The sequence below is a fragment of the Coregonus clupeaformis genome, chromosome 27, assembly GCF_020615455.1.
Source record: "Coregonus clupeaformis isolate EN_2021a chromosome 27, ASM2061545v1, whole genome shotgun sequence".
NCBI lineage: Eukaryota > Metazoa > Chordata > Actinopteri > Salmoniformes > Salmonidae > Coregonus > Coregonus clupeaformis.
This window is the reverse complement of record NC_059218.1, coordinates 16578360-16718512: the sequence shown is the minus strand read 5'-3', so window position 1 is coordinate 16718512 and position 140153 is coordinate 16578360. Positions and strand designations below refer to the sequence as shown.

Genomic DNA, 140153 nt, shown 5'->3' with positions numbered 1-140153 from the left:
AACAGATGGCATTTTTTTGGACTCAACTTTAGATTGTGCTCCCGTAGCCTCTGGAAAACAACCTCTAATCTGCTGAGGGCCTGCTGTTCATTGGGGGCAAATATCAAGAGATCATCTAGGTAGCACAAGAGACTGCTGAAGTTAAGATCGCTAAAGATACTCATCATCATCCTCATGAAGGACGCTGGACTGTTGCAAAGCCCCTGTGGCATTCTGTTATACTCGTGCAGGCCTAATGGTGTTGTGAAGGCGGTATACTTTTTGTCCTCCTCATGCATGGGCAAGTTATAAAATCCAGACGTGAGGTCCATGGTGCTGAAGACAGCATTACCGCCAAGGGCAGCCAAGCAGTCCGATTGATGGGGCAAAGGATGAGCATCCTTGATAGTTCTTGCATTCAGCCATCGAAAGTCTGTGCATATCCGGAGGTCGCCATTTTTCTTCCAAACCATCACGAGTGGAGAAGCATATTCACTCATTGATTTCCGTATGATTTCCTGTTCCTCCATCTCGGTGAGAACTTGGCGCAGCTTTTGATAGTGGGCTGGCGGCACTCTGCGATATGGAAGACGGAAGGGACGGTCGTCAGTGAGGCGGATCCTATGGGCAAAGCCCTTGGCTTCTCCACAGTCAAGATTATGCTTTGAAAATATATCCTGATATTTCTCCAGCAATGTCACAAGTTGGAGCTTGGTGGAGGGGCTCGCTTCACAATGATCAATGTCGACATTTCCTAGACCAGACTTCTGCAGTCTGTCTTTCAGGTCACCGTTGTCGTCCTGTTTCACATGAGTCACTCCAACAGAGCCAGCATCACTCTGACAGGAACCCTGGAACAGTGTGAGATCTTCAGCTGCAACACAAGTAGAGACGTCCGCAAGCTTGCTGTTCCTTTTCAGTGTGAGTGGTTTGTCTGAGATATTAGTGACTTTCATGGGAGTCCAGCCATCTCCCCATAACGGTGTTACCACTCTCCCCACCATAATGCCCCGAGGCACACACCTGGAGGTTGTAGGCTCCACCATAACTGTACTCCCAGGTGACTTGGGTATATTACTTGGCAGTCTTCCCCACAGCAGGTACTCTTGTTTGGGAAGGAGAGTCACCGCCTGAGTTAGCTTCACTGTCCCTACTTTTCCTGGGACATCTTCACCCCCTCCATCTTGTGAGACTGGTCATCATTTCTAGAAACTGTTCGCCATCTGGAGACCCTTTTGTGTTGCTCGAGATAAGTGTCCAATAACTGTTCTCGTTTTTCAGCTGATGCAGTACACGTTTCAACATGTTGGTGCCTACTATTATGTCGTCTTTCTGACCAGTGATCACCAGAACTGGGACCATGCACTTTACCCCATACAGACTTAGTTCCATGTCATACATGCACTTGGGGCGCACTTGTACTCCTCCACAGCCAACAAGGATGATATGCTGTGAGAGTTCTTGATGTGGGGTCAAGACGCTATCCGATAGTAGTCTCTGCTCTGCCTCTTCACTTATCGTGCAGGCCATTGAGCCTGTATCGAGGAGCCCTTGCAACTGAGCACAGCCATTAACTGTCACCGGTGCGTGAAATAACTCACTGAACGTCTCAACTCTGTGAATATTCTGAACAATTACCGTGCAATTATCAGACATTGCTTTACAGACATTGACATACATCTCCTTCAATTCTTCACTTTCTTCAAGGGTTGAATCTTCAACGCTCACACATCCCCTTTCCGTATGTGAGCTATCTAGTTTAAACTGGCTCCAACTTGCTCAGAGTTAGGTGGTGTGTGCGCTAACTGTGGCTGAGCGTTAATTCTTGGCCGGCGCTGTTGGCATTCTCTCTTCCAGTGGCCGGGCTTGTAACAGCCCATACAGAGGTTCGCCTGTCTACAGTGTGCAGTAGTTGAATGTTCGGCAGACTGACAGACTTTACATCTACTCTGAACAATGGCTGCTGGCCCCCTGCTTGGTGGCACGACTGCTGTTGTGTGTGCCGTCTGCTCTAGCACACGGTCCAGCAAGCCAATGAGAGACTGCATGCAGATGCTCTCTGTCTGAGGAGAGGATGGAAGCCCCATTGCCTTTGGGTAACCAGTAAGGTCTGTTGGGTTTTCAGCAGCGACTGTCTCTGTGGTTAATGCCTGAGCATGTGCACCAATGTTCTTTGGCCGATAAGATTTGGCTTGACACATTGTTCTAGCCTCTCTCTGATGTTCAACGAGGTGTTCATGAATCTCATTTGCTGTCCACTTTTCAGCTGTTTTGCACTTTAGGACACTTGCAAGAGCGGGGTCGGGACAGTGTTTCACCAGCATCATTGTGACTTCGTGAGAGGGGTCCTCAATGTTTCGCCCCTGCCTTCTCAGACACTCATCTGCGACATCCACAGCCTTGTTCAAGCGTATCCAATAGTCCATGGGACTTTCTCCAGCCAGAGGAAGTGTGTTATAGAAATCTGCTAAAGGCATAGAGGAGTAGGTTAACTCACTGAAATGTTGTTTCAGAATATCAAAGACGAGCTTGGAGTTCTCAGCTGGCTGCAGCGATGGCATACTGCGCAGGGTAACTTTAACAATGTCTCTAGCCTTTCCCATTAGTCTTGACATTATCTCCTGGGAGTGCTCTTGCGGGTGTACACCCCTCTTATTCAGGTAAACGCTCATAATCTCTTCCCACTCATGCACTGTGTGTTTGTCTGTTCCATCACCCCTGAAGTACGGCGGCTCTTTGACATCTGTCTTCATGACTAACTTTACTCCTGTCATGTTCAAATCAGACTGTCCATATCCTAAGTTCAGGCTAGGCGTAGGAGTGGTTTGGTTATCTGCACTACCAACAGATCTCTGTAATTGGCTAGCAATGTTCTCTCCTATTTCATGAGCTAACTGTGTGATGAGACTCCCTAGGTCTGCAGAACTCACATGTGAACTAGACACTGGCTGACGTGGAGAACGTTCATCTGTTTGGGTGTGAGTGTATGAAAATGCAGGACAACCCACTGAACTAACGTTGCTTGCAATGTCTGGAGCATCTCCTAAGCTACGCATGTGTGGTGCGGGGGAATATTCATCAGTGCGTAAGCGTGTGGACGAGAGTACAGGTCTGCCTAGTATACCAGCACCCCTAACCGGCGTGCTCTCCACCATACTCATAAACCTGCCCCTCCCCAGGCTTACCCCTGCAGCATCTCCAACACTAAATGGTGTCTGCGCATCCTTGCCATCAGCCATTTTTTTTTTTTTAATAGAAAGTTGTAATAGACTATGGTAATGATATGTGAATCACCAGAACATGTGAATATGAAAAAAATTGTACAATGATAGAAGTAGCTGAGGTAAGCAATTAAGAGCTACAATTTACACATTAATGTTTGCCCTTATACTTGTCAACGTTCCGAAGAGGTTCCTACTCGTCACAGCAACCACCGGCGATCACCCTGGCGATGATCTGAAGCGAAGATATCCGGGTCACGGCACCAATGTAGCCGGCGCGGTCTGTTCGTTGCCGACTACTGCGTTGTGTTCCGGTGCACTGTTCAACATCAAAGAGAGAAAATGTTCAAAACTCTACCCTCGACCAGAATCCGCCTCTCCCAGCCGAGTACAATGCAGACTGAGAAAAGCATGACCTCCCTCCGCATATAACCAAACCAACTCTAGAGGGCGCACTTACACAACTAACTCTCCCAATATCTGTAGACTACACGAAATGCTGAACAATACAATATTTTGGTGAAATCAACTCACAAAATAAAATAAAAAATAGAAAATGAACGGTTGCAAAAATCTGTAATTCTTTGACCTGTTACATCTGCATCCTGCCTCTTCGTACACTCAGTACGTGTCACACAGACATATGCTTTTTGCTGCCAAAAAGCCCCTGTTCTAACTATAGGAGGCAATTAGATAAAACCAATAATGCTTTTACAGATCACCAAAATAGAAGTCTAGAATAAGCCAGCTGTTCAAAAGATTCATCATATTTCGAAATAAAAACAGTTGTCTTTCTGTCTGTGTATTGTGTGAGTGGATGATGGTGCAGATGCACTGTCTGATAAAGCCACACTGGTCACTGTTCAATGTGAAACTGTGCAGATGTCCGTTCTTCTACAACTAGGCTAGATATAACATTGGCGACGAAGATGGCTGAATTCAGTTTACCACCGCCAGCACCATTTCTCGCCGTGCCTGGCGAACCTCCAGTCCCGTGGAATAACTGGCTTGATAGTTTTAACACTTATCTAGAAGCTATGGACTTTTCTACAATCTCCGACAAGCGGAGGACAGCACTGCTCCGTCACTGCCTTGGTACAGAGGGACAGAGGATTTTCAGAGCGCTTGGATCGGATCCTACATTCACTGCTGCAGTCAGCCTCTTACGGAACCACTTCGCCGGGAAAGAGCGAGTGCTCCTCCGACGCTACCGGCTACGGAAGAGACACCAACGGCCGGGTGAGTCCATTCAAAACTACGTGGCTAATCTGAGGGATTTGGCTAGCTCTTGTAACTACGGGACACTTCAGGACGAGATCATCAGGGATCAGTTGATAGAGGGGACGTTATGTGAAAAGACAAGGGAGAAACTGCTTTTGGAATCGGATAATTTACAACTAGATGGAGCTATTAAAATAGTACTCCAGGTTGAAGCGGCGTTGGAATGCTCTTCTATGCTAACAGACAGCTCTACAGCATACACTCGGCCCCCAGCCATTCTCACACAGCAGCTTCAGCCCGAGCAGGCGCACTACAACGATCACGCGCTGCGCACGCCCTCCCGCGTCGATAGCTGCATGGACACAGACACCGACATGCCCGTGCAGCAGGCACACAGACAAACAAACAGAAGTAGCTGTGGCAACTGTGGGGCTAGCTCTCACAATTCAAGGGCTTCAACCTGCCCAGCCCGTGGGAAAATATGCAAGAACTGTTCAAAATACAATCACTTTGCGAAAGTGTGTCGTTCTGCCCCTGCTACTAGCTCCACCCAGAACAGGCCCTTAGTTTCATCTCACTCTCAACATGAACACACGGAAATCCGAACCGTCTCCACCAACCATGTGTCATTCAGGACATGCACTGTGCAGCTGGGTGAGGTGGGTTTGCCTTTGCTGCTGGATACTGGCGCTGCGGTGTCGTTGCTCAACCTTGCCACTTACTACAAGTTTTTCAGTCACCTACCACTCCAACAGCCCTCCACTGCCCTGTGTGGGTACGGTAGATCCAAGATAGACATTGTAGGCACCCTCCAGGTCCCAGTACACTACGGCACCAAACATCTGCCATCATTCACATTTCATGTTGCAAAGCGGGGTGCCAACCTCCTGGGCCTCGACCTCTTCACAGGCTTGGGATTCACACTGAGAGATGACAGTGGGTCAGCTATCTACCAGGTTACCTGCACATGGCAACAGAACTGGCCGACTCTGTTTGATGGACTGGGCTGCCTCACAGCCTTTACTCACAGGCCCCTAGTGAATCCAGAAGTGACCCCAGTGATGCAGCCCCTGCGGCGCATTCCCTTTGCACTGCGTGATGACGTCACAAAAGATCTCCAGTCACAGTTGGATGCAGGCATCATTGAGCCAGTCAACGCTGCCCCCTGGATTTCAAACTTGGTCATTGCAACCAAAAAGTCAGGTGGAATCCGGACCTGTGTGGATCTCCGTGCTGTGAACAAGGCCGTTGTCCCGGATAAGTACCCCTTGCCTACAGCTGAGGAGCTGACCGCACAATTCCATGGCTCCACGATCTTCACGAAGCTTGACCTTCGTCAGGGTTATCTTCAGGTACCCCTCCATGCAGCTAGCAGAGACCTCACGGCCTTTGTCACACATGCTGGCGTGTTCAGATATACACGCATGCCTTTTGGACTTAGCTCCGCCCCCAGCTGCTTCCAGAAGGTGATGAGCACCATCCTCGCTGGAATACCTGGGGTGGCGGTCTATCTGGATGACATCGTGGTCCACGGCCCTGACCTCCACATCCATGATTATCGACTCCACAGAGTATTCAGTGCTCTACTGCGGAACAACCTGACCCTTAACGGTGGAAAGTGCACCTTTGCAGCTCCAGCCGTCGAGTTTGTGGGCTTCCGCCTGTCGGCCAAAGGTTAATGGACTGAACTGGCTAGTTTGGAGAGTCCATCCGTTTAAGGGTTAATGTTTATTTCTTACAGGTATCACTCTAGGTTCTTGCCCTATGGACATTTTATATATGGTACCAGTCCCTGGTTTTGGAAAGGGGGGGGGGATGTTATGTATGGTACGACGTGCTGTACGTCGTACTGTACGTTGTTATGGTTTACGACAGTGTGCTGCGTTACGGATGAATGGGTTGTCAGAATGTGTGGCACATGTCATTAAACGACAGAGTGATGTTCAATGTGAAACTGTGCAGATGTCCGTTCTTCTACAACTAGGCTAGATATAACAGTCACGTCATCCTTCCTGTAGCTCACAGACGGGTTTACAAGAAATTCCCCCGCTAGCATCTCGATGTCTGAAAACAAACAACGGCATCTCCAATAGACACACTGTTCCTGTTATGTCCCTCATTTACTGGTAAATAATAAATGCTATATGTCCAACAGAACAACAACTATGCAATGTAAACAGTTTTTCCCCGCAAGCTGTCACCCTCATGTCCAAAGAAAAAGGATAACCTTCCACCTCAATTTGTGTTATAAATTATATCTAAAGTGTTGTATTAATTTTTTTCTTTAGTATTTTTGTCATTTCACTGTGAGTTCCATCAGGACCCAGCAGCTCCCAGGTGTGACACTGTGGCACTTCTTGTTGTTCCTGTGCCTCTGACGCACGGGATGCTGGGACACGAGAGAAATGAGTCTATTCTAAACATATCTGTGAGCCCATCTCACCACAGAACCATACCAGAGTGAATTACCCTACCAGAGAGACCCAACCCACGCTGTCCTGTGGAGGAGTAGCCGGTCTCAACTGTGACGTCATGCAGTCACTAACACGGAGCTGTGGTGTGAACACTATGACTAGTGACTCATCGAGAGGTTAGAGACCCTGTTAGATCATACGCTCCAAGGGTACACGCACTGTGTGACAAACACAAAGTGTGAAGGAGGCAATGCTGTGCAGTTACTTCCTCATATACATAGACTCTAGGATGGTTTTCCATTGAATTATTGTGGTTTACATTGAAGGCCGGCCCATTTTCCGTTGACTGATCTGTTTACCAATCAAGTCGAGTGTGGCGTCACGTTATGAGATGCCGGGTTAAAATAACAGTCTGTTACAGCGGAAATACACATACGTAAACACAGCCGTATCAAAATGTACAAGCATTGCATAAACAACAGTTTGAGGGAATCGGTCCATTCACCAACCAATGTGAGAGTGTGTCACTGTACTTGAAATTAAGATAGAACTGCTTGATCATTTTAGATCTTGAATTAAGTATATTTCGCTTTTGTGCCACTAGGTCAGCAGTGCAAAGAGTATCCTGTAGTGTAGACTACAACCACAAGTGAAAACAACAACAACAGCCTGAACCTCAACCCCAAAACCACACGGATCTAATATACCTACAGACACATGGAGACAGTGCTACGGCCCATGGGACTCTGTGTATGAGAATATACAGCAGTACTGAAAAAAAGTGTCCAAGAATATTTTGTCCAAGACTATTTTTCCCCTCAAGGCAATAAAATGTATCCTATCTTCCTATCCCAACCTACAGATGTCTGTTTTCAATGTGATTTAGGATTGTTAATAGGCTGCAATGTAGACATTAGTCCCTGTATAGGCCTAAACTGTCCTTTCTCGTGCTCTACAGAAAGGTACACTGAACCCCCCATTCCAAACAAGTACTTTATTAAGGAGTCTGATTCATCTTAGAATATTATGTCGGATGTAATGTTGTACGTGCATTTCTGAGACGGATGATTCTCACATGTTTACAGACAGGGAACAAATACAATACTTTGGGTGAATACTGTACGACATGGTGGTGTAATTTTTTTAATTTTTTTATTTCACCTTTATTTAACCAGGTAAACCAGTTGAGAACAAGTTCTCATTTACAACTGCGACCTGGCCAAGATAAAGCAAAGCAGTGCGATTAAAAACAACAACACAGAGTTACATATGGGGTAAAACAAAACAAAGTCAAAAATACAACAGAAATACATATAATATACAGTGTGCAAATTTAGCAAGTTATGGAGGTAAGGCAATAAAATAGGCTATAGTGCAAAATAATTACAATTTAGTATTAACACTGGAATGATGTGCAAGAGATGATGTGCAAATAGAGATACTGGGGTACAAATGAGCAAAATAAATAACAATATAGGGATGAGGTAGTTGGCGGGCTAATTTCAGATGGGCTGTGTACAGGTGCAGTGATCGGTAAGGTGCTCTGACAACTGATGCTTAAAGTTAGTGAGGGAGATAAGTGTCTCCAGCTTCAGAGATTTTTGCAATTTGTTCCAGTCATTGGCAGCAGAGAACTGGAAGGAATTGCGGCCAAAGGAGGTGTTGGCTTTGGGGATGACCAGTGAGATATACCCGCTGGAGCGCAGACTACGGGTGGGTGTTGCTATGGTGACCAATGAGCTAAGATAAGGCGGGGATTTGCCTAGCAGTGATTTATAGATGGCCTGGAGCCAGTGGGTTTGGCGACGAATATGTAGTGAGGACCAGCCAACAAGAGCGTACAGGTCACAGTGGTGGGTATTATATGGGGCTTTGGAGACAAAACGGATGGCACTGTGATAGACAACATCCAATTTGCTGAGTAGAGTGTTGGAGGCTATTTTGTAAATGACATCGCCGAAGTCAAGGATCGGTAGGATAGTCAGTTTTACGAGGGCATGTTTGGCAGCATGAGTGAAGGAGGCTTTGTTGCGAAATAGGAAACCGATTCTAGATTTAACTTTGGATTGGAGATTCTTAATGTGAGTCTGGAAGGAGAGTTTACAGTCTAACCAGACACCTAGATATTTGTAGTTGTCCACATACTCTAGGTCAGACCCGTCTAGAGTAGTGATTCTAGTCGGGTGGGCGGGTGCAAGCAGCGTTCGGTTGAAGAGCATGCATTTAGTTTTACTAGTGTTTAAGAGCAGTTGGAGGCTACTGAAGGAGTGTTGTATGGAATTGAAGCTCGTTTGGAGGTTTGTTAACACAGTGTCCAATGAAGGGCCAGATGTATACAAAATGGTGTCGTCTGCGTAGAGGTGGATCTGAGAGTCACCAGCAGCAAGAGCGCCATCATTGATATACACAGAGAAAAGAGTTGGCCCAAGAATTGAACCCTGTGGCACCCCCATAGAGACTGCCATAGGTCCAGACAACAGGCCCTCCGATTTGACACATTGAACTCTATCTGAGAAGTAGTTGGTGAACCAGGCGAGGCAGTCATTTGAGAAACCAAGGCTATTTAGTCTGCCAATAAGAATGCGGTGGTTGACAGAGTCGAAAGCCTTGGCCAGGTCAATGAAAACGGCTGCACAGTACTGTCTATTATCAATCGCGGTTATAATATCATTTAGGACCTTGAGCGTGGCTGAAGTGCACCCATGACCAGCTCGGAAACCGGATTGCATAGCGGAGAAGGTACGGTGGGATTCGAAATGGTCGGTGATCTGTTTGTTGACTTGGCTTTCAAAAACTTTTGAAAGGCAGGGCAGGATGGATATGGGTCTGTAACAGTTTGGATCTAGAGTGTCATCCCTTTGACACTCTAGATAATTGATATATGATTGGGTGAATAGTCTAGGACATGGTGGTGTAATTGATATATGATTGGGTGAATAGTCTAGGACATGGTGGTGTAATTGATATATGATTGGGTGAATAGTCTAGGACATGGTGGTGTAATTGATATACTGTATGATTGGAGGACTACAGTCAGGGTTCCAATTCCACATTGACTCTTGGGGTTTCCCTGACAATAGAGGGCTAGTCATTAACAACACACATGTTTTCAACACGATGCTGTGATGCTGAAGCATCATGAAGCCATGATGCTGCCATGCGTTAAAAACATGAATGCTTATAGTGCTCTCATAATATAATATAACGTATTATGTTATGTTACAGCAGTGCAATTCTGTAATACGATCCCGAAGTAAGCAATCAACAAGGATTAAGCAGAAGGATCCACAGGTTCTCTTGTCTCTGCCTTGCTCTTTAGACCACTAAGGCCGGTCAGGTCAGATTGTATTACAGCCTCATTGGTCCTGATGACATTCTGTTAGTCTGTATGTTACTATTGACTGGTGAGTTTTGCTATTTACCATTTAGTCTGTTATCTGATGTTGATTTAGGGTTTTATTATGTTGTTACACAACATGGCATGGACTATGTAGCATTGCTATTCACATAATCAATGCATTGATTGGTTCACTGATGTGAAGTGTCTATTGCATGAATCTGTATATTAATTGGACTGTGTTTTCATAGACTTTAGAGATATGACTGGGTTTGGCCTGGCTTGATTTTGACACAGCTAAGTATCTCCAACAGAGGGCAGTGTTGCCCACTTGGCTTTTAATTAGGCTGACTATAAACTGATAGCTGTTTCAATGATGCCCCATCCATGTTGGTCGCCACTGTGTCTCTTTCAGTGGCAGACATAATTGGTCAATTTGGATGTTTTTCCAGTGCTACCCCATTCCTGGTAGTCTAGCTAGTGCCTGTTATGTAAACTTATTTAGATCTGGGCTGCGTCTCAATACAGGAGAGTTGTCCCCTGGAATGATCCCTAGCCAGCTAAAGTATGCCAGGGAGCTAAGCCCTCTGGATATGTGACAGCGTTAGTGCAGAAACTGGTTCTATCACTTACAGCTGTCCAAGTGTCTGAGATCTGTAGAGGGTAGTGAACAAGGACTGAACTATAGGGAAAAGCTTTCTGGAATGGACCACAGCAAAGGCCTCATGCCATAGAGTTAAACCCTGTGCTCTGTGTTGTCATGGTCAGTTTCCTGCCTTCTCCCTTAGCAAGAATGAGCTGATGTTAGTGTTGGATCAGTTAGTGGTCTTCTGAGCAATGTGACCCAAACACATGGTGCTGTTTTGAAGTCTAGCTGCACCTTCAGTGGAAAGAACAGAATATGATGTAACACACACATGCAAGCACCGCACACACACACACACTAAACACACACTATAACACACACACACGGAAGAGAATACATAGGAACTGAATACATAACATTACTGTAATAAATTATCAATGATCAAAGCAACACATTTTAGGGAAAGTTCCGCCTCATTGAAAATCCTCATGTTTCCCTAATGAGTGAAGTCTGAGGCGGTTGAAAGTGAGAGAGTGTGCATTGCTACTATTAATCTGAGTGAGTGTGTGTGTTTCTTGTTTGAACCCAGGGATTGTGGTTCTGTGTTTTCACTGCCTTCTCACTGTCCCAGGGTAAATTATTCATGCTTCCCCTCTCCCACACATACACACTCCCACTCATTCTCCACACACACACACACACACACACACACACACACACACACACACACACACACACACACACACACAGACTCCTACTCAATCGCCCCACACACAAATAACTTTTCCCTCAGCCCTCACACAGGACCCCTGATGAGTCCCCCATACAGCCAGGCCTAGCTCAGCATGATCTGATAGATGAGGATTCACTGATTATTTACTTGCAACATCAAAGTACAGGTGCAGGAAACTGCTTGAACATGTGTATCTGTTATGTGTTTTTTAGGAGTTTGTAAAGTGTTAATATTTCAATAATTTCACTGTAAATTGTAAAATTGCACAAGGATTTCTTGAACATATTTATTTCTCTCTCTAATTCTGGATAGCCATCTTTGTGAATATCTGCCTTCCTCTATCATTAGAGGAGTGTTCAGGTTAGCATGCTGTAAACCACTCAGGCCCGATGCAGTGCAGACAGACAGTAGTTGTTCAGCACTGTAATTTCAGCAATATTTTAGGATTGGTTGAACTGGCCTTCACACCTCGTTTCCTGACCCTGGCTGAATAATGTCATGTGATCTCCGGGAAAGAGAGGAAAAGGGAGCCAAAGACAGGGACAAAGCTGTGTTAACTCAAACCCAGGAAACAAAGACACCACCCTACACACATACATGCACGTGTGCATGCACAAGCACAGATACACACACGCACACCCACACACACACACACACAGAAGACAGTCTGTCTGTGCAGAATGCTGTCTGGACACAATAGCATCACATTTAATCTGCCTCTCTAGACAGGAAGGACATTAACAGTGGTGATGTGCAGTCCTCTGGACCCTGCTGCTGCTGTAGGTCAAAGTTTGATTATCCAGCCTCTTCCGTATGGAAACATGTTTTTGTAACTGTCTGTCTCCTACTAACTTTTCCCGGCAGTCGTGGCAGTTAGCATGAAAATGTCAGATCTGAGAATCATTAACCAAACTGGAAGGCAGATTCCACCTAACCCAATTGTAAGCCATCACTATGAGTTAATTGCGAACCAGATTCCAGGTGGTGTAAGTGTGTCTAGGGTCACAGTTACGTTCTGATACAGTGACTTTATTGCAAACACTACTTGATTATTTTCTTGCCTTGTGTGGCTGGGAATGGTTTGACAAATAAAACAATAGGACAACTTGTATGCCACAGATAGTGACCATAAGAAGTCAAATATTTCAACATTGTTGTACATTTCTGGCCAGTCGCCCTTGTAATATTCATATGTGTCAGCATACTGAATTGTAATTGGATGCATTCTACCGTCGTATCATACTGCGCTAGGATTGGTTAAGACCACCCAGGTGGTGAGGTCATCTTCAGATGATCATGGCCGGAGACACATGAACATGCCAGTTATAGCTAGCTAATAAAGAGCTACGTTTATAAAGATCCTGTCGTGCTGAATTTTATTATTTTGTACAAAGCATACAAAACAAGACAGCCCTCTTACAGTATTGATGTTATTTCCTTACTACGTTGAGAAATAATATTTTTTTTTACATTTTGTTCAATACTTCAGACTGAAGTTGGCAGCTAGACTTTCAGCAACTCCACTTGGGGAATGTACAGCGAACATAAGATTAGCATGACTTTGTCACACTGAGACAACATCAGACATTTTACATTTCAGTCTTTCTTATCCAGAGCGACTTACAGTAGTGAGTGCATATGTTTTCATACTGGTCCCCCGTGGGTATCAAACCCACAACCCTGGCATTGCAAGCGCCATACTCTACCAACGAAGCCACACGGGAGCCACATGAGACATCTTTGTATGTTATGTACAGAAAGGCCAAGGTTAAGGATTATCCCTACACAGCCACTTCAATAGTGGACTCAAGCCTTCATGGCAAGACTGTTAAACAACTTTCACCAAAAAACATTATAAGGAAGGCGAGAGAGAGAGTTATGGTACTTCGTAATCAAAGGCTATGTTCCAATGTACTGTACTAGCATACCACTTGAATGCATCCCCAGTACATTGCTCCTTTTTAAGAGCTAGTAGGCCTACTATGGACATTGGAAAATAGCCTTACCATGCCTCCAAAGCCAAATAGACTTCTATAGACAACAACAGGGTAACCACTAACCAGTGCCTAAGTAAAAGTCACGCAAGCGACTTAGTCGCTGATTAATTCTGATATAATAAATGAAGCAATCTGTCAGAGAGTGGATTAGATGGACTTGATAGAGAGTGGACTCTGACCTATGGAGAGAGTGGAGGCTTCTGTTGCCCTACAAGGACACTTGAATCATATCCAGTGCAGGGTGTGCTGCAGGGCAGTCAGATCCAGTATCTCAAATCAAATTTGATTTGTCACATACACAGTTTACAGCAGGTATAAGAGGTGCAACGAAATGCTTATGCGCTAGCTCCCTCAACAATGCAGTAACAATAATAACAATAACATTAATAAAAGAGTCAAAAATAGCAAGTAATAGAAGTAATAAGAGAGGTGGTGTGCATACTAATGGACTGAATTAGGCTACACTGTATTTACAATATAAAGTGAGTAGTGACCTTGGTCACACAGTGGAATAAATAGTATATACTAGAACAGCAGCATTGACTGTGTGTGTGTATGTATGTGTGTGTGAGTTCAGAGTGTGTGTGGGTGCTTGTGTGTGTGTGTGTTTATGGGTGTTTGTGTGTAAGTGTTGGTTGTGTGGGTAGTCGGAACAAATCATCTCTAAAGACCATGATACATTGGCAATTTTGGGGGCAATATTGCTGAGCAATTCTGCTGGCAACAGAGTGGGGTATGAGACACTTGAGCAATGATGAGCAATAAGCAACATGGACATGAATAATAGATTTCATATGAAGTATACACTGAGTGTACAAAACATTAAGAACACCTTCTCTTTCCATGACATAGACTGACCAGGTGAATCCAGGTGAAAGCTATGATCCCTTATTGATGTAACTTGTTAAATCCACTTCAATCAGTGTAGATGAAGGGGAGGAGACAGGTTAAATAAGGATTTTTAAGCCTTGAGACAATTGAGACATGGATTGTGTGTGTGCCATTCAGAGGGTGAATGGGCAAGACAAAATATTTAATTGCCTTTGAACGGGGTATAGTAGTAGGTGCCAGGCGCACCGGTTTGTGTCAAGAACGCCAACGCTGCTGGGTTTTTCACGCTCAAAAGTTTCCCATGTGTATCAAGAATGGTCCACCACCATTTACTAATCTCCTATAGCTTTTTGTTGCCTGTTGACTACCAAATCTGTATGGAATTTATCAGCTAACAAACAAGCAACAAAGAGGTGTTGCCCCTGCCCTGGGCATCCACTCAATCTACTTCCAGTCAAGTCTATGGCAACGCAGACATAAGGATAACTAGATTTTTATGATTTATACATCATACAATAATTTGTTGTCCCACAGTGATTTATTCCGTGTTATACAACGGGTGGGAGAATGCTGATTGGTTAAAACCACATTCCAGCCCGTGTCTATTCCACAAGTTACCACCGACTACATATATGACGTTAAAATGCCTATTTACTCTGTTCCATCTGACAGCGCAATCCACTGTCTCATCAGCCCAGCAAGGCAATTTATAAAGTTGATCTCCACTATAAAAAACATCTAGACATTATCTCACATTACTTTTAGATTAATATTTAGTTTTCAACAGTGGAGATTTGTATAAACCTTGCTGTCTGTCTCTCTGACATTTGCAACATTGTTTCAATATTCAAATTCGATCTCCAGCTGTCCAATAGTAATGAACATGTCGGGATGAGGCAGACAGGCAGGCAGCTTTTCTCAGCCAGTCGAAATCATGGATCAGCATTCTTTTTAGTGGCTTACGAAAGTATTCACCCCCCTTGGCATTTTTCCTATTTTGTTACCTTACAACCTGGAATTAAAATTGATTTTTTGGGGGTTTGTATCATTTGATTTACACAATCCCCCCAAAGTCAATACTTTGTAGAGCCACCTTTTGCAGCAATTACAGCTGCAAGTCTCTTGGGGTATGTCTCTATAAGCTTGGCACATCTAGCCACTGGGATTTTTGCCCATTCTTCAAGGCAAAACTGCTCCATCTCCTTCAAGTTGGATGGGTTCCGCTGGTGTACAGCAATCTTTAAGTCATACCACATATTCTCAATTGGATTGAGGTCTGGGCTTTGACTAGGCCATTCCAAGACATTTAGATGTTTCCCCTTAAACCACTCAAGTGTTGCTTTAGCAGTATGCTTAGGGTCATTGTCCTGCTGGAAGGTGAACCTCCGTCCTAGTCTCAAATCTCTGGAAGACAAACAGGTTTCCCTCAAGAATTTCCCTGTATTTAGCGCTATCCATCATTCCTTCAATTCTGACCAGTTTCCCAGTCCCTGCCGATGAAAAACATCCCCACAGCATGACGCTGGTGTTCTCGGGGTGATGATAGGTGTTGGGTTTGCGCCAGACATAGCGTTTTCCTTGATGGCCAAAAAGCTCAATTTTAGTCTCATCTGACCAGAGTACCTTCTTCCATATGTTTGGGGAGTCTCCCATATGGTTTTTGGCGAACACCAAACGTGTTTGCTTATTTTTTTCTTTAAGCAGTGCCTTTTTTCTGGCCAGTCTTCCATAAAGCCCAGCTCTGTGGAGTGTACGGCTTAAAGTGGACCTATGGACAGATACTCCAATCTCCGCTGTGGAGCTTTGCAGCTCCTTCAGGGTTATCTTTGGTCTCTTTGTTGCCTCTCTGATTAATGCCCTCCTTGCCTGGTCTGTGAGTTTTGGTGGATGGCCCTCTCTTGGCAGGTTTGTTGTGGTGCCATATTTTTATAATGGATTTAATGGTGCTCCGTGGGATGTTCAAAGTTATAGATATTTTTTTATAACCCAACCCTGATCTGTACTTCTCCACAACTTTGTCCCTGACCTGTTTGGAGAGCTCCTTGGTCTTCATGATGCCGCTTGCTTGGTGGTGCCCCTTGCTTAGTCAGAACAGGTATATATACTGAGATCATGTGACACTTAGATTGCACACAGGTGGACTTTATTTAACTAATTATGTGACTTCTGAAGGTAATTGGTTGCACCAGATCTTATTTAGGGGCTCCATAGCAAAGGGGGTGACTACATATGCACGCACCACTTTTCCGTTGTTTATTTTTTAGAATTTTTTTTAACAAGTGATTTTTTTCATTTCACTTAACCAATTTTGACTATTTTGTGTATGTCCATTACATGAAATCCAAATAAAAATCCATTTAAATTACAGGTTGTAATGCAACAAAATAGGAAAAACGCCAAGGGGGATGAATACTTTTGCAAGGCACTGTACAAAGAACTATCAATAGAAAACATGTAAAACGATACGAAGTGCAGCTAGTTTGCTGTCTTTCCACCTTCAGTTTGAAGTGATTGTGTTAGTGCTGTTGTTGGCTAGCTCCTCTGAACAACAGTGTCCTGACGAGAGAGCACATTTTCTATGCCAGGCGAAATCGTGCATCATTAGCTCATTGTTATGGATGTATCCGAATAAATATCACTAGAACAGTTTAAACTAACGCAAATACAGCTACTTTGCTGTTATTCTGGCTGCACTTTTGACGTGACTGTAAGTAAGCCGTAGTTGGCTAGCTAGCAAGCAAGGGATAAGAACGATGCCAGCCAGTATGGCACTGGAATATTTATAACGAATGACATAGATACAAAACAAAAAGACTTAACAACTCTGGCAACCGAACCGATAGAACGAACGACCAGCCGGCTTGGGTAGCAACCCTAGATTTGTGTCGGGACTATATCTTGTGGAAGGATGAAATAAATACAACTAAAGTTTTTAATTAAAATATGTCAATCATTATTTGAATATGTTAGTAACCCGTTGTATAAAAGTGCTAATGCCCTCGAAGCCGACTTGTCTCGGGCCTAACAACACCCATGCCAATATATCCTCCAAACACAGGCTTCTCCGGGCATTATTGGAATGTGGAAAGTGTAGCACACTTTATTTAACTAATTATGTGACTTCTGAAGGTAATTGGTTGCACCAGATCTTATTTAGGGGCTTCATAGCAAAGGGGGTGAATACATATGCACGCATTACATATACAGTGGGGAGAACAAGTATTTGATACACTGCCGATTTTGCAGGTTTTCCTACTTACAAAGCATGTAGAGGTCTGTAATTTTTATCATAGGTAGTACACTTCAACTGTGAGAGACGGAATCTAAAACAAAAATCCAGAAAATCACATTGTATGATTTTTAAGTAATTAATTTGTATTTTATTGCATGACGTAAGTATTTGATACATCAGAAAAGCAGAACTTAATATTTGGTACAGAAACCTTTGTTTGCAATTACAGAGATCATACGTTTCCTGTAGGTCTTGACCAGGTTTGCACACACTACAGCAGGGATTTTGGCCCACTCCTCCATACAAACCTTCTCCAGATCCTTCAGGTTTCGGGGCTGTCGCTGGGCAATACGGACTTTCAGCTCCCTCCAAAGATGTTCTATTGGGTTCAGGTCTGGAGACTGGCTAGGCCACTCCAGAACCTTGAGATGCTTCTTACGGAGCCACTCCTTAGTTGCCCTGGCTGTGTGTTTAGGGTCGTGGTCATGCTGGAAGAACCAGCCACGACCCATCTTCAATGATCTTACTGAGGGAAGGAGGTTGTTGGCCAAGATCTCGCGATACATGGCCCCATCCATCCTCCCCTCAATACGGTGCAGTCGTCCTGTCCCCTTTGCAGAAAAGCATCCCCAAAGAATGATGTTTCCACCTCCATGCTTCACGGTTGGGATGGTGTTCTTGGGGTTGTACTCATTTTTCTTCTTCCTCCAAACACGGCGAGTGGAGTTTAGACCAAAAAGCTATATTTTTGTCTCATCAGACCACATCACCTTCTCCCATTCCTCCTCTGGATCATCCAGATGGTCATTGGCAAACTTCAGATGGGCCTGGACATGCGCTGGCTTGAGCAGGGGGACCTTGCGTGCGCTGCAGGATTTTAATCCATGACGGCATAGTGTGTTACTAATGGTTTTCTTTGAGACTGTGGTCCCAGCTCTCTTCAGGTCATTGACCAGGTCCTGCCGTGTAGTTCTGGGCGGATCCCTCACCTTCCTCATGATCATTGATGCCCCACGAGGTGAGATCTTGCATGGAGCCCCAGACAGAGGATGATTGACCGTCATCTTGAACTTCTTCTATTTTCTGATAATTGCACCAACAGTTGTTGCCTTCTCACCAAGCTGCTTGCCTATTGTCCTGTAGCCCATCCCAGCCTTGTGCAGGTCTACAATTGTATCCCTGATGTCCTTACACAGCTCTCTGGTCTTGGCCATTGTGGAGAGGTTGGAGTCTGTTTGATTGAGTGTGTGGACAGGTGTCTTTTATACAAGTAACAAGTTCAAACAGGTGCAGTTAATATAGGTAATGAGTGGAGAACAGGAGGGCTTCTTAAAGAAAAACTAACAGGTCTGTGAGAGCCGGAATTCTTACTGGTTGGTAGGTGATCAAATACTTATGTCATGCAATAAAATGCAAATTAATTACTTAAAAATCATACAATGTGATTTTCTGGATTTTTGTTTTAGATTCCGTCTCTCACAGTTGAAGTGTACCTATGATAAAAATTACAGACCTCTACATGCTTTGTAAGTAGGAAAACCTGCAAAATCGGCAGTGTATCAAATACTTGTTCTCCCCACTGTATATACATTTTTGACTGAATGGAGATCGATGCTGTTTTCTTGTTAGGATAACTGTTAAATAGACCTAGCATAGGCTAGGTCTATTTAACAGTTAACAGTTATCCTAACAAGAAAACAGCATCGATCTCCATTCAGTCAAAAATGTCATTCAACATTAAATGTTGACCCATGTGAAAGCTTTGACATGCAGCTGCATTATTCTTCCGTTCCGATCCTTGATCCCAACTGATGACATCAGAAGAAAGGAACGAGCGCCCTGCTGAAAAAAAATTCTATAATATGCGTCATGGTGGGACAGGGGAGGGTGAACTGTCTGAAAGCTACAGTTTAGTACAGTTTAGTACAGCAACAGTGAGGAGACAGACCAAACATACAGGTTAAAAAACGTTTCCAGATCTAGAAGAAGCGCTATAAGCTTTATTAGCAAACCTGTTCGTCTTTAGCAAACATGTTCGTCTTTATGGGACTTCATTGCAGTTCTGGGAGGATGTTGTATAAAACTTTTGTTATCCTGGCAGCCGTGCATGCGGTTTCGTCTGCGGTTTATAACGGTGAGTAGAATTCCCCTTACGTGTGATGAAGTGTTTGTTTCCTGATAAACTGTGTTACTTTTACTTAAAATATTTGATACAAACAACGTGTAGGCTACACTTTGTAGACCCTCTTGATATATAGCCATGCATATTATTTTCCAAATGTTAACTCATTATAATAATAAAGTAATATGCAATTTAGCAGACGCTTTTATCCAAAGTGACTTACAGTCATGCGTGCATACATTTTTTATGAATGGGTGGTCCCGGGGCTCGAACCCACTACCCTGGCGTTACAAGCGCCGTGCTGTACCAGTTGAGCCACAGAGAACCACATTAACCTAGGCTATAACAGGTCGGTGTGGCAAGGTGACTTCATTTTTAAGAACTGAATTATCACAACATAGGCCTAACTGTAGCCAACAACATCATGCACAGATTTTTTGTAAATTGTCTCGAAACATTTATAGACAGTCAGGCCTACATATTCCTAAATATAAATTACCAAGTCATGGTATATTTTGAATAGGCCTATAGGCTATTGAAACCAGAAATAATGGATTATATTCATTCTCTCACTCATTGTGTCCTTTACTGATATACTTTTCATTCGTAGGCTGTGAAGGATAAAAACAGCTTGAAATGAATTGCCATGGTCAGGACCAGTGGCGGCTCCTGAAAAAATTCTCAGGAGGGGCAATTTTTCTGATGATTTAGGTGACCTACACACATTTTAAAAAAGATATGTCCAGCAACAACATGAAGACAGGGGCAGCATATAAGTCAATACCAGAAGCATTTATTGACTGATCTGGGGAGATGGATTCCAGTTTCTGTGACAGATTATAAATAATCTCTGATGCCTTTGTTATATTAGCTTTTGGTTGAATGTACTGTCGTAGTAAATATATAATGTTATAGCTTGGTCTGACTAAAATCTTGTGCATATCCACCCTGTCCAAAGTCTCTACTTGGTCTCAGTTCTCCAGTAAACTTGTGATTATCAACAGTACACAACGGTAACAAACAATTGGGGGAACTCACGGGGCAGATAGTAAGGTCACAGTGACACAGAAAGCAGTTCAATGTCGGGGCTCGGGGGTACAGAGTCGCTCTCTTACCAGGATCGATTTTCCCTGTGACTGTCAGATCGAGGTCCGCTCCGACCAGGGTGAAGCCGGCCGGCTCCACTTCTCTGTCCGGGACTCTGTCATCCAGCCAAGTCTCCCAGCTGTATTGGATTCCGCTGCCAGCAACGTTTTCATTATTTAGTCCGTTCGTAGCGGGTATGTACACGATCAACAAGATCAGTCCAAAACCCACCACTCGAAATCCATGGTTGGCAGAATGTTTGTAAACTAAGTGTACAAATTAAAAACATAAAATAACGCCACTAAGTGTACAAATTAAAAACATAAAATAACGCCACTAAGTGTACAAATTAAAAACATAAAATAACGCCACACTGCAGGTCGCAAAGAGACGCTGCTAGCCGCTATTTGCTTAGTTACGTTCATGGTTACGTCACGTATGACGAAAGCGCGTAAGTGCAAGCCCACAGACACCCATAGAGAATGTATTGAAAGCTTTGAAATTTGAAAAAAATAGATTTTACATGACAGGCTATGAGAGACTTCTGGGCGATTTTCAACCTGACTGAAATCGCCCAAAAACGGGCGGGGCCATTTGAAGCACGACTTTAGCCTGATTTGACATTTAGTGGCAGTCAGATCAGATTACAACACTGATAACTACTGTTGCCGTGATATAATTGATTAGAAAAAAAATCCCTTCCTTTTCCCGTTTGGCAGTGCGTCGCCCATATCGCCCTATTGAACAGGCCGTCCCTGGTCAGGACCCCAGAAGTGGTCTTTTTGAACACATTTAAGTAGTTGGCCATTTTATTGACAGGATCAGCATTTTATTAAAATTGTATCCCCTCATCAGGACATTACATTTACATTTTAGTCATTTAGCAGACGCTCTTATCCAGAGCGACTTACAGTTAGTGAATACATATTTTTTTTTATACTGGCCCCCCGTGGGAATCCAACCCACAACCCTGGCGTTGCAAACGCCATGCTCTATCAACTGAGCTACATCCCTCATCCCATTTCAAGGGGATCCTATAAAGAAAATGAAACAGTCTGTTTGAGGCCCTCCACACCACTGAGCTCTATGACTGTATTATAATGTAGACTGCAGTGCTCCACACCTATCCCCATGTGTGACTGACTCACGTCTCTGTTGTTTTTCTCCACAGGCAGCTCCATCGTTAGGACCTTTGCCAGGAGATTAGTCACGGAAGGGCCCCTGGTCACAGACGAGCATATAGATCTAGACCTACTGGACTACTACCCAAACGAAGACAGAAATGGGCCCGGAGGCAGACTCAACAATGGGTCCGCACCGGGACAGAGAGTTGGATTTATTAATGGTTCCACACTGGGACAGGTGGAACTGGGCTCGGTCAGGAATGTTACAGGAGTCTGGTCTTACGCTATTTCTGTTACGGCCAACGACTTCCTCACAGGCCGTCTGTCCACCATCTTCATCCCAACGCTTTACACCATCGTCTTCCTCATCAGCGTGCCCCTCAACACTGTTGCCATGGTGTCTTTTGCCCGACGGATCCGGCCCATGAAGCCAGCGGTGATCTACATGCTGAACCTGGCTGCCGCTGACCTACTGTTCACCCTACTGCTGCCCTTCAAGATCGTCTACCACTACAGTGGCAACGACTGGGGCTTCGGCGAGGGGATGTGCCGCCTGGTCACCGCCGCCTTCTACTGCAACATGTACTCCTCCGTCCTCCTCATCACCTGCATCAGCGTGGACCGCCTGCTGGCCGTGGCCTACCCCATCAACTCCCTGGCCTGGAGGACTCCATGTAACGCAGCCCTGGCCTGCAGCTCCATGTGGCTCCTGGCTGTGGGCGGCTCGCTGCCCCTGGTCCTCTCACAGCAGACGGTCTACTACGACCCACTGGGCATAACCACCTGCCATGACATCCAGGACCTGAAGCTGTTAGAGGGGCGCTACCTCTTCTTCTTCCCCATTCTCTCCTGCACCCTCTACTTCCTGCCGCTGTTCGTCATGGTGACCTGCTACTCCCGGGTGGTGCAGGTGCTCAACAGGGCTCCACGCGGCGTCATTGGTAAATAGAAACAAGACTCATGCACTTCACAAATGATATGCAGCACAATGACCACCCACTACCATCATGCATTTTTACATATAGGAGCGGTTTCCCAGACCAAGTTTTTGGTCTAAAAAGTTGGCTCTTTGTATTGATCCTCTTTTCCATGTCTTCTGCACAACAACCTTCCCCATAAGAGGATAACAACATTTTCTATTGACATTTTATCTAGGTCGTTCAAGGCAGAAGGCACGAGCAGTGGTGATGGTGGTCATCGTGCTGGTGGTGTTCGTGATCTGTTTCACGCCCACCAACGCCATCCTCCTGGCTCACTACCTTCAGATTGCCAGGCGGGTGGCAGGGGATCCGGACGCTACTCATGTGGCCTACCTGGTGTCGCTGTGTGTGGGGAGCATAAGCTGCTGCCTGGACCCCCTGGTCTACTACTTTGGCTCGTCCCGGTGCCAGAGGCAGCTTGCGGGGGCTCTGGGGTGCCGGGCGGCCGCAGAGGGAGAGAAGAGTCTGGCCTCATCCTCTGGTTCCTCCAGGACCAGCACCAGAGCAAGCACCAGGATAAGTAAGGTGGATGCCTTCCAGGCCAGCCTCAGCAGCCAGTACAAGCAACTCCTGGTCTGATGGATGGGGATACAGAGAGCTGTTTCTGATTCATTAACTAAAGTGAAGAATAGATATTTAGTATGTACACTGAGTATACCAAACATTGGGAACACCTTCCTAATATTGAGTTGCACCCCACCCTTTTGCACTTAGAACAGCCTCAATTCGTCGGGGCATGGACTCTACAAGGTGTCGACTCCAATGCTTCCCACAGTTGTGTCAAGTTGGCTGGATGTCCTTTGGGTGGTGGACCATTCTTGATACACACAGGAAACTGTTGAGCGTGAAAAACCCAGCAGCATTGCAGTTCATGACACAAACCGGTGCGCCTGGCACCTACTACCATACCCTGTTCAAAGGCACTTAAATATTTTGTCTTGCCCATTCACCCTCTGAATGGCACAAATACACAATCCATGTTTAAATTGTCTCAAGGCTTTACCTGACACCTCCCCTTCATCTACACTGATTGAAGTTGATTTAACAAGTGACATCAATAAGGGATCATAGCTTTCACCTGGTCAGTCTATGTCATGGAAAGAGCAGGGGTTCTTAATGTTTTGTATACTCAGTGTATTTCCCGTTTTTCAGACAGTGCAAGAAGTTTATGGTCTTAAAGATAGACATGGACCAAAGCTAGGCTTTTTCTGAGGAGACTGAATGGATTTGGCTAGTACGTTGAATTCAGTCAGACATTCATCTGCAGCCATGCCACTCCTAGGTCTGGTTTAGCTATGCCCAACTATATGAAGAAGAGACATATACATTTCCCTTGTTTCAGCCAGTGCAAGAAGCTGCTGGTCTGATTGATATGGATCAACAGCTGTTTCTGAGCTGAACCCAACTACCAAGAAGATACATTAGGGTGAGAGAAAAGGAAAATGTAATGCATGATAATGTATAACATCTTAAATTGGTATCTTTAAAATGTTTTCCCATGGAAGTTGAAGTTGCTAGTATTGAAGCAGGTTTAAAGTCCCCAAAGCAGTTTCTATGAAGTTTGATGGTCTGTGATAAGGGAATAACAAAGGGGTCTTTGTTCAATAATGTATTGTACCATTTCTTAAAAGAACACTGTGAACAATACAAGGAAATATTTTTCTACGCAGGCTTAGTGAGCTCACTTCCATGCCTGTAGTGTAGGATCTGATTCTGTTCATTTTGTTAACATTTAGTATTTTTTCTATGTACAAATATTTACTTGGCAATGTGAAATGTATAGCCTATGTTGTCGATGCTGCATAGAAATATCATGCACTATATATTCTATCGCTACAATAACTTTAGCTCAGACTCATTAATGCTAAAAATGTCAATTTGTGTGAATATATAGTGTGTGTGTGCAGAAATGGAAGAGCTTTTCGACTACTCAAATACACAGCCTAGGAGTGCTAAGGTAGTGTAGTGCTGTGATACCCCTACTGGTCAAAATCATACTTACTTCAAGTCAATTACATTTCACATTACATCCAGCGGGTGGTGCTTCATACCTATTTATACTGAACAAAAATATAAACCAACATGTAAAGTGTTGGTCCCATGTTTCATAAGCTGAAATAAAAGATCCCAGAAATGTTCCATACGTACAAAAAGGTAAAATGTTTTGTTTACATCCCTGTTAGTGAGCTTTTCTCCTTTGCCAAGATAATCCATCCCCCGACAGGTGTGGCATATCAAGAAGTTGATTAAACAGCATGATCATTACACAAGTGCACCTTGTGCTGGGGACAATAAAAGGCCACTCTAAAATGTGCAGTTTTGTCACAGATGTCTCAAGTTTTGAGGGAGCGTGCAATTGGCATGCAGGAATGTACACCAGAGCTATTGCCAGATAATTGAATGTTCATTTCTCTACCATAAGCCGCCTCCGACGTCATTTTTAGAGAATTTGGCAGTATGTCCATCCAACCGGCCTCCCATCCCATCCCCCATCACCATCAATCCTATCCATTCCATTCCTCTGTTCCACCTGAACAAAGACAGAGCAGGAGAAAAGCACCTGAGAGTCCTCAAGCAACTAGCCATCTGTATTAAAGGACACCTTTTATTAACCAAACAGATGCTAGTAACTAAGTCAAACAAAAAGACCAAACCTTTGGAACTTCCACTGAGCCTGCCCTGAGGATACTGAACGTTATGCAACACACACCGCTCTCTCATTCCTCTCATAAACATTTGCTATGTGTTGCAACTGGGAACACAAAGAAGGAGAAGAAAATGGCAGGGGAGATCAGCAGACAATCTATTTCTTATTCTTTAACAGTGAGGAAATATTCTTGATGCACTTTTCTTTTCCACTTAAAGGTTAGCCCACTATTTAATAGCCTTCCTACTACACATGCTGGTAGGCTTACTGCTGAGCTGTAATTCTCCTTAGGTCTACACTTGTCAAGGAGGCAAATTTACACATCCGCTTGTCTGCCATAGACATTGCTTGTCTGCAGGTGGTATTGAAGTTGCCCCTTGGCACAGCTCTAGGATCAGCTTATACCAGGGTTCCCCAACTGGTGGCCCACCGACAAATCTGTCCCATAGGTGGTTTTATTTGGGCCCCATGTTTTCTGAGCAAAAAATAAATAAACGTCCATTGTTGGACATATATATATATATATACAAACACCAGGGAATCAGCTCCAACTGATTTTAATTTGGGAAATCTGTTCCCAAGTATTTCCACACATAATAGAGAGACACGTGATCATATACAAACGTCAGAAAGGTTTGAAATGATTATGTTTTAGTCATGTATTATATCTGTTTGGGCTTCTCGCCGTCAATTTGAAGTCTACAAATTATTTAGATGATGATCCAAATTCTAACTTGAAGCCTTAGTGTAAAAACACAAAACTGACCTTAGATCAGTGTCTTGAGGGCAAGATCCTACTACAGCCAGTCAGCCTGAGGACACAGGTGTGCACGGTCACATGACATCACACAGGTTTTTTTTATTTCCACCTGTTATGTGACGGCAGGATGTGGTACTACCTCTTTAGTTCACTTCAACGTAGCAGACAGAAGGAATACACAAACGAACGCGCCGTCGCCATTCAACACTCTTCATACGTCGCAGATAGATTGTTGTTCGATCATATTGTGGAAGTTAACATGAGTTTTAAGCCACATTGGTTGAAACTGATATTTTTATTGGCCTGTGCCGAGCTCTGTCTGTCTCAGAAAAATGGTAAGAGCTAGCCTTTTCCCTCGTTTACATTTACATTATTTAGCAGACGCTCTTATCCAGAGCGACTTACAAATTGGTGCATTCAACTTTTTGTGGGGGAAGAAGGATTACTTTTATACTATTTCAGGTATTCCTTAAAGAGGTAGGGTTTCAAGTGTCTCCGGAAGGTGGTCAGTGACTCCGCTGTCCTGGCGTCGTGGGGGAGCTTGTTCCATCATTGGGGTGCCAGAGCAGCGAATAGCTTTGACTGGGCTGAGCGGGAACTGTGCTTCCGTAGAGGTAGGGGAGCTAGCAGGCCAGAGGTGGATGAACGTAATGCCCTCGTTTGGGTGTAGGGTCTGATCAGAGCCTGAAGGTAAGGAGGAGCCGTTCCCCTCAGCTCTGTAGGCAAGCACCATGGTCTTGTAGTAGATGCGAGCCTCAATTGGAAGCCAGTGGAGTGTGCGGAGGAGCGGGATGACTCGTCTATTAGTCTTGTTATTGATGTGTGTTTTTGTTCGATCAGAGACGTTGTTGTGATATACTTAAATGTATTAATTTAGGAATCCCCTCATATCTGATTCCTAAATGAATACAGAGTTTGTGAAATAATCCTGTTTGTCATGTTGTGATGGTATTTCCAATGTCGTTGTTCTTACAAACCGCAAGACATCGAGGGGTTCGATTAATGTAGCCCGGGCGCCCGTCTAGGGGGTCTCTTGCACCGGTTGAAAGTTGATTGCATTCGTTTTGGAACCGGGCTACCTCCCGGGCGTGAGCAAGGTGTCCCGCTATGTCCAGAGGCTCAAAACAAAAGTGACTTGGGGCCTAGTTAAGCAGGTGTATTAGCATCATTAGTAGGATTCTGTGTTTCCCCATTCAAAAGTGAACGCTTTATTTGCCTTCCCAATGAAAACTAATTAAAACAGTTTTATTTTTTGGAAAATAGATGTTGCATCACAGCACAATGAGCCAGATATTTCACAGAATTTATAAATGTGAAGCATCTGATTGCCGTTTCCACTCACTACGGAAGCGGAAGCCCAGTGGCCAGTACTAGGAGAAGATGGAGTGAGATGGATTTTGGCTCTGCCCACCACCTTGCTTATTCTGCCCACTATGATTAATTTGCTCCCATTGGAAACCTACTGTTCGATTTGAGAAGGGCGCTCCTCCCTCCCCGCTTTCACCGGATGACGTGAATGGCCTTTGCCCGCTTCAACCCGGGCCAGTGTAAAATAACTCCTTCATCAAATAGTATGGTCACATGGTACTTTCAAGACAACTGGGAACTTGGAAAAAAACGTGGTCAAATCATGACATCAGTGATCTTCAAGTCGGAGCTCTAGAAGGATGCCCGAGTTTTCCGACTTGTTTCCCATTTCCCAGTTGTTTTGAATGCGGCAGCGTTCCCCTGCTCAGACTTTGCATGCATCAACCAATGGTTGCATGCCACATCATCGACTGACATTATACCAATCTGTATGTGGTTAGATGATACGTAAAATACTTATACAGGCGTTGTAAGATCTGGCAGGGGTCAGCAACACCTGGGCAGAGGAATGCGCCCAAAATGTCATCCCACATAGTAATGACAGACTGATCTTTCCAAAGTCTAGATTCTGAAGAGAAAATGGCCACCTGGAGTCTTATTAGTTGATTTCATATAATTTGTCTTTAATTTGAATCCAAATCATTTTAAGAACAATATAAAAGTAATAGTTGAAGCGTGAACCTGACAGCGAATTAAATAAATCACAAATGTCTATTGTATTCAAATGACATACTTTTGAACCCCATTGTTAGAATTCCTCAGATAGCCCTGTTCCTACTCACCTTGTTTCTCTTCTCTCTTTCTCAGAGTGGACTAATACTGATGTTGAAAACCGAGGCTTCACTGGGACTGAGACACCGGATGGAGTGTGGGTCTCCCTGACGGCCCGCATGGTCCTGGACAGTCGTCTGACCACGGTGTTCCTCCCCATCGTCTACATAGTGGTGTTTGCTGTGGGGCTGCCCACCAACGCCATGGCCATCTGGGTCTTCCTGTTCAGGACCAAGAAGAAGCACCCTGCCGCCATCTACATGGCCAACCTGGCTCTGTCCGACCTGCTCTTTGTCATCTGGACGCCCCTGAAGATCGCCTACCACTTCAACGGCAACGACTGGATCTATGGAGAGGGGCTGTGTAAAGTCCTGGTGGGCTTCTTCTACGGGAACATGTACTGCTCCATCCTCTTCATCACCTGTATCAGTGTCCAGCGCTACTGGGCCATCGTCAACCCCCTCTCCCAGAATAGGAGAAACAACCAGGTAGCCATCAGCGTCTCTGTCGCCGTCTGGGTGGGCGTCTGGCTGCTGACCACCCCTCTCTACCTCTATGAACAGACGGTCAAAGTGACCAACCTCAACATCATCACATGCCACGACGTCACCCGGCCCAGTCAGAATAGCATGGCTGCAGGCTACTTCCTGACCATGGGAATCCTGGGATTTGTAGTTCCCACCGTGGTGTGCGTGGTGGCCTATGTTCTGATGCTGAAGTCCCTGAGGAACTCTATGACCGATGCCAGCATTGCCAAGAATCGACGCAAGGCGGTGGTGCTCATCATCACCGTGTTGGTTATGTTCCTGGTCTGTTTCGCCCCCAGTAACATCATGCTGCTGGTGCACTACTCTCTCCTGCTGGCCGGAGAAGTGAACAACGGCTACGGCTTCTACATCTCCACCCTGTGTCTGGCTGCCCTCAACAGCTGTGTGGATCCATTCATCTACTACTTCATCTCAGAGGAGTTCAGGCAGCATGTGAAGAACACACTGAGATGCCGCAGCGAGAGGACGGTGGAGAGAATGAGGGTCTCGTTCAATGCTCTGAAGTACTCCAAAAAGAGTAGCACCTACACCTCCGACTCGGGGAAAACACAGAGCAGCTCCTGTTAAAGGGGGTAGAAGTTGGCTGTACTGATGTTTTTAAAGAACTGGATGAGTAAAGGGAATACCGGGTTGGTGTTGATTTGCCATGTTTCTTTCACCTGCCATTTGTTTTCATCAGTATCAATGGAGACTAAGCCATTTTAAACTGAGATGCAACCCCAGACTACTTCATATTATGTGCCTTGTTACATTGCCTTTCTCTCCTCCTTGGTTTATGTAGAGGACAAAATTGGTAAGAGTGAAGAGGCAATGTTTTTATTCTGTGTTTCTGATCCATTCCCCACATTTAAACAGTCAGATGTCCATTAAGTTTGTTCAAGCACTGCAGCTCTCTGAAACTGTAAACTTAGTTCTCAATGCCCAATAGCACTGACCCTTCACTTCTGGGAATGTGCACTGTTCTTTATCAAATGAGCCATACTTGACCTAAATCATGAATCGATTATCTTTCTAGCACCTATGCATAATCCTTGTAAATGCACATCTGATTGACTCAATGTCATGTATAAATTGTTTATTTATTGTACTTTTTTTTTGTGTATACTTTTTTTTTTTTTTACTGCATGTTGTGATGGAAATATGTTGTGTTTTTAATAAAAAGCAACAACAATAAAACAATTAATATGGCCTTGGTTTTTAGTCGGCCGAATGGCATTTAGCATTGGTTCCCTCTTCTGTGAGATCGCTTGCATGAAAGGGGAAATTCAGATAATTATCTTGAATGCACAGCATAGCTGCGGGAAGTAGTTGGGGGTGCTGCGATTGTATTTATTTTTTATTTGAAGGGAGTAGTTTGGGGGGGATGTTTTTGCCTGCGCTGCAGACAGCTCTGTTGGTTCGCTAATAAAGGACTTTTAAAGCCCTTAGTGCATTATTGCAGCACCCCTACTTCTATGATGCACAGTTTAGTTTTGTCATTTAACTTTAGCCTACACCGTGAGAGGTTGCTGAAATGGCAACCTCTTCAACTTGGTTGAATTCAATCTATTTAATCAGAATAAAGAAATGGTGGAATGGGTCTATTTCAATGTGGAAAAATGACATATCTAAAGAGCATTGCCTCAAAAGTGACCATAGTCCAGGCATACATGAAATGGTGAATACTTTGTTTATTGCAGCAATGCCCAAGAGAACCAATACCAGATTGGCATAGTTCTGATTTATATAGAAATGGGTAGGGGAGACCGGGGATGGTTGTAACACTTTTCACCTTTTCGTCAGTTTCTCAGAGATCGTTTATGGTAGTGTATTCAAAACTTGATACAAACAACCTACTTCTGTCATTTACAAATTGGTGTGGTTATATATGGAAATCAAACTGCAAATGCATGGTGGTGTCTTAAATACAAGGAGTGAAGTGTTGCAATGTACCCCATGGTCTGGGTTAGTTGTAACAGTGCTTGGGGTGAATTGGAACAACTAAAAAGTGCATAAATCATGACGTTCAACTAATTATTGAATGCTTTTATTGAGACCATGAGAGCAACGTTGCCAAGTTTACCTTTTGTTTGGCAGAAATAATAATAATACATAAATAATACAATTACTATTTTACCCTCCACTAAATGGTATTTCTCAACCAAACAACAACTTGGCTAAACTAAACACCTGAACGTTTGTGGTGCGTGCGTGTCTGTGTGTGACATGTTCACTTAATCAGAGCCACAGTGGTGACAGTGGTATGGCTGTCCTGGGGTACAGGCTTGGTGACAGTGGTATGGCTGTCCTGGGGTACAGGCTTGGTGACAGTGGTATGGCTGTCCTGGGGTACAGGCTTGGTGACAGTGGTATGGCTGTCCTGGGGTACAGGCTTGGTGACAGTGGTATGGCTGTCCTGGGGTACAGGCTTGGTGACAGTGGTATGGCTGTCCTGGGGTACAGGCTTGGTGACAGTGGTATGGCTGTCCTGGGGTTCAGGCTTGGTGACAGTGGTATGGCTGTCCTGGGGTACAGGCTTGGTGACAGTGGTATGGCTGTCCTGGGGTACAGGCTTGGTGACAGTGGTATGGCTGTCCTGGGGTACAGGCTTGGTGACAGTGGTATGGCTGTCCTGGGGTACAGGCTTGGTGACAGTGGTATGGCTGTCCTGGGGTACAGGCTTGGTGACAGTGGTATGGCTGTCCTGGGGTACAGGCTTGGTGACAGTGGTATGGCTGTCCTGGGGTACAGGCTTGAGTGACAGTGGTATGGCTGTCCTGGGGTACAGGCTTGGTGACAGTGGTATGGCTGTCCTGGGGTACAGGCTTGGTGACAGTGGTATGGCTGTCCTGGGGTACAGGCTTGGTGACAGTGGTATGGCTGTCCTGGGGTACAGGCTTGGTGACAGTGGTATGGCTGTCCTGGGGTACAGGCTTGGTGACAGTGGTATGGCTGTCCTGGGGTACAGGCTTGGTGACAGTGGTATGGCTGTCCTGGGGTACAGGCTTGGTGACAGTGGTATGGCTGTCCTGGGGTACAGGCTTGGTGACAGTGGTATGGCTGTCCTGGGGTACAGGCTTGGTGACAGTGGTATGGCTGTCCTGGGGTACAGGCTTGGTGACAGTGGTATGGCTGTCCTGGGGTACAGGCTTGGTGACAGTGGTATGGCTGTCCTGGGGTACAGGCTTGGTGACAGTGGTATGGCTGTCCTGGGGTACAGGCTTGGTGACAGTGGTATGGCTGTCCTGGGGGTACAGGCTTGGTGACAGTGGTATGGCTGTCCTGGGGTACAGGCTTGGTGACAGTGGTATGGCTGTCCTGGGGTACAGGCTTGGTGACAGTGGTATGGCTGTCCTGGGGTACAGGCTTGGTGACAGTGGTATGGCTGTCCTGGGGTTCGGGCTTGGTGACAGTGGTATGGCTGTCCGGGTACAGGCTTGGTGACAGTGGTATGGCTGTCCTGGGGTACAGGCTTGGTGACAGTGGTATGGCTGTCCTGGGGTACAGGCTTGGTGACAGGGTATGGCTCCTGGGGTCAGGCTTGGGACAGTGGTATGGCTGTCCTGGGGTACAGGCTTGGTGACAGTGGTATGGCTGTCCTGGGGTACAGGCTTGGTGACAGTGGTATGGCTGTCCTGGGGTACAGGCTTGGTGACAGTGGTATGGCTGTCCTGGGGTACAGGCTTGGTGACAGTGGTATGGCTGTCCTGGGGTACAGGCTTGGTGACAGTGGTATGGCTGTCCTGGGGTACAGGCTTGGTGACAGTGGTATGGCTGTCCTGGGGTACAGGCTTGGTGACAGTGGTATGGCTGTCCTGGGGTACAGGCTTGGTGGGCCCATCATTTGCATTCCCAGCACCACCCAGACCTCCTTGGACTTGGAATTGTTAAAGTCCTCCATGCACACAATGCAGAAGTTTTCCTTGTTGGAGGAATCTGAATCTTCTGGTTCAATGTGCTTTGTTTAGGCTTTTTTCTTAGGCAGGACAATTTTTTGTTGTTCAGTGTGGTTTGTCTTGGCTTGCTTCTTAACAGCAGTTTTTTTAGGCAGGGCAATTTTTCTTTTTGCCTTCTGAGTGCTTGACTTTTGATGCTCTCCTTCCAGTGCCTGCTTGACCGGTGTATCTGTCAAAATCACAGTTTTTCTCCTCTTCCTACCCCTTGTTGTAATTTTTCTGGGCCCTGCTTTTGGGAAGGGGCGTACATCAACTAGGTTGAAATCAGAAGAGTAATCAGGTGTTTCCCAGCCACAGCCTGATACTGTGGCTGGGAAACACCTGATGCGACTGATGTGGGGAGGTGCCCTATGAAGTGGCTGGAAGGCGGTTGGAGAGGTGGCCTGGGAGGCAGCTGGAGAGGTGGCCTGGAAGGCAGCAGGAGAGGTGGCCTGGAAGGCAGCAGGAGAGGTGGCCTGGGAGGAAGCAGGAGAGGTGGCCTGGGAGGAAGCAGGAGAGGTGGCCTGGAAGGCAGCAGGAGAGGTGGCCTGGAAGGAAGCAGGAAAGGTGGCCTGGGAGGAAGCAGGAGAGGTGGCCTGGAAGGCAGCAGGAGAGGTGGCATGAAAGGCAGCTGGAGAGATGGCCTGGAAGGAAGCAGGAGAGGTGGCATGAAAGGCAGCTGGAGAGATGGCCTGGAAGGAAGCAGGAGAGGTGGCATGAAAGGCAGCTGGAGAGATGGCCTGGAAGGAAGCTGGAGAGGTGGCATGAAAGGCAGCTGGAGAGATGGCCTGGAAGGAAGCTGGAGAGGTGGCCTGGAAGGAAGCTGGAGAGGTGGCCTGGAAGGCAGCTGGAGAGGTGGCCTGGGAGGAAGCAGGAGAGGTGGCCTGGAAGGCAGCAGGAGAGGTGGCATGAAAGGCAGCTGGAGAGATGGCCTGGAAGGAAGCAGGAGAGGTGGCATGAAAGGCAGCTGGAGAGATGGCCTGGAAGGAAGCAGGAGAGGTGGCATGAAAGGCAGCTGGAGAGATGGCCTGGAAGGAAGCTGGAGAGGTGGCCTGGAAGGAAGCTGGAGAGGTGGACTGGAAGGAAGCTGGAGAGGTGGCCTGGAATGCAGCTGGAGCAGTGGCCTGGGAGGCAGCTGGAGCGGTGGCCTGGAAGGCAGCTGGAGCAGTGGCCTGGGAGGCAGCTGGAGTGGTGGCCTGGGAGGCAGCTGGAGCGGTGGCCTGGGAGGCAGCTGGAGAGGTGGGCTGGATAGCAGTGGGCACAGTGGTCATAAATAAATCAGCTGCCCTCAAGAGATACTCTGACAACTTCTGCTCATCCATGAAGACCCTCTTTCCACTACAGTAGCCAACATGAGGAAGCTCTTTCGACCCCTTCTCCAGTAGCTTCTTTCTTCCTTTGCAGAATCTGTACAGCATCACATAACATATGCCCTACAACTTTGCAACCGATCTGATTGACTTCCCCTGCTCTGCTACATCATTTGATGCTTGTTCAAAGTGTGGAGAGGTACTCCCCTGTCTGTCTTTCTTTTCCATGATCCAGGGATGCTGAAAGTAAAAGAAAACATGTACCTCTGGGTTAGTTGTAACATTTTCTCACAAGTTGTTACAACTAACCCTGACCCTTGCAGCCATTAGCTAGCTTACATTTTAGTTAAATGTTAAAACTTTAGCATTGCTAATTTGCATCAAATATCTCTACACAGACTGGCTATAAACATGATATAAGTTTAGTGAACGGAACTACAAAGCCGTTGATGCCATCACAAAAACACATTTGGTCAAAATAATTACCTTCTTACCTCGAAATCAGATTTCTGTCTATCACAGAGACTTGTTTTTTCAGGAGGGTCCCGGTCAACCATCCCGGTCTCCCCTATATATCCCCCTATAAGATTTACATTGAATTAACTGCGATTTGTCTGCTATCCTTAGATATGCCCAAACGGATAAAAGCCGTGTAAAGTAGCGCTCTACTCAGCCACGTGATTACCTTCCCTGTTTAGACTCAATATGTTGTAAAAGCCAAGGGAAACTACTTTTATGCTTAGTGAAGGAGTATAGATTTGTAAGCAGCATACAAATATGGTGTTTCATACATAGGCATCTTTCCTATTGGCTTACTGATTCCTGTTCTCAAAGCACTATGCTCGAGGCAGGTGGAAATTAACAGACACTCGAAACCGTGTAATCTATATGTGCGTGCGAGCGCGCACGGTGGTTGATTCCGTCAGTCTCTCGTAGTTCTTAGGGTGTGTCCTGTTTCGGTCAGAGAGAAAAAAGGTATATTGGACGTCGGAGTGAAGTTAACAACCATTTCGAACGCGATAGGACTAGATACACAGACACTAATACTGTACAAAGTTCACGGACAATGGGCTCATCTCGAATACTTTCCTGCTTATTGTTGCTCGGTTGCGCTTGTGCACAAAATGTGTCTCAAGGTAAGATTGATCTTTTATAAATGATCTCATGTCTTTGTCAGTAGACTGACTAGTCTACCTGTAAAGGCCTTGTATTGTATTGTGTTGTGTTTAGCGTCCCTGTCGGTTCCAACTTTTGGTTGACCTACCTTTTCAGAGTATCGTCACCTCTTTATTATAATACTCTTTCGTGTCCCAGGAATATGTATTGTATGTATGTTTGTACCCATTTGGTATGGGTAGCCTAGAGATGGAATGACTCTATATATTTGAGATATTAAGAAGACTGTGAAATTCGAGTTAATACCTTATCTTATATCTATTAAGTACATTTTTAAAACAATATAGAATCTCTGTCATTCAAATCATTGCTTAATTTAATGATTTGTACATGTTGTTTAGCCATGTTTTTTTACAGTAACTTATTGTATGTTGGGGCTCACCAACACAGTCTAACATTATAGATCTTTGTCAGTGACGTTTCTCTCCTGTGTTTCATCAAAAGTTAAAACACGAGGGTTCATCGGGGTGGTTGACCCTCAGGATGCCGACCGCGTTACAGTGGCCAAGGCGACCGCGGACACGCTGCGGAGCAGTCTGACCACGGTGTTCCTCCCCATCGTCTACATAGTGGTGTTTGCTGTGGGGCTGCCCACCAACGCCATGGCCATCTGGGTCTTCCTTTTCAGGACCAAGAAGAAGAACCCTTCCGCCATCTACATGGCCAACCTGGCTCTGTCCGACCTGCTCTTTGTCATCTGGACTCCCCTGAAGATCGCCTACCACTTCAACGGCAACGACTGGGTCTATGGAGAGGGGCTGTGTAAAGTCCTGGTGGGCTTCTTCTACGGAAACATGTACTGCTCCATCCTCTTCATCACCTGTCTGAGTGTGCAACGTTACTGGGGTGTTGCCCATCCTCTATCTCAGCAGAGGAAGAACAACAAATTGGCCGTTGCCGTCTCCGTCTCTATCTGGGCCTTCATCTGGCTCACCACTACCCCTCTGTACCTGTACAACCACACTGCCAAGCTCAAGGACCCCAACATCACCACCTGCCATGACGTCAACATCATCCATGACCTGGATAACCCCTTCCCTGACGTAGCTCTCCCCTACTTCTACTTTGTCCTCATGGCCGGCATCGTGTTCATGGTTCCCTCGCTGGTCATCATCCTGGCCTACATCCTCCTCCTCAAGGCTCTCGGGAACGCCATGGCGGACGGGAGCGCCGGGAAGAACCGTCAGAAAGCCGTGGTGCTGATCGTGACCGTGCTGGTCACCTTCCTGGTGTGTTTCATCCCCAGTAACATCATGCTGGTCGTCCACTACTCCCTCCTCAAAGATGGGGTGGTGAACAACGGCTACGGCTTCTACGTCACCACTCTGTGTCTGGCCAGCCTCAACAGCTGTCTGGATCCCTTCATCTACTACTTTGTGTCGAAGGACTTCAGGGACCATGTGAAGAACACACTGCTGTGTAGAAGCAGCAGGACGGTGGAGAGGATGAGGGTTTCCTTCAGCTCCATGAAGTACTCCAAGAAGAGCAAGGCCTACGTGTCTGAGTCTGGGAACACACAGAGCAGTACCTGCTGATAATGGATGGCAGCCATTCGGATGACTAGGGAAAGACACTAGGAGAGGGTCGTTGAAAAGACGATCTGTGGACTGTGATGCACTGGAACTGGCTGTATGTGACTTGTAAAAATGAAGAGACTAAAGGGGTCTCTCCTATAACAGTTGTGAAATAGAATAATTTACAAGAAAGGGAACATGATGGTGTGTTATTGTGTGGGACAGACAAACAACCTGACCTCTCACAGGACCAGGACTTAAGGACATCGAGTCCAGAAGAGGAGAAAATGGGTCTCAGCTCAGTAAGCAAACCACAGAAAGAGGAACTATATTTCTTATCTGTCTAACAAATTGTCAAGAGGAGCTTTAGTACGTTTTAAATTAGGACTTTGGCCACTGCTGAGTTACCTTACACAGACTACTAGTGAAAATGGGCGAATATATATATATATATCCTGGACTTGTTACTCCTTTTGTGATTTTCATATGAATGTATTTATCACAATTCTTGACAAGCCGTTAGAGGACAAATGTGAAAGATGTAAATATGTAGTTAGATATTGTCTTAATGTGAAGATCAAGAGGTCAAACAACAATGCATATTGGACTTGTTATTGCCTAGCACATGGTAAACAACATGTTTTATGAAATCCCCAAATAGAGACTTTTACATTGTGCCTTGTAGTGCTAAAGTAAAGGAATGTGGTATCAAATGTAATGCAGTTAGGTGAAAAGTATTGATTATTATGGTGATGAGTTACCCATATTTTAGAGGGGCGGTGTTGGAGCCAAACTGGCTTTAAGTCTATAATCTATATATCCTCACTGTTCTATGCCTTTATACTGTATATTCGCCTCAGTGAGATCATAGGCTGTAGGCTATACACATTAACACTGCTCATTTTTTACCTTTTGTTCCATTGTTTTAAGCCATTAAAAGTTTGTTTTAAGTTTGTTTCTTAAATGTATGACATACAATAAGCTAATGGTTTTAGCTAGTTTCTATTGTTCTTAAATGTGTAACTTTTGTCTCTGTTGCGTAACCCTTATCACATTCCAATGCCCTGGTGCTCATGGGACTGGGTAGACTGAATCACTCCTCACATGACTGGTGGAAAATTACGAGTCATTGTCTGTGATTATAGTCTTCTTCATTCACAGGTTGGAATTTGTGGAATGTGTCATGGTGACTTTGTGTGACAATCTGAGGACAGATGTTTCTGTGGATCAGTTGACAGTTTTTTTTCATGAAGGTCAATAAATCAACGCAACTGTGAAACTACGGGGATTTTTCAGGTTCTCATCTATTACAAATACATTCTCTGTCTCAGTCATTCTGAGGTAATCTAGACTGGGTAATGTTTGAGAGCAAGATGGGACATGTTTCTGTTTCCATGGTGTCAGTGATTCTCACAGATAACTGCCCGAGGAGCCTCTGGAGAACAGGCAGGAACAACCTCTGATTACTGGTTTGCTGCGATACCCTCCTCACTTCCCCTTAATAGGTAGATATACTGTATGAGTATTGGATAGATAGATGGCAGTATTGGAAAGAGGAATATTTAGATGGAGGATATTTCAATGAAGCTGTGCAACGTTGCCCTGTGAAAACGGGTTTGTACTGTAGAGTTTGAGTAAAACTAAATATAGTCTACTGGAAAAGATAAGAATCTATGGAGATGACCATGTTCAGCCCACCCAGCTCACTCCCTAGCTCTGTGTTTATGCAGACACTCTAATCTGTTCTGGTTTAACTACACACTACAGTATACACTCTTCATAGCTTAAATTCTTTAGGGATCTGTGGGTTAGAATGCTGCGTGATACTGCAGACTACAAGGAGTACAAGGTATATTTCTGGAGGGATGGCCGGAGACAGCCAATTGGCACTCCCCCACGAGCAAGCTGGAAGGGTAAACACCAGCCAATGACTTTGATACAGTTATAGACTTTCAAAAAAAAGTTTTTCGCAGTTTGAGATTGACTGTGTTTTTTGGTCATGGGGTTGCTCCCTGTGCACCTGCCAATGTTAATCCATTGAACTATAATAGTAACCAGACAGGATATAGTGCTAATATTTTTCCCATTGATAAACTGAATGACAATGAACTTGACTCTCGCGCTGAGGACATGACAAGGGAGAATACATATTTTAACAGGAAAAGCACATTTTTACCACCCAAAAGAAACCCCTCTCTTGAAACATTGCCTAGTTGAGAAAGATGTACATAATCTCCTGGCTAAGAAAAAAGAATACAAGGTATTCCATAATATCTCCAAAGCAGAGAACTAATCTCTTATGGAACTCAAAAATGACTCCAGGATCATTATAAAACCTGCTGACAAAGGAGGTGCAATAGTGATACAAAATGCAGCAGACTATGAAAAGGAAATTCTGAAACAATTTAGTGATGATGAATTTGACAAAAGACTCCCTAAGGACCCTACTAATTAATTCAAGTCTCCGATTCATGAAAAATTGTCAACAACAAAAAAATGAATGGGAAATTACAAAGACAGAATATGAGTATATGAAAATGGACTGCCCAACCACACCTGTCATATACGCTCTCCCAAAATTCACAAGAGCATGACACCACCTATACCAGGCAGGCCCATTGTGAGTAGTAACGGATCTCTGACAGAATATCTCAACCTTTGTGAACTATTTTGTGAAACCCTGGGCGATCTCCCTCGCCACATATACTAGAGACTCTATTGATTTTATTAATCTTTTGAAATCTGTGGACCATATACCTGAACATTCTATTCTGTGCACTTTTGATGTTACCAGTCTATATACTAACATCTCCCATCAGGGCGGCCTAGATATTTGGACGACATTTTCGTGATCTATACAGGGACCCAGGAAGAACTTTTGGAATTCCATGCCTATCTAAACACTATGAATGAACACCTTCATTTCACCATTAACTATGACCTATCACAAATCAGTTTTCTTGATGTGATGGTTATTAAGGACAACACCTCCCTCTCTACAGATCTCTATAGGAAACCTACGGACAGGAATACCCTTCTTAGAGGTGACAGCTTTCATCCACGTCCACTTATTAAAAGTCCCCCTATAAGTCAATTCAGTCGCATCAGAAGAGTATGCAGCTCTGATGCTTCTTACCAGAAACAGACCACGGACCTCATACAGAGGTTTAAGGAAAGGGGGAACAAAGACTATTGGGCAAAACATGCCAATGATCGTTTTGAAGGACTAACACAGTTGGAAAGCCTTCAACCAAAAGTTAAAGAAAAAGCAGAACATGTCCCCTCATGCTTCACCCAATACATTATTGATACTGACCCACAATTGAAACCATCTTTAATTATCCCCCACGTATGGTCTTTAAAAGACCCTCAAATGTGAGAGACAGTGTGGTTAAATCTGATTATCCACCAGAGAAAAGGGAAACTTTATTGGACAAGGTTCCGGAGGGTAATTACAAATGTAACTCATTTACCCACCCCTGCACAGGACAAAGATTTAAGATCAAAGGCCTGATTACCTGCATGTCCACCGATGTTATTTACATGTTGAAATGTCGTTGTGGTCTGTCTTACATAGGGAAAACCTATAGAAGCCTTAAGACACGGATCAGTGAGCACCGCAGCAATATACGGACAGGTGAGACAGAAAATCCGGTTGCTGTTCATTTTGTACAAGCTGGACATCCTATTAGTTCTCTGAGATACATTGGAATAGAAATTATCAAGATGTCACGCAGGGGAGGGGACATTGAGAGGAAACTTCTTCAAAGGGAATCTTTCTGGATCCACATGCTCAACACACTGTCTCCTCTTGGCCTTAAAGAGGAGTTCGACTTGAAACGGTTTTTATAGTTTAAGAATGTCCAAATTATTGTTTTTTATACTAATTGAATATTGTATGTGTATATGTATATATTGCTGTAAATATTGATCACATTCCTTGTGTATGATCATATATTTTGATGCATTGAATGTTAATATTGTGAACTTATGTTATATTTTTTACCTCCTGTTTCAGGAAGTGATGTCACTGAGTACTGCCCCTATATTTTAGGACCTTCCACCCCCACATGGGATATGGATGCCTGATGAAGACCTAAGGGTGGAAATGTTGTTATAAATAAATATCACCTGGGAGCATGAGCAGCAGTGTGCAGCGTTTTCCTTTCTGTTTTTCTTAGAATGCTGCCCTCCCTTAACTATCCACCGCCTTGCATGTGTTAGGAACTCTGCGTGAAACTAACTTTATACTATTCTGCATCTTACATTTATGACCACTGAAAAGTGCTATTTCCTGCTGATATTTCAATTATGAAGTTAAAGTAAAAATGTTACAATGGAGAATGATATAAGATAGGGAGGATTGTTTGGTGAAGAGACTGGATCCTGTCCTTTATCTGTAGATAATGCTCAGACAAGGTGAACCCAGTGATCTCTTGTAGTCCAACACAATGACCCAAGTGTCACCATTGTGCTATAGAGCCCCACAGTGGAGGTGTCATAATACCCATAAAACCTAGCGGTCAAACAGAGAAATGGTTAAAAAAAATTTTTTTACACCATTCATTTTTCCCACAGGGGATTTTAGAAACACTTCAAATAAGGGCTGTGTTTCGTATAGGCTAACCCTGGCATCACGTTTTGATAACCCAAGGTGACTTTATATTTTTGTTCAGTACATATTCAATATAGCAGGAACAGTGTTATTTGGGTTGTTAATCGGAGTTCGTTCCAACATTTGTTCATTTTTTATTATTTGTGTACTGTTTGACATTATACTGCATTGTTATGAGCTAGTAACATAAGCATTTCGCTGCACCCGCTATAACATCTGCTAAACTGTGTACACGACCAATAAACATTGATTTAATTTCTGATGTATTCATTGTTTGATTAAGAGAAAGGCTGTACATAGGAACCTTTGATATAAGAGCAGAGCCTGAGCAGAGCATTGTGTTTTTAGGGGGGATAAATTACTCCAGGCTCTTTCAGAGATTATATATTGCTGTGGGGTGTCACCTTCACCCAGACTATTGCCACTATTCTCTATTCCTTAAAATACCTGCTTCACACAACTAGGCTGCCACAGACAGGACCACTCCCTGACTGTATCACCTTCACACAGACAGGCAGGCCCCTTAAAAAGCCTGTCATTATATTCACATAGTATAGTCACAAAGGCCCCTATGAAAACTGCTTGAAGAGATTAGTGACTCCTTTCCTTTAAAATACAAGTGAGCTTTTATGTAGATCCGCGTCCACTGATGAATGATTAGCCCAGGTTGTCCATTGTAGAGCATGATTTCCATATGGCAGAAGATTAACTCAGGTAAAATCTCAGTGAGCATTACGTATACACACCTCTCAACAGAGGTAGCATGTCAAAGAGACATGCTAGTCATGCCAGGGATGGTGCGGGTCGCCAGCCCTGCCCGGCCTGTTCCTGCTCCCCGCACCAAGCCAATGATGCGCGTCGTCAGCCCGGTTCGGCCCATTCCTGCTTCCACAGTGGTGGAAAAGTACCCAATTGTCATACTTCGGTAAAAGTAAAGATAGCTTAATAGAAAATGACTCAAGTAAAAGTGAAAGTCACCCAGTAAAATACTGCTTGAGTAAAAGTCTAAAAGTATTTGGTTTTAAATATACTTAAGCATCACAAGTAAATGTAATTGCTAAAATATACTTAAGTATCAAAAGTAAAAGTAAAATAATTTCAAATTCCTTATATTAAGCAAACCAGATGGCACATTTATGGCTAGCCAAGGGCAGACTCCAACACTCAGAAATAATTTACAAACAAAGCATTTGTGTTTAGTGAGTCAGATCAGAGGCAGAAGAGATGACCGGGGATGTTCTCTTGATAAGTGTGTGAATATGACCATTTTCCTGTCCTGCTAAGCATAAAAAATGTAACAAGTACTTTTGGGTGTCAGGGAAAATGTATGGAGTAAAAAGTACATAATATTCTTTATGAATGTAGTGAAGTAAAGTAAAAATGGTCAAAAATATAAATAGTAAAGTACAGATACCCCAAAAAACTACTTATGTGGTATTTTAAAGTATTTTTACTTAAGTACTTTACACCACTGGGTTAGTATACAGTTTGCACAACCAGCAGATTCTACAGATGCATAAAACCATAAGAAAAGAGAGTACCCATACAGCCTGTTCTGTTGTAGCAGCATTTTGACCACTGTTGTGATATAACTACTCTAAGGACCTTGATTTATTAAATCAGGTTTGTTATGGTAGGGCTGCAGGAAAATCCTGCATATTCAGTAGATCTCCAGGGAGAGGGTTGGGCACTGCTATCCTGCTATCAGTCAAATGATCAGTGCGCTGAAAGCCTTGTTACAGGGCAGACATCACTGGATTTGCATCACCTGAGGGGGAGAGGGGGAGGATTATTTACAAGGCATATAGTATCCTCCCAATGATTAAGAAATGATTAATTAGCATTTGATTGGCAGGTTATGGAACAGTATGGGACAAGAAGATAGGGATCTACTATTGCAGATGGTTTACAGTAGAGAGAGGGAATAAGAAAGAAAGAGAGAGAGAAAGAAAGAGAGAGAGAGGGCAGTAAAATGGTGACTGACAGGTTTTTGCGTCATCCAGATCGCGCTGATATCATAAACTTTGTGGATGAGGGCAGGAAGGGAATGTCCTGAAGGTGCCCAGGGAGATACTGCCACATAGTTCTATCCGTATCACTCATGACTCACCTATGCTGTTTCACTTAACCCACTCACACACTGAGTCTCTGTTTCAGCCAGTGCCTCATGGTCTGCATTTCAAAAATAGGCACCTTGTGTTGCAATGCTTGAGTTCCACTCCATGCCTCAACACGCCAAACCTGTTCTGCAAGTACCGTCACTCTGTGAATAACAACAAGCAAAGGCACAGAGTATTGTGACATGTTGTAGGTTTAACCACAATTACAATATGACCTCTTTGCCTATAATAACAGAGACATTCTATATTAGTATCATAGGTTAAATCATAGTAATTTAATGTAATGTAAATTGTGTGTGTGTGTTGAATTATTCAACAGTATCTATTACATTACATGACATATATGAGTTGAATATTGAACTTCATGACTGAAACTCCAAATGGCAGATGTTCCAATGAGGGGAAGTAACTGTGTCTGTGGTCAGGTCTGCTTCAGGTTACAGGAATAAACTATACATGTTATAAAATAAATGATTGTCTGACCTTTTCAAGGTGTGTCTGTGTCTAATTTATACTTCCCATTTCTCAACCAGAGTACGACTTCTCAAATAGTACTTTATGTTTAGCGTGACCCCTGTTGGACAGTTTGTGAAACTGCATGTGTTAGTGAAGAGAGATACTGTATGTGCACACTTAGCCCACCCAATATGTACTGAAGGAGTGTAGGCTAGCTAGCCTACTCTTTTAGGGTCAATCTGCAGTTGCTAAATACATTTTTGGACTTATAAATTAATAATATGTACCCATTGATTATTGAAGAAAATAATGTATAAATGCTTCATCATGAGCTTAGTTCAACTGTCATACCCTACCAGAACCCAAAATATACATAATAATAATATGCCACTTAGCAGACGCTTTTATCCAAAGCAACTTACAGTCATGCGTGCATACATTTTTTGTGTATGGGTGGTCCCGGGGATCAAACCCACTACCTTGTCGTTACAAGCGCCATGCTCTACCAACTGAGCTACAGAGGACCACACAGTCGTGGTCAAGGGTTTTGAGAATGACACAAATATTAATTTTCACAAAGTCTGCTGCCTCAGTTTTTATGATGACAATTTGCATATACTCCAGAATGTTATGAAGAGTGATCAGATGAATTGCCATGAAAATGAATTTAATCCCTAAAAAACATATCCACTGCATTTCAGCCTTGCCACAAAAGGACCAGCTGACATCATGTCAGTGATTATCTCGTTAACACAGGTGAGAGTGTTGACGAGGACAAGGCTGGAGAACACTCTGTCATGCTGATTGAGTTAGAATAACAGACTGGAAGCTTTAAAAGGAGGGTGGTGCATGAAATCATTATTCTTCCTCTTGCAAGGAAACACGTGCCGTCATCATTGCTTTGCACAAAAAGGGCTTCACAGGCAAGGATATTGCTGCTAGTAAGATTGCACCTAAATCAACCATTTATCGGATCATCAAGAACTTCAAGGAGAGAGGTTTAATTGTTGTGAAGAAGGCTTCAGGGCGCCCAAGAAAGTCCAGCAAGCACCAGGACCGTCTCCTAAAGTTGATTCAGCTGCGGGATCGGGGCACCACCAGTGCAGAACTTGCTCAGGAATGGCAGCAGGCAGGTGTGAGTCCATCTGCACGCACAGTGAGTCAAATACTTTTGGAGGATGGCCTGGTTCAAGAAGGGCAGCGAGGAAGCCACTTCTCTCCAGGAAAAACATCAGGGACAGACTGATATTCTGCAAAAGGTACAGGGATTGGACTGCTGAGGACTGAGGTAAAGTCATTTTCTCTGATGAATCCCCTTTCCGATTGTTTGGGGCATCCGGAAAAAAGCTTGTCTGGAGAAGACAAGGTGAGCGCTACCATCAGTCCTGTGTCATGCCAACAGTAAAGCATCCTGAGACCATTCATGTGTGGGGTTGCTTCTCAGCCAAGGGAGTGGGCTCACTCACAATTTTGCCTAAGAACACAGTCATGAATAAAGAATGGTACCAACACATCCTCCGAGAGCAACTTCTCCCAACCATCCAAGAACAGTTTGGTGACGAACAATGCCTTTTCCAGCATGATGGAGCACCTTGCCATAAGGCAAAAGTGATAACTAAGTGGCTCGGGGAACAAAACATCGACATTTTGGGTCCATGGCCAGGAAACTCCCCAGACCTTAATCCCATTGAGAATTTGTGGTCAATCCTCAAGAGGCGGGTGGACAAACAAAAACCCACAAATTCTGACAAACGCCAAGCATTGATTATGCAAGAATGGGCTGCCATCAGTCAGGATGTGGCCCAGAAGTTAATTGACAGCATGCCAGGGTGGATTGCAGAGGTCTTGAAAAAGAACGGTCAACACTGCAAATATTGACTCTTCGCATAAACTTAATGTAATTGTCAATAAAAGCCTTTGACACATATGGAATGCTTGTAATTATACTTCAGTATACCATAGTAACATCTGACAAAAATATCTAAAAACACTGAAGCAGCAAACTTTGTGAAGACCAATACTTGTGTCAACTTTTTACCACGACTGTAAGCTTGTTTTATTCCAGTGTATGTAAATACATAAATAAAAGTTAATGTAAACATGGTTAAAACTATCATTTTGATTTCATGGATGGAACTGCAAAGATACACTTAGTCTACTGTACTCTGTTTTTACCAGGGGCGCAACTTTCACTGGGGAAGGGGGGGGCACATGTCCCCCCACATTCTGAAATTGCATTTTTGTCCCCCCCAGTTTTATCATTGGAATGTGATACAAAACAAGGCAACGGTGTGCTTTAGGACCAATGCGGACGCCTCCGAGCGGTTGGGTAGGCTGTTTGGAGTGTTTATGTTTATGGGGGAATAAAAAAATTAAAAACAAAGAAGTTATGTCCCCCCCACTTCTAAAACCAAATTTGCGCCTCTGGTTTTTACACAGTTGCGGCCAACATTATTTTTTCAGTTACAACACTTTACTGGCATTCTTCTTCTGTTACACACAGGTGTTCGGAGACGTTAGATTACTCATTAAAACAGGTTGGCTTCTCTCTCTTCTGTAAACAAGCCGTAACATATGGCCTTGTTGGAATCGTGTTAAAAAGATTTATAGTAATTGTATCTTTTGTTTTTAGAAAATAATTTCTCAATGATATGAAAGTTAAATTCAAAGGGTTTCAAAACTGTGTCACGAGCAAGGATTATTAACGTGTAGATAGAGCGTCGGGACTGTTGTACACATCGGCCACGCTGTCGTCAATTAATCGAATGAAAACCAAAGAGTGGGCAGTCTTGGGTGAACGACAGTTGGTGCACACTGAACGAATGACAATTTGAAATGTATGCACATTTACTGCAATATAAGGATTTCATCTCAACATTCATATTTGTTTAATATTTCGAAAATTGTAGACCCTTTCCCAACAGTAGTTTGACAATATGCTTAAAATACAGCCTGCTCTCTCCTCCACCGGCCCTCTGCTCCAATCATCATCAACAGTACAAATATTCTGCAGTTTCCCGTATTATTAATCTATTAGAAAACAAGCACACTCTTTAGGAATAACAAGTATTCTTGGTGCTCTGCCAATGACATGCTTGAAAAGAGAAATAGTTGTGTTTGGTTTTTGTTTAGGCCACAGGCTGAAGATCATGGATCACAAAGAAGGTGTTTTGTGGTGGAAGGGGCAGTGTAGGGGTCTCTGCCAATGAGAGTATTGATAGCGTCTGAAAGAGAGGATGATAAATTAGTATTGGCCCCACGCATCACTCTGGCGGCACACTGGACACAGCTAAAAGACTGCCATTCAGCTCTCTGGTTTGTGTGTCTGTGTGTGCGTGTGTGCGCGCGCGCGCGCATTTCCCTTGTGTTACCCTGCTTGAATTGCTGTGCTGCAAATCCTTCAACTGTGTTAATTTAACAAAACTCAAATTATGAAAATGTCTGTAAAACATTTGTGCTGTCTTATGTTTACATGTCTCTCTTCTAGCAACAGACAGTTATGCTATATCAGGTTATCCATATAGTATGTCATAGGATTTACAAAACAAAAATGTATTCAAAAAGAGTTCAAAACAGAGAAACATAAGAAAATGTCAATAGCAAACAACTTAGCAAAAATATAAAACTCCATTCAGCATGGATTTTAGAGGTATTAGTAAAACACACACATTTCAAATGTAGGGAAGTCTGACCTGAGAATGCCATGGAAACCAATGAAAAACCACAGAGTAATCCAAAACAAATCAATATCACACAAAACCAGAGATCTGACAGAGAGCCACAGAGCGCAGTTAGTATGAAGTCATTACATTTCATAAAGACAAAGAAAGATGGAAGAGGGGAAGAGAGAGAGAGGTGGACAGAGAGAAAGACAGTAGAGATAGAGTAAGGAGGGGAGAGAGATTGGATGAAATACACACAAAAGCGGTCAAGGGAGAGAGGGAGGAGAAAAAAAGCAACACTCAAGCTCCTTTATCCTTCCTCCCCTTTAGACCTTCCTCAACATATTTCTCTTTGGAGGGGGTGGGCACCATGTTAGTCCCCCCCAGCCAGTCCCAGTGGGAGAAGAACGGGGCGAAGTTTGTCCCGGGCATCCGGTGGTGAGCGTCGTGTTTGGGGGGTCCGCCCCACAGGCCGAAGGGCACCAGGCGGTGCAGCGACCAGGGGAAGTCGTAGCCACAGTGGTCCTCAGTGGACACACAGATGGTGAACACCATGAAGCCCCAGGCGGTCAGGCAGTGGCACTGCAGCAGGAGGGGGTCCACAGTGGTCCAGAAGCCCGAGCTGATCAGCTCCCAGGCGGACACGTACTGGGTGACCAGGCTGAATGGCTGAAGGTACTGGTGGTGCATGGCGTGGAAGGTGCGGTACAGCCAGGGGACTCTGTGGTGGAGAAGATGCCAAAGGTAGAACTGGAAGTCAAAGACCACCATGCACCCCAGGATGCCCAGGAGGAAGCTCATTAGAGTGGGTGCGTCACGGGGGAGCGGAATAGGAGGCCTCCACAGCCACTGGCCCACAGCAGCAGGGAAGATATAGACCAGGTGGTTGTAGGCCGTGAGGTACAGGGTGGTCCAGATGTTGTCCCAGGTGACGGGTCTGTCTGGGTGGATCTTGTAGCTGTTGAGGGCGGGCCAGCTGGGGGCCAGGAGGTCTAGCAGGGTGTAGAGGGTCACCAGGAGGAGGTAGGTAGAGACAGAGATGACCACGGGGAACAGAGGGCTCCGCAGCTCAGCCTGGTGGTGCTGCAGGAGGTAGTCCCACGCCGGCTGGAGGACGGACTGCTCCGGGAGCCCCAGACCCAGGTTCAGGGTCAGGTTGGCCACGGTCAGGTGAGACATCCAGGGGAGAGACACACCGCTGAACAAACCTCCTGCACTCATTGTGACTACAACTAAAGTCTCAGATAATTAATTTATATCTGGGTTGGTTGCAACAGAGTCCACAAGAATGGCAAAGATCCTTCCAGCTGTAACGTAATGTTTGTTTTTCTGCAAAAGGAAAATAATCTGGCGCAGTAGTGCCAAATTGGGTTGGCGGTCGATCTTAGCCTCTTATGTACATCGAGGCGCCACCTCCTCCCCCCCCACCATTTCTGACCCAGATCTGAGAGAGCTGCCTCCCGCTGACCAGAAGTGACAAAGACAAAGTCAAGTGTGTTTTCTTTACTGGCATTGAGGAGAAACAATACAGTGTGGTTGAAGCCGAACTTTGGTGCTCATGTTTAATGCAGAAACTGGTGAACTGTCAAATTTGATCATTTTGGTTAAATCAGTTGATTATTAATTAAAAACAACTTTTTAAAAATATGTTTTCCTCTTTTTCTTTTTTTCTTTCTCTCTCCCTCTCTTCCTCTCTCTTTCTCTTATTGACTTGTTGTGAAGGTCAATAGTAATAAATCATAGAAAGCTGTCAAAAGTGACTTTGAGTTCAAAGGCTCTACATTATTCATGTTGAATTACACTTGTGTTTTTGTATGGTTCATTTTGCATCATGCTGGTTAGAATAAGGTCTGATTGTTGGAAGAGAAACAGAGGCAAGTGGAACGGACCACAGAGATGGTTTCTATGGTGGAGCTCAAGTAATCCCCTTCTAACTCAAAGGAGGCTTTATATTATTATATTATCTAAATTAACCAAATAAGGTAATGAATTCTGATGTAATGTTTTGTGATCATTATGGTACATAATTGCATAATGGAACACGTGTTGACTGCACAGACTCTCTGAGACCACTAGAGGGCAGTCAAGTATCACTGGAAGAAAGACGGCTCAGCTCTGGAACAGAGATAATAATATGCCATTTAGCAGACGCTTTTATCCAAAGCGACTTACAGTCACGCGTGCATACATGTTTGTGTATGGGTGGTCCCGGGGATCGAACCCACTACCTTGGCGTTATAAGCGCCGTGCTCTACCAGCTGAGCTACAGAGGACCACAGATGGTTGTTTCTGAAGTTTTACACTTACTTGGAATGTTGATTCTAAAACATTTCGCTTTGTGGACACAAACTCCTTTCTGAGGGCTGCAATGGAAAATCTCCTTAATGTATATTTTTTCATGAAGACCTGAAACTGCATGTGAAGTTCATTCATCTTAGTTTTTATATCTAATATTACAACAAGTTGAGGTGTATAGCATATTGTGGGGAACTCAATTTCAATGTGAACTGATGTTACTGTAAACTGTTGTCTTGCCCTTAGCTGTTGGAAAGACATTTTAGGGACCAAAATCGAACAACAACAAAACTGTATGACATGTAATCTAATTCTCCAATTGACAGAATATCGTCATTTAAATTGTGACGGTGACTCATTCGTCTCTATGCAATGCGAGAGTAATTCAATTATGTTTACAGATATCCTTTAATTATGATATCTTAGAGTATTGATGTATACACTGACTCGGTGGCTGAGTACATCAGGAAGTGCATAGAGGATGTTGTTCCCACTGTGACGATTAGAACTTATCCAAACCAAAATCTGTGGATAGATGGAAGCATTTGCACAAAACTGAAAGCGCGAATGGGATGGCGCCTTCGCCATCGCATTGCACACTGCCCTATCCCATCTGGACAAGAGGAATACCTATGTAAGAATGCTACTCATCGACTACAGCTCAGCCTTCACCTCCAAGCTCATCACTAAGCTCGGAGCCCTGGGTCTGAACCCCGCCTTGTGCAACTGGGTCCTGGACTTCCTGACGGGCCGCCCCCAGGTGGTGAAGGTAGGCAACAACACCTGATCCTCAACGCGGGGGCCCCACAAGGGTGTGTGCTCAGCCCCCTCCTGTACTCCCTGTTCACCCATGACTGCGTGGCCACGCACATCTCCAACTCAATCATCAAGTTTGCAGAAGACACAACAGTGATTATCAACAACGACGAGACAGCAGTGGTCACCAACCGGTGATAAAGACATAAACGTTTGCGCTTCTTTTTTATTTTTGGTGCTGTTGGCGGTAGGTGCACTTGATTCAGAAGCCCTGCGCTCCGGGTAGGCAAAGTGTTCCCATTTTGAACCTACCCGGCGGACCGGGAGATCTGCGGCTAAATCGAGTAGGCCTACTGTGCTGGCCAAGGGAGATCTGTGGCTAAATCAAGTGCGCCTACTGCGCTGGCCAATCGGATAGCTCAAATCACCGTGCCTACAGCTTCCATGACCCCGGCCACAGCAAAGTTTGATACTAGCCTACGTGAGATTTCATAACTTCTAAAACCTTGACTAGAGACTGTCAAAGAATACAGCAAAGAGCTACTGTTTTTATGAGTGAGTTCATGTCTAAGTTTTTATTCAACACTGTCAACACTGTTTTTATTCAACACTATTACAAAACATAAAACGTGCTTCTCCCTACTTCCACTCGCACTGCAGCTGCAATTAATGAGTAGCCAAGTGTATCGATAGCCCTGTGGTTTTTACTATTATTAGCAGCTCGTCGTGTCTATTTTAATATCGAGGAATAGTTCACTTTCTCCGGTCATAGGAACCACATGAATTTGTGCATGAGGCAGATGCGGTGTGACTCGAGTTTCGCCATCAGTTGGAAGACTGTGTCCCCTCTCTCTGGTTAGCCTCAGGAAAGGAAGGAGAGAGCAGGGACTGTGAGAGGCGGACCCTCTGCTGCTCTCTCCCTCCCTCCGCTGAGACTAATGCTGTGTTCAAAACAACTGGAAACTCAGAACTCGGAAATCTCCGACATCCGACTTCAGTGTGTTCAAGACAACTGGGAACTCGGGGAAAAAACTAGATCCAAATCGGAATTCTAGGTCGGAAACTTGGGCATCTTTCTAGAGCTCAGACTTTCCGACCTAAATAGCACTGACGTCATGATTTTACCTCATTTTTTTCAGAGTTCCCAGTTGTCTTGAAAGCACCATGACCATCAGATGCAGGTACCGTCAATCCAGTAAAAAAAAAAAATGCAATAATAATTACATTATTTCAATTTATGTGCCTTGCAAGTGCTACACCAACTGATCTATTTTGTTATCAAAGCTTGAGTTTTGAAATATAATACGCTCTGAGAAGAACAATATTGGCAGGCCAGGCATATAGCCAATATGCTGTGTTAATGTATTAGGTCTACTGCACAAACCTCATTACTACAGAACTGTTTTTATTAGGTTAATGTCAAGAATGGTCCACCACCCAAAGGACATCCAGCCAACTTGACACAACTGTGGGAAGCATTGGAGTCAACATGGGCCAGCATCCCTGTGGAACGAGTTCGACACCTTGTAGAGTCCGTGCCCCGATGAATTGAGACTGTTCTGAGGGCAAAAGGGGGTGCAACGCAATATTATGAAGATGTTCCTAATGTTTTGTACACTCAGTGTAAATACTGTATTCTTGTCAAGGCTCATCCTATATAACTAATGCTGTACACACCTTTTCTATTCCCATACTGTCTATACTGTCTATACACACCATCATATATACAGTATATATACACTCCAGACTCTGACATTGCTTGTTCTGATATTTCTTGATTCCTTGACTTATATTTTGGGGGATTTGTGTGTATTGTTCAGTATGACTGCACTGTTGGAGCTATAAAAATAAGCATTTCGCTGAATCTGCGATAACATCTGCAAAATATGTGTATGCGACCAATAACATTTGATTTGATTTATGCGTTTCCCCCTCCCATCCCCTGCAAGGGAACCTTACATGTCTCTCCTGTGTAACGTTCTTACATTTAGCTCGGCCAACTCTGAAGGGAGCGGTTTCATCACCCTTTCAAACGGAAAACATTTTTAGCTGTGGAAGAGGAGGGTGGATGAGGGGTTGAAGACAAACTTGCGATCCACCCTCCCTAAGGTGAAATCTGTAGGGGCATGGAGGCAAAAGAAAAACTGCCTCCGTTGACAATGCAGTACCTAAGGTTTGTCCCCCTACCGATGCTATTGACATTAAGAGTTGGGATGGACTAAGGCAATGTCAGAGCTGTTACAGAGGACAAAGAGAGAGATAGAAATAGAGTTTGTGCATGGGTGTGTGTGAGACAGAGAGAGATAGAGAGAGAGAGAGAGAGAGAGAGAGAGAGAGAGAGAGAGAGAGAGAGAGAGAGAGAGAGAGAGAGAGAGAGAGAGAGAGAGAGAGAGAGAGAGAGAGACAGAGAGAGATGGTACATCCACAGGTGATCCAATATGCCCAAAAAGTGTTTCATTATTATCACTGATGTAAGGTTGTATCTTTATTTGACCAGCAGGTCTATAGGGTATTGACTCTTTCAGCTCTAAATCTACATCTGCTGCTCTCGCACCCTGAAAACAAAACATTCAGAACACAGTGACATAGGAACACTTTAGTGAAATGGAGTGGCGCTACACAATTCCAACTGAAAATCACTTCAAGTTGTTCTCCTATATTCTTCAACAGGAACATTTCCTGTACACTCTCATTCATTGCAGCTGAGGCACATATTGTACATAGATCTATTTTCAGCAGGCATGGTACAGTGTCTCACAGGAGACACCAGGGCCTACATGGGAACATGTTTTGTTTTTCACCGCGGTGCCACCGTTGAGCCTTTGATTAAAAACAAGGCAGGAAGACAGTTGCCATGGCCCTCTCGTATCTGGAATATTTATTGCCACGGTGATGGAGGACGAAGCGTCATGTTGCCATTGATTTCTAGATAAACAAGCCATGCTGCAACCTCTGTCAGATCATACCAGCCCAGGATTGCAGGTAGATACTCCTCTCCTATCCACTCCTATAGAGCTTTTGTTGTCTGCCTATATGTTGTATTATGTCTATCCATATGTTGTTTATTGTCTGTCTATAGAGTAATGTCGAATATTTTCACTTGTATTTCATGCTTTTCAATACTTGTGGCCATAGTTTGGCCAAATAACTATTTTCCCCTTACACTTTTGCTCAGTAGGTCGTGAGAGACATCAACCTCCTATCACCATCATGCCAAGCCGACTTGAAAGTGCTATGGACACGCTTATAACAGTTTTCTACAACTACTCTGGGAACGATGGAGACAAATACAAGCTCAACAAGGGAGAGCTAAAACAACTATTGAACAGTGAACTCACTGACTTCCTCACGGTAAAGAAGCTGTCTAATATCCATAATTGATCATTTTCAATATAGTTTTACATTATTTTGGTATCTCTTCACTTGATCATGTTTAACAGTTGAATGGCCCCTAATGGGTATATTTCTGAGGACCTTACATGAATGGGCTTAGGAACAAATATTTGACCTCTTGTGACACTATTTCACTGTTGTTTTTGTGAAACTGTAAAACACAGTGGCGTGAATAGAAAAAAAACAGACTGTATAAGTTATATTCTTATTATTGTTTTTATTTGGCACCACATAGTAAGAAATGTCACAAGGTATTGCCCTCTCCTCCTCAATCAGTGACATGTTTTTGAATAGATGTTGCACATTAGCTGTGTGCTGAACCTCAAATAACATGTTGTCTGTAATTAGAAACATCCTTGTGACAGTTAAAGTGGTGGAGGCCACACATTTAGATGAAATAATAACAGCACATCACATCCGGCTGTCGTTATGTGAACAACATGTTAATGATTGGAAATGCTTTGGTTTAGTGGAGCGTGACCTTTTCAACTTGTTTTCGTTCCTTCCATTGATTTCATGGTGATCAGCAGGGATGATTATGCTCTACTCATGGATATGTTGGGGTGCTTCTTAATGCTACTTGATTACCCATTGAGACTTGAAAGATGAATAAGACAACTAAGTGTGTATTGAATTTGCAAATGTCCAGCATTTAAAAACACACCGACTCAACTCAGTATTGTACAAATTCATGTCGTCTGTTATGTTAATTTTGTTCCAATTATAGACCTACAACACACAATTCACATGATTCTCAAAGACGTGAAGCGTGGCAATTTAGTTTTTCTGTTCTTCAATATACCTCAGTGGCTACAGATATAGGATCTTAATTTGATCACTCTTTTGTTGCTGAGAATTTTCCTGCACAGCAGGAAATGCAAACTTGTAGTGTGTTCAAGGTTTAAAAAGGCTTCTAAAGTTTGTCATTTCCATTTTAAAATGTCAGACTTGAGTTGCCCTAATGAAAAATGTATCAACCCCTACAAAATATATCCATGAATTATAATCCACATGATAATTCACATTTCCTGATGCTGCTGGAATATTTTCCTGCTGTAACAAACTGGTTCAAATTAAGATCCTAGTCCTACATCTACAGGAAGCATACAATTAGAACATTGTTGATTAAGAGAATGGTAGAGTTATCCAAAAAGGAAAGCAAGAAGGAAACACTATTGTAAAGGGCAACTACATTATGTTGGATTAGTTTCCGTGCTGTGAAGTTTTGATTTCTGGTTTAGTTGAGTATAACTTCAGAGGAAGGCCCTAAAAATTGCCAAAGACTCCAGCCACCTTAGTCATTGACTGTTCTCTCTGCTACCACACGGCAAGCAGTACCAGAGCGTCAAGTCTAGGTCCAAAAGGCTTCTTAACAGCTTCCACCCCAAAGCCATAAGACTGCTGAACAGCTTATCAAATGGCTACCTGGAATATTTGCATTGATTATTATTATTATATTATTATTATTATTATCCACAATGGCCAAGACCAGAGAGCTGTGTAAGGACATCAGGGATAAAATTGTAGACCTGCACAAGGCTGGGATGGGCTACAGGACAATAGGCAAGCAGCTTGGTGAGAAGGCAACAACTGTTGGCGCAATTATTAGAAAATTGAAGAAGTTCAAGATGACGGTCAATCACCCTCGGTCTGGGGCTCCATGCAAGATCTCACCTCGTGGGGCATCAATGATCATGAGGAAGGTGAGGGATCAGCCCAGAACTACACGGCAGGACCTGGTCAATGACCTGAAGAGAGCTGGGACCGCAGTCTCAAAGAAAACCATTAGTAACACACTACGCCGTCATGGATTAAAATCCTGCAGCGCACGCAAGGTCCCCCTGCTCAAGCCAGCGCATGTCCAGGCCCGTCTGAAGTTTGCCAATGACCATCTGGATGATCCAGAGGAGGAATGGGAGAAGGTCATGTGGTCTGATGAGACAAAAATTTGATTTGATTTGATTTTGTTACTTTGTGAAAGCAGACTAGATAGCAGATCCTCTCCACTGCCCTCTGTCAGTGAGGGGTTGAAGAGACAAATCTCTCCTCCTTCATTTTTTTTCTCTCTCCCCCTCTATTCCCTCACGTTTTCTCTCTACCTCTCCTCCCTCACTCTGATGGAAGGAAGCCTCAGGTAACTACGCATCATCAGCATTGGCCCACATCACCTCCAAATCTAGACTTAGACTACTCCCTTCTGATGTCACTAGTCTCCACCCACCGACATACCTCTGACAAGTATAGAGACGGTGTCCTGGTCCCAGTCTTGTACACATTCAGGACGCGTCACAAATGGCGTCCTATTCCCTATAAACTACTTGTCAAAAGTAGTGCACTATGTAGTGAATATGTTGCTATTTTGGGATGCAGACTCATACTGTACTGTAGCTTCATATCCTAGGGTCAACTTTGAGCTAATTAGTGATAAAAAAATAAATAACAATCGTAAGCTATCACTGAGTAATTCTGTCATTGATCAATCACACTATATGCTGAGGCGATAGATACTGCTTACTGTTGAATTAGATCTAACGTTGTTACCTTGGGCCAAATAGTAACTTTTCACGTAAATGTCAATGAAGATTTGCATATATCCAATCAAACTATCAAATCAGGATATTGCCCCCTTGAGCTGAGTGTGTGTGTGTGTTACATACCTCCATTAGCTACATATCACCACAGCCTGAAGTCACCACAGGGCTCTGTATCCCAAACTGGCTTGGCTTGACTGAAAGAAGCCATCCAACGGTCACCATCTCTCACACACAGGCACACACACACACACACACACAGTGTATACACACACACACACACACACACACACACACACACACACACACACACACACACACACACACACACACACACACACACACACACACACACACACACACACACACACACACACACCTCTGATGGTTCTCAGCTCATGTGTCATTGATTACTACCACCGTCACTCTAGCTTCCCGTGGACATTGGCTGTGTGGTGAGGTGCTGTGCTGTGCCCAGTCAGTGCCTTAGGTGGTCTAATATGCTGGATGGAGCTCCAGCACCATGAATCCAATGACTCAGAGCCTGAGGCATCTCTTCTCAGATCTCCATCTCAGATCTCTGGCTGGTAGATTGACACAGGGCCTAATTGCAGTCTGCTGCCGGGGGAAACTTATTTATTGGCCAGGCAGCTGAATCCAGACCGGTCAATAGGCGACATGAGACCTATCAAGATTCAGGACGGTCCATTTCCTGGTAGTGTTGTGTAGAGTAGTAGAGTGAGTCAGAGGCCTGTAAGTGTCCCTACGTGACCTGGAATACGCCCAGGGGAACAGAGCACTAGAGTTACAGTCAGTTGTTTCAATTATGAGATATGCCTATATCTTTGTAAACATTTTATAGACTCAAAGCGATGTTGATCTCATGGACTGTCAGTCCTTGCATCCATAGCTGTGCCAATGAAGTTGAGAGGGGTTACATTCTCCCAGCCCCATCCCTTAAATGATCAAATTTACTTAATCAGGTTTTGAAATTAGTGATTGGTGGATAGATCTTTGATTGATTGATTCATTGTTCTTTCTTTTCATTTCCAGTCTCAGAAAGACCCCATGATGGTGGAGAAGATCATGAATGACCTGGACTCCAACAAAGACAACGAGGTGGACTTCAATGAGTTTGTGGTTCTGGTGGCGGCCCTGACCGTAGCCTGCAATGACTTCTTCCAGGAGCAGCAGAAGAAGAAAGCCAACTAAGGGTTGAGTCCGAAATGGCTTCCTGTTGCTATGACCGGTCTATAAAGGGTTCTGTCTAAAAGTAGTGCATTGCATATGGAATAGGGAGGCATTTCAGATCGGCCCGTGGATAGTAATAGAATTAGAAACCAACCACGCCCATCATGCTGAACACTGATTTACATTATGGTTTCAGTGCTACTAAAACCACTACACTAAATATGTTGTTGTTTTTTGCATCAGGAATGTTAACAGCAGAAGTACACTAGACTAAAGTAGAAATCTCCATTAACATACTCTTGCTAGATATAGGATACTTCTGTGCCTCCGACGCGTCAAAACAGATTATTCCAAACAGATGTTAACATGTTGTCACACTAGCCTAAGTGCCAGACTGTTTCTGTTCTCAACAACACTTCTTGCCAGAGAAGATAACCATAAAGTGGTCCTCTGTAGCTCAGCTGGTAGAGCACGGCGCTTGAAACGCCAAGGTAGTGGGTTCGATCCCCAGGACCACCCATACACAAAAATGTATGCACGCATGACTGTAAGTTGCTTTGGGTAAAAGCGTCTGCTAAATGGCATATTATTATTATTTATAAAAGATCTGGCTAGACCAAAACAAACAATCATTTTCCTCTGATGTCAGAATAACTGCCTGCTTGGTTAGTTGATTGATTGATTCTGTCATTCATCCAACGGTTGGTTCATAGATTTTTGTAATGTATTGTAACTATGAATTTGTCACATCATGCAAAGAGGGAGTGAGGGGGGATTATGTCCTGTAAATCAGAAATGTACTTGAGAATGTTCCTGTCATTGTAGAATGAACTATGTGTCACATAAACTATGTGTCACGTAATGAGACATTTAAATCAAATGTTACAGTTGCATGAGCGTGTTTCTTATTCATTATGAAATTATTAATTTGCCATCACATGTAAATGATTATGACAGCATGATATTGTCAAGCAAAATTATTAGCTTGACAAATGTTTTTATATTGTGACAGTAACACAGCATAATAAAGTTCTGATACTCAAGACCTTGAGTGTGTGTGTGTGTGTTTTAGAGTTTATGTTAGTGTGTGCACTGTAACAAAATAAATAAATAAAAAATAACCAATTGCTTAATCAGTGTTATTCTGTGAGTTGAATGGACTTGAAAAGGACAATAATTTGAGCTAATGTGTTACATTTTGCTACTCAACATACTCTGCACGAGGTGAGACGAATTTGAATAAGCTTGTTGAGTAAAATTTCAAATTCATGTTTGCTCAAAATCACTCAAAACACGCCCATCATTATCATATTTTTCAGCATGCTCTATTGCAGGTTGATTTTCAGAATTGTTTGTTGCAATACCTGTGTTTATGCATATACATTGATTGGTTGATTAATCTTATGCTACACAAACATGAATAACATATATGTTTTTAAACTAATCTGTTTGTAGTTGGACTTATTGCACCCGTTATTGAGATGGCTGTTCCAGTTTAGATGATTTAGGTAGGCTCAATAATCAATCTTCCCAGTTATTCTCAATGTAGGTTGTGTGTCATTAAATGTTCCAATTGTTGGATATCCTCATTCTGGCTGGATTCCAATAGGAATTACATGTCACTTTGCAAGCCAGCATAATGTGACTTGCAGGCTTGATGTGGCCTGTAACCCAGGAGTTTCAGACAACTGTGTTAGGGTGTATTTGTAATGTATTGTTTAAAGAGTTGAATTTTGAAGATAAAATATTCACTTAGACACTTACTTGGTGAAGACTACAGTACTGAAAGCCATTGAATACAACAACCATGTCTTTGTCACTAACAAATACTGGTAACTACACTTCACATGAAAGGCACACTGGGAAATATGCAAATAAGGTAGAATACATTCTAAAATGTTATGTTCACTCAACCTCAAATTCAAAGTTGAGTGAACTTACAATTCAACTTTAGAATGTATGTTGGTTCAGCCAGTGGTGGAAAAGCACCCAATTGTCATATTTGAGTAAAAGTAAATATACCTTAATCGAAAATGACTCAAGTAAAAGTGAAAGTCACCCAGTAAAATACTACTTGAGTAAAAGTCTAAAAGTATTTTGTTTTAAATATACTTAAGTATCAAAAGTACATGTAATTGCTAAAATATACTTAAGTATCAAAAGTAAAAGCAAACCAGACGGCATAATTATAATGTTTTTCTTTTTATTTACGGATAGCCAGGGGCATGCTCCAACACTCAGACATCATTAGCAAACAAAGCATGTGTTTAGTGAGTCCGCCAGATCAGAGGCAGTAGGGATGACCAGGGACGTTCTCTTGATGAGTGTGTGAATTAGACTATTTTCCTGTCCTGCTAAGCATTCAAAATGTAACAAGTACTTTTGGGTGTCAAGGAAAATGTATGGAGTAAAAAGTACATCATTTTCTTTAGGAATGTATTGAAGTAAAAGTAAAAGTAGTCAAAAATATTAATAGTAAAGTAAAGTACAGATACCCAAAAAAACTACTAAAGTAGTGTTTTTATTTAAGTACCACTGGGTTCAGCTATATTCCCTAATGTTGAGCAAACTCACAATCCTATTGCAGTTAGTTACCTTACAATTGCACGTTGAATCAACATATATTTTTTACAGTGTGTGTGTATGTATGTGCCTGTCCTGTGTGTCCGTCCCCATCACTTCTCTTGGAGTGTTCAGAACATTTCTCAAGGAGAGGTTGTGCTGTGCTTTTGGGAGGTCTCTGTATAACGCGCCTGGTGATGCGTTCGATGATGCATGATGATGACGATTCAATCCCCGTTAACCACCTGGCCCCTCCACCACCTGTCAATCACAGTGACACATGACATCCCTCCTTCAGCAGCAGTCAGTGGCGGTTTCTCCTTGCGATTCATAAAGTATGCCCATGCTACAAATTGCAGAAGAATAAAACGTTTTATTTACAAATGTGATTTTAAACCCTAACCTAACCCTTATGGAAAAAAAACCATGATTTCACATGTGGAAAAATCACATGATTTCACATGTGAAATGTTCACACATTTAGCTAATTTTTTCTAACACTTCACGTGGAGTTTTACAAGTGATCACATAACCTTTCCGATGTGAAATCATGTGAAACCATGTGGTTTTGGAACACTTCACATGTGATGATATTTCACATGAAGTTTCACATGTGCATTCACATTTTCACATGATGCCCCACAAACAAAAATTAGTCATTAGGATGTCTCAGAAAACCTTCAAATTGCTGAAATAAGTAAATAGAATCAATGATGAGAGAATAGTCAGATTAACTGATAACTAAAATTGTCACACCCTGGCTCTGGGACTCTATATGTTGAGCCAGGGTGTGCTCATTCTATGTGTTGTAGTTCTATGTTGGGAGTTCTAGTTGTGTTTATTTCTATGTTGGCCTGAGTGGCTCCCAATCAGAGGCAACGAGTGTCAGCTGTTGCTGGTTGTCTCTGATTGGGAGCCATATTTAAACTGTCTGTTTTCCCTTTGTGTTTGTGGGATCTTGTTCCGTGTTGGTCTATGTTACCTAGGACGTTACGTTATCGTTTTGTTGTTTTTGTATCGTGTGTGCACTTTAATTAAATAAAGTATGTTCGCTCAACACGCTGCGCATTGGTCTATTCCATACGACGATCGTGACAAAAATGGCACTGGTTATGAGTTCAAAACCCAGGTGGGGTCATATTGAAAAGTCTGTACTAAATGAACCTGTCAAATGTAATCATATTGTCATTGATTAAATATTTGTACAAAACAAATTCTGAACAGCGTACCACATACCATTTCATTACTTCCCTTACAAAAACACACGTGAAATTTGCAGTTTCACATGTGAAAATCTCCTTTTCACATGTGAAATAACAGTTTTCACATGTTGAACTGACATTTTCACATGTGAAAACAAGAGCCACATGTGAGGTCAGTTGTTCACATGTGAAACCATATGTTCACATGAATTCAATATAGAGTTCACATGTTAACACCACCTTTTCACATGTGAGGAGAATAACATGTTTTTACCTTGCATGTGAATTGCAGAATTGCAGACACACGTGAAAATCTAACTCTCACATGTGGAATTGCATTTTCACGAGTGAAAAACTAATTTGCACTTTCACATGAAAAACGTTCAAATATTGTCACGTGTAGTTTTGCATCCCCATATCACGTTTATTTCACATGAGATCATATTTTCACATGTGTAGTTTCATAGTATCACGTTGGTTTTACACAGGGGCACAACTTTCACTGGGGACAGAGGGGACATGTCCCCCCCACATTCTGAAATTGCATTTTTATCATTGGAATGTGATACAAAAGCGGGCAACTGTGTGCTTTAGGACTATGCGGATGCCTCAGAGCGGTCGGGTAGGCTGTTTGGAGTGCTTATCCAACAAAAAATATATATATAATAATAATAATTATGTCCCCCCCCCAGTTCTAAAACCAAAGTTGCGCCCTTGGTTTTACATGTCACATGTTATCACATTAACTTCACATAAGATCACATGTGATCACATGATATCAAATGTGATCATGTGAAATTGATGTGTTTTTTCTGTAAGGGAAACCTTAACTTTTACACTAACCTTGTCTGAAACCATAACATTTCGAAGTAGTAGTCTTCCTTTCCTTTTTGCAAACCCACAGCCACCTCTCTCTACTCCAACACATAGAGGATTGAGATGGCGCCGGAGGGGATGGCTGCCATTTTATGGATTCTTAACCAACCGTGCTATTTTGTGTGTTTTTTCGCATTGTTTGTAACTTATTTTGTACATAATGTTGCTGCTACCGTCTCTTATGACCGAAAATAGCTTCTGGACATCAGAACAGCGATTACTCACCTTGAACTGGACGAATAATTTTTATTTAATGAGTCGGACGAGAGGGATTTACTCCAGACACCCGACAGGGCCCTCATCCCCGTCATTCGCAGTAGAAAGAAAAGGAGATATCGCGGAAGGAGATCGGGGTGCTTGGTTGTCACGATCGTTATACGGAGTAGACCAAGGCGCAGCGTGATGAACGAACATATTTATTTATATAATGAATGCACGAACAAAACGAAAACGTGACGTCCTACAGTAAACACAACCCAAACGGAACAAGATCCCACAAACACTATGGGAAAACAGACTGTTTAAATATGGTTCCCAATCAGAGACAACCAGCCACAGCTGACACTCGTTGCCTCTGATTGAGAACCACACTGGCCAACATAGAAATACAATACTAGAACACGACATAGAAACACAAACACATAGAAACTACACACCCTGGCTCAAAATATAGAGTACCCAGAGCCAGGGTGTGACAGTACCCCCCCCCCAAAGGCGCGGACTGCGACCGCGCCTCAACAAAACCCAAACAGGGGAGGGCTGGGTGGGCATTCCTCCTCGGAGGCGGTTCCGGCTCCGGGCTTGACCACCACCCTTCAATAATCCCCCCGTAGCGCCCCTGGTCCGGTCTGGCCCCGCTGGCTGGAGCTGGACTGGACATCGAAGGAGCGGATTGCTTAAACTCCGTTGTGGAGCAGCTGACCGGTACCTGATCAGGCACCGGTGACCCAGGCACGGGTTGTGCCGGACTGACGACGCGCACCCCTGGCTTGGTGCGTGGAGCAGGAACGGACCGGACCGGGCTGACGATGCGCACCCCTGGCTTGGTGCGTGGAGCAGCAACGGGCCGGACCGGGCTGACGATACGCACCCCTGGCTTGGTGCGTGGAGCAGGAACGGGCCTTACCAGGCTGACGACTCGCACCCCTGGCTTGGTGCGAGTAGCAGGAACAGGCCGGGCCGGGCTGGCGACGCGCACCGTAGGCTTGGTGCGAGTGGCAGGAACAGGCCGGGCCGGGCTGGCGACGCGCACCGTAGGTTTGGTGCGAGTGGCAGGAACAGGCCGGGCCGGGCTGGCGGCGCGCACCGTAGGCTTGGTGCGAGTGGCAGGAACAGGCCGGGCCGGGCTGGCGACGCGCACCGTAGGGTTTGGTGCGAGTGGCAGGAACAGGCCGGGCCGGGCTGGCGACGCGCACCGTAGGCTTGGTGCGAGTGGCAGGAACAGGCCGGGCTGGGCTGGCGACGCGCACCGTAGGTTTGGTGCGAATGGCAGGAACAGGCCGGGCCGGGCTGGCGACGCGCACCGTAGGTTTGGTGCGAGTGGCAGGAACAGGCCGGGCCGGGCTGGCGACGCGCACCGTAGGCTTGGTGCGAGTGGCAGGAACAGGCCGGGCCGGGCTGGCGACGCACACCGTAGGCTTGGTGCGGGGAGCAGGAACAGGCCGGGCTGGGCTGGCGACGCGCACCGTAGGCTTGGTGCGAGGGGCAGGAACAGGCCGGGCCGGGCTGGCGACGCACACCGTAGGCTTGGTGCGGGGAGCAGGAACAGGCCGGGCCGGGCTGGCGACGCACACCGTAGGCTTGGTGCGGGGAGCAGGAACAGGCCGGGCTGGGCTGGCGACGCGCACCGTAGGCTTGGTGCGAGGGGCAGGAACAGGCCGGGCCGGGCTGGCGACGCACACCGTAGGCTTGGTGCTGGGGAGCAGGAACAGGCCGGGCCGGGCTGGCGACGCGCACTGTAGCTTTGGTGCGAGTGGCAGGAACAGGCCGGGCCGGGCTGGCGACGCGCACCATAGGTTTGGTGCGAGTGGCAGGAACAGGCCGGGCCGGGCTGGCGACGCGCACCGTAGGTTTGGCGCAAGTGGCAGGAACAGGCTGGGCCGGGCTGGCGACGCGCACCGTAGGCTTGGTGCGAGTGGCAGGAACAGGCCGGGCCGGGCTGGTGACGCGCACCGTAGGTTTGGTGCGAGTGGCAGGAACAGGCCAGGCCGGGCTGGCGACGCGCACCGTAGGCTTGGTGCGAGTGGCAGGAACAGGCCGGGCCGGGCTGGCGACGCGCACCGTAGGTTTGGTGCGAGTGGCAGGAACAGGCCGGGCCGGGCTGGCGACGCGCACCCTAGGCTTGGTGCGAGGGGCAGGAACAGGTCGGGCCTGACTGGCGACGCGCACCATTAACTTAGTGCGGGGAGCAGGAACGGGCCGGACCGGACTGGTGACGCACACCACTTGCTTGGTGTGAGGAGCGGGACTGGGTTTCGTCATAACCCTCCGCTCCCTCAGCTGCCTACCTAGTTCCTCTCGCCGTGCCTCTATTCTCACCTTCTCCCTTATCGCCTCCAGTAACTCTACCCTCTGCACCACTAACTCCTGCTCCCTCTGCACCAATAGCCCCCTTAACCTGGTGGCCTCCTCACCTAACCTCCTAATACGCCCTGTGGCTGCCTCCTGCTGCCCCGTTGCCCATGCCGTATGCCCCCCCCTAAAAATGTTTTGGGGTTGCCTCTCGTCCGTCCGACGACGACCCTGTTGACGCCGTTGCTCCTCTCTCCATCGCGCCTCTACCGTCTCCCTCCATGGACGGCGATCCATCCTGGCCTGGATTTCCTCCCAGGTCCAGGACCCCTGCCCGTCCATTATCTGCTCCCACGTCCAGGCTGCCTGCTCCTGGACACGCTGCTTGGTCCTGGTATGGTGGGATCTTCTGTCACGATCGTTATACGGAGTAGACCAAGGCGCAGCGTGATGAACGAACATATTTATTTATATAATGAATGCACGAACAAAACAACAAAACGAAAACGTGACGTCCTACGGTAAACACAACCCAAACGGAACAAGATCCCACAAACACTATGGGAAAACAGACTGTTTAAATATGGTTCCCAATCAGAGACAACCAGCCACAGCTGACACTCGTTGCCTCTGATTGAGAACCACACTGGCCAACATAGAAATACAATACTAGAACACGACATAGAAACACAAACACATAGAAACTACACACCCTGGCTCAAAATATAGAGTCCCCAGAGCCAGGGTGTGACATTGGTAAGGAGCTGGCGACGAGTGGCTAATCTACCTTTGCCATCGATACTATTGGCCAATTTACAATCGCTTGATAATAAAGTGGACGAACTACTGGCATGAATATCCTACCAACGGGACATAAAAAAGTATAATTTCTTATGTTTCACCGAGTCGTGGCTGAACGAAGACATGAATAACATACAGTTGACGGGTTATACACTGTATCGGCAGGATAGAACAGCAGCCTCTGGTAAGACAAGGGGTGGCGGTCTATGTATATTTGTAAACAACAGCTGGTGCACGATATCTAAGGAAGTCTCAAGGTTTTGCTCACCTGAGGTAGAGTATCTCATGATAAGCTGTAGACCACACTATCTACCAAGATAGTTTTCATCTATATTCTTCATAGCTGTCTATTTACCACCACAAACCGATGCTGGCACTAAGACTGCACTCAATGAACTGTATACGGTCATAAGCAAACAGGAAAATGCTCATCCAGAGGTGGCACTCCTAGTGGCCGCGGACTTTAATGCAGGGAAACTTAAATCAGTTTTACCTAATTTCTACCAGCATGTTAAATGTGCAACCAGAGGGGAAAAAACTCTAGACCACTTTTACTCCACACACAGAGACGCATACAAAGCTCTCCCTCGCCCTCCATTTGGCAAATCTGACCATAATTATATCCTCCTGATTCCTGCTTACAAGCAAAAACTAAAGCAGGAAGCACCAGTGACTCGGTCAATAAAAAAGTGGTCAGATGAAGCAGATGCTAAGCTACAGGACTGTTTTGCTAGCACAGACTGGAATATGTGCCGGGATTCTTCCGATGGTATTGAGGAGTACACCACATCAGTCACTGGCTTCATCAATAAGTGCATCGATGAAGTCGTCCCCACAGTGACTGTACGTACATACCCCAACCAGAAGCCATGGATTACAGGCAACATCCGCACTGAGCTAAAGGGTAGAGCTGCCGCTTTCAAGGAGCGGGACTCTAACCCGGAAGCTTATAAGAAATCCTGCTACGCCCTCTGACGAACCATCAAACAGGCAAAGCGTCAATACAGGACTAAGATCGAATCATACTACACCGGCTCCGACGCTCGTTGGATGTGGCAGGGCTTGCAAACTATTACAGACTACAAAGGGAAGCACAGCCGTGAGCTGCCCAGTGACACGAGCCTACCAGACATGCTAAATTACTTCTATGCTCGCTTCGAGGCAAATAACACTGAAACATGCATGAGAGTATCAGCTGTTCCGGACGACTGTGTGATCACGCTCTCCATAGCCGATGTGAGTAAGACCTTTAAACAGGTCAACATTCACAAGGCCGCAGGGCCAGACGGATTACCAGGACGTGTACTCCGAGCATGCGCTGACCAACTGGCAAGTGTCTTCACTGACTTTTTCAACCTCTCCCTGTCTGAGTCTGTAATACCAACATGTTTCAAGCAGACCACCATAGTCCCTGTGCCCAAGAACACTAAGGTAACCTGCCTAAATGACTACCGACCCGTAGCACTCACGTCTGTAGCCATGAAGTGATTTGAAAGGCTGGTCATGGCTCACATCAACACCATTATCCCAGAAACCCTAGACCCACTCCAATTTGCATACCTCCCCAACAGATGATGCAATCTCTATTGCGCTCCACACTGCACTTTCACGCCTGGACAAAAGGAACACCTATGTGAGAATGCTATTCATTGACTACAGCTCAGTGTTCAACACCATAGTGCCCTCAAAGCTCATCACTAAGCTAAGGACCCTGGGACTAAACACCTCCCTCTGCAACTGGTTCCTGGACTTCCCAACGGGCCGCCCCCAGGTGGTAAATCTAGGTAACAACACATCCGCCACACTGATCCTCAACACGGGGGCCCCTCAGGGGTGCGTGCTCAGTCCCCTCCTGTACTCCCTGTTCACTCATGACCTCATGGCCAGGCACGACTCCAACACCATCATTAAGTTTGCCGATGACACAGTGGTAGGCCTGATCACCGACAACGACGAGACAGCCTATAGGCAGGAGGTCATAGAACTGGCCATGTGGTGCCAGGACAACAACCTCTCCGTCAACGTGATCAAGACAAAGGAGATGATTGTGGACTACAGGAAAAAGAAGAGGACCGAGCACGCACCCATTCTCATCGACAGGGCTGTAGTGGAGCAGGTTGAGAGCTTCAAGTTCTTTGCTGTCCACATCACCAACAAACTAACATGGTCCATGCACACCAAGACAGTCGTGAAGAGGGCACAACAAAACCTATTCCCCCTAAGGAGACTGAAAAGATTTGGCATGGGTCCTCAGATCCTCAAAAGGTTCTACAGCTGCACCATTGAGAGCATCCTGACTGGTTGCATCACTGCCTGGTATGGCAACTTCTCGGCCTCCGACCGCAAGGCTCTACAGAGGGTAGTGCGTACGGCCCAGTACATCACTGGGGCCAAGCTTCCTGCCATCCAGGACCTCTATACCAGGCGGTGTCAGAGGAAGGCCCTAAAAATTGTCAAAGACTCCAGCCACCCTAGTCATAGACAGTTCTCTCTACTACCGCACGGCAAGCGGTACCGGAGCGCCTAGTCTAGGTCCAAGAGGCTTCTTAACAGCTTCTACCCCAAAACCATAAGACTCCTGAACATCTAATCAAATGGCTACCCAGACTATTTGCATTGCCTGTGCACCCCACTTTACGCTGCTGCTACTCTCTGTTTATTATCTATGCATAGTCACTTTTAATAACTCTACCTAGATGTACATATTACGGCCGGCTCTGTCGTAGCCGGCCGTGACCGGGAGTCCCATGGGGCGGCGCAAAATTGGCCCGGCGTCGTCCAGGGTAGGGGAGGGAATGGCCGGCAGGGATGTAGCTCAGTTGGTAGAGCATGGCGTTTGCAATGCCAGGGTTGTGGGTTCGATTCCCAGTATGAAAAATTTAAAAAATAATGTATGCACTCACTAACTGTAAGTCGCTCTGGATAAGAGCGTCTGCTAAATGACTAAAAATGTAAAAAAAAAAAAGAAAAGTAAATTACCTCAATTACCTCGACTAACCGGTGCCCCCGCACATTGACTCGGTACCGGTACCCCCTGTATATATCCTCGCTATTGTGATTTCTACTGCTGCTCTTTAATTATTTGTTACTTTTATTTCGTATTATTTTATATTGTATTTTTGTGTGATTTTTATGGGGATTCTTTCTTAAAACTGCATTGTTGGTTAAGGGTAAGTAAGCATTTCACTGTAAGGTGAAATGTTGTACCTGTTGTATTTGGCGCATGTGACAAATACAATTTGATTTGATTTAATTTGAGATACATCTGTTTGTGAGGATCCTGAAGCAAAAAGATTAATGAGCCATCATCTACGTAAACACAGATTCACACACACACACACACACACACACACACACACACACACGCACACACACGCACCGGCACACACACACATACACACACACAAAGGTCATTTCTCAGTTCGGTGTGATTGGTTGTAATTGAGCAAGATACCGAGCCTGTCTGGAGGGAAATTATGTGATGATTATCTTTTTTTGTGACATTTCACAATAGCTGTAATCATAGAGGACCTATCATCAATTTAGAAATAGTACTTTTTTCCATGAATTATAGATTCTCTCTTTGTTAGATAACTTGTACTTGGCGTAACCCTCTTATATTTTATTATCCCTCCCCCCTTGGAGTGATGTCGTGTCTTACTGCTCAAGTTTGCTGTTGTTCATTTTGTCCCTCTGGAAGCATACTGCACTAATAGATGCATTGCATAGCTTGTCAGTCTTTTCATTTAATATTTGTGTACTGTAAGTGACATAAGAATAGTCATTTTTACATCATGGCTTACTAGAACGAGCATAGTGTTGGCAGTGTGTCTCAGTTGGCCTCGTGTGTAACACACACACACAGACGTGTGTACAATGCACACGCATGCACGCACACACACACATCTTCCCTATCACAGCCCCATCTGATGTCCGATCCCTCTCCTTGTCCCACTGAGAAATACTGTCCGAGTTGGAAACATGAAGAAACACTCAGAGACACAGAGTCTATTCCCATACACGTCATATCCAATTGGTTTACGGAACTGTGAACAGCATTATCCATGCTCAGTATCACGCACACACACACACTCACAACGGCCTGGAAAGAAATCGAGAAAACCACACGACATAGAGCCTGCTGGAGGAAATATGTGGAATACTTATTCTACTATAGTACACTCCCCAAGCAGGGAATGGTTTAATAGTTGCACACACAGCTGTGTACTTTACTTTACTGAACATGAAATGGTGTTATGTGTAACGGAACTAAAGTTTGGGAGGAAAGACCACACCTGAAACAATTTACATCTCTTACTCTCTTTAAAATCAAACCATTTACAACTCCTCCCCTCCTGCTAATCAAACAATTTACTAGTCCTCCCATTTCCAATCATTGGCTGTATATATATTCACCCAATCCAATCCCTGTTATTGTAATATTTTATGGCAAAACATCTGCTCCCGTCATGTCTTGTTCACAAACCTCTACTACGCTGTTCGTCTCTCAACCTCGCTGTTGAAATCAGTTGGCTCTTGGTGTTTCATGCTTTAGAGCAGGGCTCTCCAACCCTGTTCCTGGAGAGTGACCCTGTTGTAGGTTTTCAATCCAACCCCAGTCGTAACTAACCTGATTCAGTTTATCAACCAGCTAATTATTAGAATCAGGTGTGCTATATTAGGGTTGGCGCGAAAACTTACAGGACGGTAGCTCTCCAGGAACAGGGTTGGAGAGCCCCGCTTTAGAGTTTTATATGCAGTCCGTTGCTGCCTTTGGGTTCTTTATCTACCTCGATCCTCTCGTATCACGGACCAGCAAACTACCTGCCTCCCCAACGTTTCCTCTCCACCAAGCCATAGTCCACATAAGGGCAGGTCACGCATAGGCAGGCAGCCCACTTTTGATTTCTGCCAAATTAGCGGCAGAAGATCTGATCTGATTGATCAAAAAAACAATTATTGGCAAAATAATCAGAATTGTGCTGCCTGTGTAAACACAGCCTTAGTATCAGAATGTTGCATCATGCTGATGTTAACCTTTTATTGGCAACCATACTATTTAGACTCACACAATCTAGAAATGCCATCACTATGTAATGGCATAGAGTCCATCCTGCCATGATTAATTTCTCTCTTATCTTGCTCCCTTCTCCATTTTCTTCCACTAAACTACAGTACTTCTCCCTCTCTCCGGTTGGTCGCCTGAGGCTGCCTCTCCTCCCTGGGGCTACAACCACATCCACCTCCACCAATGTTGCCCACCACCTGATAATATCATGCTCCCAATAATGGTCTGGGGCTGTTTTCATGGTTCGGGCTGGGCCCCTTAACGCTACAGCATTCAATGACATTCTAGACCAGGGTTCTTCAATTCTGGTCCTGGAGGGCCGAAACACTTCTGTTTTTTATTTCTACCTGGTAGTTAATTGCACTCACCTGGTGTCCCAGGTCTGAATTAGCCCCTGATTAGAAGGAGAGGATGAAAAACAGAGGTGTTTCGGCCCTCCAGGACCGGAATTGAAGAACCCTGTTCTAGACGATGCTGTGCTTTCAACTTTGTGGCAACAGTTTGGGGAAGGCCCTTTCCTGTTTCAGCATGACAATGCCCCCGTGCACAAAGCGAGGTCCATACAGAAATGGTTTGTTGAGATCGGCGTGGAAGAACTTGAATGGCCTGCACAAAGCCCTGACCTCAACCCCATCGAACACCTTTGGGATGAATTGGAACGCCAACTGCCAGGCCTAATCGCCCAACATCAGTGCCCGTCCTCACTAATGCTCTTGTGGCTGAATGGAAGCAAGTCACGCAGCAATGTTCCAACAGCTAGTGGAAAGCCTTCCAGAAGAGTGGAGGCTGTTATAGCAGCGAAGGGGGGACCAACTCCATATTAATGCCCATGATTTTGGAATGAGATGTTCGACGAGCAGGTGTCCACATACTTTTGGTCATGTAGTGTACTTATCCCTCTCTCTGGTTGGTCGCCTAAGGCTGCCTCTCCTTCCTGGGGCTACAACCACATCCACCTCCACCCATGTTGCCCACCACCTGATAATACCATGCTCCCAAGGTCCACCATGATTACATCCCCTGCAACCTCCACTGCCATATTCCACCACCATCAACTAGGCCCAAACCAGCTCCAGACATGGATTCTCACACAACTTCTACAGATTACAACCTGGCATCTGACACAGCCTTCCGCCTTCACGTCCCTGCAGCTACACCTCCCTCTGACGGACCAGCAGCTTCCAGCAGGACGGCTCCTCCTGCCAGCAGGCAACACTCTCTCCCTCTCCCCGCTCTCTCTTTTTACCTGAACACAGGTACTCGTCCCTCTCTCCTATCTCCCCCTCTCTCTTACACACCTTAACAAAGATTATGACCCGGCATCCTCCACAGCCTCCACAGCTCCCTCTGCTGGCCCAGCAATGCCCATTCCTACTGCCTCTTCCAGCGCTGCTCCCCCTGCAGGCCCAGAGGTTGCAGCCATCTAGTCCTCATGCCACAGGCCACAATCCCATTCCTCCCCACCCCAAGCGCAACACGCAACATCCCCCACCCCGATCGTCCCATCTACCGCTCTTCCTTCCATTCTCTCAGGCATGTCTGCTGCCAGCACCACAGCTTCAGCCTTCCCTCTCTATCTCCATCCCTGCCTAATCCCAGCTCTGGCTGGGGAATGGACGCTCTCTCTGCCCCTAACCTCCCTATTTCCCTCCCCCAATGCAAACCCCAGTGCAATGCACAACACACCTCAGCGCAACAACCACTACCCCCACCCCGATCGTCCCATCTACCAATCTTCCTTCCAATTTCCTGGGCATGGCTGCTACCAGCACCGTGGCTTCAGCCATCCCTCTCTCTCCATCTCCTTCCTAATCTGGCTCGGGAATGGACGCTCTCTTTGCCCCTAACATCCCTATTTCCCACCCCACTCCCTTCTTCACAGGCACCATCCACGTTGGTTGGCCCCGGAGACCTGAACCCCACCGCCGCCACCGCTCCATCCACACATTACTCCCTCGCCACCGCCAGGCCTCCTCCCACACAGCAACCTCTTCACTGTCCTGACCATCTCCAGGCTCGCCTGGAGGTTTCTTCCTTCTAGGGAGTTTACCTTTCTTATGCTAGCTTTTAGTCTCAACAGAACTGCTTCTTACCAAACTTCAATCTGATCCTGTCCGCAATCAACCATAAGGCCCTCTACACATCAGGTTATGGCTGCCTGCGACTTCAAGATCATGACTAGAAGCCATCATACAATCACTACAGACTTCCTTTTCCACATCTGAACAATGCTATACAAGAACCATTCTTCCTAAGTAATTATTCAAAGATACAAGCTCAAGTTTGCCCCATCTTCACCACCAAATGCAGTAAGAGGACTTCACTACCTCCTTCCGCGTCACCTCAGTTCCCATCTCAACTCAGACGTTTCCCATCCACATCATCTGCCCCCTGGTCCCTGGACTCTCAGACCATCAGAACTGTGATCCTTCCATTCCAACCACCAAACCCTCTGACACGTTCACACTGCTTTGTTCACAGACGTCTCGGGAGTCCTGACCCTTCCTTTTTGGGGATTAACTCTGCGCCGAGAAGCAGAGACCACCAGTACTCCCACCCCAACACTCAGTCTTCATCTCCCCTTCCCTATCCTCCGACAACAAAGCAACTATCCTCCCGAACCATCAAGCTCCACCAACCATCTGAACCATCAAGCTCCTCCAACCATCCCGAACCATCAAGCTCCTCCAACCATCCCAAACCATCTTGCTCCTCCAATCCATCCCGAACAGTCACGCTCCCTTCAATCATCCAGTGTCTTCCTCGCAAATCCCGCCTACAAAGACGTTTCCATTCTACAACCACCTATCATCCAACCTCACTCCAAGCTCAAGCTCATTTCAGCATACAGACATCATTCTGTACTCATACCTTGAAACCTTTCCTGTATTAAACTATCTCAAACGTACATAGCTATATGTTGAAGGTGTGGTCTGTACCTAGTGAATACATCCCAGCTCAGAACAGAAAGTTAGAACACCAAAAGAGCTGTGTATTCCATGGAAAACCTACCAATCTTCAATACTAGAAGCACATTGTCACAGTAGAGAATCATGAAGAGTCACCCGTTGAGTTAAGGTTTAAACTGGTGCGTCAAAGAAAACTCTTCTATTGAAATTCCATGTTCCTCCAAGAATGTCGGAACACAGTATCTGTGGTGGATCAAGCTGTGCCATTATATGCAGCTAAAAGAAAAGTCAGCAGTGTGTGAGCGTGCATTTGTTACAGTAGAGAGTTATTGGGGCCTGCACCCCTCCAGATAGAAGGACAGGTACCAGCGCAAGCTCTATAGACACCACAGGAGGTTGGTGGCACCTTCATTGCGGAATGAGTGGAATGGTATCAAATACATCAAACACGTGGTTTCCATGGTTTCTATGTGTTTGCTGCCATTCCATTCGCTCTGTTCCAGCCATTTTTATGAGCCGTCCTCCCTTCAGCAGGCTCCTCTGATAGACACTATGAATATAACTCAGAACAACTGTTACCTCTCCCTTAAGATGATTCCCTTATATGGCTGCCCTGCAGCACACACACACACACTGTTCCTTTTGACCGCTGTCTCTCCCCATCACACAGACAGCCCTCCCTCTCTCCGTCAGAAAGACTCATTTATTTATTTGGTGGCAACATTTATCTCCTTCTCCTCTTGCCAAACCCTGAGCGGTACCATCAGCCTGTGACGTCTTCAGAACTGATGATGAAGGGCTTGTTTTGCCATTCGAGCGTAAACTGCTATCATCGATCACTCCCCCTCACATCATGTTATGTTTGGGATAGGGAGATGGAGGGTTGTGATAGTAGATTTTTCTTTTCACAGCCAACAGCCCATTTTTAACACTAGAATACCTTCAGATGGTCCCTTGGTGTCGGTCTCTGTGTCTGTCTCCGTGTCTTTCACCTAACAATGGGGCTTCATAATGGAAGAATCGGCTCTTGGTGGTGGCTGTTATCTGTAGTAGATCTGTGGTCCTTCTCTCTCTAATCCATTTCCTGAATGCAACAGGAAGTCAACAAAGCCTGACAGGACTGACTGACTGTATGTCAGCAATAACCACAACCAGGGTCTATCTACACCCCAATGGGCAGGGATCAGCCATCAGTAGACTGAAACATTTCCTCCACTGTGGACTGAGGACTGTATTGTTCAAAGGAGGCATATCAGCCAATTAGAAAAGACACACAAAGCACTATATCCAAGCTTGTCCTTTACGGTTTCTCTCTGTATGCCCCCAAAATAACGTCATGAGTGAAAGAGGGACAAAAAGCGAGAGAGCAAGAGAAAGAAAGAGAGGGGTGAGAGTGAGAAAACGAGAGAAGGAAAGGGATAGAGGGAAAAAGAGAAATAATAAGTGTGAGATTTTCCTCCCCGGGGGGTTTTGGATGGAAAGAGACAGAGCGACAGAGAGACGGATCGTTCAGACGTTTTCACACCATAGTGCTCTCCTTCAGCGACAAATGGAAGATCATGCTAACAAACAACACGTGAGGCCCAGCCTCCAGGACAGCTTTCCAGGACAGGTCAGTTTGTTCTGCCAAACAGCATTGGTCATCCCCTGGGGCCATCATACAGAAAGAGAGATGGAGAGAGGTGCCATCATAGAAGTACAATGAACTAGATTACTAGAAAGAGAATCCCATTCAAATCTATGCTCTGTGGTCATCACTATCTAACCATTCTATGTAACGCACGTACGCACACACACACATACACACATACACACATACACACACATACACACATACACACACATACACACATACACACACATACACACACATACACACATACACACACATACACACACATACACACATACACACACACCACACACAGCATGTCCCCCTCCTACCCTATGGGTGTCAGTATTGAATGGGATAATCTTCCTATTTCAGTGTAACTGAAGGGTTTGCATGGTCTTTGCATCAGTTATGACATCCCTTGTGATTCCTGTTTTACTGTATGACTTTCACTTCTCATGACCTGTTTGCTGCAGGAGAAATGGGACAGTTTCCATTGAGAGGTAATGTGGTGACTGAAGGGATTGCTGCAGTTTTTCCACCTGCACTAAAAGATCAACGTCATTTATTTCATTTTATTTCACCTTTATTTAACCAGGTAGGCCAGTTGAGAACAAGTTCTCATTTACAACAGCGACCTGGCCAAGATAAAGCAAAGCAGTGCGATAAAAACAACAACAACACAGAGTTTCCTCATGGGAGAATGAAGGGACTTGAATAACTATAGAGAGAAAACGTATATTAGGCAGTATACTGTATATATTCAACAGAAAAATAATAGAATAGAAAGAATTAGAAGAACGTTATCGCCCTTCAACAATGTCAACAGGAATCATTCCTGTCCTAAGAGGGGATCGGGGAGGCAGAAAGGACCATGGAAGCAGGGACCAGGGTAAGGACATGTAAGGTTACACTGTTATCTGGAGATAAGGCTCCAGGAGGCCCCGTCCGTGTCACTCTCCCTGCCGATCAGAGTCACTCTGTCAGAGGGTGGGACATGGGTATGGGTATGGGGGGGGGTGGAGATACGGCAATGGGGTCACTGTCAGGAGGGGGGAGAGTTAGCGATACGGCAAAGGAGAGGGGAGGGGATCAAATAAAATACGTCAGAGAAGAGAGGAGATGAGAAAAGCTGTTATGGCTCCTGCTGATAGCAGGCGATACCGGAAAGGAAGGGAGGAGGAGGAGAGAAAAAACCCAGTGGAGGAAGAGAGATTAAAGTCCAGTCATACAGGAGAAATACACTCAGATCGATAGTGTAGGTCTTAAAAAGGCAGGGAGAAAATGGATGAAGATAAATGAGATATGGTCGGCTCCTGATGAGTGCACATCGGTTCAGTTCAAACTCTGTTGAAGTACACACTGCAGAGCTGTATAACCCTGGGCGCTGGATGATTTTCTGACCCCCTAGAAACATGTTTTTTTTTATTATTAACATTTATTTTTCCTTTTGGTTGATTTGTCAGTCTCTCTCTCTCTCTCTCTCTCTCTCTCTCTCTCTCTCTCTCTCTCTCTCTCTCTCTCTCTCTCTCTCTCTCTCGCTCTCTCTATAAACAGCAGTTTATAGTGGTTAGTGTTACATAATGGGGAAAAAGAAAAGTGTGTCTAATTTATTCCTCAATATTTAGCTCCATTAGAGACTCGGCCTCCTAAGTAGAAAATTACCATGTAATATGGTAATGGTGGGCAAGAAATACAATATAGCTTTATTTTAGGATCTGTAATGGACTGTCATCCATTAGACAAAAATGACTTTCATCACGCTGACTCTATACGGCTGGGGTGCAGGGACAAACAATGCTTAGGTCACCATCATGACCTATGTAAAATAATAATTACTCAACAGGACCATTAGCACGGTTCGGTTTAAAAGGACCTCATGCCTGATTCATCCTCTTTGGCGTTTCCCTTCTATCAAAGTGCATATCGCCTTTGTCTATGTTTAGATTTAAAACGCTTGGAAAACATTGTAAATTGTAAGTTTTATTTAACTTTGTCTGAGGGTGTGCATTTTGTCCTGCTATGACGATGGACATTTATGTAATGAATGTCAAAACAGTAGGGGACACCTGGCACTAGTGTCCTCTGTTCTGGAGTCTGGCAGTAGTGTAGCGCCTCAGTGTAATAGCTAGAGCAGGCCTTGAACAAGCAACTCCTGCAGATACAGGTCATACATTTCACAGGTCACAAAGGCTGTGTTTACACAAGCAGCACAATTCTGATCTTTTGCCAAACTATTGGCAGCTGGTCTGATTGGTCAAAAGACCAATTAGTGGAAAAATATCAGAATTAGGCTGCCTGTATAAATTCAGCCATAGGTTCAGATTGAGCTTTCCCAACATGTAATCAGAAATCAATTACATACGCCACAATTGCCTCAGAGCTTCCATCACAGATCCCCCCCTACACACACACACACACACACACACACACACACACACACACACACACACACACACACACACACACACACACACACACACACACACACACACACACACACACACATACACCTATTTTCTGCTAGTTTAGGCATTGATGTGAGTCAGTGTGAGACCAATTTACAATTAAGCAATAAGGCACGAGGGGGTGTGGTATATGGCCAATATACCACGGCTAAAGGCTGTTCTTAAGCACCACGCAACGTGGAGTGCCTGGATACAGCCCTTAGCCATGGTATATTGGCAATATACCACAAACCCCCGAGGTGCCTTATCGCTATTATAAACTGGTTACCAAAGTAATTAGAGCAGTAAAAATAAATGTTTTGTCATACCCGTGGTATACGGTCTGATATACCACAGCTGTCATCCAATCAGCATTCAGGGCTCGAACCACCCAGTTTATAATTGAAGATGACTTACAGTCGTGACATCACTGCAGGACTCTTCACACAGCTGCGTACCCTCCACTGCTACAAACACACACACACACACACACACACACACACACACACACCCTCCAGGGGTGATATCAGATCGTTATCAATTAGCAGTGGGGCGGTGCGGTGTGCCAGGTGTCTTACTGGGATAACACACACTCCGACCTTTAATCAAGCCAGCACTCATCAGCAACACCCACACACCATGTTCCCCTGTCCTCCCTGTGGAGAGAGAGGGGGAGAAGATTATTACTCATACCTACGTCAGACATATGGCACTTTTAATGAAGGAGACATTTAAATACGGCTTAATGAAGCCTTCATTAACCCTTTATAAAGGAAATCAGAAGTCATTCATAAGCAATGTCATGCCATATAAAGGGTGGCAGAAAGGTTTATTGTGTTCAGTTTTTTTTCTTCTTCAACAAACAGGTAGAAAACAGTGGCTTATTGAGGCTCCGATATTTGTATTTCACTGAATATCACTGAATATCATTGTGTTTGTGATTAATTCTGTGTACGGGAAACCAAATACAAAATACTGTTTGACCCTAAATGAACAATAAAGCTTTTAACCATCGACCCTCGGTATCAAAAGTAGCCCGCTTCTAGAAGTGTCTCATCAAGAGAATTTGTTATTGGTTTGTTTCATGTGCAATGTGGCATAATACTCCAAATCAATGTATGAATAATTTACGGTATTAATACATTCTAATCTAAATGTAATCATGAACTGGAGGGATTGCTCTTCAGGACATGGAATGACTTTGATACCAAAATATTACAGTGTTATTTCTGGTTCTATTGAAGGGAACTCAAGTAATCAAATTTGATACAAATGTAGTTAAAATTAATGTCAATGTATGACTATTATAAGAGTGCATAAATTCAGTGTCATCATGAACTGGAGAGGGTTTTCTTGTTAGGTTGAGACGTGACCGATGTTGACATCTTCCATTCCTCTTCACAGTGACCCCTCAGAACCCCCCCCTTCCCCCACCCCCCAGCATCCTCCCCCTGACAGCCAACCCTGTTAGTTCTGCATAATCTTGCTGATTAAAAAATTAAAGGAATTATCAGCTCCAATGAGTGCTTTCTCATGCGATTCAGTTTTATTACAAAAAAATTGTTTGATACAAATAAATATAGATAACAGCAATGAACATATATTTTACATACTCTATTGAACACTCGCCTCCTTCCACAGTCCTGTAACCACACACATTGTCTCACAAAATAAATAAGGATGTGAACCAAAAATGCCCTGCTAACACCCTCACTGGTCCGTTTGCACGGTCATGTACTGCATATAATCACACAAGTTAGACAATCTAAATACGGAATCAAACCAAGAAATGCCCACAAACACAAAATAACACTTTATTAAGCTTGAGCGCCAGCCGCAATTCATTGAACATATAGTGAGCAAAAAAACAAATGAGTAAAAAATGAATAAATCTCTTTAAATTCAAAATGTAGTACAGAACAGAATGTTTTGGCAACCCTCAGGCTTTTTTTCTGTAATCAGTCTCATGGTAGATTTGGCAGCCGGTGATGGGTGGTCCCCATTAGTTAGGTAGTAGATAGACAACATGGGGGGTTGGAGAGATAGATAGAGAGACAGAGAGCTCAGCCAGTGAAGCAGAAATCCTCCACACTGTTCACCTTGATCCTCTGCAGCTCCTGCCGGTCCAGCAGACGGTACTGGAACGCCACCCGGTTGACAAACTTCCCGCTGGACACCATCCTCACCACCGTGTTGTCACAACCTATCTTCATCTGGGCTATAGGACGAGGAAAGGAGAAAGAAAAGAGAGAAAGTCAAAAACGGTCATACACTAATTACACACTGTAAGGACTTTCCATTCAAAAATGGGTAATAAAGATCTACTCTAGTTAGAATGGTGATGGGTGGGTTTAATAAAATATCTACTCTAGTTAGGATGGTGATGGGTGGGGTTAATAAAATATCTACTCTAGTTAGGATGGTGATGGGTGGGGTTAATAAAATATCTACTCTAGTTAGGATGGTGATGGGTGGGATTAATAAAGATCTACTCTAGTTATGATGGTGATGGTGATGGTGTGGGTGCCGCTCACCTGGACCGTTAAAGTTGTAGCAAAGGTCAGCTACAGGGAACATCTTAGACGGGTCCATCCCGTTCCCTCCCAGCAGCTCCACAAAGTCCCCTGCTCCCGCACAGCCTGGGATGGACCTCTGGAGAGAAGACCAACTCAATGGATTAACAAGCATTTTTACTTTCCTTCCTTCCTTCCTTCCTTCCTTCCTTCCTTCCTTCCTTCCTTCCTTCCTTCCTTCCTTCCTTCCTTCCTTCCTTCCTTCCTTCCTTCCTTCCTTCCTTCCTTCCTTCCTTCCTTCCTTCCTTCCTTCCTTCCTTCTACCCCCTCACACATATCCCAGCACACTCATCTCCGCTGACAAAGCATCCCCTCATCATCATTGGGACCTAACACAGGTCTCTAGGTCTTTGGCAGGGTAGTTCACTAAACCCCCTCTGCTACAACAGCCAGAAGTCAGAAGCGCTGATGTTTTTTCTATTCTTCCCCTCTAATCTGTATTTTTGATTCAGACCTGTGACACATGGTGAGTGGAATCTCTGGCTAATCAGTGAGTGACATTAATCAACCAAAATATTTCCCGGGGAGAAAAGGAAACCAGCAGTGCTTCGGACCTCTAGGCTCAGATGTGTCCCTGCTCAGGGCTCACCTTGATGGGGAAGTCGTTGAGGTGTCCCAGGCTGAGCTCAGCAATCTTGATCTCCACGGGGTAGATGATGGAGAAGCTGCAGTTCCTGTGCTGCTGGGGTATCACCATGGTGAAGCTGCCCTCTGGTGTCTGGGAGATGATATTACAGGCTGTTGGGGGAGAGGTGGAGGGGAACATGGGAAGGGAAAGGGGATACCTAGTCAGTTGCACAACTGAATGCATTCAACAGAAATGTTTAACCCAACCCCTCTGAATCAGAGAGGTACGGGGGGCTGATTAAACGACGTCCACAATATATCCGTGTCTTTAGACATGTTGACCTTCATTTAGCAAAAATGCATCCATTTAAGGGGGCAAAATTGCTTAGTACAAATGCAAACACACACACAAGTACGGCTTAGACGTACGCAGCTTAGACGTGTACAACCTAAAGGGTCACTAAAGCATTAACACACAACCCTGGCGTTACAACATGTAGTACTATAAGTACTATAGCATTACATTGGCATCCTGCCCCATGTTGGCACATCTAATGGCACTCCTGCTATTACAGTCCTTGGCCTTTCTGTATGATGTTTTCCGTTATTTTATTAATATTTTTTGCTGGCATTGGACGTGGGAACGGGAGAACCCTTTTTCTCTCATTCGGGACGATATCTCGTCATAAATATCCTTACTTCTATATGCGTTTTCTAATTTCTATTGGACTATGGCATCCGACCACAGTGCCAGTATAGGCATTTGGTTTCTAATGAAGACCATGATCTTAATTCTGGAGGAATTGTAGAGGTATCATTGTCCATAATTACTACTTCAACTGGCCAGTGTGATTTCTTTTTAGAGAGCGGGACAACAGTGACGTTGGACAAATGTATGAGGCTCTACATGGTCAATCCGACATCTGCAGTGGCCGTACAGCAGAAGTCAGAGCATTCATAGGCCTACTTGCACTTTGTGGAGCAGATCAGAGCTCTTGTCAAGGAAGTGAGTTTGTGTTTATACAGGACCTCTCGCCCCCACCTACCGTCAACCAATCATGTCAATGCGGAGCTATACAGAGCCCTCCGCATTGTTACAAAATTTGGGAGGCGCTTGGCGATACGGTACGGAGCTCGATTTGGCTTCCGTAAGCCTCCGGAGACTCTGCAATTGCTTCAAACCTTCTGTACGGCGCCTTTCAGAGCAAGCATAAATTGGCTTTAAGCTTAGGTTGTCAGGATTTGTTTACACTTCAAGGATATCCGTACAAGATGCATCTTCGACTACCTCTGGAGGTGGTCAGGAAGATCAAATCACAATCAGTTCACAATGCGTCTTTTGATTGTCTACACCTGTCGACAAATGTGGGCACAATCAGAATGTGGACAAGATCAGGACAACTGACGCATGTTAGAACCAGGTATAAACGGGGCTTCAGCTCATGCACTCAAAGTAAAACCCTAAAGGTCATTAACAGTAAGACTGGCCATCAAGCTAGTGCAGGTCTCTACTCACGGAAAGGGTTGATGGGTTTCCTGACGGTCAGCGTGAAGGAGCTCCCGGCAGTGTGAATGCGGAAGAACAGCATGGCAACGTTCTGAGACGACCACACGGTTCTCCTGACCGTCCCAGAGTCGCAGTAGTCCACATAGCGTTCCATCAGCGGCAGGGCGTGGTCCTGGGAACTAGGGAACTTCTCTCCCTTCATCACCCAGCCATCAAACACCTGGGAGAGGAGAGGGGAGAGAGATGTGGACTTAATCAAAACCATTCAAACATCAAATTTCTACAGTTATGTTTAGCCATTAATTCCGACTGGTTAACCCTTTACACTCGTGGGAATTGGCAGATATGGATAGGGCTAAATTGAAATGTTTCTTACAGAAGAAATATGAAAAGCAAATGCATAAGCATGGTATCAGTTGAAAGGGAACAGTTTGGAGATTATGGGGAAATTATCTGACCAAAGTTGAGGAAACAACAGTTCACCTGACACAAGACTGAATCCAAACATTACACTGTTGATTTTATGTGCATTTTACATTTACTGTACTTTTCGCCGCATTTGTTGATAACGAAATCTGAAAATATTCTGGATCCATTCAGTAACATGATAAGAATATTCCTGGAAAATGTGAGTTAGGTGCAGCATAAGACAAAAAAATGACAAGGGTTTGAAAGAGAGGACTAACTCCAAGTGGCCGAACACCTCTCCAAAGTGTGTACAGTTCCAAAGTAATTTCAATGCACTTTTATGACTCAAAGAAGAGTCTTCAACTATAAGGTGCTTTTTTGAGCACCCCTAGCTGTGCCGTTGAGGAACTAGTTGTTTTGTTTGGAACACAACCCTGCATCCCAACACAATTACTGTTGTTGTTTACACAATCCAAAAACGGCCCATTATAAATCACAATCTGGGTCAAGTGGGCATCATTTGAAAGCTTGTTCTGTTGCCAACATACGATCTTACAGTGTAAGGCTTTCACAATGCAATTCAGAGAAACAGATTGTCATTTTGGTGCGCCTAGAAAGGAGTCATGCGTGCATTCAGGTGCGTGTGCCACGGCAAATTTTCTTCACAATAGACAAACATAGGCTCATTCTGTTCAGAACAACCCAGGGTATGACCCCATGTCATCTTGTAACCATACATCAAACATAGTGATCAAAAACGTTGACACTGTATATGACATGAGTTGTATAATATGGAAATGTGAAGTGCACATTTGGACTCACAGGTGTTTGGCTCATATGACATCAAATCAGTATTTATTATAATCCTCAACGTCTCATCTTTCAAAATATACTGAGTCCTCTTAATTTAAAGCATTTCCCTCACTCAGACAACAAAAAATATGCAAAAGCCCAATTAACGGGAGGGATGGGGACTGACCTCTGACATCATTTATAGCATGTTACTGTACAGCCACTGCTTTCCAATTAGGTGCTTATCATTGCCAAAATCTGCCATTTTCAACCCGCATATGCGTATGAGTGTAAAGTGCTACGATAAGGGTTAAGGTTTGGGATAGGGTTAAAACAGAACAAAATGTACAATTAAGTTTAACCATTCATTCCGACTGGTTAAGGTAAGGGTTAAGGTTTGGGGTCGTGTTAAAACAGGAAAAATACAAATGAGTGCCTAACACTGGGATTGAACCCGTGATCCTTGGAGCCTACTAGATGGTAATAGGTGCTCACGTTGCCCCTAGTGGACAGTATTGAAGGCATCTCCCGACGTCCTGGGGACTGGATAAATGTGGAATACTGAAGTCCATCTGGTGTGACCTGGCTGTAAATCAAGGGTGGGACTTAATTGCAGCCTTAGCACACATTCACAGAGTAAAGTAAAAAAAAAAAACGACACAGGAAAATACCCTATGTTACCCCTGGTGACAGCATCTGCTAAGTGACTATATCATTTTGTGGTATTTAGGAGTCCGTAATGATCTAATACTGAGAACGAGTGTTCCCAGGCCAGGGGGTAAGGTGAGGGATTATGCCTGGGCACAAATAACAACAAGATAATCTGCCGGGAATTTCATCACATCAATTGTCTGGAAATGTTAATCTATCCCCGGACCTGGTTTTGCTGACGTCAGTTAAGGGGGAGCTGGGAGGGGAGTATTTGGGATGTATGTGGGTGTGAAAGCGGTGGTGGTGGTGTGTGTGTGTGTGTGTATGAGTGTGTATGTGTGTGTTGTGCGTGTGTGCATGCACGCCACATGTGCATGTGTGGTTACCTTGATGAAGTCTCCTCCCCTGCAGTCGATGTCAACGCTGTCATACTCCACACTGATGACCTGGTTGGGCTCAGCGATGAAGAAAGCAGCACAGCTGAGCTGAGGCCGGTCTGCTGTGAAGGTGAACTGGCCCTCTACTGCCACCATGTCCAGACACCCTGAGAGAGGGAGAGGAGGAGGAAGGGAAGAATAAAGGAAGGTGGTAGAGGATAGAGAGAAGGAGGAGAGATAGAGGGGAGAGATAGGGAAGAGGGGAAGAAGGAGGGAGATGGGTGTGGGGGTAACAGAGGGGGTGGGGGGGGGGAGAGAGTGGGAGATATAGAGACAGAAAGAGAGACATGGAGAGGGAGAGAGAAATGGAGACAGAGACAGGGTAAACATTACATTGTGTGCACATTGGCTGTTTATATTTTACATGATGAAGTGCAAGTTTCTCTGACAAAAACGCAATCTAATATACATTTCAAATTCATCAAGTAGTATTCATCAATCTGTACATTTAGTCAAGAAAGTCATATACAGATTATAATTATATAATTTACAAGAGGCCTAAATCACACATTTATTATTTTTGATTATTTATTATTCACAAAAATGCATACACAATTGTGACTGACAAATTCAGTTTTTTTTTTTTTACCTTTCATGCTAAATAAAAGCATTTTAGAAGATTTGATCATGTCGGCAAAAAAAGTATTGCTTCACAGATCGACCATGTAAATGGCAAATATGCCTATTAACGGTTTTTAATAAATGACTTCAGTCAGTTACTTACGGAGGGGTCGGCTGTAAATTAATGTTTCTGGTATTTCTCTTTTGAGCTCTGAATTAAGAAGTGCATATAATCCCTCTGGTGTAATGTCATTTTCCTGCACAAAAAAACAACAACATTTAGATAATATTTAGAAAAAGAAAGTCAAGATTGAATGTGAACAAGTGACAGCAATATACCGTCAAGCAAGATAACTCAAGGGTTTTAGTAAAGGTTAGTAGCCTACATAATGCATAAATCAAGTGCGCAATGGGAGTTATTACAATGAGAACATTATTTGACTGAGTACAAAAAGTTGCAACAACTTTTCTCATACAGAAAGCATTATTGCATTAATTGAGCTTGTATTACAAAGTATAGTACAGGAAACACATGGGAACGAAAAAGGTTAATAAAACATGCAAAGTGCCTCCAGAGGCTTACCTCGATGTACCTGGTGTCTCCCTTGAGAACAGACAGACATAACACAATGAAGAACAGATGCTCTCGGAAAGTCCCCTCCATATTGCTCAGTATCTTTGTATGGAGTCTCTATCGCACCTCAAGAACAGAACAGGGGAAAGTCTGGTCCCGCGCTCCAAGCCACACTCCTCTTTTATAGGTTGACGCACCGCGCGCGTCTCAATAAAAACGCACCCCGTAAAGATCAATGGATACACAGTCCCCCATATGGGCTCTACCAACCAGATTGCGTGTTTGTGACGAGAGCAAATCAGGAATCATGGTGTGCCTGTGACTCTGTGTCAGATGAGCAGAGAGAGAGAGAGGGAGAGAGAACGGGGGAGGGGGGTTGCACTTTCTAACCTCCTGACAAATGTATGACCATATTAGAGACACACATTTCCCTCAGATTACACAGACCAACAATGATTTTGAGAACAAATCATGATAAATTATCATATCTATAAGGTGAAATACCAGTGTGACATCACAGCAACAAGATTTGTGACTTGTTGCCACAAGAAAAGGGCAACCAGTGAAGCACAAACACCATTGTAAATACAACCCATATTTATCTGTTTATTTATTTTCCCTTTTTGTACTACAACTACAGTATTTGCACATTTTTACAACCCTGTACATAGCCATAATATAACATTTGAATTGTCTCTATTATTTTAAAACTTTTGTATGTGTAATGCTTACTGTTAATTTCTGATTGTTTATTTCACTTTAGTTTATTATCTATTTCACTTGCTTTGGCAATGTAAACATAGGTTTCCATGCCAATAAATCCCTTTAAATTCAATTGAATTGAGAGAGAGAGAGAGAGAGAGAGAGAGAGAGAGAGAGAGAGAGAGAGAGAGAGAGAGAGAGAGAGAGAGAGCAAGAGAGAGAGAGAGAGCAAGAGAGAGAGAGAGAGAAAGAAAGAGAGAGAAAGAAAGAGAGAGCACTTTGCACATGAGAGTTAATCCTTTAGCTCAACCGTCCAGTGTTTTAAGCTGTCATCACAAGGTGTAGGATACAGAGCAATACCAGTTCAATACCAGTGTTTATCTAAAAATAGTCCTTCTGAACTGTAAAATAGTGTCACAGTTGGCAGTAATTTTGTAAGATGGCCGCGACAGCCCCCAGGGGCCAAATCTAGGGTGTCTCCATATCAAAATCTGTTCACAAAGTGAAGGATTGAGGAAAATGTTCCAACTTTTCCACTTTAACCGGAAACCTCCACAGATTTCTATTTTGCCCTTCCCATCACCTCCTTCACAGCTCACCCTCTCATCACCTCCCTCACACCCTTCCTGACCATCCCCTCCCTCCCTCCCTCCCACCTTCCTTCCAAACCCCCAAGCCACCAGGTGCCCCAGGCATTTAGAATGGTCAGCTCCATCCCAGCATGGCATTTAGTCCTTTCTGTACCTGTCCCTCCTGTCCTCCTGTCCCTTGTCTCTCTCCATCAAAACAGTGCCAGGGGATTAAACAATGGATGGAGGCCTAGCCTACATCAGCTAGCTTAGCCTTGCACCATGAGTTTACCTCTGAGACTCATAGTGACTAATTTCCGAGAAGCTTGAGCCTCACCGGGCTCCAACACACCGTTGCTGTGGTAAATCATTCTAACTGATGTCTGGCTGGTTTAATTCTTCCCTCTATTGTTGTTAAAGCAGATTTTTTGGAGCACTGACGCACTTGGCAGGTCCTGGGTGTTAGCATAAATCACTCCGTTCCCTGTAGTCTCCGCTCTCTCTGCCATATAGCGGGAGTGCCAGGCAGAGTATTGGATTGGGATGCTCTGTAAGCAAAGATTGGCCTTGGTCCAAATGTAAATGTATTCCTTATGGAGCTTTGAAAATGGAAAGAGTGTTGTGTCTTGTTGGGTTTGTCGTTTAATTGCAACACAGGCTCAGTTTGGTTTGGCTTGGTTGGCTTTGATTTGGGTATTTGCTGAGCGTAAGCGGACACACTTGGAAACAAAAGGATTAATCCCAAGTGTAGATTGTATCCCAATGTTGAAATCAAATTTGAAAAAGGTGTACGTGTGCATGTGTCCATGTGTGTGCCCTCACATGAGTGCTCTTTAAGCCTGCCACCCCTGCCAAAATACAATCGAGCTGATTAAATCTAGTCCCATGCAAACACTGCATCCACCGCCTCTCTCTGTCTGTAAAAACATGGTGCTCTGGCACTGGCCTACACAACATCATTGAGAAATGCCAAGTGGGGCCTCAGGGGAGCTGATGGTAGAGTAAACAATTGTTCTCCATAGACACTGAATGGCCATTTCAAGGTCAATTATGTTGTTAGCATATATTAGCCATAATTGCCGCTGATGTTTCCTCTCTGTCTGCCTAGCATGTCCACTGAGAGGAAAAATACTGTAATTGCTAGCGAGATCATGTGTTCGATGGTGGACATATACAGCTCTATAAAATAAATATGGGATTTTGTATAACCTGCATTCTATGAAGTGGTCATTATAATATTTATGAATATGAAACATTAAGGGTCAAAGGGCCCAAGGTCCATTTTCATTGAGTATTAGGCCTTGTGTTTGAGAGCTGCTACTCATGTGAACTGACTGAACTAATTTGAACCCACTTGACCTTTTCAACTGAAAAGGTAATGAATCTATTTGGAGTGATTTGGAGCATTTGGAGTAAATCACTCTTCTTTGGCAGTAATTTGTCCCATTTATTTACAGCAGCCATCACAGTGAAATGCTAAAGACAGAACACTGTGCTAATTAGCCTGTTTCCAAGTGTGTACATGTACAGTGCATTCGGAAATTATTCAGACACCTTGACTTTTTCCACATTTTGTTACGTTACAGCCTTATTCTAAAATCGATTAAATTGTTTTTTTCCTCATCAATCTACACACAATACTCCATAATGACAAAGCAAAACAGGTTTTTACTACTCCAAACATTTATTTAGTAGGCCTATAACCTAGTTCATACATTTGAAAAACATCTTAATAAGAAAGATAGACTATAAAGTTAGTGGAGTCTATATTCATGCAATCATTCATTAAAGACCCATGGGGCGGCGCACAATTGGCCCAGCGTCGTCCAGGGTAGGGGCGGGAACGGCCGGCAGGGATGTAGCTCAGTTGGTAGAGCATGGTGTTTGCAACGCCAGGGTTGTGGGTTCGATTCCCATGGGGGGGCCAGTATGAAAAATAAAAAATAATGTATGCACTCACTAACTGTAAGTCGCTCTGGATAAGAGCGTCTGCTAAATGACGTAAATGTAATTAAAGATGCAATATCAAAGCAAACTTCAATTCAAACTTTATTTGAAGTGCATTTAAAATAGCAACACACTTAAAACAATCAAATGAAAAAACAAGCACAATAAAAGAGAGCAAACAATATCAAAGAACATAATGCACAAAGACGTCATTGATTAAAGGCTAAAATGGGATTTTAACACCTCAAGCAGTTTCCCTGTACAATGCAAAGTTCCATATAAAAAATGGATAATAAAACTTTTAGTATGATATACTTTATAAAATAAACACAACGATGAATAATCAAACTTATTTTACCTCTACAATTTAAGAAATAAACAGTAGCTTTACTCTCAAATTTCCAATGCTAGGCCCCTTGATTTATCATAGTTTCACCTCCAAGTAGCCAAATGCCTAAAAAACAGCCCTGCTTGAAACGGGTACTACTACAGTTACTCTCTATAGATCTGGCAAACTGCACTTTATACTGACAATATGCACAACGGTTCAAAATTCTCTGAACTGTAATAAATTGTGCCTCTGAAACAGATTTCAATGCCTTGCCCCAAACCTCAACAGGGGACTTGAAATGATGTTGATTCTGATGTTTCTGGAACCAATTTACACGATCCATGACATGAGAAATGCATGTATTTTAATGTACTTGATCAACAAGCACATCACAAGAGAACAACTGTGTTACTATGCCTGGTGTTAGCTCTGCATCTGGTTGAATGTGTGGTAGGCCCATCTGTCTGTCAGCGGCGAACCACTTTGCAAGTACACTGGATGAGCAAACATTTTTACTTTGATCAGTGCTTAGAACCTCTACCAGCATGTCTACCTTATAATGTTGTTCTGTCAGCTGTACAATGATGAGATCTTGTTTGTATACATTAATGTGAAGACACTTTACAGATCATTCCTTTTTTCACTTGCTATGACAAACAGCTGTTTACGGGGCAGGCAAATAATGTCTGAGCTCCCTGCAAATTCATCACTGGTCAGATCCTTATTCTCACTCTGATCAATGAAATGTACTTGGCAACATCAAAGTCGCCACCCTTTGCCTTGATGACAGCTTTGCACACTGTTGGCATTCTCTCAACCAGCTTCACCTAGAATGCTTTTCCAACAGTCTTGAAGGAGTTCCCACATATGCTGAGCACTTGTTGGCTGCTTTTCCTTCACTCTGCGGTCAAACTCATCCCAAACCATCTCAATTGGGTTGAGGTCAGGGGATTGTGGAGGCCATGTCATCTGATGCAGCACTCCATCTATCTCCTTCTTGGTCAAATAGCCCTTACACAGCCTGGAGGTGAGTTGGGTCATTGTCCTGTTGAAAAACAAATGATAGTCCCACTAAGTGCAAACCAGATGGGATGGCGTATCGCTGCAGAATGCTGTGGTAGCCATGCTGGTTAAGTGTGCCTTGAATTCTAAATAAATCACTGACAGTGTCACCAGCAAAGCACCCCCACACCATCACACCTCTTCCTCCATGCTTCACGGTGGGAACCACACATGAGGAGATAATCTGTTCACCTACTCTGCGTCTCACAAAGACACGGCGGTTGGAACCATAAATCTCAAATTTGGACTCATCAGACCAAAGGACCAATTTCCACCGGTCTAATGTCCATTGCTTGTGTTTCTTGGCCCAAGCAAGTCTCTTCTTCTTATTGGTGTCCTTTAGAAGTGGTTTATTTGGGCTCCCGAGTGGCACAGCAGTCTAAGGCACTGCATCTCAGTGCTAGAGGCGTCACTACAGACCCTGGTTTGATTTCAGGCTGTATCACAATCCGTCTTTGATTGGAAGTCCAATAGAGCGGTGCACAATTGGCCCAGCGTCGTCCGGGTTTGGCCGGGTAGGCAGTCATTGTCAATAAGAATTTGTTCTTAATTGACTTTCCTAGTTAAATAAAAAATTTATAAAAACATTTGACCATGAAGGCCTGATTCTCCTCTGATTCTCTCCAGCTAATGTTGAGATGTGTCTGTTACTTTAACTCTGTGAAGCGTTTATTTGGGCTGCAATCAGAGGTGCAGTTAACTCTAATGAATTTATCCTCTGCAGCAGAGGTAACTCTGGGTCTTCCTTTCCAGTGGCGGTCTTCATGAGAGCCAGTTTCATCATGGCACTTGATGGTTTTTGCGACAGCACTTGAAGAAACTTTCAAAAGTTCTTGAAATTTTCCGGATTGACTGACGCTCATGTCTTAAAGTAATGATCGACTGTCATTTCTCTTTGCTTATTTGAGCGGTTCTTTCCCTAATATGGACTTGGTCTTTTATCAAATAGGGCTATCTTCTGTATACCACCCCTACCTTGTCACAACACAACTGATTGGCTCAAATGCATTAAGAAGGAAAGAAATTCCACAAATTAACTTTTAAGAAGGAACACCTATTCATTGAAATGCATTCCAGGTGACTACCTCATGAAGCTGGTTGAGATAATGCCAAGAGTGTGCAAAGCTGTCATCAAGGCAAAGGGTGGCTACTTTGAAGAATCTCAAATATAAAATATATTTTGATTTGTTTAACACTTTTTTGGTTACTACATGATTTCATATGTGTTATTTCATAGTTTTGATGTCTTCACTATTATTCTACAATGTAGAAAATAGTAAAAAATAAAGAAAAACCCTTGAATGAGTAGGTGTGTCCAAACTTTTGACTGGTCCTGAATGTTTTTTTAAAATTGGCCATATTAAATTATAATTGTAATTGCGCACACATTGATGTCAGACATGCACAAGTTATGTCAGCTGTTATGACATATTATGACATGGTTATGACGTGTTATGACACTGGGTGCCAAGTAAAGTGTTACCAAAATGACAGCTACAGGCTTTGATCAAAGTCTTGTGGATCTGTGCACCTAAGGCCAATGATGGTGGATAAATTAAGATGTCTTACTCAGGCCGTTTACCTTTGAAAAAATTGTCACAGTTCCGGTTCCATAGACACCAATGCGATAGCAGCTGGGTCTGGTCTACTTTTATATGATCCATAAAAAATTAGCCAGTGAGATGTCTTGCTTCGTCTTCTGTCTCTGCTGGAGCAACCATATACACAGTCATTGGGAGCAACACACATATCACAGAGTTTTTTTTTATAGGAGAGGAAGTGTAGTTTCATGAAACACTGGCACAAACTCATCAGCCAATCAAATGCATGGGAATAGAAGGGAGGGCGTAGTGATTGAAAGGTAAATAATCAAATCAAATGAACAAAACCAATCAAATGAAGGCGATTTTACAACTCCACCAAGTTTTAATGTCACATGCACAAATAAGGTGAAATGCTTTATTTGCAAACTCAAAACCCAACAATGCAATAATCAATATCAATGTAGTACTAGAAAAAAAACACATGAGAAATAAGAAGAAATATGAAGAACACAATAAGTGAGTAAGTAAGCATTTGTCACGAATTCCGCCGAGACTGCTCCTCCTCCTTGTTCGGGCAGGCTTCGGCGTTCGTCGTCTCCGGAGTACTAGCTGCTACCGTTTGATGTTCTCTATGTTTGTTTGGTTTTGTCTGATTAGTGCACCTGTTCCATATCACGTATTGATTATGTCACCTATAAGTTTCCTTTGGTTTTGTTTGTAGTTGTGTGGTGTTGTCCGCCTGTCCGTTGGTGTTTTGTATTTGCTCTCGTGTGTTTAGTGTATTGACGCACTGTATGCGTAATCACTTGTATTTTGTGTATTGACGCACAGTATGCGTAATCGCTCAACTCCGTTTTGTTGAGGCCCGTTATTTTGTATTGTCGTGTTTTGACAAGTAAAGTCTGTTGGACTAAGCTTCTGTGTCCTGCGCCTGACTCCAACACCACATCCACATCAGCCCGTGACAGGACAACACACCATACAATGGAGTCAGCAGGAGCAGCGGCGGCGACCGAGTCGCTGGAGGATCGGGTCAGCTGCCAGGACGCCATGATCCAGCAACTCGGCTCCGCCATGCAGGAGGTAATGAACACCCTGCGCCGATGGGAAAGGGGAGGCGTGCCCACACCTCCTCCTACATTACCACCACCATCGGCCAGCCCCACCAGACCAGCTCCGGAATCCAGTGGGATTCGGCTCTCGCTCCCGAGGGCGTATGATGGCACCGCAGCCGGGTGTCAGGGGTTCCTCCTTCAGGTGGAACTCTACCTGGCCACCATACACCCGGCACCCTCAGGATACGAGAGCGTTTCCGCCCTCATCTCCTGTCTCTCCGGCAAGGCGTTGGAGTGGGCCAGTGCCGAATGGAGGGGAATAGACGCCGCCACCGTCAGCTACGCGGAGTTCTCCCGCCGCTTCAGGGCAGTTTTCGATCACCCTCCTGAGGGTAAAGCGGCGGGGGAGCGTCTGTTCCACCTCCGACAGGGGAAGAGGAGCGCACAGGAGTTCGCCCTGGATTTCCGGACTCTAGCGGCGGATGCGGGGTGGAATGAGAGGGCCCTCATCGACCACTATCTGTGTAGCCTGCGTGAGGACGTTCGTCGAGAGCTGGCCTGCAGGGACACCAATCTGTCCTTCGACCAGCTAGTGGACATGTCCATTCGTCTGGATACCCTGCTGGCCACCCGCGGACGTCCCGAGATGGGGCCGTCCATTCCATCCCCCAGCACCTCCGAGCCGAGCCCAATGGAGCTTGGGGGTGCTGGCGCTAGAGAGAGAGGGAGAGAGAACCCGAGGGGGGCCGTCCCCTGCACCAGCTGTGGCCGTGGAGGACACACTGCGGCTAGGTGCTGGGGAGGGTCTCCAAGGAATCGAGGCAACAGGTCGCGCACTGGGGAGTCATTTCAGGTGAGTAGGCACCCCACTCACCCAGAGCTCTCTGTTGTTCACTTGTGTATACCTGTGGTATTTCCTCAGGTTGCATCTCATTCCCCAGCATAAGGCGCTAGTCGATTCAGGCGCAGCTGGGAATTTTATTGATCGGAAATTTTGTTCTAAGTTAGGGATTCCCCTCCTGCCCGTTGATGCACCCTTTCCTGTCCATGCCCTAGATAGCCGCCCGTTGGGATCTGGGTTGATTAGGGAGGTCACAGCGCCACTAAAGATGAAGACGCAGGGGGGTCATGAGGAGATTATTCAGTTGTACCTAAATCCTGCGTATCCCGTGGTGCTGGGGCTTCCTTGGTTAATCACCCATGACCCCACCATTTCGTGGCAACAGAGGGCTCTCAAGGAATGGTCTGGCCAGTGTGTTGGGCGATGTTTAGGTGTTTCCGTTGGGGCGACCATGGTGGAGAGTCCGAACCAAGTGCCCGCAATGCACATTCCCCCTGAGTATGAGGATTTGGCACTCGTGTTCAGCAAGATGAGGGCGACGCGATTGCCACCTCATAGACAGGGAGATTGTGCGATAAACCTCCAGACAGGTGCGGCACTTCCGCGGAGCCATGTGTATCCTCTGTCTCAAGAGGAGACGGCAGCTATGGAAACATACATAGCTGAGTCCCTGAGACAGGGATACATATGGCCCTCCACTTCCCCTGCGTCCTCAAGTTTCTTTTTTGTGAAGAAAAAGGATGGAGGGTTGCGCCCGTGTATTGATTATCGTAGTCTCAATCAGATCACTGTGAAATACAGTTACCCTCTACCTCTGATTGCGAGTATGACTGAATCATTACGCGGAGCGCGTTTCTTCACAAAACTGGATCTCAGGAGCGCTTATAACTTGGTGCGCATTAGGGAGGGAGATGAATGGAAGACGGCATTTAGTACCACCTCAGGTCATTATGAGTATCTTGTCATGCCATACGGGTTAATGAATGCTCCTTCAGTCTTCCAATCATTTGTGGACGAGATCTTCCGGGACCTGCATGGGCAGGGAGTGGTAGTGTACATTGACGACATCCTAGTGTACTCTGCTTCCCGAGCCGAGCATGTAGCCCTGGTGCGCCGAGTGTTGGGTAGGCTGTTGGAGCATGATCTGTATGTCAAGGCAGAGAAATGTCTGTTTTTCCAGGAGTCCATCTCCTTCTTGGGTCATCGGTTGTCCGCGTCAGGGGTGAAGATGGAGGTTGACCGGGTGTCAGCCGTGCGTAACTGGCAAACCCCAACCACTGTTAAAGAGGTGCAGCAGTTTTTGGGTTTTGCCAATTACTACCGGAGGTTTATCCGGGGTTTTGGACAGGTAGCAGCTCCCATTACTTCCCTGCTGAAGGGGGCCCAGTGCGTTTGCAGTGGTCGGCTGAAGCGGACAGGGCGTTTTGTAAACTGAAGGACCTGTTCACTTCGGCCCGGTGCTGGCGCACCCGGACCCCACTTTAGCGTTCCAGGTAGAGGTGGACGCGTCAGAGGCCGGTATTGGGGCAGTACTGTCGCAACGCTCCGGCACGCCTCCTAAGCTCCGTCCCTGCGCTTTTTATTCTAAAAAGCTCAGCCCGGCGGAGCGTAATTATGACGTAGGGGACAGGGAGCTGTTAGCCGTGGTTCAAGCCCTAAAGGTGTGGAGGCATTGGCTTGAGGGGGCTCAACACCCTTTTCTCATTCTGACTGACCATCGTAATCTGGAGTACATCCGGGCAGCTAGGAGATTGAACCCTCGTCAGGCCAGGTGGAACATGTTCCTGACCCGGTTCATTTTTAAGATCACTTACATCCCAGGGTCCCAGAACGGTAAGGCAGACGCCCTGTCCCGGCGGTATGACACAGAGGAGAGGTCCATTGAGCCCACTCCCATACTGCCGGAGTCTTGTCTGGTGGCACCGGTGGTATGGGAGGTCGATGCGGAAATTGAGCGGGCGTTACGCACCGACCCTACTCCCCCAGAGTGTCCAGTGGGTCGGACGTACGTGCTGCTCGAGGTCCGTGATCGTCTCTTCTATTGGGCTCATACGTCACCCTCCTCTGGACATCCAGGTATTGGCCGGACAGTGCACTGCCTTAGTGTTAAGTACTGGTGGCCAACATTGGCTAGGGACGTGAGGGTTTATGTCTCCTCCTGCTCGGTGTGTGCTCAGTGTAAGGCGCCTAGACACCTGCCCAGGGGGAAGTTACAACCCCTGCCCGTTCCACAACGGCCGTGGTCTCACCTCTCGGTGGACTTTGTTACTGACCTTCCCCCCTCTCAGGGGAATACCACTATTCTGGTCGTTGTGGATCGGTTCTCTAAGGCATGTCGTCTCATTCCTATGCCGGGTCTCCCTACTGCCCTACAGACCGCTGAGGCTTTGTTCACCCACGTCTTCCGGCACTACGGGATTCCCGAGGATATAGTGTCTGATCGGGGTCCCCAATTCACCTCTAGAGTCTGGAGGGCGTTCATGGAACGCTTGGGGGTCTCGGTTGGCCTTACCTCGGGTTACCACCCTGAGAGTAATGGGCAGGTGGAGAGAGTAAACCAGGATGTGGGTAGGTTTCTGAGATCCTATTGCCAGGGCCGGCCGGAGGAGTGGTCGGGGTATATCCCCTGGGCAGAGATGGCTCAGAACTCTCTTCGCCACTCCTCTACTAACCTGACCCCTTTTCAGTGTGTGTTAGGTTATCAGCCAGTTCTGGCACCATGGCATCAGAGCCAGATCGAGGCTCCTGCGGTGGATGAGTGGTTTCGGCGCTCGGAAGAAACGTGGAACGCTGCACACGTACATCTGCAGCAGGCCATCCGCAGGCAGAAGGCGAGCGCCGATCTCCACCGCAGTGAGGGTCCAGTCTACGCCCCTGGAGATCGAGTCTGGCTCTCGACTTGAAACCTGCCCCTTCGCCTGCTCTGCCGGAAGCTTGGCCGGCGGTTTGTGGGGCCATTTAAAGTCCTGAGGAGATTGAACGAGGTGTGTTACAAGTTGCAACTGCCTAATGACTATCACATTAACCCCTCGTTCCATGTCCTCAGGCCGGTGGTAGCTGGTCCACTCCAGGAGAGTGAGATAAGAGAGACCCCTCCGCCCCCACTGGACATCGAGGGGGCTCTGGCGTACTCAGTCCGGTCCATCGTGGTTTCGAGACGTCGGATGGGGGGTCTACAATATCTCGTGGAGTGGGAGGGGTACGGTCCGGAGGAACGGTGCTGGGTGCCTAGGAGGGACATTTTAGATCCATCCCTCCTGACTGAGTTCCACCGTAGTCATCCTACGCGCCCTGCTCCATGTCCTCCTGGCCGTCCCCGAGGCCGGAGTCGGCGCACGGCTGGTGCCGCGCGTCAAGGGGGGGGTACTGTCACGAATTCCGCCGAGACTGCTCCTCCTCCTTGTTCGGGCAGGCTTCGGCGTTCGTCGTCTCCGGAGTACTAGCTGCTACCGTTTGATGTTCTCTATGTTTGTTTGGTTTTGTCTGATTAGTGCACCTGTTCCATATCACGTATTGATTATGTCACCTATAAGTTTCCTTTGGTTTTGTTTGTAGTTGTGTGTTGTTGTCCGCCTGTCCGTTGGTGTTTTGTATTTGCTCTCGTGTGTTTAGTGTATTGACGCACTGTATGCGTAATCACTTGTATTTTGTGTATTGACACACAGTATGCGTAATCGCTCGCCTCCGTTTTGTTGAGGCCCGTTATTTTGTATTGTCGTGTTTTGACAAGTAAAGTCTGTTGGACTAAGCTTCTGTGTCCTGCGCCTGACTCCAACACCACATCCACATCAGCCCGTGACAATACTAGAGACAGGATCAGTTCCAAAACCATATTTACAATATGCAGGGATACGGGAGTGATGGAGGTAGTAGATATGTATTTACATTTTACATTTTAGTTATTTAGCAGACGCTCTTATCCAGAGCGACTTACAGTTAGTGAGTGCATACATTTTCATACTGTATAGGGGTAAGGTGACTAGGCAAAAGGATATAAGATAAAAAGAGTAGCAGCAGCCTATATGTGAGTTGGTGTGCGTGTGTGTAGAGTCAGTATAAATGTATGTCAGTGGACCATCCTCCTCAATTAAGTTCTTTTTTTTATATATATATAGTGAAACATTAAAAAAGTTATCCTTTTTAGATAAAACTTTACTAAATATATTCACGTCACCAAATAATTGATTAAAACACACTATTTTGCAATGAAGGTCTACAGTGGCCTCAACAGCACTCTGTAGGGTAGTACCATGGTGTAGCCGAAGGACAGTTAGCTTCCGTCCTCCTCTGCGTACATTGACTTCAATGCAAAACCTAGGAGGCTCATGGTTCTCACCCCCTTCCATAGACTTACACAGTAATTATGACAACTTCCGGAGGACGTCCTCCAACCTATCAGAGCTCTTGCAGCATGAACTGACATGTAGTCCACCCAATCAAAGGATCAGAGAATGAATCCAGTAGTGAAAACATAAGCTACAGCTAGCTAGCACAGCAGTGTATAAAATGTGGTGAGTAGTTGACTGAAAAAGAGAGAAAGAAATTGAAATGAGTTTATTCCAAAATTAAGGAGAAGCGAGAGAGAGAGATATTTCATCTAGTAAATGCAGCTCGCTAGTTTAGCCTACTCAAACACCAGGCTCAAATAGAGGGATGCTATGTTAGCTAGCTGACTATGACTATCCAACACTGGAACTCTTCCAAGTCAAGGTAAGCTTTTGGTTTCACTAATTTATTGCCACCGGGGCCCGCCAGTGTAACTGCTAAGCTGCTTACTGACTGTACACTATACTGCATGATTGTAGCGGGTTTACTAACGTGTTAGTTCTATTAGCTATGTTGACTATGACATTAGTTTAGCTAAGATGGTACAACAATGTAGGCTGTGTGTAGCTGTTAGCGGTTATGATATGGTTTGGCTAGGAAAGGTTTTTTCGCATGGTCACAGACAGCTGATGTGTTGTGCATTGAAGTCCACAAGCGAAGGGGAAATGTGAGAGGAGGAGACAGTATAGATGCAAGAAGGAATATAACGTGGCTACTATGAAAGTGAATACATCAGGGGTGTAATCATTCCCCCAATTCTGTTGAAAAACTTTTATTAAAATGAAGCAAATGAGAGTGTGCAAGGCGGTTTTGAATGTGTCACTGTCTGTCCATGTGTCGCTGTCTGTCTCCTCAAATGTTTATCTCGACCTGTGTGCACCTATATTGTAAACTTTCATTCATAGGTTGTAGCATCCTCATGATGGGTATAGAGAAAATGGAAGTATCAACCTATCAATATTGCATTGAACTGGGTGAATGGAATATGAATGACAGTCATCCAATATGCTGTAATAGAAATAAGGCCATGCTCATAATTTTTTTTTTAATCCTCCCTCATCTTAAACGGCACCAACCACCACTGATGTAGGTGTATATTATGTGTGAGTGAGCAGATGATGGCGTGAGTGTGTGTGTGTGTGTGAATGTGTTGGGCGTCGTGAGTGTGCATATAGAAAGTGCAAAAATACAAAAATTAAAGGTCAATAAAGATACAAGATTAACTCAGATAGTCCGTGTAGCTATTTTGTTAGCTATTTATCAGTCTTATTGCTTGGGGATAGAAGCTGTTCAAGAGCCTGTTGGTGCCATACTTGGTGTACCGGTACCACTTGCCGTGCGGAAGCAGAGAGAGTAGTCTATGGCTTGGGCGGTTGGAGTCTTTAACTATTTAACACCCCATGGTAACCCTTATACAACAGTCGGTGGGGAAACAAGCTTTTGAGTGTTGAGAGATAAAACACCTAAGTTCTTCCGACTGGCATGGAAGTGGCTAGAATCTTTAGAGGTGTAAGGATAATTAGAAGTCTGAAACTAGGGTATTTGGTGCAGTGGAAGTGAAGTGGGGGTAGGCGTGGCATTGGCACTAAGGTGATAGGCTTCATAATGTCCAATGGGGTCCTGAATTGGCCTCTGGTATAATGGCCAGGGGCATTTCTAGGGCTTAGCCCAAAGCCAGTGGGGGGCTCCGGGTGCATCCTCCCCCGTCCAAACAAAAGGAATTTCAATAGCTAAATGCATGAACTTGGTGCACTTTGAGATGAGTATTGAGAGATTCAATCTTTTTCAGGTACCTTCACACTAGCAGACACTGCCAGTACTTAATTACAGTTGCTACTGTGGGTCTCTCTACTCTGGAACACTCTCTACTCTCTACTCTGGAACACATACATCTACAGTGTATTGCCAAAAACCTCCATAATACTCAACAACTTCAAACATAGACTCTGACCTGTCCAATGAGCCAAACTGATTAAAAACTCCCGCAGTACCCAAACGCCATCTCTCTCGCTCACACACGCAGACACATACTGTGCAGTAATTAGAATCTATAGAGCAGCTTTAAGTGATACAGTCTACTGTGTGTTCTGCCTCTCTTCATCGCTTTCTCTGTTTCATCTGTTGCTGTCTCTCTTGTCTACCCTAGCTGTTGCTGTCTCTCTTGTCTACCCTAGCTGTTGCTGTCTCTCTTGTCTACCCTAGCTGTTGCTGTCTCTCTTGTCTACCCTAGCTGTTGCTGTCTCTCTTGTCTACCCTAGCTGTTGCTGTCTCTCTTGTCTACCCTAGCTGTTGCTGTCTCTCTTGTCTACCCTAGCTGTTGCTGTCTCTCTTGTCTACCCTAGCTGTTGCTGTCTCTCTTGTCTACCCTAGCTGTTGCTGTCTCTCTTGTCTACCCTAGCTGTTGCTGTCTCTCTTGTCTACCTTAGCTGTTGCTGTCTCTCTTGTCTACCCTAGCTGTTGCTGTCTCTCTTGTCTACCCTAGCTGTTGCTGTCTCTCTTGTCTACCCTAGCTGTTGCTGTCTCTCTTGTCTACCCTAGCTGTTGCTGTCTCTCTTGTCTACCCTAGCTGTTGCTGTCTCTCTTGTCTACCCTAGCTGTTGCTGTCTCTCTTGTCTACCTTAGCTGTTGCTGTCTCTCTTGTCTACCCTAGCTGTTGCTGTCTCTCTTGTCTACCCTAGCTGTTGCTGTCTCTCTTGTCTACCCTAGCTGTTGCTGTCTCTCTTGTCTACCCTAGCTGTTGCTGTTTCTCTTGTCTACCCTAGCTGTTGCTGTCTCTCTTGTCTACCCTAGCTGTTGCTGTCTCTCTTGTCTACCCTAGCTGTTGCTGTCTCTCTTGTCTACCTTAGCTGTTGCTGTCTCTTAGTCTTACATTTACATTTACATTTTCATCATTTAGCAGACGCTCTTATCCAGAGCGACTTAGTGGGATAACCACTTTACAATATATATATATATATATATTAGGGGTGTAACGATCCATCTACTACATCGATGTATCGATTTATATTCATATGATCCAACTACATCGATCTGTGCTCGGCGAGTTGGCCTTTTGGACAACATATATCGATCTAACATCGTTTTAAAATGTAATAAATCGATTGTATCGATACTAGGAAATAACCCATTGGATTTAAGCACGTCAGACTTTATATGCAGGGGTGCACATAACTGGTACGCAGATACGCAAGCGCGACAAAAATCAGGAATGCGTAATGCCACTTGTGTTACTATGCGCCTTTGCGTACTTGACCGATCTTCTCATCTAACCTTACACATGACATGTTGCTTGTCAACTACTGTCAGGGATGTCCAAAAAGCAACAGACATTAAGCAGCTTCTTTGGCGCTCAAATCCACATCTAGCAGACAAAACAGGTGCATTTTATAAAGGCTCAAAGAATTTCAACCATCCTTTATTTGACAAACATGAAAAGAGCAAGGAGCACACGAATGTGGCGCAAGCCATTGCTAAAAGCTAGCCGAGAATAAATGTCCAGTCGCCCACTTGCCAGATGGCGAGACAAGCTGAATGAAGAACAGCGGCAAGCTCTGTTTAATATTTTTCTCTTTCCATAAAGCTAAACACGCACGTCCCATGTCTTCCTATTCTGAGGATGTTCCTTTACTGAAGCGGCTATGAGTAAATGTCGGAGGTGCATATCATTCACGTGAAGGGGGGCACACGGATCATGCAGAGCATCGCTCACACCATCAGCGGGGAGTTACGAGCCAAGTTGCAGTCTGCTGAATTTTGAGGGCTGCTTTTTGATGGATCTGAGGACATCACAAAAACTGAGCAGGAAATAGTTTACATTGTGTCTGTGTCCAGCAACGGAGAGTTTACTTCGGACTTTATTGGACTGATTGAATTGGGTGCTGACCGAACCGCACAGGCCATAACAGACGGACTTGTGAGACTTTTCCAGGACACAGGCTTGGATGACTGGACAACAAAGTTGGTCGCTGTGTGCACAGACGGGGCTGCTGTCAACGTAGGTATCTACAACGGCGTTGTGCCAAAACTCCGGCAACATGCTGCGGTTGGAGACTCCCTTGTGCACATTCTGTGCACCGCACACACACTGGAGAATTGCGCGAAATCAGCTGATCGCAATGTTCCTTACTGTGAGACATTTCATCGCTCTGTGGTCAAGCTGCTGCAGTTTTATTTACAAAAAGGTGGAGCAAAAAAAACTGCTGCACTGAATAAAGCTATGTGAAGAAAATGGGATCTCCTTTGTGGAACTGGGTAAGTTTCATAATACCAGATGGTCTGCATGGAGGCATGAAACACTGTTAAAAATATCAAGACTATTGCCAGCCATTAAAATGCAACTGGTTACCAGGTATTTATTTCAGTCACACTGGTTGAATTTTTGGCTAAAAGGTTACTGAATCGATTTCAAGTCACTGAATCGTTTCGGATCGTATCGTTCTAAATGAACCAATATCGTCCTTGAATCGTATCGACAACCACGAATCGTGATACAAATCGAATCGTTGTTAAAACGAATCGTTACACCCCTAATATATATATATATATATTTATAAATTTTTCTGGGGGGGTAGAAGGATTACTTTTATCCTATCCCAGGTATTCCTTAAAAAAGTGGGGTTTCAAGTGTCTCCGGAAGGTGGTGAGTGACTCCGCTGTCCTGGCGTCGTGAGGGAGCTTGCTCCACCATTGGGGTGCCAGAACAGCAAACAGTTTTGACTGGGATGAGCGGGAACTGTGCTTCCGCAGTGATAGGGGGGCCAGCAGGCCAGAGGTGGATGAACGCAATGCCCTCGTTTGGGTGTAGGGACTGATCAGAGCCTGAAGGTACGGAGGTGCCGTTCCCCTCACAGCTCCGTAGGCAAGCACCATGGTCTTGTAGCAGATGCGGGCTTCAACTGGAAGCCAGTGGAGTGTGCGGAGGAGCGGGGTGACGTGAGAGAACTTGGGAAGGTTGAACACCAGACGGGCTGCAGCATTCTGGATGAGTTGTAGGGGTTTAATGGCACAGGCAGGAGCCCAGCCAACAGCGAGTTGCAGTAATCCAGACGGGAGATGACAAGTGCCTGGATTAGGACCCGTGTCGCTTCCTGTGTAAGGTAGGGTTGTACTCTGCGAATGTTGTAGAACATGAACCTACAGAATCGGGTCACCGCTTTGATGTTAGCGGAGAACGACAGGGTGTTGTCCAGGGTCACGCCAAGGTTCTTTGTACTCTGGGAGGAGGACACAACGGAGTTGTCAACCGTGATGGCGAGGGTTAGTTAATACAGGTAATGAGTGGAGAACAGGAGGGCTTCTTAAAGAAAAACTAACAGGTCTGTGAGAGACGGAATTCTTACTGGTTGGTAGGTGATCAAATACTTATGTCATGCAATAAAATGCAAATTAATTACTTAAAAATCATACAATGTGATTTTCTGGATTTTTGTTTTAGATTCCGTCTCTCACAGTTGAAGTGTACCTAGGATAACAATTACAGACCTCTACATGCTTTGTAAGTAAGAAAACCTGCAAAATCGGCAATGTATCAAATACTTGTTCTCCCCACTGTATATATATATACTGTACACATGATATACAGTGCCTTCAGAAAGTATTCACACCACTTGACTTTTTCCAAATTTTGTTGTGTTACAGCCTGCATTTAAAATTGATTAAATTTAGATTTTGTGTCACTGATCTACTCACATTATCCCATAATATGTTAATAAAAAAAATAAAAAAAGTATTCAGTCTTTAAGTATTTGTTATGGCAAGCCTAAATAACTTCAGGAGTAAAAATGTGCTTAATTAGTCAGATAATAAGTTGCATGGACTATGTGTGCAATAATGGTGTTTAACATGATTATTAAATGAATACCCCATCTCTGTACCCCACACATCAAATTATATATAAGGTCCCTCAGTCAAGCAGTGAATTTCAAGCACAGGTTTAACAACAAAGACCAGGGAGGTTTTCCAATGTCTCGCAAAGAATGGCAGCTATTGGTAGATGGTTAAAAATAAAAAAAGCAGACACTGAATATCCCTTTGAGCATGGTGAAGTTATTAATTACACTTTGGATGGTGTATCAACACACCCAGTCGCTACAAAGATACAGGCGTCCGTCCCATCTCAGGTGACGGAGAGGAAGCAAACAGCTCAGGGATTTCACCATAATAACAATAATATGCCATTTAGCAGACACTTTTATCCAAAGCGACTTACAGTCATGCATGCATACATTTTTGTGTATGGGTGGTCCCGGGGATCGAACCCACTACCTTGGCATTACAAGCGCTGTGCTCTACCAGCTGAGCTACAGAGGACCAATGGTGACTTTAAAACAGTTACAGAGTTTAATGGTTGTGATAGGAGAAACCTAAGGATGGATCAACAACATTGTAGTTACTCCACAATACTAACCTAATTGACAGAGTGAAAGGAAGGAAGCCTGTACAGAATAAAAATATTCCAAAACATACATCCTGTTTGCAATAGCAATACTGTAAACAATTTGTCAAAAAAATTAACTTTTTGTCCTGAATACAAAGCATTATGTTTGGGGCAAATCCAACACAACACATCACTGAGTACCACTCTTCATATTTTCAAGCATGGTGGCGGCTGCATCAGGTTATGGGTATACTTGTCATCGGCAAGGGCGTTTTTTAGGATAAAAAGAAAAGGAATAGAGCTAAGCACAGGCAAAGTCCTATAGGAAAACCTGGTTTAGTCTGCTTTGCAACAGACACTGGGAAATAAATCCACCTTCCAGCAGAACAATAACCTAAAACGCAAGGCCAAATATACATTGGAGTTACTTACCAAGACGACATTGAATGTTTCTGAGTGGCCTAGTTACAGTTTGGCATTCAATCAGCTTGAAAATCTATGGCAAGACCTGAAGACTTGAAAATGGCTCTCTAGCAATGATCAGCAATCAACTTGACAGAGCTTGAAGAATATTAAAAAGTTTTAAAATATTGTACAATCCAGGTTTGCAAAGCTCTTAGAGACTTACCTAGAAAGACTCACAGCTGTAATCACTGCCAAAGATAATTCTAACATGTAGTGACTCAGGGGGTTGAATACTTATCTAATCAAAATATATTATTGTTTTATTTTCCATTAATTAAAAACAAATGTTAGAATTTTTCTTCCACTTTGAGTATTTTGTGTAGATTGTTGACAAAAAAATGACAATTATTTAAATCTCACTTTGTAACACAACCAAAGGTGGAAAAAGTCAAGGGGTGTGAATACAGTCTGAAGGCACTGTACATGGACTACACAGAGCAATTAAATGGTTACTTGCAGATTTAACCTCTCGACAACGCAACAACAATAGAAAAAGTAAGTAGTTAAGTGAATAAAAAGAGTAATAATTTCACCAATTTAGTAATGGGCACTTTTTTACATAGCCTATGTGGAAATAACAGACATGAGCCTAGCATGTTTACCTGTAGAATGGAATAGGTTCTAAGACCTCTATGATTCATTTAATTTTGTCAGCTCTACCACCTCAACATTGCCCTTTTAAACAGGGTTAAATATCTAGTTGTAGTAAAGTTCAGCTTCAGTCCACAGGGGGGCACTGAGACACTGTCAGAAGATATGTGCTTCAGTCAGAAAAACGTTCTCTCATCTCTTCAGTCTCAGCTAGCTAGCCAGTCAGCAGCTACCGTAGTGGCTAGCCAGCCAAGCTAGCTACAGAAACGAAACCCATCAAATACACTCACTGGAAATACATACTTTTTCTAATATCATGACTTATATCAACATCCTTAGCTTGCCCAGTCACTAAATATACTGTTAAATAACTCTGACTGACACCCAATAGCTTAAATATGCTGAGCGCTAATGCTACCTTATTGGCATTAGCCGACCCTTATGCTGAGAGAGACTAACTAGCTAGTTAGCTACCACCAACCCTGCACAAACCTGTGGCTAACTCAGCTTCTGCTGCTGCACTTTGACTTTCTGGCTGTTCTCCACCTCATTCACTGCTGCCTGCTCGTGCTCAACCTACTCAACCTGCTTGCTTTTTTTGGCTCTCTTTCGGAAGAGGTTCCGAATATCCATATTTGCTCTGCTATGCTGCAGACTCTGACTGAGTGACAGGCGTTTGCTGAGTGATGACATTGACATCTAACCAGTGCTGTAGGGGTGGGGGAGGGGTCAAGGGGACGTGAGCGGTCCACTGAGTTGAAAAATCTTGACCAATCACACACTGCAGTCAACGCGTCACTCCGGGGGCTTCTTGCAGTGCCTGCTACTGCCTAACGCAGTATATTGTATTGTTGTTGTTTTTTGTCATTAAAATGTGTCAGTAAAACACGTTTTATTACATACATTATAGCGCAAGTGATGTGTGGTTATGGAAACTCATATCAGACTGAAATTTTCAAATGTGTGTATAAATATACACTACCGGTCAAAAGTTTTAGAACACCTGCTCATTCAAGGGTTTTTCCTTATTTATACTATTTCCTATATTGTAGAATAATAGTGAAGACATCAACACTATGAAATAACACATATGGTCCTCTGTAGCTCAGCTGGTAGAGCACGGCGCTTGTAACGCCAAGGTAGTGGGTTCGATCCCCGGGACCACCCATACACTAAAAAATAAAATAAAAACTTGTATGCACGCATGACTGTAAGTCGCTTTGGATAAAAGCGTCTGCTAAATGGCATATTATTATTATATTATGTAGTAACCAAAAAAGTGTTAAACAAATCAAAATATATTTTATATTTGAGATTCTTCAAATAGGCACCCTTTGCCTTGATGACAGCCTTGCACACTCTTGGCATTCTCTCAACCAGCTTCATGAGGTAGTCACCTGGAATGCATTTCAATTAACAGATGTGCTTTCTTAGAAGTTAATTTGTGGAATGCATTTCCTTCTTAATGCGTTTGAGCCAATCAGTTGTGTTGTGACAAGGTAGGGGTGGTATACAGAAGATAGCCCTATTTGGTAAAATACCAAGTCCATATTATGGCAAGAACAGCTCAAATAAGCAAAGAGAAACTACAATTCATCATTACTTTAAGACATGAAGGTCAGTCAATACTGAACATTTCAAGAACTTTGAACGTTTCTTCATGTCACGTTCGTTTAAGGACGGGTCAGACCAAGGCGCAGCGTGAAATGCGTACATGTTTATTACAACGATAAACACACTAACAAAACAACAAACAAAAGAAACGTGAAGTCCTAAGGCTAAACACAATACAAGCCTCAAACCGGACCAAGATCCCACAACTAATGAATGCCAACAGGCTGCCCAAGTATGATCCCCAATCAGAGACAACGAGCGACAGCTGTCTCTGATTGGGAATCACACCCGGCCAAACATAGATATACAACACCTAGACTGAAACATAGAAAACACAACATAGAATATTCACACCCTGACTCAACATATAAGAGTCCCCTGAGTCAGGGCGTGACACTTCAAGTGCAGTTGCAAAAACCATCAAGCGTAATGATGAAACTGGCTCTCATGCGGACCGCCACAGGAATGGAAGACCCAGAGTTACCTTTGCTGCAGAGGATAAGTTCATCAGAGTAATCAGCCTCAGAAATTGCATCCCAAATAAATGCTTCACAGAGTTCAAGTAACAGACACATCTCAACATCAACTGTTCAGAGAAGACTGTGTGAATCAGGACTTCATGGTCGAATTGCTGCAAAGAAACCACTACTAAAGGACACCAATAAGAAGAGACTTGCTTGGGCCAAGAAACACGAGCAATGGACATTAGACCGGTGGAAATCTGTCCTTTGGTCTGGAGTCCAAATTAGAGATTTTTGGTTCCAATTGCTGTGTCTTTGTGAGACACGATGTTGGTGAACGGATTATCTCTGCATGTGTATTTCCCACTGTGAAGCATGGAGGAGGTGGTATGGTGTGGGGGTGCTTTGCTGGTGACACTGTCTGTGATTTATTTAGAATTCAAGGCACACTTAACCAGCATGGCTACCAATGCATTCTGCAGCGATACGCCATCCTACCTGGTTTGGGCCTAGTGGGACTATCATTTGTTTTTCAACAGGTCAATGATCCAACACACCTCCAGGCTGTGTAAGGGCTATTTGACCAAGAAGGAGAGTGATGGAGTGCTGCATCAGTGACCTGGCCTCCACAATCCCCCGACCTCAATCAAATTGAGATGGTTTGGGATGAGTCGGACCGCAGAGTGAAGGAAAAGCAGCCAACAAGTGCTCAGCATACAGTTGAAGTCGGAAGTTTACATACACCTTTGCCAAATACATTTAAACTCAGTTTTTCACAATTCCTGACATTTAATCCTAGTAAAGATTCCCTGTTTTAGGTCAGTTAGGATCACCACTTTATTTTAAGAATGTGAAATGTGAGAATAATAGTAGAGAGAATGATTTATTTCAGCTTTTATTTCTTTCATCACATTCCCAGTTGGTCATATGTTTACATACACTCAATTCGTATTTGGTAGCATTGCCTTTAAATTGTTTAACTTGGGTCAAACGTTTCGGGTAGCCTTCCACAAGCTTCCCACAATAAGTTGGGTGAATTTTGGCTCATTCCTCCTGACATAGCTGGTGTAACTGTGTCAGGTTTGTAGGCCTCCTTGCTCGCACACGCTTTTTCAGTTCTGCCCACAAATTTGCTATAGGATTGAGGTCAGGGCTTTGTGATTGCCACTCCAATACCTTCACTTTGTTGTCCTTCAGCCATTTTGCCACAACTTTGGAAGTATGCTTGGGGTCATTGTCCATTTGGAAGACCCATTTGCGACCAAGCTTTAACTTCCTGACTGATGTCTTGAGATGTTGCTTCAATATATCCACATAATTTTCCTTCCTCATGATGCCATCTATTTTGTGAAGTTCACCAGTCCCTCCTGCAGCAAAGCACCCCCACAGCATGATGCTGCCACCCCCATGCTTCACGGTTGGGATGGTGTTCTTCGGCTTCCAAGCTGCCCCCTTTTTCTTCCAAACATAACGATGGTCATTATGGCCAAACAGTTCTATTTTTGTTTCATCAGACCATAGGACATTTCTCCAAAAAGTAAGATCTTTGTCTCCATGTGCAGTTGCAAACCGTAGTCTGGCTTTTTTATGGTGGTTTCTTCCTTGCTGAGCGGCCTTTCAGGTTATGTCGATATAGGACTCGCTTTACTGTGGATATAGATAATTTTGTACCTGTTTCCTCCAGCATCTTCACGTCATTTAGCAGACGCTCTTATCCAGAGCGACTTACAGTTAGTGAATACACATATATATATATATATTTTTTTATACTGGCCCCCCATGGGAAACAAACCCACAACCCTGGCGTTGCAAACGCCATGCTCTATCAACTGAGCTACATATCCCTGCCAGCCATTCCCTCCCCTACCCTGGACGACGCTGGGCCAATTGTGCGCCGCCCATGAGTCTCCCGGTCGCGGCCGGCTGCGACAGAGCCTGGATTCAAACCAGGATCTCTAGTGGCACAGTTAGCACTGCGATGCAGTGCCTTAGACCACTGCACCACTCAGGAGCTCACAAGGTCCTTTGCTGTAGTTCTGGGATTGATTTGCACTTTTCGCACCAAAGTATGTTCATCTCTAGGAGACAGAACGCGTCTCCTTCCTGAGCGGTATGACGGCTGCGTGGTCCCATGGTGTTCATACTTGCGTACTATTGTTTGTACAGATGAACGTGGTACCTTCAGGCGTTTGAACCAGACTTGTGGAGGTCTACAATTTATTTTCTGAGGTCTTGGCTGATTTATTTTGATTTTCCCATGATGTCAAGGAAAGAAGCACTGAGGTTGAAGGTAGGCTTTGAAATACATCCACAGGTACACCTCCAATTGACTCAAATGATGTAAATTAGCCTATCAGAGGCTTCTAAAGCCATGACATCATTTTCTTAAATTTTCCAAGCTGTTTAAAGGCACAGTCAACTTAGTGTATGTAAACTTCTGACCCACTGGAATTGTGATACAGTGAATTATAAGTGAAATAATCTGTCTGTAAACAATTGTTGAAAAAATTACTATTGTGTCATGCACAAAGTAGGTGTCCTAACCGACTTGCCAAAACTATAATTTGTTAACAAGACATTTGTGAAGTGGTTGAAAAACAAGTTTTAATGACTCTAACCTAAGTGTATGTAAACTTCCGACTTCAACTGTATGTGGGAACTCCTTCAAGACTGTTGGAAAAGCATTCCAGATGAAGCTGGTTGAGAGAATGCCAAGAGTATGCAAAGCTGTCATCAAGGCAAAGGGTGGCTATTTGAAGAATCTCAAATATAAAATATATTTTGATTTGTTTAACAATTTTTTGGTTACTACATGATTCCATATGTGTTATTTCATAGTTTTGATGTCTTCACTATTATTCTACAATGTAGATAATAGTAAAATATTAAGAAAAACCCTTGAATGAGTAGGTGTTCTAAAACTTTTGACCGGTAGTGCATATACAGGGATATATACTTATTTTTTTTACATGACCATCAAAAGGTTCGGGGCTGGACCAAAAACATCCCAGGCTGGTGCCCCAGAATAAGTTTTCTCCAGAGAGGACGAGTCTCTTTTGTCTCCCTATTCAGCTCTCCTTTACAAAGAGGAGAAGGTACAGTTAGAAATGGGATGAGTTCCGATATCACAAACTCACTTTAATTATTGACGTTTGTCCAAATGTCGTATGCATCAAATTGTAAGGCTATGGTCAAACGTCAAATGATTCTGTAAAATGTGAGACCAGGTTCCAGCATGGGTACTTTATGAAGTTAGAGCGAAAAATATAATCTGGATGAGCAACTGTAACTGGTCACGAGGGCAGCATCTGGTTGAGTTGCTCTCCACACCTACAGAATATTCCTCATTTACCTGACATTTCTGTTTGACCCTAAATCACCCTTGGTGTTGACAGAAACCTTACTTTCTGGCTTGAAAACAACACTATAGTTCTCTTCAAACAAAGGCGTTTGGAAAAGAAATGCAACAATCAAGTCTTATGAAACCTACCAAAACAATTAAAAGCATCCACTACGATTACACACTCCATGATCCTTCAGAAGACTGTCTTCTCCTTCACTCTCTACTATCTCTACTATAATATACTTGATATATCTGATGATATTGTGTCTGAATCCTGTCTCATATGATGAAGGAGTAGGAGGAAAGCCTGGAGGCTAAAAGCACCGTTCAGGGATTTCATTTGCACAATGTTTCTTTCTGTTGTCCACCTCACTGAAACAACAGGGTTTCAACAAGAGCTGGGGGCAGAGAGCTGCTCAGTCTCTTCGATGGAGAGAGACACACACAGAGAGTGTGTGTTTGCGTAAAAATAGCAGATCTTCTCAGGGCATAGAGACCTGAGAGAAAAGTATTGTGACAGTTTGGATGGAGCATACAACAGCATTGCGACATTGAACAAAGCTCAAGGCAGGATAACTATAACTTATAACTATAACTGATTTGTTCACTCTGTCAAGGTAGACAAACAGCATAGATTTCATGCTGAAAGTGTGTTGAGGAGCAATCAGTATTGTATGACCTTTAGTCCTCTCTGTGACATGTTGTGGTCAAAATTATCATATTATGTAAGATATGTAATCATTCATCTCCTCAATTTTAACTTTCTCAACTCAAACAAATTCTGCCGTTTTCCCATTGTACATTTCTGCAAATTTGTACCTGTTTTAACACGCACATCACCAAGCTGCCTCTCATATTGGCTCTGGAAATGATAGCCCCAGAGTTCAATTCATGGTCACACTTTATTTGGATAGTGGATAGGTGGTCATACTATCAACAAACTATCTGTTGATAAGCAACTGCTTGCTAAGATTAGGGTTAGGTTTAGAATAAGGGTTTAAATCAAAATAAATCAATTTGTATTTATCACATGCGCCGAATACAACAGGTATAGACTTTACCGTGAAATGCTTATTTAGGAGCCCTTTCCCAATGATTTGGAGTTAAAAAGTAAGAATAATTTGCTAAATAAAAAAGGAAATAGTAACACAATAAAATAACAATAACGAGGCTAAATAAAAGGAGTACCAGCACCGAATGTGCAGGGGTTAGGATTAAAATTAGGGTAAATAGTCCCTCCTATAGCTCAGTTGGTAGAGCATGGCGCTTGCAACGCCAGGGTTGTGGGTTCGATTCCCACGGGGGGCCAGTATGAAAAATGTATGCACTCACTAACTGTAAATCGCTCTGGATAAGAGCGTCTGCTAAATGACTAAAATGTAAATTAATTATAACAGATAACTCCTGAATGTAGGGTCAGAAAGCCCAGCCAATGTTTGTGCCTTATCCTGCAGGCCAGATACAAGGCTGCTTCCAGTTGACATGTTCATTCACATCTCTCCCTTTATTATCAACTCCTATAGTTGTTTACTGATACACTGTAATCTGACACATCACATTTCCCCTCGCACAGTAAAACTTCACACCTCACCACTACTGACTCACACCCACACACCTTGCCCTAATCTTCCCTAACCCAGCTGATACTCTGACGTCACAGTGATATGGAACACCACAGGGGACAACGGACACACCACACGCACACAGATTCACACAAGGTCCACTAACATCATGCACTGATAAACTGTGATCATAGCTGTCTTTATTAAGATGCGAATATCAACACCAGTGTGTTAAAACAGATTTAGACATAGCCCATCACACACAACACAAACTCTTATATAAGATGTAAACTGTGTTAGTGAGTGGCCATCGGTCTTAGCTATGTGTTAATATACTAAATGGAGTGTGAAAACAGGGAGACGTTGCCTGGAAGATGTCCCTAACAAGGGGGGATGGGTTGAGCGTGTGTGTGCGCGGGTGTGTGTGTGTGTGTGTAAGGCTCCCAGCTCTGATGGACAGGTCTAGTAATTGATCATAAGCAATCTGGTGCAAATACCCTCAGGTCACTGTGGCTCCGGATGAGTCTTTATAGGTTACTGTCGGACACTGTAGGAGAGGGTCACATTATTACAACATTGTAAAATACGCATCTGGTAGTTGCTCTGCAAATGTGCTGAAAGAAAGTAGTTTAAACTACAAGAAAGTCCTTCCCACTCACTGTGCACGCAAAATATCACTTATTTATTGTGCTGATGTTTCGACCTTTCCACTTTCGTCAAAACATTAGCACTATAAATAAGTGATGCTATGTGAACTCCTGTGTGCAGGAATTTCTAGTCATTTTTTAAATTAGAGCATGACACAGAGAACAAAAGGTTCAACATAAAGTTCAACATGGTTTGCTCCTGGATGCATTATTTCCGTAATAAGGTGAGTAACTGAGTTTAAAAGTGGTGGAAATCCAACACATCTACGGATACAGTATCTCTACTCATACAACTATTATGATATTAGAACTACAGTACTCTACAGTTCTATGTGCCAAATGTCTATGCCACGTTTTCTCAGCCTCAGATATGTGAAACAAAAGTAGTGAAAGGGAGCCTTATTCGGGTCGATTCTAGGATGGCGAGATTGTATAGGATAGGGATAGGAAGGATCCTCTGGTGAAGCTGCCATCATTCATCCAGCTATGATGTCATCACGCCACGTGGTGTCTGGTATTAAAAGCCAATCCCGTCCATTATGTTGATATTCATTATATAGCTGACTGACAGTTTATTCAGGGTGGATGACACCTTACCAAGATGAACTGCCTCAGGCGTCTGGAGAGCATAGGGCCAGACAGGAACTCAAGTCTCACGTATCCCAGTTGGGCCACACGCACGGACGCACGCACGCACGCACACACACACACCTCCCCTCAGACTCCACCCTCCCACAGCCCAGTTTCATTGCAGACGTCAGCCGCGTGTCAAAGTCTCCTGACAGACAGAGCAGATTGATTTGACTCCAGCTCAGTGCCCTTCATCAGAGTACAGTCCAGCCCACTGGATGCCCTTCCCAGGCTGGTTGGTAACACAGCTTCCCATCAGGGAGCTGCTGTTGTGTGTGCGTGTGTGTGTGTGTATGAACTGTGAAGTACTTGTATTAAAACCTCTGTCTGACAGTTTTATCCAAGCGTTTTTTTGTTCTCATTTCAGTAATTCCTTTAGGCTACTTTTAACATTGTAGAACTAATGTAATACTTTCAACTGATCAGTACAACGGAATTGGAGAGATTGGGTAAGCCAGACAGCCAAGGTGTCAGCAACATCGGTTTTAGCGGTGTGTGTGTGGGTGGGTCTGAATATGGGACAGTCATCTTTTTTGCATAGGAGGTGTCCAATTCCACCACCTGGGGGTTTCATGGAATAAAATCAGATGTAATGACTTCCAAGGCCAACATGAATCCCAAACAGTTTATCTGTAATGACACACCAACAGCCTGGATTATCAGACATAAACCAAAGAGCAGAAAACCAATTCAATATGCTCCCCATCATGTAGATCCGCAGTGACCTTCCCTATTGCATCACGCCAGGAGGACCGGAAAATATGATACATGGCCAAAAGTATGTGGACACCCTTTCAAATGAGTGGATTCAACTATTTCAGTTACACCCGTTGCTGACAGGTGTATAAAATCAAGCACACAACCATGCAATCTCCATAGACAAATATTAGCAGTAGAATGGCCTTACTGAAGAGCTCAGTGACTTTCAACGTGGCACCGTTATAGGATGCCAACTTTCCAACAAGTCAGTTCATCCCATTTCTGCACTGCTATAGCTGCCCTGGTCAACTGTAAGTGCTATTATTGTGAAGTGGAAACTTCTAGGAGCAACAACGGCTCAGCCGTGAATTGATAAGCCACACAAGATCACAGAACAGGACCGCCGAGTGCAGGAGCGCGTAGCACGTAACAATCGTCTGTCCTCGGTTGCAACACTCACTACCGAGTTCCAAACTGCCTCTGGAAGCAACGTCAGCACAAGAACTGTTCATCGGGAGCTTCATGAAATGGGTTTCCATGGACGAGCAGCTGCACACAAGCCTAAAATTACCATGCGCCATGCGAAGTGTCGGCTGGAGTGGTGTAAAGCTTGCCGCCATTATACTCTGGAGCAGTGGAAATGCGTTCTCTGGAGTGAAGAAACACACTTCACCATCTGGCAGTCCGATGGACGAATCTGGGTTTGGCGGATGCCAGGAGAATGCTACCTGCCCCAATGCATAGTGCCAACTGTAAAAAAAAAAAAAGAAAAAAAAAAAGAATAAATAAATATTTTTCCTTTATTTACCCCAGTAAGCCAGCTGGGAACAAGTTCTCATTTAGAACTGCAACCTGGCCAAGATAAAGCAAAGCAGTGCGATAAAAACAACAACACAGAGTTACATATGGGGTAAACAAAACATAAAGTCAAAAATACAACAGAAAATATATATACAGTGTGTGCAAATGTAGTAAGTTATGGAGGTAAGGCAATAAATAGAACATAGTGCAAAATAGTTACAATTTCGTATTAACACTGGAATGATAGATGTGCAAAAGATGATGTGCAAATAGAGATACTGGGGTGCAAATTCGCAAAATAAAAAACAATATGGGGATGAGGTAGTTGGGTGGGCTAATTTCAGAATGGCTGTGTATAGGTGCAGTGATCGTTAAGCTGCTCTGACAACTGACGCTTAAAGTTAGTGAGGGAGTTAAGAGTCTCCAGCTTCAGAGATTTTTGCAGTTTGTTCCAGTCATTGGCAGCAGAGAACTGGAAGGAATGGCGGCCAAAGGAGGTGTTGGCTTTGGGGATGATCAGTGAGATATACCTGCTGGAGCGCAGACTACGGGTGGGTGTTGCTATGGTGACCAGTGAGCTAAGATAAGACAGGGATTTGCCTAGCAGTGATTTATAGATGACCTGGAGCCAGTGGGTTTGGCGACGAATATGTAGTGAGGGCCAGCCAACAAGAGCGTACAGGTCACAATGGTGGGTAGTATACAGTGAGGGAAAAAAGTATTTGATCCCCTGCTGATTTTGTACGTTTGCCCATTGACAAAGAAATTATCAGTCTATAATTTTAATGGTAGGTTTATTTGAACAGTGAGAGACAGAATAACAAAAAAATAATCCAGAAAAACGCATGTAAGAAATGTTATAAAATGATTAGCATTTTAATGAGGGAAACAGGTATTTGACCCCCTCTCAATCAGAAAGATTTCTGGCTCCCAGGTGTCTTTTATACAGGTAACGAGCTGAGATTAGGAGCACACTCGTAAAGGGAGTGCTCCTAATCTCAGTTTGTTACCTGTATAAAAGACACCTGTCCACAGAAGCAATCAATCAATCCGATTCCAAACTCTCCACCATGGCCAAGGCCAAAGAGCTCTCCAAGGATGTCAGGGACAAGATTTTAGACCTACACAAGGCTGGAATGGGCTACAAGACCATCGCCAAGCAGCTTGGTGAGAAGGTGACAACAGTTGGTGCGATTATTATTATAACTGTCATTCTACCTCGGCCTGGGGCTCCATGCAAGATCTCACCTTGTGGAGTTGCAATGATCATGAGAACGGTGAGGAATCAGCCCAGAACTACACGGGAGGATCTTGTCAATGATCTCAAGGCAGCTGGGACCATAGTCACCAAGAAAACAATTGGTAACACACTACGCCGTGAAGGACTGAAATCCTGCAGCACCCGCAAGGTCCCCCTGCTCAAGAAAGCACATATACAGGCCCGTCTGAAGTTTGCCAATGAACATCTTAATGATTCAGAGGAGAACTGGGTGAAAGTGTTGTGGTCAGATGAGACCAAAATGGAGCTCTTTGGCATCAACTCAACTCGCCGTGTTTGGAGGAGGAGGAATGCTGCCTATGACCCCAAGAACACCATCCCCACGTCAAACATGGAGGTGGAAACATTATGCTTTGGGGGTGTTTTTCTGCTAAGGGGACAGGACAACTTCACCGCATCAAAGGGACGATAGACGGGGCCATGTACCGTCAAATCTTGGGTGAGAACCTCCTTCCCTCAACCAGGGCATTGAAAATGGGTCGTGGATGGGTATTCCAGCATGACATTGACCCAAAACACACGGCCAAGGCAACAAAGGAGTGGCTCAAGAAGAAGCACATTAAGGTCCTGCACATTAAGCACATTAAGCCACTTATTGGCTTCATCAATAAGTGCATCGATGATGTCGTCCCCACAGTGACCGTACGTACATACCCCAACCAGAAGCCATGGATTACAGGAAACATCCGCACTGAGCTAAAGGGTAGAGCTGCCGCTTTCAAGGAACGGGACTCTAACCCGGACGCTTATAAGAAATCCCGCTATGACCTCCGACGAACCATCAAACAGGCAAAGAGTCAATACAGGTCTAAGATTGAATCATACTACACTGGCTCTGACGCTCGTCGGATGTGGCAGGGCTTGAAAACTATTACAGACTACAAAGGGAAGCACAGCCGCGAGCTGCCCAGTGACACAAGCCTACCAGACGAGCTAAACCACTTCTATGCTCGCTTCGAGGCAAGCAACACTGAAGCATGCATGAGAGCACCAGCTGTTCCGGACGACTATGTGATCACGCTCTCCGTAGCCGATGTGAGTAAGACTTTTAAGCAGGTCAACATTCACAAGGCCGCAGGGCCAGACGGATTACCAGGACGTGTACTCCGAGCATGTGCTGACCAACTGGCAAGTGTCTTCACTGACATTTTCAACATGTCCCTGACTGAGTCTGTAATACCAACATGTTTCAAGCAGACCACCATAGTCCCCGTGCCCAAGAACTCTAAGATAACCTGCCTAAATGACTACCGACCCGTGGCACTGACGTCTGTAGCCATGAAGTGCTTTGAAAGACTGGTCATGGCTCACATCAACAGCATAATCCCAGAAACCCTAGACCCACTCCAATTTGCATACCGCCCCAACAGATCCACAGATGATGCAATCTCTATCGCACTCCACACTGCCCTTTCCCACCTGGACAAGAGGAACACCTACGTGAGAATGCTATTCATTGACTACAGCTCAGCATTCAACACCATAGTGCCCTCAAAGCTCATCACTAAGCTAAGGATCCTGGGACTAAACACCTCCCTCTGCAACTGGATCCTGGACTTCCTGACGGGCCGCCCCCAGGTGGTAAGGGTAGGTAACAACACATCTGCCACACTGATCCTCAACACGGGGGCCCCTCAGGGGTGCGTGCTCAGTCCCCTCCTGTACTCTCTGTTCACCCATGACTGCATGGCCAGGCACGACTCCAACACCATCATTAAGTTTGCCGACGACACAACAGTGGTAGGCCTGATCACCGACAACGATGAGACAGCCTATAGGGAGGAGGTCAGAGATCTGGCCGTGTGGTGCCAGGACAACAACCTCTCCCTCAACGTGACCAAGACAAAGGAGATGATTGTGGACTACAGGAAAAAAAAAGAGGACTGAGCACGCCCCCATTCTCATCGACGGGGCTGTAGTGGAACAGGTTGAGAGCTTCAAGTTCCTTGGTGTCCACATCTCCAACGAACTATCATGGTCCAAACACACCAAGACAGTCGTGAAGAGGGCACGACAAAGCCTATTCCCCCTCAGGAGACTAAAAAGATTTGGCATGGGTCCTCAGATCCTCAAAAAATTCTACAGCTGCACCATCGAGAGCATCCTGACTGGTTGCATCACCGCCTGGTATGGCAACTGCTTGGCCTCTGACCGCAAGGCACTACAGAGGGTAGTGCGTACGGCCCAGTACATCACAGGGGCAAAGCTCCCTGCCATCCAGGACCTCTATACCAGGCGGTGTCAGAGGAAGGCCCTCAAAATTGTCAAAGACTCCAGTCACCCTAGTCATAGACTGTTCTCTCTGCTACCGCACGGCAAGCGGTACCGGAGTGCCAAGTCTAGGTCCAAAAGACTTCTCAACAGCTTCTACCCCCAAGCCATAAGACTCCTGAACAGCTAATCATGGCTACCCGGACTATTTGCACTGCCCCCCACCCCATACTTTTTACGCTGCTGCTACTCTGTTAAGTATTTATGCATAGTCACTTTAACTCTACCCACATGTACATATTACCTCAACTACCTCAACTAGCCGGTGCCCCCACACATTGACTATGCAACGGTACCCCCCTGTATATATAGCCTCCCTACTGTCACTTTATTCTATTGTATATATAGCCTCCCTACTGTCACTTTATTTTTACTTCTGCTCTTTTTTTCTCAACACTTTTTTGTTGTTGTTTTATTCTTACTTTTTTGTTTAAAATAAATGCACTGTTGGTTAAGGGCTGTAAGTAAGCATTTCACTGTAATGTCTGCACCTGTTGTATTCGGCGCATGTGACCAATAAAATTTGACTTGATTTGATTTGATTTGATTTGGAGTGGCCTAGCCAGTCTCCAGACCTTAATCCCATAGAAAATCTGTGGAGGGAGCTGAAGGTTCGAGTTGGCAAACGTCAGCCTCGAAACCTTAATGACTTGGAGAAGATCCGCAAAGAGGAGTGGGACAAAATCCCTCCTGAGATGTGTGCAAACCTGGTGGCCAACTACAAGAAACGTCTGACCTCTGTGATTGCCAACAAGGGTTTTGCCACCAAGTACTAAGTAATGTTTTGCAGAGGGGTCAAATACCTATTTCCCTCATTAAAATGCAAATCAATTTATAACATTTTTTACATGTGTTTTTCTGGATTTTGTTGTTGTTATTCTGTCTCTCACTGTTCAAATAAACCTACCATTAAAATTATAGACTGATCATGTCTTTGTCAGTGGGCAAACATACAAAATCAGCAGGGGATCAAATAATTTTTTCCCTCACTGTATGGGTTTTTGGTGACAAAACGGATGGCACTGGGGGCCCCAGACTACATCCAATTTGCTGAGTAGAGTATTGAAGGCTATTTTGTAAATGACATCGCCGAAGTCAAGGATCGGTAGGATAGTCAGTTTTACGAGGGCATGTTTGGCAGCATGAGTGAAGGAGGCTTTGTTGCGAAATAGGAAGCTGATTCTTGATCTAATTTTTGATTGGAGATGCTTAATGTGAGTCTGGAAGGAGAGTTTACAGTCTAACCAGACACCTAGGTATTTGTAGTTGTCCACATACTCTAGATCAGACCCGCCGAGAGTAGTGATTCTAGTCGGGTGGGCAGGTGCAAGCAGCGTTCGGTTGAAGAGCATGCATTTAGTTTTACTAGTGTTTAAGAGCAGTTGGAGGCTACAGAAGGAGTGTTGTATGGCGTTGAAGCTCGTTTGGAGGTTTGTTAACACAGTGTCCAATGAAGGGCCAGATGTATACAAAATGGTGTCGTCCGCATAGAGGTGGATCCGAGCGTCACCAGCAGCAAGAGCGACATCATTGATATACACAGAGAATAGAGTCGGGCCGAGAATTGAACCCTGTGGCACCCCCATAGAGACGGCCAGAGGTCCAGACAACAGGCCCTCCGATTTAACACATTGAACTCTATCTGAGAAGTAGTTGGTGAACCAGGCGAGGCAGTCATTAGAGAAACCAAGGCTATTTAGTCTGCCAATAAGAATGCGGTGGTTGACAGAGTCGAAAGCCCTGGCCAGGTCGATGAAGACGGCTGCGCAGTACTGTCTTTTATCGATCGCGGTTATAATATCGTTTAGGACCTTGAGCGTGGCTGAGGTGCACCCATGACCAGCTCGGAAACCGGATTGCATAGCGGAGAATGTACGGTGGGATTCGAAATGGACGGTGATCTGTTTGTTAACTTGGCTTTCAAATACTTTCGAAAGGCAGGGCAGGATGGATATAGGTCTGTAACAGTTTGGATCTAGAGTGTCACCGCCTTTGAAGAGGGGGATGACCGCGGCAGCTTTCCAATCTCTGGTGATCTCAGACGTTACAAAAGACAGGTTGAACAGGCTAGTAATAGGGGTTGCGACAATTTCTGCGGCTAATTTTAGAAAGAAAGGGTCCAAATTGTCTAGCCCAGCTGATTTGTAGGGGTCCAGATTTTTCAGCTCTTTCAGAACATCAGCTGTCTGAATTTGTGTGAAGGAGAGGCGGGGGGGGCAGGGGCACATTGCAGCGGAGGGTGCAGAGCTGGTGGCCAGGGTAGTGGTAGCCAGGTGTAAAGCATGGCCAGCCGTAGCAAAATGCTTGTTGAAATTCTCGATTATTGTAGATTTATCAGTGGTGACAGTGTTTCCTAGCCTCAGTGCAGTGGGCAGTTGGGAGGAGGTGCTCTAATTTTACATGGACTTTACAGTGTCCCAAAACCTTTTGGAGTTAGTGCTACAGGATGCACATTTCTGTTTGAAAAAGCTATCCTTTGCTTTCCTAACTGATTGTGTATATTGGTTCCTGACTTCCCTAAAAAGTTGCATGTCGCGGGGGCTGTTTGATGCTAATGCAGTACGCAACAGGATGTTTTTGTGCTGGTCAAGGGCAGTCTGTTCTTAGTTCTGAATTTTTTGAATGGGGCATGCTTATTTAAGATTGAGAGGAAAGCACTTTTAAAGAACAACCAGGCATCCTCTACTGACGGAATGAGGTCAATATCCATCCAGGATACCCAGGCCAGGTCAATTAGAAAGGCCTGCTCGCTAAAGTATTTTAGGGAGTGTTTGACAGTGATGAGGGGTGGTCGTTTGACCGCGGACCCATTACGGACGCAGGCAATAAGGCAGTGATCGCTGAGATCCTGGTTGAAGACAGCGAATGTGTATTTAAAAGGTACATTTGTCAGGATGATATCTATGAGGGTGCCCATGTTTACAGATTTGGGGTTGTACCTGGTAGGTTCGTTGATCATTTGTGTGAGATTGAGGGCATCTAGTTTAGATTGTAGGTTGGCCGGGATGAAGCATATCCCAGTTTAGGTCACCAAGCAGTACGAACTCTGAGGATAAATGGGGGGCGATCAGTTCACATATGGTGTCCAGGGCACAGCTGGGGGCTGAGGGGGGTCTGTAGCAAGCAGCAACAGTGATAGACTTATTTCTGGAAAGGTGGATTTTTAGAAGTAGAAGCTTAAACTGTTTGGGCACAGACCTGGATAGTATGATAGAGCTCTGCAGGCTATCTCTACAGTAGATTGCAACTCCACCCCCTTTGGCAGTTCTATCTAGACGGAAAATGTTGTAGTTGGGGATGGACATTTCTGAATTTTTGGTGGCCTTCCTAAGCCAGGATTCAGACACTGCTAGAACATCAGGGTTGGCGGAGTGTGCTAACGCAGTGAATAACTCAAACTTAGGGAGGAGGCTTCGGATGTTAACGTGCAAGAAGCCAAGGCTTTTACGGTTACAGAAGTCAACAAATGATAACGCCTGGGGAGTAGGAGTGATACTGGGGGCTACAGGGCCTGGGTTAACCTCTACATCACCAGAGGAACAGAGGAGGAGTAGAATAAGGATACGGCTAAAGGCTAAAGGCTTTAAGTACTGGTCTTCTAGTGCATTGAGTACAGAGAAAAAAAGGGCAGATTTCCGTGCGTTGTAGAATAGATTCAGGGCATTATGTACAGACAAGGATATGGAAGGATATGAGTACAGTGGAGGTAAACCTAAGCGTTGGGTAACGATGAAAGAGATAGCATCACTGGAGGCACCGATTGAGTCGGTCTCCGCGTGGGGGGTGGGACAAAGGAGCTATCTAAGGTAGGATGAGCTGGGCTGGGGGATCTACAGTGAAATAGTACAATAAGAAATAACCGAAACAGCAATAAGCAAGGCATATTGACATGGGAGAGAGGCATAAAGCAATCACAGGTGTTATTCGAGAGAGCTAAGACAACAGCTGGTAATGGCAACAAAATTTGGGCTGAGGCTAAACATAAACAGGATGCGGTACCGTAAAAAGGAACAGTCCAGCAGGCATCAGCTGTATAGCTGAGTTATCATAAGGTCCGGTGAACAGCAATAGGAGAGTTCGGAGGTAGTTCGGGGGCTGCTATAGCACTGGCAAGCAAGAGGCCACGGCTAGCGTGTGCTAGCGGGCCGGGGCTAGCAGATGGGTCTTCGTGGTCGACGTCGTAACGGGAAGCCTGTTGTAACCACATCAGACGATTTCGTCGGCAGACCAGTCGTGTTGGATTGGCGGGGCTCCGTGTCAACACTAGGAGGTCCCGTCCGGTTGACAGAGAGGTAGATAGCTGGGAGATGGGCCTGGCTTTAGGCTAGCTCAAGGCTGATTAGCCACAACAACGTCCATTTGGTTGCAGCTAGCTAGCTGCGATGATCCGGTGTTAAAAGTCCAGTGATTCAGTGATTCCGGCAGAAAAACCGATATGTTCTGGGTCGATAACGCGTTGTGCAGACAGTGCAGACTGGCCGATAATAGTCCAGACTAGAGCTGGCTGGTAGGTAGTGCAGGCCACGGACAATGGTGAAAAACCACTAACGGTGGCTAATAGCAAGTAGCTAGTTAGCTGGCTACTCCCGTCCGGTAGACAGAGAGGTAGATAGCCGGGATATGGGCCTGGTCAAGGCTAGCTCACGGCTAACTGGTGCTTGCTTCTGGGGCAGTGGTGATCAGCCAAACAGCAACACCAATCGGTTGCGGCTAGCTAGTTGCGATCCGGTGTTAATGTCCAGTGATTCAGTTATTCCGGCAGAAAAATACGATGTTCTGGGTGAAAACCGCTAACGGTGGCTAATAGCAAGTAGCTAGTTAGCTGGCTAGCTATTTTCAACTGGAGATTCTAGATAAAGGTAAGTCAATAATAGAATCCGTTCCACATTGAGTGAGGCGGGTTGCAGGAAAGTATATTTTGTAGAAGGATGAAAAGTGTGATAGGGAAATATGTACGAAAACTACAAAAAATACAAAAAACTGGCTATTTACACAGACACACAACAAAGAACGCGACCGCACTGCTACGCCATCTTGGAAATGATTGAGTTTGGTGGAGGATAAATAATGGTCTGGGGCTGTTTTTCATGGTTTGGGCTAGTCCCATAAGTTCCAGTGAAGGGAAATCTTATCGCTACAGCATACAATGACATTCTAGATGATTCTGTGCTTCCAACTTTGTGGCAACAGTTTGGGGAAGGCCCTTTCCTGTTTCAGCATGACAATGCCCCTGTGCACAAAGCGAGGTCCATACAGCAATGGTTTGTCGAGATCGGTGTGGAAGAACTTGACTGGCCTGCACAAAGCCCTGACGTCAACCCCATCGAACCCCTTTGGGATGAATTGGAACGCCAACTGAAAGCCAGGACTAATCGCCCAACATCAGTGCCCGACCTCACTAATGCTCTTGTGGCTGAATGGAAGCAAGTCCCCGCAGCAATGTTTCAACGTCTCATGGAAAGCCTTCCCAGAAGAGTGGAGGCTGTTATAGCTGCAAAGGGGGGACCAACTTCATATTAATGCCCATGATTTCTGAATGAGATGTTCGACAAGCAAGTGTCCCCATACTTTTGGCCACGTAGTGTATTTTTGGTGTATCAGATTGTCTCACATTGAAACTTTATTGCTTTTTTACATTTGTGTCACCAATTTTGGGGGGAAATCATGATGAAAGTGGCCAATTTTGGCCATTTTTAGACCTATACATGCCTTCTGTAAGACCCTATGATCTGTGAACCGTACATGATACAGACAACATCTTGGTGTCATTATACTCCTTATAGTGTGCTCTAAAATATAGAGTACAGTGGGGAAAAAAAGTATTTAGTCAGCCACCAATTGTGCAAGTTCTCCCACTTAAAAAGATGAGAGAGGCCTGTAATTTTCATCATAGGTACACGTCAACTATGACAGACAAAATGAGAAAAGAAATTCCAGAAAATCACATTGTAGGATTTTTAATGAATTTATTTGCAAATTATGGTGGAAAATAAGTATTTGGTCAATAACAAAAAAGTTTCTCAATACTTTGTTATATACCCTTTGTTGGCAATGACACAGGTCAAACGTTTTCTGTAAGTCTTCACAAGGTTTTCACACACTGTTGCTGGTATTTTGGCCCATTCCTCCATGCAGATCTCCTCTAGAGCAGTGATGTTTTGGGGCTGTCGCTGGGCAACACGGATTTTCAACTCCCCTCCAAAGATTTTCTATGGGGTTGAGATCTGGAGACTGGCTAGGCCACTCCAGGACCTTGAAATGCTTCTTACGAAGCCACTCCTTCATTGCCCGGGCGGTGTGTTTGGGATCATTGTCATGCTGAAAGACCCAGCCACGTTTCATCTTCAATGCCCTTGCTGATGGAAGGAGGTTTTCACTCAAAATCTCACGATACATGGCCCCATTCATTCTTTCCTTTACACGGATCAGTCGTCCTGGTCCGTTTGCAGAAAAACAGCCCCAAAGCATGATGTTTCCACCCCCATGCTTCACAGTAGGTATGGTGTTCTTTGGATGCAACTCAGCATTCTTTGTACTCCAAACACGACGAGTTGAGTTTTTACCAAAAAGTTATATTTTGGTTTCATCTGACCATATGACATTCTCCCAATCCTCTTCTGGATCATCCAAATGCACTCTAGCAAACTTCAGACGGGCCTGGACATGTACTGGCTTAAGCAGGGGGACACAGCAGGATTTGAGTCCCTGGCGGCGTAATGTGTTACTGATGGTAGGCTTTGTTACTTTGGTCCCAGCTCTCTGCAGGTCATTCACTAGGTCCCCCCGTGTGGTTCTGGGATTTTTGCTCACCGTTCTTGTGATCATTTTGACCCCACGGGGTGAGATCTTGCGTGGAGCCCCAGATCGAGGGAGATTATCAGTGGTGTTGTATGTCTTCCATTTCCTAATAATTGCTCCCACAGTTGATTTCTTCAAACCAAGCTGCTTACCTATTGCAGATTCAGTCTTCCCAGCCTGGTGCAGGTCTACAATTTTGTTTCTGGTGTCCTTTGACAGCTCTTTGGTCTTGGCCATAGTGGAGTTTGGAGTGTGACTGTTTGAGGTTGTGGACAGGTGTATTTTATACTGATAACAAGTTCAAACAGGTGCCATTAATACAGGAAACGAGGGGAGGACAGAGGAGCCTCTTAAAGAAGAAGTTACAGGTCTGTGAGAGCCAGAAATCTTGCTTGTTTGTAGGTGACCAAATACTTATTTTCCACCATAATTTGCAAATAAATTCATTAAAAATCCTACAACGTGATTTTCTGGATTTTTTTTCCTCAATTTGTCTGTCATAGTTGACGTGTACCTATGATGAAAATTACAGGCATCGATCATCTTTTTAAGTGGGAGAACCTGCACAATTGGTGGCTGACTAAATACTTTTTTCCCCCACTGTATGTGTTGATTTTGAAACACAATTTCCCCCATTAATTTATTCAACATTAAACATTTTAATATCTCAAAATTACACTTTGAGATTTTCTTCATTTCAAGACATAGTGTTTGGAACTACATATCAGTTCAATTAGTAAAGCATTCTCACTAACGGGTGCAACAAATATAGCCACGTACAAGGCACGCCTCGAAATATGTTAATGAGCCAACGATTCTTTCAATATACAGCAAAACAGCAATATAGTACTTTTTTGTTAAATTGTATTGTAATAAAATTACAGCAATTGCTAAAAGTGAATATGTAATTATATATTAAAGCATACCAATTAATATTAGGTGTTTTCTATCACTTGCACTTGTAGAGCCCTTAAGAAAGGCTTCTAAGCTGGCAGTGATTACAGTGCAAAACAGATCAAAAGGACATGGCTAAACACAACCATTAAAGGTTTGAGACTGCTTCCACTCTGATCTGTCCCCTATACACATTACTTTATTAGGGAACTACTACCACATTTCAGTTAAATTGGTACTGCACTCTCACTAACAGCTACTGTAGTCTGTGGGGTGTTATTGAATTACAGTTAATTACTGGCAGCACAGTAGCCAGTAAGTTACTGTAGATTTACAGGGGAACGTTTTTGGATTCTAAAAATATGGTATGGTACTAACGGGTGAAACAAATATAGTCTCTTACAAGGCACGCCTCAAAATAAATTTATGAGCCAGAGAGTCTTTCTCCGCCCCCACAACATTTTCCCACAATGCACCATAATTCACAGTATGCTGCTGTAAATATACAACAAAATTGCTGTAATTTTGCATCAGTGTAGCGGAATGCCATTGAGCCCCCATAATGCATTGCTCTTTACAGTACTGTAATATAGATTTACAGTAGCTAACTGTAAATATTTTGCTGCAAATTTACAGCAATTTGTTACAGTGCAATGTACAGTATATCTCTTTTACCATACAAAAATGTAAAAGGAGACCATTTCCAATTTTACACAGATCCCATTGGGGATATTTTGAAAGGCAAACGTTATGATACCAACCAGCATTTTCACATTGTGGAGCACTCCTTCTCATTAGGAGGAGTTGTCCTACGCATGGAGAATGTCATCCACATGCAGATGCCTTCCTCTCCAACTCCCTAAACCCCGCTGTTCTGGGAGATCCGGTTAAAAGTATCAGCTCGGATCTCCCAGCCCTCCACCCACCCTTGCATCCTCTCCGTCAGCAACTCCCCCTTACCTTTCCTCCACTCCCTCCCTCTATCCTCCCTTATTCCACTTCTCTCTATGGGTCAGGGGATCAGGGCCTTAATAACGAACAGGTTGATGTGAAACCCAACCAAACACTCACACGTCCCAATGCATGAAGCATGTAACACCCCCAAAAGGGCCAAGTGTATCCGGACTACTGCAAAAGTGCGGTGAATTCATTTGACTAGGGACCAGCGTGCAGAATCGGGAAATCTAGTCAGTTGCACAACTGAATGCATTCAACCAAAATGTGTCTTCCTCATTTAACCCAACCCCTCTGAATCAGAAAGTGCAGGGGGCTGCCTTAATCAACTTCCACATCATCGGCACCCAGGGAGCAGTTGTTGGGGATTAACTGCCTTGCTCAAGGGCAGAACAACTGATTTTTTCCACCTTGTCAGATCAGGGATTCGAACTAGCGACCTTTCGGTTACAGGCCCAATGCTCTTAACTGCCAGGCTGCCTTGGGGAAACTGAAAACTGTTTGCAGATCTACACACTTCAGCTGTCACGGCAAAAAACTGAGGGATTAACATCTCATAGTGTGGGTGACAGGAAGGGAGAGACGGAAGTCTGGAGGGAGAGAAAAAGCCAAGGGACACAGGGATGGAAGGAGGAGTACGCGCTCATGTCTGTGTGTGTGAGAGAGAGAGAGAGAGAGGGGCCCATGTGGTAGGTATTGTACCTGTCTGTATCTTGAATCCCCTTGAATGTTCAGCAGCAGCACAGTGAGGTCATCGATACGCATGGAAAGCAAATACCAATTAAGGGAGTTGGAGTGCATTAAATCTTAACGGCTCGTGCATTACATAAATCACTCATCACACTTCCTGTGTGTGTGTGTGTGTGTGTGTATGTGTGTGTATGTGTATGTGTATGTGTATGTGTGTGTGCACCTGCACTGGGCTCCCGGGCCCTCTATGCTTCCTCCATTATCTCTGCCTGTAAAATGAGTCAACTAATTAAGCATGTATTTCCAACCAATTAGTAGACGGCTGACATCTTCCTCTCAGTAAATAACAGAAAGTCACATCCCTCTTCAGCTCTCCCATGTACCTCCCTTTTACATTACAATCTCTTCATTCATTTGTGTGTGTGTGTGTGTGTGTGTGTGTGTATGTGTGTGTGTGTGTGTGTGTGTGTGTAAGACTGTGACTCTTCATTAGGGGCCAGGCAGGATGCTGCTGCTGCCACTACTTGGACTAGTAATACAGAGGGAAAGTGTTCTACCCAAGTGTTGAGAAAGAGAGGAGAGAGTGTCACTTTTAATGGAGTTTCTCACCTGTAGGCCCACTTGATGTTCATTTATACATACATACACACACACACTGTTTTTCATTTGTGTGATTTGTTGAAGTTGTTCGACTTCACTCCGGAGACAACATTTAAAAGTTGTATTTCTTAATGTTTGGATTTGGAACAGTCAAAAGCTGGGAAAAAAAAGCTTGGCAGAGTTTTGCACACAATTTGAACAAAACCTCAACATCAATACTTGTGATGACCCCTGCTGGTTTGTATGTGGAAGTATTTATTAAAAGTACAGTGAGTGCAAGAGTATTTACATTTCTACAGTCTAACAGGAGGTTTTGATTGATAATCGATAGTATCAATTATTTCTGATTTTTTTGTTAGGACACAAACCTCTGAGATAGGTGTGTATTTGTATTCAACCAGAGATAATCAGTTATTTCCAAATATTTGGCATATTCTAATTCCAAACCACGGGTGGCGCGCTCAGCCAGCGGTGTTATGTTGTACCGTAGAAGAAGAAAGAGTGACGTAATACGTAGAAAAAATAGAGGCCATGGTCGAAGTGGATTGTAAACACATCAACTGTACCAATTGTAACTTTCTTTATTATCAACAAAACATGTGGTCGGATGTGTCAGCAATGCAGGGTGGTTACAAGATGTTTATGTTCAACTTTCAGGTTGATATTCTCGGCGGAGAGAAACGAGGGCGAGCGTCCAACAAGCGAGGAATACAAAAGAATCGGTAAGACCATACAGCTAGCTAGCTAACATAGCTTACCATATCAATGAATGAAGGAGCAAACTCTAATTTAAACTGTACTCTACTGGTTGTCAATTTGGTTCGTCCTTGGACATTTTAGACGAAATATCTACAGGAAACAATTAGTTAAACAGGCTTTTCAAAATGCAGACGTATATTCATTACGGAAACCGTTTAACGTTTAAGAACCAAACGGAGGCAAACATTGTAAACGGAACGAAACGGGGAGGGACCTACCCGAGTTTGTCAAATAGAAACACTTGTTTGCGTTTCCGTTTGGAGTAAATGGTTTCAGAACATGTTGCGACAGAATCGGCGTAATGATTAGGGTAAGCGTACCTATTATAGTAAACCCACATACCCATTAAGTCCACTTCCAGTTTTGGATAAAAAATAAACGTTTTCTGCTGTTTAATGTTTCAACCAATTCATCTGGTTGTTATATCCATACGCTTTTTTTAATTCTAAGCCAATCTTATGTTTTATTATGAAGTTATTGACAGTTATGTGTAAATTCCAACTAGTGGCCAATTTCAAAGTTGCAAAAAAACGTTGGTGTTGAGGCGACCTTCGGATTAACACATTTTCCAGATATTTTTTGTACTTTCTCAGATAAGTAATCATACTTTATGTCAAATTAAGAGATTAATGTGCTGGTATATGCACATGATAGCATATTTTATGTGCATTAATTGCAGTGGAGGCTGGTGACTTGAGGAGGATGGGAGACCCACGATATAGGCACGAAACGCACAGAGATGACAAAGTGTTTTTTTTAAATCGTCTAAGACACATTATTTTAACCAAAAGTATTTAATAAAGACATTTATAGTACATTATTATGGGGAATGGGAATGAGAGGGCTACTTACAGTGTTGGAAAGGGATCACAGCAGTGATTGAATGAGGGTATGAGGCATGAGTTGAGGTGTTCAGAAGCTTGACCAGTGCAGGACAGGATTTGACTGGGAAGACAAAAAACAATAACAACACACTACACAGTTAGACAAAAGAGCTAAGAATTAGTTAGTCCATGCAAGGAGTAAAATCATTGATGTGTAATAATGTGATTGTGTATGTGATTGACTCTACATACAGTAATGAGAGAAAATGGATAGGGTTAATCACAGTGCTTGGAGGGGAAACATTCAATGTGCCAGTGGATGAGTGGGCACATGAGACGTGGCTTCAGTTCATGTCAGGAGAAAGTTGACAATGGAGTGGAGTAGTCATCACCTCTTATTCAGGGAACAGGAGGGGACTTAGCCGTAAATACAAGCTGTAAATACAAATAGCAGATACATTCGTAGGTTTTGACAATGAGTTTCTCTGAAGTTAAACTCAGACGTCTCAAAATTCATAAAGTCAAACAGACTGCACATCTCGCCTGCTTGACACATCATAGTAGCCCAAGAAATGTTCCTGAATAAAGCCCTGATCAGCCACATACCTGACGTAACTGACAATTGCAAGCAGACTGGTGGCACCATAGGTCCCAGAGCAGTGGGGCAATTGTTACCCCCTGAGGCCTGGAGTTTTACCTTATATGTTAACCTAACTAGGAAAACTCTGGACCCTATAAGGTATGACAGTGATTAATCTGTTGTAAAAAGGTTTTATATAGGCTATGAAGGGACCAGTTTTTCCTAATCAGGTCACATGGTTTTAAAAAAACTCCTGAAAAAAACTCCTGGCCCTGGTGGGGGATGAAAACCCTGTCAAACTGCAGCTACCTTATATTTGTTAATATAAGTTATATTTAGACTAGATTAAGTGGGGGATTTCCTCTACCCAGACACATAGACAACAACTGATAGACAATAGAACTCACAGGGCTGAGCGTGCTTTATGCATGTTTGCATCATGCAGGCCTATGCAACTGTAGGCCTTATAAAACATTTACTCACATCTGTCATCACTATTATGTTGGTTGATTCATTCCAGTTCATAATTTTTGATTAAAAATGTATAGGCAGCCTAGCCAGCCCAATTTTGTATATAAACTAAATTTGATGCCGTTCACATTTTCTCCTGACACACAAATGGACTATAAATACATAATAATAATAATATAATAATATGCCATTTAGCAGACGCTTTTATCCAAAGCGACTTACAGTCATGCGTGCATACATTTTTTTGTGTGTATGGGTGGTCCCGAGGATCGAACCCACTACCTTGGCGTTACAAGCGCCGTGCTCTACCAGCTGAGCTACAGAGGACCACAACTACATAACATTACCAATTAGTTTAACCTGACCAGATGGACAGGGCACATAGGCTGTATGCAGCTTCTCTTATTAGTAGCCTACAGTTGATCAAACTGAAAAATAGTATTGTTTTCATCCCATACAGCATGTCAGATTTCTAATGTTTAGGTGTAGCCTGTCCGGAGTGATTATGTGTTATCATCTTTGCTAAATAAATACCATTGGAAAGTGGAAAGCCTACTTGAGCGCATGCGAAAAAGTGCGCTGCGTCAACCTCTCTTTAATCTAACTTTTAATGGATGATGCGATGGAAGCTATCAAATCATTCGGAATTGTTTTCGACATCCCAGAAAAGACAGTCAAAAGTTTGATATGTTCAGCAAGTAAAGCATTGTAACGTGCAATTACCCCTGCAAGCTCCTTGTAGTTGCCTTTGTTGGCGGAACTTTCCCTCTCGTCTTGTCTTCTAAAAGCAAATTCTTGCATGCCCAAAAATGCAGTGGTGTTGATAAGCAGCTTAAGAACATCCCTGTTTCTTCTTACTTCCTCGTTGTGTTGCGCAGTTTGAATACGCAGACCTTCGTCATAATCTATGCAGCTTTTTCCCAGAATCTTGAATCTGATGTAGGCATTTAATGCTCCCTGCTTTTGTTTTTCCGTTTAGCTGAACGATCGATGTTCTTCAGGTCCCTGTACCCACCTTTCGACCAAGGCTCAGACTTTCCAAAAAGCAGGCAGGGCCAGCAATACAGGTGGCTTGATGAAAGGATCCCTGTTAACCAGCTATACTTTTGATACCAGTTGGTATTGAACTCCCTCACCTTTTCATCCTTCTTCATGAAACTGATCTCAGGCAGAGGTCTACCCTCACTTTTAATTCGCACCTTTTCCGTGTACCCCAGAGAATGAAAGGGGTTCTTTAACAAAAGTCCACAACATTTTCGGCAGCGTTGGCCATTCTACAATTCTGGCGGAGAAAACTGCACACTCGAGCTGGTAGCTAGCTAGCTACTGAAGTTAGCAAGGCACATTTAAATAAATGGTACTAACTGGACACAAAAATAAGGTTCTAAAACCAAGAAAACTATTTATAATATACCTCCTCCGTCTCCTAATTTGAAAAAACTAATTTGAATTGAATAATATCCAACAAATGCTCAGCTATCACTCTTCACTCTTAATCTCTATCCAACAATGTCACCAAGTTTCTCAACACATAGAACCCCCATAATGCTCTGTGGCACAATCGCAATACAACACACTAGGTTCATTCTCTGATTGGATGGACAACAAGGCAGGTCCTACAGGCTCTAGTTTTGTCACACCTGGACTACTGTTCAGTCGTGTGATCAGGTTCCACAAAAAATTGCAATTGGCTCAGAACAGGGCAGGACGGCTGGCCCTCGGATGTACACAGAGAGCTAATATTAATAATATGCATGTCGATCTCTCCTGGCTCAAAGTGGAGGAGAGATTCACTTCATCGCTACTTATGTTTATGAGAGGTGTTGACATGTTGGGTGCACCGAGCTGTCTGTTTGAGCTACTGGCGCACAGCTCGGTCACCCATGCATACCCCACAAGACATGCCACCAGAGGTCTCTTCACAGTCCCCAAATCCAGAACAGACTGTGGGAGGCACACATTACTACATAGAGAAATGACTACATGGAATTCTATTCCACATCAAGTAACTGATGCAAGCAGTAAAATTAGATAAAAAAACATATTATGGAACAGCGGGGACTATAAAGCAACACAAACATAGGCGCATACACACACACACATTGATTTTTGTACTGTAGATATGTGGTAGTGGAGTAGGGGCCTGAGGGCACACAGTGTGTTGTGAAATCTGTGAATGTATTGTAATGTTTTTAAAATGTTATGAACTGCCTTAATTTTGCTGGGCCCCAGGAAGAGTAGCTGCTGATAATGGGGGATCCCTAATAAATACAAATACAAATGTCAGTTCATACTGCAAAGGCTTTGATTGGTTGGAGGACATCCTCCAGAAGTGGTCATAATTACCATGTATGTCTATGGAAGGGGGTGAGGCCTACGAGCCTCCTAGGTTTTGTATTGAAGTCAATGTAGCCAGAGGAGGACGGAAGCTAGCTGTCCTCCGGCTACACCATGGTGCTAGCCCAGACAGTGCTGTTGAAGTTACTGTAGACCTTCATTGCAAAACAGTGTATTTTAATCAATTATTTGGTGACATATGAATATATCTAGTATAGCTTTATCTAAAAAGATGCCATTTTTGTAAATTGGACATTTATCTCAGGTGGGCTTAAAGGGTATAGTAGCACAGAAATCACTCCCTCTATACACAATGTAATTGGCAATAAATAAATATTGTTCAATATGATCAATACTAATGTTGCATAATAATGTAGTTATAGTGTATATTTATACCCAAAACCATTGGTTTCCAAATATTTTATGAGTAGGCTTTGCTAGTCAGTCTTTTTCACTATAAATTGCTCTGATTAAACCCAGTATGCTCCTATTAAGCCTGGGTTTGCATTGAAACAAATGGAGATAGTGTGTTCATATCCCTAATATTCAACGAACATGAGAATAAATATACTGAACAAAAATATTAAATATAATAATAAATAGTAATATGCCATTTAGCAGATGCTTTTATCCAAAGCGACTTACAGTCATGTGTGCATGCATTTTTACGTATGGGTGGTCCCGGGGATCGAACCCACTACCCTGGCGTTACAAGCGCCATGCTCTACCAATTGAGCTACAATTTCAACAATTTTACTGAGTTACAGTTCATATAAGGAAATCAGTCAATTTAAATAAATTAGACCCTAATCTATTGATTTCACATGACTGGGCAGGGGCACAGCCATTGGTGGGCCTGAGAGGGCATAGGCCCACCCAGTGGGGAGCCAGACCCAGCCAATTAGAATTTAGTTTTTACACACAAAAGGGCTTTGTTACAGACAGAAATACACCTCAGTTTCTTCAGCTGTCCAGGTGGCTGGTCTCAGATGACCCCACAGGTGAATAAGCCGGATGTGGGGGTCCTGGGCTGGCGTGGTTACACATGGTCTGCGGTTGTGAGGCCAGTTGGACGTACTGCCAAATTCTCTAAAACGGCATTGGAGGCGGCTTATGGTAGATAAATTAACATTACATTCTCTGGCAACAGCTCTGGTGGACATTCCTGCAGTCAGCATGCCAAGGCTGAGGCTGTACCCCCTTTAAGTTACTGTTTTAACAGTGGCCATGTAGGCTACTGTGGCTATTTGATCATAATGTAGGCCTACCATCAGAAACAATGGGAAAAATCCAGCCTACAGTAGCAGCCAATGTGTGGTGTTCAATGAAAGCCTACATTCCATGAGACTTTTGAAATAAACATGCAGGGCTTGACATTAACCTGTTTATCCACTTGTCCTTCAGACAAGGAGATGACAGAAAATGCTGTTGTGTTGTTTGATGCAAGAAACCACTTTACAAAATAAAATGCATTATTATTCTCATACAATTATTACAGAGAATCAGACAAATTATGCTACCCTCTGCCTATTGGCTACTTAGCTTATTCAAGCTTGTCTCAAAATACAATGCTGCCCCTTTAAGACAAAAAAAAGCTATTTTACCTGACTCGCTTTTCAAAGATGTCTAGAAATGTACATGTTTTGTGCTCTTGTAAGAAGCAATCACTCCCCTATTGCTGACTACAAATTATTTATAACTGGGTTAATAACTCACTAACTAGCAAAGGATATGAACAAAATGTACACACGTGGCTACATGCAGCTCTCGCTTTGATCTCAAAACAAGCGCATCTACTCACAACCGTTCATGCTGTAAACACAGTCCAGTTCAAAATAAATGGCACAGATCCATATATGGCAATGGTCTATTTGCATATAGGCCTACTGCAGCTCTGATTGGTTATGCTGTACTGGTCTGTGTAGAGTATGGGCCGAGTCATGCCTGTCAATGCAATAGAATCCTACTCTGATGTGTTCTGCCTACAACAAAATCTCTTGCGTAGTTCATTTTGTTTCGGTATGTTGCATTGAAAGTGGCTAATATTGTGTTGATTCGTTCACAATTGCCACAGTAAAGGGAAAAGTTGATACCCTACCGCTCAGATTTTTTGTTAACATGACTTAAAACACGTACGCCTATGCAACATTAACCAATTAAAAACAGTTCTGTCACAATGTGGTTTGTGCAGTAAGCTATAGGCCCAATACATTATCTCTGCATATTAGCTTTGCTTGAATTGCATAAAAAAATATATACAGTGGGGAGAACAAGTATTTGATACACTGCCGATTTTGCAGGTTTTCCTACTTACAAAGCATGTAGAGGTCTGTCATTTTTATCATAGGTACCCTTCAACTGTGAGAGACGGAATCTAAAACAAAAATCCAGAAAATCACATTGTGTGATTTTTAAGTAATTAATTTGCATTTTATTGCATGACATAAGTATTTGATACATCAGAAAAGCAGAACTTAATATTTGGTACAGAAACCTTTGTTTGCAATTACAGAGATCATACGTTTCCTGTAGGTCTTGACCAGGTTTGCACACACTGCAGCAGGGATTTTGGCCCACTCCTCCATACAGACCTTCTCCAGATCCTTCAGGTTTCGGGGCTGTCGCTGGGCAATACGAACTTTCAGCTCCCTCCAAAGATGTTCTATTGGGTTCAGGTCTGGAGACTGGCTAGGCCACTCCAGGACCTTGAGATGCTTCTTACGGAGCCACTCCTTAGTTGCCCTGGCTGTGTGTTTCGGGCCGTTGCCATGCTGGAAGACCCAGCCACGACCCATCTTCAATGCTCTTACTGAGGGAAGGAGGTTGTTGGCCAAGATCTCGCGATACATGGCCCCATCCATCCTCCCCTCAATACGGTGCAGTCGTCCTGTCCCCTTTGCAGAAAAGCATCCCCAAAGAATGATGTTTCCACCTCCATGCTTCACGGTTGGGATGGTGTTCTTGGGGTTGTACTCATCCTTCTTCCTCCAAACACGGCGAGTGGAGTTTAGACCAAAAAGCTATATTTTTGTCTCATCAGACCACATGAACTTCTCCCATTCCTCCTCTGGATCATCCAGATGGTCATTGACAAACTTCAGACGGGCCTGGACATGCGCTGGCTTGAGCAGGGGAACCTTGCGTGCGCTGCAGGATATTAATCCATGACGGCGTAGTGTGTTACTAATGGTTTTCTTTGAGACTGTGGTCCCAGCTCTCTTCAGCTCATTGACCAGGTCCTGCCGTGTAGTTCTGGCCTGATCCCTCACCTTCCTCATGATCATTGATGCCCCACGAGGTGAGATCTTGCATGGAGCCCCAGACTGAGGGTGATTGACCATCATCTTGAACTTCTTCCATTTTCTAATAATTGCGCCAACAGTTGTTGCCTTCTCACCAAGCTGCTTGCCTATTGTCCTGTAGCCCATCCCAGCCTTGTGCAGGTCTACAATTTTATCCCTGATGTCCTTACACAGCTCTCTGGTCTTGGCCATTGTGGAGAGGTTGGAGTCTGTTTGATTGAGTGTGTGGACAGGTGTCTTTTATACAGGTAACGAGTTCAAACAGGTGCAGTTAATACAGGTAATGAGTGGAGAACAGGAGGGCTTCTTAAAGAAAAACTAACAGGTCTGTGAGAGACGGAATTCTTACTGGTTGGTAGGTGATCAAATACTTATGTCATGCAAAAAAATTCAAATTAATTACTTAAAAATCATACAATGTGATTTTCTGGTTTTAGATTCCGTCTCTCACAGTTGAAGTGTACCTATGATAAAAATTACAGACCTCTACGTGCTTTGTAAGTAGGAAAACCTGCAAAATCGGCAATGTATCAAATACTTGTTCTCCCCACTGTATATATTTCAAAATTTGAGGTAGGCTATATGATCACACCGGTAATAGATCCGTTGTTGTATGTCTTGTGAGGCACAGCTGAGTGAGTATACATTTTAAATCATTTGCTTTTAATTTTAATTTTAATGGGCTTATGGTGCCTGCATCTGATGGTCAGTCTCAGCTGAGGAAGAGAGCAGCAGATTGTGAGGGACCGCCTCTCAATATCCCTCCTCTCTCCCTTTCCTCCACTGACAATGACCAAAAAGGGACACCGTCTTCCAGCTGATGGAGAAACTTGAGATGTCACCGCATTATTTCTGCCTCAAGCACAAATTCATGTTACTCCTATAGAAAAGTGAAATATTCCTCGATATTAAAAAATACCCAAGCCGCTAATAATAACAGCGCAAGCCTATAGATACACTTTCCTACTCATTCATTACTGCTGCAGTGCTTGCTGTAGCGCTGAGTGGAAATAGGAAGAACGCACATTTTATGGTTTATAAAAGTGTTGAATACAAAGTGTTGACAGTGCTGAGTAAGAACTTAAACATGAACTCACTCATAAAAACAGCAGCTCTTTGATGAATTCGTTTACAGTCTCTAGTCATGGTTTTAAACATTTTGAACTCCCACGGTATCAACTTTGCTGTAGCTTTCTTTTATGCCTGCTACGTTACTGCAGACACGGTAATCTGAGCCATCCGATTGGCTAGCGGTTGGCCTATAGTGCACTTGATTTGCTCTCTGGGCCCACCGGGAAGGCAGAGTATGTACCTTCAGACACATTAAATGGTTGAAAATGGCAACAGTTGGCCTACCTGGCGTGCAGGACAGCTGAATCAGGTGCAGCTACCGCCAACAGCCCGGGACAAAAAAATTATAGGGACACAAGGCTTTATCGTTGTTTTTTTTACAGAAATGTTTGGCGATTGACTAGGAATGCCTTGGAGATCGACGTGACCGCTGCTCTAGAAAGTTGAGTGAAGTTAAATCGCGTGCTTCTCTCTCTGGGCTGATTTCTGCGCAGCGGTCCCGGGGAGCTGCGTGGCAGTCTCGGGGCTACTGCGCATGCGCAGCTTAGAGGAGGGAACATTGTCTGTGGCATTGTGTTGTGTAACAAAACTGCACATTTTAGAATGGCCTTTTATTGTCCCCAGCACAAGTTGCACCTGTGTAATGATCATGCTGGTTAATCAGCTTCTTGATATGCCACACCTGTCAGGTGGTTGGACTATCTTGGCAAAGGAGATATGTAAACAACATGAAATAAGGTTTTTGTGTGTATGGAAAAATTCTGTGATTTTTATATTTCAGCTCATGAAACATGGGATCAACACTACATGTTGCATTTATATTTTTGTTCAGTATACATGTTTTTTGTTCAGATGTACAGTGAGGGAAAAAAGTATTTGATCCCATGCTGATTTTGTACGTTTGCCCACTGACAAAGAAATGATCAGTCTATAATTTTAATGGTAGGTTTATTTGAACAGTGAGACAGAATAACAACAACAAAAATCCAGAAAAACGCATGTCAAAAATGTTATAAATTGATTTGCATTTTAATGAGGGAAATAAGTATTTGACCCCCTCTCAATCAGAAAGATTTCTGGCTCTCGGGTGTCTTTTATACAGGTAACGAGCTGAGATTAGGAGCACACTCTTAAAGGGAGTACTCCTAATCTCAGTTTGTTACCTGTATAAAAGACACCTGTCCACAGAAGCAATCAATCAATCAGATTCCAAACTCTCCACCATGGCCAAGACCAAAGAGCTCTCCAAGGATGTCAGGGACAAGATTGTAGACCTACACAAGGCTGGAATGGGCTACAAGACCATCGCCAAGCAGCTTGGTGAGAAGGTGACAACAGTTGGTGCGATTATTCGCAAATGGAAGAAACACAAAATAACTGTCAATCTCCCTCGGCCTGGGGCTCCATGCAAGATCTCACCTCGTGGAGTTGCAATGATCATGAGAACGGTGAGGAATCAGCCCAGAACTACACGGGAGGATCTTGTCAATGATCTCAAGGCAGCTGGGACCATAGTCACCAAGAAAACAATTGGTAACACACTACGCCGTGAAGGACTGAAATCCTGCAGCGCCCGCAAGGTCCCCCTGCTCAAGAAAGCACATATACAGGGCCGTCTGAAGTGCTGGGTGAAAGTGTTGTGGTCAGATGAGACCAAAATGGAGCTCTTTGGCATCAATTCAACTCGCCGTGTTTGGAGGAGGAGGAATGCTTCCTATGACCCCAAGAACACCATCCCCACCGTCAAACATGGAGGTGGAAACATTATGCTTTGGGGGTGTTTTTCTGCTAAGGGGACAGGACAACTTC

At 44.4% G+C, this 140153-nt stretch overlaps 7 protein-coding genes across 11 annotated transcripts in view; 5 read left to right on the top strand and 2 right to left on the bottom strand.

Moving 5' to 3' along the window:
* The first annotated feature begins 19453 nt into the window (after window positions 1-19453).
* On the top strand, window positions 19454-23578 carry LOC121541133 (proteinase-activated receptor 1). The gene is made up of 3 exons (XM_041850112.1): window positions 19454-19685; window positions 21931-22824; window positions 23039-23578. The coding sequence occupies exons 1-3, from the start codon at window positions 19583-19585 to the stop codon at window positions 23440-23442; spliced, it is 1401 nt and encodes a 466-aa protein (XP_041706046.1). The 5' UTR covers window positions 19454-19582; the 3' UTR covers window positions 23443-23578.
* Window positions 23579-28528: 4950 nt separating this feature from the next.
* On the top strand, window positions 28529-29524 carry LOC121542193 (proteinase-activated receptor 2). Its single transcript, XM_041851673.1, has one exon. The coding sequence runs from the start codon at window positions 28529-28531 to the stop codon at window positions 29522-29524; it is 996 nt and encodes a 331-aa protein (XP_041707607.1).
* Window positions 29525-35093: 5569 nt separating this feature from the next.
* LOC121541567 (proteinase-activated receptor 2) lies at window positions 35094-38153 on the top strand. Its single transcript, XM_041850663.2, has 2 exons — window positions 35094-35317; window positions 35802-38153. Exons 1-2 carry the CDS (start codon window positions 35248-35250, stop codon window positions 36890-36892), a joined length of 1161 nt encoding a protein of 386 aa, XP_041706597.1. The 5' UTR covers window positions 35094-35247; the 3' UTR covers window positions 36893-38153.
* Window positions 38154-46920: 8767 nt separating this feature from the next.
* LOC121541132 (cholesterol 25-hydroxylase-like protein 2) lies at window positions 46921-49260 on the bottom strand. The gene has a single exon (XM_041850111.2). The coding sequence runs from the start codon at window positions 48943-48945 to the stop codon at window positions 48025-48027; it is 921 nt and encodes a 306-aa protein (XP_041706045.1). The 5' UTR covers window positions 48946-49260; the 3' UTR covers window positions 46921-48024.
* A 4411-nt stretch (window positions 49261-53671) lies between these two features.
* LOC121541131 (protein S100-A1-like) lies at window positions 53672-58401 on the top strand. 2 transcript variants are annotated; one of them, XM_041850108.1, is made up of 3 exons: window positions 53672-53757; window positions 53951-54126; window positions 57753-58401. In XM_041850108.1, the coding sequence occupies exons 2-3, from the start codon at window positions 53986-53988 to the stop codon at window positions 57909-57911; spliced, it is 300 nt and encodes a 99-aa protein (XP_041706042.1). In that variant the 5' UTR covers window positions 53672-53757; window positions 53951-53985; the 3' UTR covers window positions 57912-58401. The 2 variants fall into 2 exon arrangements, with proteins under 2 accessions (XP_041706042.1, XP_041706043.1); XM_041850109.1 differs by having other exon boundaries at window positions 53676-53757; window positions 53954-54126.
* A 20984-nt stretch (window positions 58402-79385) lies between these two features.
* Window positions 79386-86158, bottom strand: LOC121541130 (corticotropin-releasing factor-binding protein). The gene is made up of 7 exons (XM_041850107.2): window positions 85958-86158; window positions 85538-85631; window positions 84763-84920; window positions 82535-82745; window positions 81041-81189; window positions 80413-80530; window positions 79386-80096 (listed from the first exon to the last, which is right to left on the bottom strand). Exons 1-7 carry the CDS (start codon window positions 86036-86038, stop codon window positions 79942-79944), a joined length of 966 nt encoding a protein of 321 aa, XP_041706041.1. The 5' UTR covers window positions 86039-86158; the 3' UTR covers window positions 79386-79941.
* A 43337-nt stretch (window positions 86159-129495) lies between these two features.
* Window positions 129496-140153, top strand: part of LOC121541566 (angiogenic factor with G patch and FHA domains 1) — a 22389-nt gene continuing 11731 nt past the window's right edge. For 3 of the 4 annotated variants that reach the window (XM_041850659.1, XM_041850658.1, XM_041850662.1), the window contains exon 1: window positions 129524-129722. In XM_041850659.1, the coding sequence (XP_041706593.1) occupies window positions 129608-129722 (115 nt within the window). In that variant the 5' untranslated portion in view covers window positions 129524-129607. Of the gene's footprint in view, window positions 129723-140153 lie in introns of all 4 variants that reach the window. The other variant, XM_041850661.1, reaches the window with a different exon arrangement.

Excerpts from the sequence above, each read along its gene's own strand:
- LOC121541133 (XM_041850112.1), top strand. The coding sequence starts at position 19,583 with ATGTTCGTCTTTATGGGACTTCATTGCAGTTCTGGGAGGATGTTGTAT. Across the intron at positions 19,686-21,930 it reads TTCGTCTGCGGTTTATAACG|GCAGCTCCATCGTTAGGACC; the intron begins GTGAGTAGAATT and ends TTTTCTCCACAG. Across the intron at positions 22,825-23,038 it reads GGCTCCACGCGGCGTCATTG|GTCGTTCAAGGCAGAAGGCA; the intron begins GTAAATAGAAAC and ends CATTTTATCTAG.
- LOC121542193 (XM_041851673.1), top strand. The coding sequence starts at position 28,529 with ATGGTCCTGGACAGTCGTCTGACCACGGTGTTCCTCCCCATCGTCTAC.
- LOC121541567 (XM_041850663.2), top strand. The coding sequence starts at position 35,248 with ATGGGCTCATCTCGAATACTTTCCTGCTTATTGTTGCTCGGTTGCGCT. Across the intron at positions 35,318-35,801 it reads TGCACAAAATGTGTCTCAAG|TTAAAACACGAGGGTTCATC; the intron begins GTAAGATTGATC and ends TTTCATCAAAAG.
- LOC121541132 (XM_041850111.2), bottom strand. The coding sequence starts at position 48,945 with ATGAGTGCAGGAGGTTTGTTCAGCGGTGTGTCTCTCCCCTGGATGTCT.
- LOC121541131 (XM_041850108.1), top strand. The coding sequence starts at position 53,986 with ATGCCAAGCCGACTTGAAAGTGCTATGGACACGCTTATAACAGTTTTC. Across the intron at positions 54,127-57,752 it reads AACTCACTGACTTCCTCACG|TCTCAGAAAGACCCCATGAT; the intron begins GTAAAGAAGCTG and ends TTTCATTTCCAG.
- LOC121541130 (XM_041850107.2), bottom strand. The coding sequence starts at position 86,038 with ATGGAGGGGACTTTCCGAGAGCATCTGTTCTTCATTGTGTTATGTCTG. Across the intron at positions 82,746-84,762 it reads GGGGAGGAGACTTCATCAAG|GTGTTTGATGGCTGGGTGAT; the intron begins GTAACCACACAT and ends CTCCTCTCCCAG. Across the intron at positions 80,097-80,412 it reads CTACAACTTTAACGGTCCAG|CCCAGATGAAGATAGGTTGT; the intron begins GTGAGCGGCACC and ends CTCGTCCTATAG.